General features: G+C 42.3%; 2 protein-coding genes and 2 long non-coding RNA genes across 6 annotated transcripts; all 4 read left to right on the top strand.

The window, feature by feature from the left end:
* The first annotated feature begins 55,797 nt into the window (after positions 1-55,797).
* On the top strand, positions 55,798-57,018 carry LOC147879515 (uncharacterized). 2 transcript variants are annotated; one of them, XR_015540626.1, is made up of 3 exons: positions 56,000-56,128; positions 56,310-56,420; positions 56,952-57,018. It is a non-coding gene; the product is annotated as an uncharacterized LOC147879515 (long non-coding RNA). The 2 variants fall into 2 exon arrangements; XR_015540627.1 differs by lacking the exons at positions 56,000-56,128; positions 56,952-57,018 and adding an exon at positions 55,798-55,874 and having other exon boundaries at positions 56,310-56,347.
* A 2,237-nt stretch (positions 57,019-59,255) lies between these two features.
* LOC147879514 (uncharacterized) lies at positions 59,256-61,871 on the top strand. Of its 2 annotated transcripts, none has more exons than XM_087371938.1 (5): positions 59,256-59,581; positions 59,817-59,877; positions 60,001-60,770; positions 60,874-61,162; positions 61,374-61,871. In XM_087371938.1, exons 1-5 carry the CDS (start codon positions 59,576-59,578, stop codon positions 61,391-61,393), a joined length of 1,146 nt encoding a protein of 381 aa, XP_087228064.1. In that variant the 5' UTR covers positions 59,256-59,575; the 3' UTR covers positions 61,394-61,871. The 2 variants fall into 2 exon arrangements, with proteins under 2 accessions (XP_087228064.1, XP_087228065.1); XM_087371939.1 differs by having other exon boundaries at positions 59,257-59,581; positions 60,004-60,770.
* Positions 61,872-93,992: 32,121 nt separating this feature from the next.
* LOC147879513 (uncharacterized) lies at positions 93,993-97,943 on the top strand. The gene is made up of 2 exons (XM_087371451.1): positions 93,993-95,888; positions 95,980-97,943. Exons 1-2 carry the CDS (start codon positions 95,000-95,002, stop codon positions 96,705-96,707), a joined length of 1,617 nt encoding a protein of 538 aa, XP_087227577.1. The 5' UTR covers positions 93,993-94,999; the 3' UTR covers positions 96,708-97,943.
* Positions 96,717-143,408, top strand: LOC147879512 (uncharacterized). Its single transcript, XR_015540631.1, has 5 exons — positions 96,717-98,559; positions 119,635-119,707; positions 122,410-122,459; positions 142,314-142,437; positions 142,925-143,408. It is a non-coding gene; the product is annotated as an uncharacterized LOC147879512 (long non-coding RNA).
* Positions 143,409-144,179: the final 771 nt, after the last annotated feature.

Here is a 144,179-nt window from a genome sequence, read left to right as displayed (position 1 = left end):
TGCCACATGGCATGGAGGAGATATCCCACATGTGAGCAAGCAAAATGGATGTAAGTACCCTCACCTATAAAAGGGAGGTTCATTTGAAGTAATATCAATCAAGCACTTTGCACTATCTCAAGATTCTCTTTATGAGTCCAAGCTAATCTATCTTGGAACCTAATTGACTTGAGATACATGTCATGAGCACTCTCTTCATCATGTTTCCACATAGGTTCCATCCACCTTAGAGTGCTCCATAGATTCTGAGGCACACATGTTTTGTCAATCTATCATGTGAAAATGCTATTGAAGCAAAAGTTTGAGATAAAAAATTTGGGAGAGCTGCGTTATTTCTTGGGCATTGAGGTGATTAGATCACCAAGTGGGATACGGCTCTTACAGAGGTGGTATGGATTGGACATGCTATCCAAATATGGGATGACAGGCTATAAGCCTATTTTAGTTCCTTTGGAGCAGAATGTGAAGCTGAGCACAAATGCAGGTGAGCTTCTGGAAGACCCTACTATGTACAGATGCATAGTAGGAAGTTTGATTTATATGACTATTACCAGGCCAGATTTGAGCTATGCTGTTGGATTGGTAAGTCAGTTTATGCAGGCTCCAAGAAAACTGCATTTGAATGCAGCTACACGCATACTCAGGTATGTGAAGTCCACATTGCAGTATGGACTACTTTATGAGACTGGGATTCAGATATACTTGCATGGATACACTGATGCTGATTGGGCTAGTAGTATTTCTGATAGACAATCTACTAGTGGATATGTGTTCTCTTTTGGGAGTGCTGCAGTCACTTGGAGCGACAAGAAACAGCCTATAGTTGCCTTGTCGAGCACAGAGGCTGAGTACAGGGGTGCAACAATGGCTGCATGTGAGGTAGCTTGGTTGCATAAGCTACTTTATGATATGCATCAGTCTACAGATGGGCCATTTGTCATTTATTATGGCAACATGAGTAGTATACACTAGGCAAATAACCCAGTCTATCATGCTAGAACAAAGCACATTGAGGTGCATTATCACTATGTGCAAGAGAAGGCTACGCATATGGTGAATGGACCCAGCAATGGACCTCACACCCAAAGTGATGTGAGATCCTACCTCCTATATAGAAGATCAGGTAATGAATATTCCTTGAACATCTAGTCTAGCACCACGCCCTCCATGTTGCTGGTCCTGCATCCTCCTACTACCAGCTCCACCACTAGGCCGCATACTAGAGTAGTCCACTCTATGTTCCAATACAAACTCAGCATACAACTACATGCCAAACTATAATGGGATCTGACAATTTTTAGGCATTCTTCCATTGTTAGTAGCCACAAATCAACTATAGATATGTGATGCTACCATTGGGTGAGAACATCTAGATATCATCAAGGGTTTCCGCCTCGCTGACCTATTGCCATGCCTATCTAAGAAGATATCTAAGACATCATCCTAATACTAGGCAACCTCTTGACCTCATCATATGAAAGACCCTGGGATATGGTAGCAAGGAGATGAGTGCATGTCCAATCCTCTAAGTTTGACATACTACCTAAAGTACATAATGATGCAAGCATGGAGTCTAGGTCTAAAACAAGATGGAGGACAGCAGGAATATCATGTGCCCTACCACGAATACTCGATAGCTCACTCTTAATAGATGATATAACATCAGCTAGGGACATCAAACCAGCCATGGAAAAAAAGGGCCAAAATGTTATAAGGAAATGCTAGAGACTAAGGCAACTAATGCTAGAAATAAATGCTAGAGCCAAAGGCAACTAATGCTAAGTACCAAAAGAGAATAGCAAATACTAAACACCAAAAGAGAAGAGCAAGGTATGATGACTTAGCAGGAATAGGGAGGACTCCTTTGGCTTTTTTGGTGGGGAAAGGACTTGAGGATGGAGTGAGGGAAGACAAGGAGAATGAGGGAGTGGGGCTCGGGGGGTCCACCTAGGAAATGTCAGTATACTATGAGAGTTCAAAATGAGGGGTATTTTTATTCTTAAAGCTTACAGAAATATATTTATAGCAAGGGTAATTTTATACACAATTTTAAAATTGATAGGTAGGATGCATTTATTCTCAGATCTTAATTTAAAAGTATTTTTTAAATAATGTCTCATCTAGGACAAGATGTAATGTGGATTCCCCCAAAGTCTAAATTCCCAAAGCTTCTTTATTGGTTGGCTCTCTTTTTTATTAGCATGCTGATATCCCCAAGCTAAACGTCTTGTTTGACTACGAATCTCCTCTAATGCTTGCATACGAATCATCTCAAACTTGTGTGATAGAGAATAAAATTTTATGGGGAAAGATATTCTAAAATGCATCTCAATGTAATAACCCTAACCTATGTAAACTAATTGAATACAGTAAAATTATATTTGATGATGAGGTGTTAATCATTTACAAGATGATGAGGTGTTAATCATTTACAAAAGGTTCAATCTAGCACCACTTACCAATCATCTCCCAATCGTAGGAGTTGGCGGATCCTATGCCTTAATGTAGTTCAAGAATGCAAATTTTAAGCATATGGACTCTTAACCCCATGGGCTAGGGAAAAAAAGATAGGGGAAAGGAGGAAAAGAGGGAGCTCAAGGGGAGGCATGAAAATCAATTGGGTCTCTCCCAAATGGCCATAACCCTAAAGAGTACTTGGCCTCAAGCTGTTGCCTTGTACATGCCTTGTGCCCTTATATTGTACTTGCCTCCTACCTCCACAAACTACTCGTGCAATGTATATTGCTGACCTAGCTGAAGATCCACCTTTCTCCAGTTGATCTTCGTGGAATGCAGACTTATACTACTTTTGCGATTGCACCTTACACTCACAACACTGAACAATGCTCGACTTGTGTGGTCAAGGAAAGAGGAAAGCTTTTGCAAGAGCAATATTTGCATGTGGCCTTCTGCAAGATATTCAATGCAAAAGATGTTTTAATAGCCAGATAAATATCTTTCTATTTTGGTTTTTGTCACTTTTATCCCTCTTTTTTGTCTCAAGATATCCAATAGCCTCCCCTATGCTTCCACCTCCTCAGTACTATATTCAGACTCCATCAACGAATAACAATGGTTTCCTTGAAGGATGGCAAGCTTCGTTTCTTTTTTTTTCCAGGCTTGCTTCATGTACTTTTTGGTAACGTGTTCTCCACTAACTCTATTTTTATGACTCAGTATGGTTGCACTCTGCTTACTTACTCGATGAATGTTGTTGCCATATTTATCAATTAAATTTCCTCACATGGACTATAATATGGTCTCTCAAATAGTGCTGAAAATTGAAGGCTTCATCAAGCATCAAAGGTGTCAGGCCTTCATAGGAAGTAGGGGAAACTTTTTGGATTGCATAAACACAACGTTACATTTTGACCTTCATCTATATATCTATCTATATCTATATCTATATATCTACTTATTTTCAATATTGACATGTCGTTAAAGGGCTATGCCATGTGGCATGCAGGTGTATCCTATACTTTGAAACCAAAAAGAGCAACATTACCATAGCAACTCCATCACAATTCCATTCTTACCTAACTAAATGTCAAAATTGAATGGCGTAACAACATTGCATTGTAAACCTTAGACCTAGGGCTTCCTCTTCCTCAATATGGAATTAAAAATAATAGATGCACTGGGTAGTCTACCCCTTGGACAAACATCACCAAGTAACTTCCTTTTCTCTTTAATTGAAAAAATGTACTTGATGTGATTTAGAATGTTGACATCTACACAATATGAGAGGTTGATTAAAACTTCCGTAGGTCGCACAATAGTTTCTCCAAGTTCCTCATTTAGATTATTTAACTTAAGCTTGGTATTTCCAGAACCTACCATTAGAATAAAGACCCCTATATGTACCATTAGAATCTCTAGTTGCACTCGTGTTGCACTACACTTGGAGAGCTTATCAAGGAAAACTTAATCTAGGTATTTGCAAAGTCTACCATAAGAGAGCCATTAGAGTGAAGATTTCCATATGTAATGAATAAAAGATAAAGTCTACCACTCGAATGGGTATAGTCTTGTAGATCAATTTCTTTTTTCAATGAAAACACATCTAAGAGCAAATGCTCATGGCCATAGTAAATCCTACATAGCATGAAAGACAAAATACCTCGATGAGGTCAAAAAATTGCTCATCAAGAAGAAGTGTGAGGAAGAAAATTCCACATCAAACCTATGCTAGACTTCAAGAAAAAGAGTATCCTCTCCACTTCTCAAGAAAGATAGTCCCCTTAGTAGATTGAGAAAAGAAGAGGGCCTAAGGAAGAACATCATCCAAGGATTAAGACTCAAGTAAATGTCATCAAATTGAAAGAGCATAGATCAATTTTTAATTTTTTTTTGCATGAAAAAGATAGATAAGTTTTATTAAAATTGAAATAGACGATTATAGACAGCTTGGAAAGCTCTAGTAACATAGAATCCTTGAGAACCTTTGCAAGCACTCTAAGGTTCAGGTGCCTACAACTGGAGTACTAGAGCACTTCTAAAATGTCGACTTGAATGATTTGGAAGAAATATTCAAGGGGCCTACAATGATGGAAAACAACTATGTTTCTATAAAGCCAAATGTCTTGAATGACAATACCCCTAATTATGCTCCACATATGAACTTGAACATCATTTGACTTCCCCCTATCACCCAACATGTTCATTTTCCATTTGAGACACACAACAACATTCCCTCTACGAGCCATCCTTGTACTTGCCCCATAGAGCTCTAGTAATCGTGCACTACCAAAAGAGGTGATAGGGGTTTTCCATCCCGACATTACACAATGGGCAATAGGGCGATAGCGGCATCCATTTACAAAGATCGATTAAAATAAATAAATCTTATAAAGCAAAGAAAAAGAAAAAAGAGAAGAAGAAGTTTTAAATAGACTTTGGAAAAGCATATGAGTAAATGAGTAAAATAACAAATAGAAATAGCTTTGTAAGCAATGATACAATTATGTTCTTATCTGCACAAGTGTACTTAAAGTTGATTTTAAGTAGTTCTTTCTCCTTTTTATTGTATTTAGATGATTTTTGGTGTCCAAAATCCAAAAGAGCAATAGAGGCCCAAGCACTTTGACACCAAGTAGAGTCATGGACAAGTTAGTTAGTCCATGGTTGGGGAAAAAATTCAAGGGGAGGCGAGAAAATCCATTGCCCCCAAATGGGTCTCCCAATTAACATCTCTCTCATTTCTCTGAAGACCTCCACCTACTCATCCCTTATCCACATCAAGCTAATCTTGCTGGTTTGTACTTGCCTCCTCTATTCTCCCTCAAGCTCTTGCCATATCGTACTTGTCACCTCCTACCAAGATCCCACCTCAGCCAAGCAAAGATCATCCAAATTTGTGCATGCTTGTGCTGCCCGAGCTGAATCTCGACCTAAAGGTGCTACTTGTTGGCTTTATTTCCAGTTCACCTTTATTTCCATAGCTCGACTAAAAGCTCTACCCAAGGATCATGGTGTTTCTCGAGCTGAAGTAGTAGTCGGCCAACAACAATGGCAACATGGGAGTGACAAGACCTCCATTGCTATAATAGTGGCAAGGAAGCCAAACAAACTCAATCACCATTAGCAATGAGATTCTCCAAACATACACTAGTTGACGATCATCGGTCTCTTGCAAGGTTCGAGTGATGCTATTTTGGTTGATTTTTTTCATTATTGCATGTCGCCTCTCTCTACTCCCATCAAGTGCCCTAGACTTGTTGTGTGCCATCTCTTCCATCTATGTGCATGCAATATTTGAGTGATTCCATCTGTGTGTGTGTGTATATTGCTAAGATAAAAAAATAGTGCTATATATTGGTTCAATTTGAGTGTGCGTGCACAATATTTTTTATCTCATAGAAGTTGGGTATTGCATGAATTATTTAATCGATTTTAGCATCAATGATTTCTATGCACCTATGTGAATATACAAAAAAAATATGTAACTTCGAATTCCTGTCTCTGTTTTCCATGCGGTTTGTTGCCTCTCAAAGGAGATTTTTGGCCTGATTTGTTTTTGCATTCCTGATCAGGATTTTATTCAGAACTCTTGCACTCTATGGATTTCTATCCCAAAAATTCACTCTAATATAGACCTACCCACTGCCTCTATCCCCCATCGCACATGAAAAAATTTGCTGCTGCTACACCAGCAATATTGTCCAATACGAGCTCCTTCTCCTGATTCTTCCACCTCCTCTCATCACCATGCCTGCTTCAATTCACCCACCATCATTGTCCATGCAACCTTCGATATCCTCCTCCAAATCCCTTACTTCTCTGCATGTCTCAACAAGCACTAGTGTACCCAATCTTATTCTAATTGCGCGTCGAAAGCTTACCTCCATAGCCTTGAGCTCCTACGTTCTCCTCTCCCCATAAGCTGCTCCCATTACATGTTCACAAGCGTAATAGTGCTGCAACTTGGGCTTCTTCTTCACCGCTATGTGTTGGGAAGCAAGCTCATGCGTAGGATGTGATGAAATATGCCATGTTGCAGATAAACATCATCACCAACCTTAGGTCCACTTTAGGTCTAGAAGCTTCTCCCTACCACATGTCTCAATCAGATTTTCATCTTGCCACGTGTCTAGATATGAGAAACGTTCATTTTTACCCCTCTCTCTCTCCCTTGAGTGATTTTTGATTTTTTGTTTGAAGGGATCACCTATTGCACCAGAGTTTGCTACACATAAATGAAGCATCCTCAATGCTAAAATTTGCATCTTCAATGCTAAAATTGGATTCTCATGCAAGGGTCACACAAAGTAGTATTTCAGTCAAGACTCGGTCTTGCAAAACGATCTCCATTTCAGTCAAAAGTATGTTCGCAAAACCATCAATGATATGGGAGAACTACACTGTTGGATCATGTGGTCTTATGGCAGTCTCACGATAATCTCCATCCAACCGAGTTTGTCTCTTCTTCTGTCATTCTAGCATAGACCTTGCATCTTTGTATGGGACCCTCCCAACGTTCAACATGGCCACCGGAATGATGCGGCGTATGTTTCAAACCTTCGCATCGATCCTTCATCCCATCCTTTGCATCCTTTCTGCTTCCCTACACATCACCTTTCCTAGCTACTAGGACAACCGCTCTCCTCAGCACTCTTTATGGTCGTCTCTTAGATCCTCCTACTCATTCTAAGTCACCTCCCTACCAATTTCTTCCCACGTGAAGCTTTAGCATTGCTGACGCTGAGGACTTGGTCACTGCGAGTTCGAAATGTGTAGTCTCTAAGCAATCTAGCCTTAAGAGCACTTTAGCATCTTGGCACAATCTGCAATTTCCTTGGCAGAATGTTTACGAGAATTAGCCATGTAATATGTGGTCTGTAATCAATCTAGCCTCAGGAGCACTCCGGCATCTTGGCATGGTCTGCAATTCCCTTGGCAGAATGTTTATGAGAATTAGTGATATAATGTGTAGTCTCTAAGAAATCTAGCCTCAGGAGCACTCTAACATCTTGGCACAGTCTGCAATTCCCTTGGCAGAGTGTTTACTAGAGTCAGTCATATAATGTGTAGTCTCTTAACAATCCAGCCTCATAATGTGTAGTCTCTATGCAATCTAGCCTCAGTAGCACTTCAGCATCTTGGCACAGTCTGCAATTCCTCTAGCAGAATGTTTACGAGAGTTAGTCATATAATGTGTAGTCTCTCAGTATTCTAGCCTCATAATGTGTAGTCTTTATGCAATCTAGCCTTAGCAGCACTCTAACATCTTGACATGGCTACAATTCCCCTAGCAGAATGTTTAAGAGAATTAGTGATATATTGTGTAGTCTCTAAGAAATCTAGCCTCAAGAGCACTCCGGCATCTTGGCACGATCTACAATTCCCCTGGCAGAGTGTTTATGAGAGTCAGTCATATATTGTGTAGTCTCTTAACAATCTAGCCTCATAATGTGTAGTCTCTATGCAATCTAGCCTTAGGAGCACTCCGGCATCTTGGCATGGTCTGTAATTCCCCTAGCAGAATGTTTACGAGAGTTAGTCATATAATGTGTAGTCTCTCAGTAATCTAGCCTCATAATGTGTAGTCTTTATGCAATCTAGCCTCAGTAGCACTCTGACATCTTGGCACGGTCTGCAATTCCCCTGGCAAAATGGTCATGAGAGTTAGTCATATAATGTGTAGTCTCTAAGCAATCCAACCTCAGGAGCACTCCGGCATCTTGGCATGGTCTGCAATTCCCCTGGCAGAATGTTTACGAGGGTCAGTCATATAATGTGTAGTTTCTAAGCAATCCAACCTCAGGAGCACTCCGGCATCTTGGTATGGTGTGCAATTCCCTGGCAGAATGTTTATGAGAGTCAGTCATATAATGTGCAAAATCTTTACGAGAGTTAATCATATAATGTGGTCTCTCACAATTTATGATTGTAAATGTCTTTAGTAGGTTTTAGAGATCTAGAATGAGCAATACGTTTGAATCTCATGGTCCCTTAAACTTGGTAAAGAGTCACGAGAGCCAAATCATCTAGTTTAAAGAGAGAGACAGAGAGAGAGAGAGAGAGAGAGAGAGAGAGAGACTCTTTTGTAACCAATTAGTTTTTGTGCAAGTAGGCAAGTACAAAAATGATTGAGAACATTGCAAAAAAAAGAGAGAAGTATGCAGGGCACTGAGGGCTATTTGAGGATCGTTGCTGATTATATTGATATTTTCTTGTCACCATATATAAACTTAAAGCAGCATGTATTGCTTGCAGCCAAGGTAGTTTATTCTTCAAAATTTGGAGGCTATGGATTCATCACCATCCAACCTACACCTTGAAGAAAAATTTTATCAGTAAAGAGGCTTATATGGAATGCGTACTTTCTTGTCACTTTGTGGTATTGCTCATAAATATGTTTCGAGATTTATATCCTCATCTCAAGTGTCGACTACATCTTACTGGTTCTGATGCTGCTGAAATCTATTTTAGTAAAATTTGAGGCATGATTGGACAAGAAAGAGCATTTAATTTGGGAGATCTTCTACATAGCATCGGTAGCTTGAATAAAATTACCATGCATGAGTCTTCTCAAAATGGTCTAACTTTCTCCATGGCTCATAAAAAGCAAGAGCATATATGGAAGAATTTGAACAAACAAGAAGGGATGCTAGAAGCAAACCTAGGTAACTATGAGACTGTTTCTTTGGATGCAAAGCTAATTGATGCATTGAAGGAGGGCTTACAACATGCTCACATACTATGTGAGTCTTTGGGTTTGAATCCTAGCAAGTTTGAAGACTTGGAATGGTGGTTTCAACCTTGGCTAGATAAAGGGTCTGCGTGGTCTAAGCTAGATGCTGAAATGGGGGAAGCTGATGAGAATGATGACTTTGTGGAGCCATGTAATAAGGAAGACTCTATGGAAGAGAATAGTAATGAAAGTGAGGAGGCTATTGCACTAAGTGAGATTAGACATGAAATTGATGACATTTGGATGAAACAAGTAATAGCCCCCCTAAGAGGAGCATTGTAGAGGTGGATGGAAAGTTCATTTTCAAGTCAACATTGGTGAGACAACTCAATGGATGCCCAACCTTGTCAAAGCATAGGCTCACAAGAGTAAAACAAGGTGTTTACTTCAACCATGAAACAAAAGCAGGATCATCAAATGGAAATTTGTTTGATATAGGTTGTGATTGTGCTGTCTACTTTCATGAGGATGCAAAAGGAGAAACAAGTCAATAGAACAAAAGAAATGGAAAAGCTACAAGCTCGAGGAAGATTGGTGCAACCCATGGTACATGGTACTTTGGGAGAGTTCAAAAGATGAGGAAGAAATTGGGAGGGAGATATGTGGATTATAAGTGTGGTTTTGATTTAAAAGATAGGCCCCAAGGTTTGGAAATTCAGCTTGGATGGTATCAAAGGATGAAAGGGGCACAAATGTTCACATATGATTTGACTAACTTAAACATGGTGGACATCGAGACAATTATTGCATTAGCAAACGTCACATATAATGCAAGAATGGATAAGTACTAGCTAGAGGAGAATGACTACAAAGTTTTTAATGACTTCTTAAAAACTGCTAAGTAAGTTTACCATTGTGTGGAAAATTTCAAGAAATGTCTTATGATGTGTTAGATCATCCTTGGCTGATTGTGGTTTCAGATAATGATACTTCACATGTACCACATAAGGAGATGGGTTGAATCTTGAGGCCAATTTCTACATTTTTTATGCATGTGCATGTGCATGTGCGTGTGCATGTGTGTGTGCATGTGCATGTGCATGTGCGCATGCACGTGTATGCATGTGCACACATGTGCCCATGATCATAAAAATAAAGCATTTTATTTGGTTGCACAACACTTCTCATAGGTGGTGTCACTTCAACTTACACTAAAATATACAAGAGGAGGGAAAAAAATAAATGCTCATCAATTTTCACATTTATAGAAGGGATATAATTATTGACCCTAAAACTCACAATAGGGGTCTATAAAAGAGGGAGAAAGAGATTACAGAGGGGTTTTAAAAATACCATTCGAACGCATGTTGTATACATGGTTTACACAAGGTAGACCCCCTGAGGAGTGGGGCCTTTTAGCTTGGAGGGGGTTATGTTTTGAAAATTGTGCTTATGGGATACCTCGATCACGGTATTTACATGGCCCTGCATGCATTACCTGATTGCATGAATGCCACATAAGTGACATAAACGACATTTGAATCCATTACCTCGTTCGAGGTATCCCACATAAGTGACATAACCCACCACCTATACATACCTTACCTCATTCGAGGTATGCCACATAAGTGACATAACACACCCGTCTTGCCACTTGGATGCCATGTATTGCATATGTGTGACATAACCTACCAACTCACATCACCTAGCTCATTTGAGGTATTTTGGGGCTTGCTACCTTGGCTACCACTTCAATGCCATGTCATATGCAAATACCTCGATCAAGGTATCCCTTGCCAAGTCACATGGCCAATGAGGTGCCATGTCACAGTGCCACTAGGTGCACATACCTCAATCGAGGTATTTAGTTATTGAGGTGTCAGTACTTAGATCAAGGTATTTGAGTCACCGAACCTCCAATGGATGGCATTTGGTAGAATTGGATTGCTTGAATTACCTCGATCGAGGTATGCTGCCCGCTACCCGCCCTTTGTATTTTTTGGGATGTGGGTGTCACACTCTGCCCAAAGTGGTCAAAAGGTGGACACCCTTACCTTGTAACCACCCATCAAGATGCAGACATGCATGAAATGACAAGAGATAAAATGGTGGATCTATCTAATCTACCAGGCTTCACCCTACACTTGGATAATAAAGACATGCAAGACCTATAGAAAGGTACATTCGATGAGGGCCTCAAGAGACTACTATGGCGGACTTTAGTTTTGCACCAAACAACTTCTCACTTTTCCAGTAGGACACGAACAAAATAAAAAATGCAAAAGCAGATTTGTTTATTGCACAAGCTCAAAAACATCCTTCTCATGGAGCCCCTCCCCAGCATACGATGCACTAGACTGAGAAAGGGCAAGCCTTACCAAAGGTGCTGAAAGGAACCTATGTGGGAGCCCTCCAAGGAGCTGGTTGAAGCCTATTTAAAGCCCTTGAGACCTCGGGGCAATTGACATGGGAGCAACTCTCACCGAGAGTAAGGAGAACCTTCAACAATCCACCATCCGCCACCCCCATAGAAGGAGATCCCAAAAAAACTTGCGTAGATACTAGTTCTTGTTGAGATATCAAGCTCCACTCGTGACATTCTTGGGTGACCGTTGTGCATTTATGTCACCGACCTGTTAGCTATAGATGCGGTTGGTACATCGCCCATGAATAATAGCTGGATGATAGCTATGTTTATGTACTCTAGTTAGTGGCTCAGTTAGTATGCCACCTTAGTTAGCTGAGTTTGGTTTGAGACCCACATATAGGGTTCACCAATTCTTTTGTACTTAGAGTTCTTTTGGCTTTCACAACTAAGAAGAGGAAAATTGTTTTCAGCCTCCACCTTTGTGTATATTCCCCCATTGTGTATGTGAGAAAGCTGCAAGTGAGACTCCTTCCTTCTCTCCCACTCTTTTCACATGGTATTAGAGCTCGGTTCGCAGTAAGGAGCTCAAGAAAGTAAACCAAGTTTGTAGTGTCCTAGTAACAGGATCAGTGTTGCTTTCGAGTTTGGGAGCAAATCTATGTAGGTAGCACAACTGGAAAATGCAAGAGTGCACTGTCTCATATTGGGATGCCCTTCACGGTGTGGCGAAAGGGCAGTATATTCTACGGGAAAGGGCAAAGCCTTTGGTCAAATTATTTTTTTGATTTGAGGCCATTTCGGGGCCCATTTTAGTGGCGGAAGTTTTCCGCAGGCACTCAGAAAAGTGCCCTATTTTTGTTGTGCGACCACTATTCTGCAGGTCAATGAAAAGTTGCCACAAAAACTACATCGTATGCCTATGCATAGAGATATTGGGAGTGACACAATCATTCTTATTGCCTGTTGATGCAAAATCATCACTAGGAAGTGACTGTGTGGTCAAATACCACTTTTGTCAATTTTGCAGATTTGCCCTTGTGAGGCAGAAGTTGTGTTTTTTGCAGTGATAGAGTATTTTTTGCAGTGTTCTATAATGGTGTCTGATGCTCTTTCATAGATAGTCACTGAAAAGCTTGACAAGAACAACTTCCAAGAATGGAAGTTTAGAATGATGAATTTCCTTAAGGGAAAAGGCTATTGGGAGTTCATTACTGGAACTAAACAAGAAATAGTTATTCCTAATGTTCCCAATCAACAGGAGTTGCATGCATTTAAAGGTTGGCATGAGAGAGCCATAAAAGTTATGTACTGGCTGTTTATCAGTATTTCAGATTCTATGATTGTGCATATTCAAGATGCAAGCACGCCGAAGGAGGCATGGGATACTTTGACAAAAATGTATAGCACAAATATGCAAGCCAGGAAAATGTAGCTCAAGCAGGAGTTGCATAATGTGCAGAGAGAAAATATGAGCATCGATGACTACCACATGAAGGTGAAGAAGATTGCAGATGCACTTGCTTCCATTGGGTCACCAGTTTCTGTGACCTTGAATGGTCTAGGAAAGGATTATGCACAATTCCGGACATCCATTGCCATCCGTGAGAATTTTCCTGATTTTGGGGAGTTGATTGCTCTTCTAATTTTTGAAGAGCAGAGAAATGTGGTGCATCTTCTTCAGGAGGAACTTCAAAAGAAACTGTCTTCTACTCAAATGCTGGCAGAGGTAGAGGCAGAGGTAGAATAGGCCAATCTAGAGGCCATGGCAGAAATCAAAATATGTAGCAAATTCAAGAAAACTAGTCCTATGGAGGAGGACGTGGTAACTTTAGAGGCAGGGGGAGCCAAAGAGGTCGTGGTGGATGGCAGAGAGGCCAAAATGCAAACAACAATGTTGAATGCTACTACTATGGTAAAATGGGCCATATGGTTAAAGACTACTATAAAAAGCAGAATGACATCATGACTAGAAAATTGCAGCAAGGCAATTATGCATCCTCTAGTAGACAGGGTGATGACAGAAATGAGCATCTGTTTATGGTGTAGCACATGACCAATTCTGTGACAAGTGCAGAAGAAAGCATTGATGTGTGGTATGTTGACACAAGTGCATCAAACCACATGACAAGTCATGCAGAATGGATGCAGGATGCAAGAAAAATGGAAAGATCAGGATTTGTGGAGACTGGTGATGATAGTGCACCTCCTATTGTGCAAATTGGTAAAATTCCTTTGTCTATGCAGGATGGGAAAAAGAAATATCTACCTGATGTAATATATGCATGATGTATTTCATGTCTCGAATATCACCAAGAACCTAGTTTCTGTTGGTCAAATGGTTGAGCAGGGCTTGCAGGTCAGATTTAATCCTCATGGATGCTTTGTTGAGGATATGAAAAATAAAGGTCGCAAGGTTGGCATGAGAGAGCCATAAAAGTTATGTACTGGCTGTTTATCAGTATTTCAGATTCTATGATTGTGCATATTCAAGATGCAAGCACGCCGAAGGAGGCATGGGATACTTTGACAAAAATGTATAGCACAAATATGCAAGCCAGGAAAATGTAGCTCAAGCAGGAGTTGCATAATGTGCAGAGAGAAAATATGAGCATCGATGACTACCACATGAAGGTGAAGAAGATTGCAGATGCACTTGCTTCCATTGGGTCACCAGTTTCTGTGACCTTGAATGGTCTAGGAAAGGATTATGCACAATTCCGGACATCCATTGCCATCCGTGAGAATTTTCCTGATTTTGGGGAGTTGATTGCTCTTCTAATTTTTGAAGAGCAGAGAAATGTGGTGCATCTTCTTCAGGAGGAACTTCAAAAGAAACTGTCTTCTACTCAAATGCTGGCAGAGGTAGAGGCAGAGGTAGAATAGGCCAATCTAGAGACCATGGCAGAAATCAAAATATGTAGCAAATTCAAGAAAACTAGTCCTATGGAGGAGGACGTGGTAACTTTAGAGGCAGGGGGAGCCAAAGAGGTTGTGGTGGATGGCAGAGAGGCCAAAATGCAAACAACAATGTTGAATGCTACTACTATGGTAAAATGGGCCATATGGTTAAAGACTACTATAAAAAGCAGAATGACATCATGACTAGAAAATTGCAGCAAGGCAATTATGCATCCTCTAGTAGACAGGGTGATGACAGAAATGAGCATCTGTTTATGGTGTAGCACATGACCAATTCTGTGACAAGTGCAGAAGAAAGCATTGATGTGTGGTATGTTGACACAAGTGCATCAAACCACATGACAAGTCATGCAGAATGGATGCAGGATGCAAGAAAAATGGAAAGATCAGGATTTGTGGAGACTGGTGATGATAGTGCACCTCCTATTGTGCAAATTGGTAAAATTCCTTTGTCTATGCAGGATGGGAAAAAGAAATATCTACCTGATGTAATATATGCATGATGTATTTCATGTCTCGAATATCACCAAGAACCTAGTTTCTGTTGGTCAAATGGTTGAGCAGGGCTTGCAGGTCAGATTTAATCCTCATGGATGCTTTGTTGAGGATATGAAAAATAAAGGTCGCTTGATAGCAAAAGAGAAGAAGAAGGACAGGATGTTTACGTTGGATGCGGACATGCTTGAATTGAGCAGCAATGTTTGCACATGGGACTAGTGTAATTATAGATATTGATATCTGGAATAAATGCATTGGTCATGTTAATGTACAACAACTTAAATTAATGCAGTCCCAAAAGCATTGTTGCAGGATTGGCTAAGTTCAAGGTTGCAAAAATGTATAAGGTATGTGAAGCGTGTCAATTTGGAAAACAAGCAAGGAAACGATTTCCTAGACATGTTCAAGAGAGTAAGAGGCCATTGGAATTAATCCACTCTGATGTGGGGACTACTAAAGCTACATCTATTGGAGGCTATCATTATTTTGTCACTTTTATTGATGACTACAACAGAAAGTTTGGGTGTATTTTATGGAAAAGAAAAGTGAAGTGTTTGGGCCTTTCAAAGCTTTTAAAGCTATGGTTGAAAAAGAAATAGGCCTGCAAATAAAATGCCTAAGGTTAGATGGAGGGGGAGAGTACCTCTCAAATGAGTTTCCAAGTTTCTTGGTTTGATAAGTCAGTTTATGCAGGCTCCAAGGAAACCGCATTTGGATGCAGCTAGACGCATACGGAGGTATGTGAAGTCCACATTGCAGCATGGACTATTTTATGAGACTGGGGTTTAGATACAGTTGCATGGATACACTGATGCTGATTGGGCTCATAGTATTTCTGATAGACGATCTACCAGTGGTGGATATGTGTTCTCTTTTGGGACTAGTGCAGTCACTTGGAGCAGCAAGAAACAACCTACAGTTGCCTTGTCGAGCATAGAGGCTGAGTACAGGGGTGCAGCAATGGCTGCATGTAAGGTAGCTTGGTTGCATAAGCTACTTTATGATATGCATCAGTCTATAGATGGGCCAATTTTCATTTATTTTGACAACATGAGCAGTATACACTTGGCAAATAACCCAGTCTATCATGCTAGAACAAAGCACATTGAGGTGCATTATCACTATGTGTGGGAGAAGGTTCTAGAAGGTTTTATTGATCTAGTTTATGTCAGCATAGAGGATCAAGTAGCTGACATATTCACAAAGGCATTGGGCACAAAGAAGCTGAGCAAGTTTAAAGACCTACTTGGTGTGCAGGAATTGGGATTGAGCTGAGGGGGAGTGTTGAGATATTGAGCTCCACTCGTGATATGCCAGGGTGACCATTGTGCATTTATGTCACCAACCTATTAGCTATAGATGTGGTTGGTACACTACCCACGAATAATAACTGGATGACAGCTATCTTTATGTACTCTGGTTAGTGGCTCAGTTAGTATGCCACCTTAGTTAGCTGAGTTTGGTTTGAGACCCACATATAGGGTTCACTTATTCTTTTGTACTTAGAGTTCTTTTGGCTTTCACAACTAAGAAGAGGAAAATTGTTTTCAGCCTCCACCTTTGTGTATATTCCCCCATTGTGTATGTGAGAAAGCCACAAGTGAGACTCCTTCCTTCTCTCCCACTCTCTTCGTAGTTCTGTCAAACGTAAGCTTCCTACGGTGAAAGTTCACAATGGAATGTTGAATGAAACCATGAAATGGCTTTGTTCCTGTATGGTGGATGGCTCCCAACCAATTGCACTATTCCTTGAAGGATGTCTTGGGAGCTTTTGGTCTAAAAAAGGGTTGAATGTCACTAGCATTTGCTTCCTAAGGTATGGATACATTGTTTTCCTTTTTGCCCTCCAAAGTGACACTTTGAGTAGAGCTCCTTGACCTTTAGCTCTCCCTCTTCCTGCAAGTTGAGGCTCTATGCACCGGGCCACTAGGTCACAATTCCTAGCCCTGGAAATGGAAAGGTTTATCATCCTGAGAGGGAACCCCCAAGCCTGTGTCTTGATGGCCTGAGCGAGAGACCCTCCTAATGCCATTCGAGTTCTAGATGGGGATGGAGTAGAACTGATACAAAATATTTTTTACAAGAACATCCCCAACTCTTGTTTCCATTGTGGCCTGGGAGGACACTTCATCAAGGATTGTCTAGCCAGGAACAGCAGTAATAGGAAAAAAACAAAGAGATAACTAGTCCTCCCCCCCAAAATGTACAAGTAGAAGAAGAAGCCCCTTTAGTTGAACCAAAAACCAAGAACCACGGGAATGATAATGTCCAATGGAGGAAAGTCAGGAAAGAAAACCAAGTAGACCAAGTAGAATCAAGAGCGACCACTGAGGAAAAACCATTAGATAGCTCAGGGGAAGAAGAATTCGTAGAAAACACTCAAGACTTGGAAGCTCAACTTGAACGAGCATAACATGAAGCCTTGGACAAAGATGATCCCCCATTTACTCTGGTGAAAGGGAGAAAATCTATGCAGGCTGAAAGGCAAAGTCTTTAATCAGCCCCTCCAAATGAGAAGCCTAAGGACCCAAGCTCCACACACACACACACACACACACACACACAAAAGGCTATCAAGGGGCTTCACTTTAGTGCTGCAGGTTAATTTCAAGAAGAAAAGAAACATTTAAAGCAATACCCAATGATTCAAAAACAAGATTTATTCTCCTTCCTTGGTATAAATGTTCAAGGATTATCAAACAATCTTAGACCAAGAATTCTCAAAAGATGGATCCATGGCAGAGGACTCAACCCTTACTTTCTATCTCTATAGGAAGTCAAAATTGGGGGATCAAAGCTAAGGTGGCACATTGACAACAAAAGAGTCCGGTTTTGCACTAACCATGAAGAGGGAAGAGGGGGGGCAATGCTAGGAGTTTCCAAGCACCTTTCCTAGGTTGTAGGAGGGGTATTAACCACCTTCAGACAAAACTAAATAGGGATTGATTTCACGCACCCCAATCTAGCATGTCAAGTTTACTCGGTCTACACCCCCAATACCATTAGAGATAGATTTCTCATTTGGGAAGGCAAATCTCTTAAAGATAACACTATCTTCCTGGGGTGTTTCAACATAGTCAAAAGCAGAAGAGATACATGGAATGGGCTAGGCAACGTTCTAAGAGGGAGGGAGTTGATATCCTTGAACAATCTAAAGGATCCAACTTTCTTGATTGATGCTTTAGAAGACACCACTTTCACCTAGACTAACAACTAGGTAGGATAGAACCATAGAAAATCTCGGTTGGACCAAGCCTAATTTTTTAGAAGACTCCTAGATGGTGCTCTTCACAAGGTCAGTGCCTGCTGTCCCTCCCCTTCTTTGACCATACTAGAAGACTCCTGGATGATGCTCTTTGTCACAAGGTCATTGCTCTACTATCCCTCCCCTTCTCTGACCGTCGTAAGCCAATTTTAATTTTCTTGGAAAAGGGAGAAGGGAGGAGCTTCTGATCTCGGTTCAAAGCAAACCCTTTTTTCTTTCAACTACCTTACGTTCAAACTAAAATTGCAAGAATATGAAAAAAGATGTTCGGAGGAGCAGCTAGCATGACAAACATATGGGTGAGAGCCACAAAATGCACATGGTGCTTCTTGAAAGAGATTAAGGCTAAAGAGGCGACAAGATTTAGAAGACTAGATCAAGAGGGGGATAATTCACCTCAAGGACATGCACAACTAAGATGTGCAAGAAAAAACCTGAAAGATGAGGCAAAAATTGAAGCAAGATAGGTCAGAAATATATACAAGAGAGTGGTGGGCAGGAAAAAGCGACAGGGCCAATGAAGAAATGTAGAAGCCTCCAAAAGAAACACGCCAATGAATCTTTAGATGAATTATAGAAAGACGGGAGGCTCGGGCAAGACCCTAATGAGATCATGGAACTAGTCATCTCCCACTTTCAAGCTATTCTTGGAAAGACTAATATCCTTTCAACTGAAAAGCTAATAGCTAGATATCATTGTAGATAGATGCAGATTAATTAGGTATCCCCATTTGATTGTCAATACTTAGATAGAGACCTTACTCTTAATGAACTAAATGAAGCAATTGATGTTATGGCAAAAGGAAAGACTCCTGGAGAGGATTGACTCTCGGTGGAGTTTTACCAGGTCTTCTGGGACATAGTGGGACCATGCCTGTTAGAGCTCTAGCAAGACTCAAAATAAAAAGGCTCCTTGGATCCAAGAGTTAGCAAAGAAGAGATTCAAACTAATACCAAAAGGAGGCTGCAAAGAAGAGATTCAAACTAGAGACCGCTAACCATGTTGAACACTAGCTACAAGATTTTGGCCAGGGGTTTGGCTAATAGGTTAAAAATCAAGATGCAAAAGTGGATAAGAGAAGAACAAAAGGCTTAATCTAGGGGTGTCACATCCTAGAGGCAATTCTCACTCTATGGGAAGGATTAGAGCTTGCCAAGGAAACCCAACAAGATATTTAATCCCTCAAAGTAGACTTTGATAAAGCCAGATGGAATGGGGCTTTATCCTTTCCTCACTTTAGGACACGGGAGTAGGCCCCAGATACATAACCTTTATAGAGGTCCTCCTCTCCCAAGATAGAGGAAATATTGATATTAATTGCAAGAGTTTCCCATCCTTTGTGCTAAAGAGGTCCATCAGACAAGGATGCCTAGTCGCTCCCCTACTTTTTGCTATAGCAATGGATGCACTTGGATGGCTCATTTATTAGGACAAGGCTGACAATGACACCCTAAAAGGAATACAAGTGGAAGAAGGGAGATAGGTCATCTGTCAACAATTCGCTGATGACACCAACCTCACCCCTCACAATGACGAGCAATCAATGGACTGATGCCTTGGATTGCCTAAAAGTTTTTTGTTTAGCCTCACACTCTAGAATACCACCATGAAAAACAGGCATACACGGTACTAGGAATCCTCCTCCCCAACTCCTCTTAGATAAGGATGCAAGTTATAAGGGAAAGAGAAATTTTCAAACTTCTTGGAATCCCGATGGGCTTTAGATGCTCGCTAAATGATTGGTGGGAATTTGTAATAAACAAAGTAAAGGATAAACTCAACAAGCGACAAGGCCTACAGCCAACTTGGCAAGAAGTAAGTTTGTTCTTAACCATTACATCTATCCCTCGATCCTTTACTTTATCTCCTACTGGACCCCAACCAAAAAGAGCTTGGGAAAAATCAAAAGTCTTTTTTGTTCCTTCCTGTGGGGGGGGCACGCCAACCACCAAAAGATGTCCAAGGTTAAATGGCAAGTATGCACGATGCCCAAATACTTAGGAGGGTTGGGGATAGTGAACATTGAGAGATTAGTAGCAGCAAGGTTCATGAATCAATGGATAACTAAGGCATTTCTAGACGCTGACCCCCAATCTGGGCAACATTAATTATACACAATCTTAAAAAAGTTAGACTCAAGAGATGCAGACACTAGAAACAGATTCCCTTTGAGGTGGCACTACTGGGTAATGAAACATGTATAGCCAAAGGGTCAAAACTATGGAAGGGAATGTGGCAGGCTTGGGAGTCAATGCGATTGTATATCAAGTGGAAAGGCTTTTCAAGAAAGACGAGTACCTTTTATAGTCAAGACTCAATATGGTTCCCTATAATTTGGCCGAACATACATGTAAGCGATGAGGACTTGAAAGGAGCTGTCAAACTCAAAAAGGGCATATGAATCTGGGGGGACATATGGAATCAAGGGTAGGGTATGATGGAAGCTTGGTAGCCAAGTAACATATGTAGACGTTCCGGTACCTTCAAACATTGCTAACTTGACTTGCATTCACATTGGATGTACCAATCCATATTGAGCTATCACATTTGGTGTTTTTTCAAAAACTGGGCTGCATTGTTTTACATTCCAAGGCAAGCTATTTGTTTTAACTATTTCTCCCTTCGATAGGCAGCAAAAAATATCTTCTCTACAAGGATATTACTATTAGATATCAATGCTCCACTCTCATGTAACTACGCAGGAACCAACTAACTCTACTTGTAAGCCCCCCATATTAGGAGAAGGCATTTGAGTAGCTTGGTTATCCGGTAGGTCCTAGTTTGGACACCAGATGGGGGCCATGTGTGGCCTGATGGCTGGACGGCTTCAGATAGAGTTGGCACACCGCCAACTAGGCTATATGCAAGTGCAGGAAGGCATCCCTTGGCTGACCGCACTGAGGTTTGGTATCCAAGGTCTGATAAATAACCCATGCTCATTATACTTCTAATGCCACAATATCTTCCAATGAAAAATTCTATAACCTCACTTTGATCTCTATACAACATCATTCTGCCAATCTATATTATGGATCAAAGTATCAATTAATGTATGAGGTAATCATATATACTAGTACTAATTAGGGATGCAATATGTGTAGGAATCATCTATTTTAGAGGCCTTATCACATTTTATAGTATTAGAGCCCATTCCCAATATGGTGGTCTCTATGGTAGTTCTCTATGGTGGTCCTGGCCACACCTTCGTAGTAGCAACGGGGAAGGAGATGTACCCCCCAATGAAATCACTAGGCCATATTTATTTATAAGAGGCTGGGACAAATGGAACAAGTAAAGTGTGAATACTCTTCCTTTGAGATGAAAATGAAAGAATTCAAGTGAACAACTCCCAATGCTTACCAATATTCTCCCCCATGCTCTTTTCATATCCATGTAGAGCCTTTTTGCCAATATCTGGGATAGATATAAACCATGTTATATCAAAAAGGTTACTAAAATGAGATACACCCCTAGAAATCATGGGTCCCCAATGGGAAAGGATGTGTGTGTGTGTGTGAGAGAGAGAGAGAGGGGGGGGAGGTAGGGGGAGAAAGAGAGAGAGAGAGAGAGAGAGAGAGAGAGAGAGAGAGAGAGAGAGAGAGAGGGGGGGGGGGGGGGGGGGAGGGAGGGAGGGAGGGAGGGGGGAGGGAGGGAGGGAAGGAGAGAGAGAGAGAGAGAGAGAGAGAGAGAGAGAGAGAGAGAGAGAGAGAGAGAGAGAGAGAGCATGAATAGACTCTCTTGCTTGTCTATCTATGCATACATATTTCCTTCCACATATATTGATGACCAAAACCTTTGGAAAGCCTAACAGGAGCATTTCAAGATTTCCACTCAGCGATTGGGTAGTTGATGTTCCTAGGGCATAGTTCGATCTCCTTAATCAATTTTGGGTTTTTTTTAAATAATGCATGTTATCAAGTTCCCCGGGGGATTCATAAGGGGAAACTTATGATATCACGTGAGTGTACAATACGGGGGTTTTTTGAAATGAGGCATAAGCTTATACATTAGGGGTGGGGGCCCTTTTTATGTTTTCTTAATATTGAATTTAAGTTAGGGGGGCCATGCCACATTTAAGAGGGGGGGACATAGTATAGGCTACCTTGGGTAACTAGTCCAAACAAGTTTGGTTTTAAATAGTCAGTAATCTAAATTTTCTTATTGTGTGGTCTAAATTCTTGAGGGAGACAATAGAATTTTGGTGGTATCTTATTTAAGCTTAAATAGGGGTGTTTTATCATTCTACGTGGACCTTAAATAGGGGGTTTTCTTGAAGTTCATGCATGCATGTGACGTCCCCCTTTAATGAAGAGTGAATCCCCTGGGTCAAGTTCCTTGAAGAGATCGAGCATTTGGAAGCATTCACTCATTACCTCTTCCCACCTTTGATAGTATAGAATGGCCCATTCACTATGGATGAATTTAAGATGATGATGCAAAAAGATATTCAAGCATCCATGAAAATCACTTTTGGTTCTAACTCTACTGGTGTGATTTGGTTCATGCCCTCTTCAGTGTTTGTCCTTTGCTTCAAATCGATCTTCATTCATAGAACAAAGACAATGTAGGTTTGTGAACAAATTGCACAATAGTTCTTGGATAATATCCTCTATACCGGTTTGGATATTAAGGAAGGTATTCAAAAGGGGAATCACTTTAGATGTGTAGTTTCCAAAGAAACACTAGTTACAAGGTACCAAGCTTTGCAAGGGAGTTGTCACATGAGGTATGCGTACATGGGTTGGAAGAATAATCACAATATCTAGATTGCATTTGATTGTGTTGTAGAAGAGACAATAGAGGTGTGAAGAGAGTGGGAGAGAAGGAAGGAGTCTCACTTGCAACTTTCTCACATACACAATGGGGGAATATACACAAAGGTGGAGGCTTAAAATAGTTTTCCTCTTCTTAGTTGTGAAAGCCAAAAGAACTCTAAGTACAAAAGAATAGGTGAACCCTATATGTGGGTCTCAATCCAAACTTAGCTAACTAAGGTGGCATACTAACTGAGCCACTAACTAGAGTACATAAAGATAGCTGTCATCCAGCTATTATCATGGGCGGTGTACCAACCGCATCTGCAGCTAACAAGTCGGTGACATAAATGCACAACGGTCACCCTGGCATATCATGAGTGGAGCTCAATATCTCAACACTCCCCCTCGAGCTCAATCCCAATTCCTGCACACCAAGCAGGTCTCTAAACTTGTGCAGTTTCTCTGCGCCCAATGCCTTCGTGAATAAGTCAACTACTTGATCCTCTATGCTGATATAAACTAGATCAATAATGTGAAGAGAGTGGGAGAGAAGTAAGGAGTCTCACTTGCAACTTTCTCACATACACAATGGGGGAATACACACAAAGGTGGAGGCTGAAAATAGTTTTCCTCTTCTTAGTTGTGAAAGCCAAAAGAACTCTCTCTAAGTACAAAAGGAATAGATGAACCCTATATGTGGGTCTCAAACCAAACTCAGCTAACCTAGGTGGCATACAAACTGAGCCACTAACTAGAGTACATAAAGATAGCTATCATCTAGCTATTATTCATGGGCGTACCAAACACATCTCCAGCTAACAAGTCGGTGACATAAATGCACAACGGTCACCCTGGCATATCACGAGTGGAGCTCGATATCTCAACACTCCCCCTCGAGCTCAATCCCAATTCCTACACACCAAGCAGGTCTCTAAATGTGCACAGCTTCTCTGTGCCCAATGCCTTCGTGAATATGTCAGCTACCTGATCCTCTGTGCTGACATAAACTAGATTAATAAAACCTACTAGAACCTTCTCCCACACATAGTGATAATGCACCTCAATGTGCTTTGTTCTAGCATCATAGACTGGGTTATTTGCCAAGTGTACACTGCTCATGTTGTCACAATAAATGACAACTGGCCCATCTGTAGACTGATGCATATCATAAAGTAGCTTATGCAACCAAGCTACCTCACATGCAGCCATTGTTGCACCCCTGTACTTAGCCTCTGTGCTCGACAAGGCAACTGTAGGCTATTTCTTGCTGCTCCAAGTGACTGTACCACTCCCAAAAGAGAACACATATCCACTGGTAGATCGTCTATCAGAAATACTACCAGCCCAATCAGGATCAGTGTATCCATGCAATTGTATCTAAACCTCAGTCTCATAAAATAGTCCATACTACAATGTGGACTTCACATACCTCAGTATGTGTCTAGCCGCATCCAAATGCAGTTTCCTTGGAGCCTGCATAAACTGAATTGTCAAACCAATAGCATAGCTCAAATCTGGCCTGGTAATAGTCATATAAATCAATCTTCCTACTATGCGTCTGTACATAGTAGGGTCTTCTAGAAGCTCACCTGCATCTGCGCTCAACTTCACATTTTGCTCCAAAGGAACTGAAATAGGCTTACAGCCTGTCATCCCATATTTGGATAGCATGTCCAATCCATACTCCCTCTGCAAGCACCATATCCCACTTGTGGATCTAATCACCTCAATGCCTAAGAAATAACGTAGCTCTCCCAAATCCTTCATCTCAAACTTCTGCTTCAATAGCATTTTCACATGAAGGATATCTTCATCACTATCACCTGTGATGATCAAATCATCAACATAAATGACAAGCAGCATAATGCCTTTCTCTATTTTTCTCATATAAAGTGAGAAATCTGCCTTGAAAATCTGAAAGCCAATAGTGACAAGATACTGTCCTATCTTGTCAAACCATGCTCTGGGTGCTTGCTTCAAGCCATACAAGGCTTTCTTCAACCTGCAAATTGAACAGCATGCAAGAAGGCATTCTTTACATCCATCTGATGTAAAGACCATCCCTTTGATGTAGCCATCATAATGACTACTCTTACAGTTGCCATCCTTGCAACCAGACTGAATGTTTCTTCACAATCAATGCCATACGTCTGTGCATACCCCTTGAAAACTAATCTTGCCTTGTATCTGCTCACAGAACCATCTGCATTGTGCTTCACCTTATAAACCCACTTGCAGCCAATTGCATTCTTGTCTTTAGGCAAAGGCACCAATTCCCATGTAGCATTTGCTTCCAAGGCATCCATTTCTTCATCCATGGCTTTCTCCCATTTTTCTTTTCCCACGGCTTGCTCAAAAGAAGTGGGTTCTGGTTCATGTATCAATTTGACCATATAGGCATAGTGAATGGCTGTAAATCCATCATATTTCAACCTATCCATAGGATACATAACTCTGGTAGACCTACGCAAAATAGGCTCACTACCATGTGCTCTCAAAACATCCCTTGTCTTCTTTACTCTAGATGTAGCAACAGAAGGAATACCCAACTCATCATCAAGGCTCTATTCTGAGCATTCACCATCCACATCAGAGTGATGTGCATTCACATCAACCATGGGCTGATCTACTTTCTCTTTTCCCTTTCGTGATACTTGCATACCACTATTTGCATTGCTTTGAGGAGATTCTCCTGATCTTAATCAGCCTCTCCATGGTGAAGTATGTGAACCACTGCTAGAGGACACTATAGGTCCACTAATATTTTGTGATTGCTTTTGTGAATTCTGTGTAGCGTTACCATTTTGTGCATCTACATCATCAATCACATTTACTGGTTTATACTAGCTATTCATCTCATCAAAACCAACATCTCTGCTGACTATAAATTTATGAGTAGAAGGGTTATAGCATCTATACCCTTTCTGCTGCAGAGAATAACCAATAAAGATGCACTTCTCAGCTTTTGGATCCAACTTGGATCTCAACTCATCTGGCACATGAACATAGGCAATGCAACCAAAAACTTTCAAATGAGAAATATCTGGTTTCCTACCAGTATACCTCTCCTCTGGCGTCATGCCATGTATTGCTGTAGTGGGAAACCTCTTCATTATGTAGACTACTGTAGCAACTGCTTCAGCCCAATAATAATCTGGCAGGCCTTTCTCATTGAGCATAGCACAAGATACCTATCCAATATGCCTGTTTTTCCTTTCTGCAAGTCCATTTTGCTGTGGGGTATGACTGCATGAATATTGCTGCTTTATGCCATGCTCCTATGGGAAGCTTGCAAACTCGTTTGAGAGGTACTCTCCCCTTCCATCTGACCATAGGCATTTTATTTCCAGCCTATTTCTTTCTCAACCATGACTTCAAAAGCTTTGAAATGCCCAAACACTTCACTTTTATTTTTCACAAAATACACCCAAACTTTTCTGCTGTAGTCATCAATAAAAGTGATAAAATAATGATAGCCTCCAATAGATGCAGCTTTAGTAGTGCACACATCAGAGTGGATTAATTCCAATGGCCTCTTACTCTCTTGAACATGTCTAGGAAATGGTTTCCTTGCCTGTTTTCAAAATTGATAGGCTTCACATACCTTATGCATTTTTGCAACCTTGAACTTAGGCAATCTTGCAACAATATTTTGGGCTTGCATTAATTTAAGTCATTGAACATTAACATGACCAATGCGTTTATGCCAGATATCAATATCTGCAACTACATCGGTCCCATGTACAAACATTCATGCACTCAATTTAGGAATGTCCGCATCCAACGTAAACATTCTGCCCTTCTTCTTCCCTTTTGCTATCAAGTGACCTTTATTTTTCATATCCTCAACAAAGCATCCATGAGGATTAAATCTGACCTACAAGCCCTACTCAACCATTTGACCAATAGAAAACAGGTTCTTGGTGATATTCGAGACATGAAATACATCAGACAGGTATTTTGTTTTCCCGTCTTGCATAGACAAAGGAATTTTACCAATTTGCACAATAGGATGTGCAGTATCATCACCAGTCTCCACAAATCTTAGTCTTTCCATTTTCCTTGCATCCTACATCCATTCTACATGACCTGTCATGTGGTTTGACACACATGAGTCAACATACCACACATCATTGCTTTCTTCTACACTTGTCACAGAATTGGTCATGTGCTGCACCATAAACAAATGCTCATTTCTATCATCACCTTGTCTACTAGAGGATGCATAATTGCCTTGCTACAATTTTCCATTCATTATGTCATTATGCTTTTTGTAGTAGTCTTTAGCCATATGACCCATTTTACCATAGTAGTAGCATTCAACATTGCTGTTTGCATTTTGGCCTCTCTGACATCCACCACGACCTCTTTGGCTCCCCCTGCCTCTAAAGTTACCATGTCCTCCTCCATAGGACTAGCTTTCTTGAATTTGTTGCATATTTTGATTTTTGCCACGGCCTCCAGGTCGGCCTCCTCTACCTCTGCCTCTACCTCTTCCAGCATTTGAGTAGAAGACAGTTTCTTTTGAAGTTCCTCTTGAAGAAGATGCACCACCATTTCTCTGCTCTTCAGAAATTAGAAGAGCAATCAACTCCTCAAAATCAGAAATTTTTCATGGACGGCAATGGATGTCCGGAATTGTGCATAATCCTTTCTTAGACCATTCAAGGTCACAAAAACTAAATCATCATCTTCCACTGGCAACCCAATTGAAGCAAATGCATCTACAATCTTCTTCACCTTCATGTGGTAGTCATTGATGCTCGTATTTTCTCTCTGCACACTATGTAACTCCTGCTTAAGTTGCATTTTCCTGGCTTGCGTATTTGTGGTATACATTTTTGTCAAAGTATCCCATGCCTCCTTCGGCGTGCTTGCATCCTGAATATGCACAATCATAGAATCTAAAATACTGATAGACAGCCAGTACATAACTTTTCTGGCTCTCTCATGCCATCCTTTAAATGCCTGCAACTCCTGTTGATTAGGACCATTAGGAATAACTGGTTCTTGTTCAACTCAAGTAATGACTCCCAATAGCCTTTCCCCTTAAGTAAATTTGTCATTCTAAACTTCCATGCTTGGAAGTTGTTCTTGTCAAGCTTTTCAGTGCTTATAAGTTGTTCTTGTCAAGCATCAGATGCCATTACAGAACATTGTAAAAATATTTTGTCACTGCAAAAAACACAACTTCTGCCTCACAAGGGCAAATCTGCAAAATTAACAAAAGTGGTATTTGACCACACAGTCACTTCCTAGTGACGATTGCCTCCCTTGCCCACTACATGGGTTTGCTTCAAAGGCACACAATTGTGTGTGTGCATGCCAAGTTTGCAAGCCCATGGAAAACATGAACTAATAAAGTGTAGGCACTATCAAACTTGACATCCTTTGCACCGTTATCACACATAAATGAAGTAATTTTTGTATGTCAAGAAGTAGCACTTGGATGTTTTGGGCAAAAGGTTTTTAAAAGGATCTTGGCACTTGCAGGAGTTGGTACAAGAATTCCATTATGGATGCTTTAGCCCTCGCTTAAAGCTTTGCAAGGCCAATGATCTTACCAGCTCAAAGACAGGCTTCAGTTCAACATAGGCTAGAAGAAGCAAAAAAATAGGATAAGGATTGAATATACTTGAAGAGACACAGTTGTATACTACAATGTACCTTTGAGTACATATGCATGGTAACAAAAGATTACAAGGTTATAATTTTATCAAGATGAACACAAGCACTTTTTATAATACATTGCTTGCATTCTTCAAAGAATTAATGTTTTTTGTCATTCTATAAAATTTCACATTTAAAAGTGTAAATATTACTATGAGCGTTTGTAAAGGATTTTGTGACCAACCTATGAGGATTGTCGTTGTGCCCCCCCCAAAAAAATTGATAGGAAAAAAAAAGGGGCACACTGGCACACCCAAGGGCCAGACAGGGTCCCCTTCTGGCCCTTAGGTGCACCAGTGCACCCATTTGTCAAAATTTTATTTTTTGGGCATTGCATTTCATCTTTGCCATTGTATTCCGTTGAATTTCTATTGCAATACAAGAAAAGTTCAAATGCAATGCCCAAAAAACAAATGGGCAAGAAAAAAAGGGATGCACTAGCAGAACCAAGGGCCAAACAAGGACCCCGTCTGGCCCTTGGGCATGCCAGTGCAACCCTTATTTTTCCTGTCAATTTTTTTTGGGGGGCATTTCATTTGAGCTTTGTTATTTCTTTCCTTTGCACTCCCATTGCATTATTTACATCACAAGCATATTCAAACAAAGTGATTCTTTTTTTTTGGCAAAAAGTATGACCATTTAAATCATTAAGAAAAAATAATGAGAAAGAGAAACTAACATATAATATTTCATAGAAATACCAACAATTGATTTCAACACATCTTTTAACAAAATTGTATTTCATTGATTCCAAAATTTTGGTAACATCAGTTATAGCAATATAGAACTTAGGATTTTTTTCAATGATGGATCACTTCTTATTCGAATAGCAAGAGCTATATCTTTGTTCGTAATGGTCACTTTCTTTGCATCTATGCAACACAAGTTAGCATCTTCCATAACAGTGATTATCTGTACCAACACAACACTTTGAACTCATACATCATCCATGTATTCTTGCAAAATTTCATTCACCAAATGGGCAAAATCTGATGGGAAAAAGGAGCTCTAAGCATAAGCAATTCCACACTCTTTTGATACCTCTTTATTTCTAAGAGTACCCTCCTCCCTGCTTTCATTTGGTAGTGTCTTCTGCGCCCTTTTCCACTGCCACCTACACCTCCACTGCAACCACTAGCACCACCACTAGCATGACAACCACCTACAAGTTGTTTTCTCTTGTGTGTTCTTTGGCTTGGAGCTACTCCTATGGGCTGTTGGCTTGTGGGCTACTGGCTTGGACCTGTTGTGGGTTGCTGGGCTAGACCTACTTGTGGGGGTCCTTGGGAGTGTCTTTCCTCCCACCATGGTGCTCCCATGTAGAATTTCATTGACAACTCTGGGCCATGTTGATTCGCATGGTGGTTGTGGTTTGAGTTTCCTCATCTACTCCATTCTTTGCAATATTTTTTGTTCTTGTTCTTATTTCCATCACTCCATTTCCAGATTGTCAGCAATCCCCCCAGTTGCTTCATTTAAAGAAGCATCTGATTTGGTATCTGAATCCTCTGCTACATCATTAGCCTCATCCCTTTCTTCCTCTTGTGATTCAACCTTTGAGTGCTCATCTCTTTCTTCCTCTTGCCACTCTGCGGTCTCCCATTGTAGGATTTTCCTTCTCCTAAGAATCTCTTTTGCTACCTACTTTCATGACTTCTTAGTCTACTTGACATTCAGCTTAGTCCTTGCCATGGAAGTATGAGGATAGATGATTATGAAATGAATAGTGTGATTAGCTAGCCTCTTGTTTTATATAGTTATTTAAGCATTATTTTAAGTAACCCTTACCAAAGGCTTAAGCAAGTTTTAAGGCCTAAGCTTATGTTTGAATAAAGGCCTATATTTTAAGTCTAGGTTTAGGGCCTTAATTAAGACCTAGGTTTAGAATCATAACAAAGGCCTTATGGAAGTTGATGAAATAAAGCTTCACAACATATTTTTTGACGGTTAACATACAGTTGGGAGATTGGTTTTAATTGCATAGGTTATAGGTTAACATCACAAGAGCAGGGATTTAAAAAGTATATTTTTTAAAATAAAAATATGTACTTTTTTATTAAAGATCGTGGCCTAATGCCCTAAATGCAAAAAAACACAGTTCTTTACACCAGTTATCAACCAAAAGAATGCCACACGATGTACACTCTTATTGCACAATACCATAACGTGAACCGACGGTATCTAACCATACCAAGCGGTACCATTTACCCCACATGGTCCCTTGTCTACATTGCACGGTTTTTTTTAGGACACCGCCAATAACCACCAGACACTACCTGTACTGCATGGTACATGTTATCGCTCGGTGTCTGTGAGAAATCCTATAAAATGACCTTGCTCCCACCACTATCGCCCTTCCAAACCTGTTGCTTTTCACCATAGTTATCACTTTCTACCTTTTGGTGAGATTCTAGAGCTTTTAGAGTTGGTTAGTCGGGCCACGTGATGACCTGCCTCAGTCGGCGGTCAGATTCACCTCACTGGGCTAATTGTCAGTAGGTTGTTGGATAGAGGGAAAGAGAGGGATTGAAAGAGAGAGAGAAAGAGAGATGAAAGAGAGGGAGGGAGAGTAAGAGAGAGAGAGGAAAGAGAGGGAGAGTAAAAGGGAGAGAGGAAAATAGAGAGAGGGAGAGTAAAAGAGAGAGAGGGAGAGTAAAAGAGAGAGAGGGAGAGATGTTTGTTTATGTCTCAATCAGGGCTAGGAGATGATTTGCTTCAGTCGATCGGATTCGACTTGCCTCGACTAATGTGTGTAATAGTAAAGATCAAAGCCGGGTGATGGCTTACATTTGCCAGTTGGTTCCTTCCGCTTTGATCTTCTTATATATCATATCTATTTATGTACATAAGTGTCAATAGAGCCAACTTTTATTCGGATGATGGCTCACTTTTGCTGACCGGTTCCTCTCGATAAAACTCTTCCGAACCGAATGTGTGATTGGCAAAGATGATCTAGATCATCTTGGTTTTGTACTTTGCTCCATGCTCCCTCCTCCAACTCTCATCACTGCATCTACTCCCTTGCTCATCTACTCCTCACGCACTCATCTTCAGCATGCCTACTACCACCCCCCCTTGATGCTCTGTGATCCCAATAATATCTGCCTTCTCATATAAGGTGATTGCGTTGCACTCACCTAGAGTAAAAATGCTAGCACTAGCAAAGACCCTTCATTCCCCATGCGATTCCCCACACATCTGAATGTCATCACCTTAGATGACATCCTCATAGAGGGCCTCTTTATGGCTATGCTATATGGGTTCCCCCTATATGTCAACAACGAAGGCCTTAGTATTTTCAGAGAAGAGTACTCTCAACTTGCTGGGGGTCCATAATCTGAGTCCTGGCAATGTGCATGGTCTTCGGCCTCTCCATCGTACCCTCCTTTGGCTCCCTAAAAATTTTTAATGCAACAAGCTAGACTAGCGGAAAACTGAGTTGTACAAATTCCCTCTTGCTCAGACGAGGCTCTCAACAATGGCTGGATGTAATCTTTTGAGCTCTCAACGATCTTTTGGCTCACTAGATGTAATGTCTTGGTCTCTAGGGCATTTATGTAATCTCTTTTCAATTTGAGGCTCTCAATATGCACTATTGTTAACTTCTATATTTGTATTTGAATGTTATGGCTGCTACCTATAATCTTTTGGCCTTTAAGGCTCTCAAAAATTGCCGAGTTTTTATAAATGTAAGATCCTCTGTTCAATTTTTGCTCGGTATAAGTTGATAATTTTTATATAACCTGTTATTGGATGTAGATGTACATTGTAATCTCTTTTGCTCAATTTTCACTTGATAAATTGTACTTTTGCCCTCATTTATATTTACTGCAACAAGGACTAAAATACCAAGAAAGAAGGACTACAATTTCCTTGGTTTATGACCAAAATAGCATTAAAATAACTCCAACGACCCCACCGTTGTGGCTGCATGGAGATACATATAGAAAACTACAATTAAACTTTCAAAAAATGCAATTGATGATATGGCCCTTGAGGGTCCCCTCTAGGGGCAAGGATCATATCGACATGCATTATACAATATCCAAGATGCCACTGGATAGAAATGGCATGTCAATATGGCCCTTGCCCCTAGAGGGGACCCCTCAAGGGCCATATCATCAATTGCATTTTGCTTGTTGCACAACGGAATACATTTTCCTTGGTACACAAATATATAACCAGCACGGTGGCTTTCATAGATCTCCTTCTCTTTGCCAGCATGTTGGTCATCATAGACCTCCTCTTGTAATACATAAAAATAGGTAACGGAGCTATAACTCCAAGAACCAGCACAGTGGTCTCTCCAAGACAACCTTGACTTTTGGGCGATGATAGGTCGTCAGGCTAGAGACTGCGCTAAGGAGATGCTCAAAATGATAGATTGCATCTCATTATTATGCCAAAAACCAGTGCGGTGTTCTCTCCAAGCCAACCTATGATTTGCATGGGCTGTGGGCAAAGATGCAACAAAAGGCTGCATGATGACAGGTGGTCACTGCACTACGGGTGTTCAGAATGATAGATTGCATATAATTATTATGCTAAGAACTAGCATGGTGGACTCTCCAAGCCAACCTTCAATTTTAATGATCTACATGGGTGTGTGCTCAGCGATAGGTGGCAAATCTGCAGCAAAAGGCTGCACGATGATAAGTGATCAGGTGGCGCTATGTGAAGCAATGTAAAGATGCCATGTGTTGAGCTATGCAGTGTTTTGAACAAATAGATTGCGTCTCATTATTACACTAGTGCACCTTCATGACATTGGGAAAATTTCTGGTGAGAAAGTGGGTCCATTCAAAATTCAAATATTCCTCTAGGAGTGCATCGCATCGCGGCCTGAAAATGGTCCTGAAAATAGTTTCATGATTGGTTACACCCAAGAAAACATTGACCCAATTAAAGGCTACAATCCGGGATTCAAACACAATCAATTCCTCATCATACACCCACAACTAAGAACAGTACCAAAAAGGAGTGAATTCAAAATTTGTGTGTTTGCAGGGACTTCAGTGGCACTGAAACATGCATTTTGGAAAGTAATTGACAAGGAACTTTAGGTAATTAAGATGTGTGTCCAACAGACATAAAAATAGATTGAGACAACCACAATTTTACCACAACCAATAACCAATCACATCCAACATACGCCAAACCCAACCAGGAACAACTACTCCTTACTAAACAATCTTTTGAATCAAATAAATGGATAACCCCCATCCATGATCTGATATAGAAACTCATAGCAGATGTTGCAATATATAAGGCATGTACCCAAGTACCAGCGTAGATACTATTTCAAGATGAAAGATTGTGGAAGCAAGGAAGGTACAGGTGAAGCGACAACCCTACATCAAGAGACTATGGATGCAACAAAACCCGTGGCAAGGTGTTCCTTAGGATAAACTAGCAAATCTTGTAGATGATGGAATAAACTCTACCATGGGATTCAAAAATGCTGCCCATTCATACACACCTCCACCCATCCGCTAGCAACCACACAACAAGAAGATTACTGAATCAAACACTTATTCAAAAAGTCAGTGTTTGCCTTTACAATACTAAGTGATGTAGCTATGTGCTTCCACCACAAGCCAAATTACTCATGAAGATGAAGTATGTCACCACAATTGCAAACATTTGTAAACTCTTTGAGGTTCTAGGGGCACTCAGAGCTATACCCAAACTCAAATCTCACCGCGGCTACTTGAAAAAATAACCTACTCGCGCTCAAGTTCAGACATATTGACTGTCAACAACTAAAAGAAATGTGAATAGCAACCAATAATCAACCAAACAATGATAGAACGGTTAAAACTCTAGAATGAACCAAATGAGATGCAGGCATTGTTTTCTTTCAATTTTGCATCGAAGTGAAGAGACATGGAATGAAAAGAATGAGTAAAGAAAACTATTTTTCACTTTACCTTATTTCACACAAGCGATGGTGGAGAAAAACCACAGTCTCATCAACTGCTACGACCAGATTTTCAAGAGTCCAGAGAAGAGAAATTTCCAACATAATTCAATCTCTATACCTTAGGCTTAATTCACACAGTGTCAGTTCACACAAGCAATGATGGAGGAAATCTACAGTCGTTTTACAGTGACCCTCAACTACTAGGACCAGATTTTGAGGGTCCAAAGAAGAGAAATTTGTAGCATAGTAACAGAATTGATTCTCCTCTATTATGCAATCACAAGTCACTTTATTCATCACGAAAGAAACAGTAGCAAAAATATAAGGCAACAAATATAACAACCATGATAGACATGGTGATTCCCATCACTTGCCCACAACAGAAGGCATGCAACAAAACATGAAAGTGAATCGTGCATCACAACCAATCGGTTAGGCAAGTAATTCTTCTTTTACCTGACTACAATCAACAAAATTGAATACAAAAAAGATAATTTTGCAGAATCAGAACAGACCAAAGGAATCCAATTTTGTACGCATCTATTCTTCTGTATATTGTTACCGAACTTCCTCTCCAAATCTACCAAAAGTAAATAATATATAGCACAAATAAGGAAAAATCAATCCGCAGTGAAGAAATCACATGAAAATGAATGTGAAGCAAGCGAAGGAAAATGAATTCAAACACCTCTGCCAAAGATGGTACTTTCTATATCCATGGGCTGTACATAAGGATCTACTTTGTTTGGTGGCTTCCATAGTTGATACAAAAGGTGAGGACAAACACAGAATATGTGTAGTAACAACTAAGCAAGTGACTATAAAGCACAATGCAATTGCAGTGCAACACAAGGAAGTTTGGTGATTCATTGCAGGTACCAAAAGAGGCAGAGATCCTTCAACACCTGTAGAGGCCGCCATGACCTTCAACCCTTTATCCTTTTAAGACCACCAAAAAGAGTACTTGCACAGTAGACAGAGGTCATGTACATGGATGATTTTTTCCTTTACTTTCATTAAGAAGCAAATCTTTTATATTGGAGTTGAAAGATTGTATGCCCTAATAAAAATAAAGGTTTGAAACATTCTCCAAGATTTGAAACTTTTATGAGAAAAATTTTAAAGTTTTGCCAGGATTTACAACTTTTCCTTCAAATTTCAAAAGAAAGTATGTAAAATTGTAATACATTTTATCCATATTATGAAACTAAAAATACTAGTTCGCTAAACTTTTGCCATGATTTTATATTAATATATAAGTACAGCTTCGATAAAAACATCCATGGTCATGTATGAGGAAATCGAACATGATGCCTGAGATTTCCACATAGCGCTCCATCGAAGATACCCCCCTAGAAGGCATTCCAGTAGAGACCGCCATGCATCTAGATACTCCTTTCAAAACACCACTCCATCGAAGTTGCCCCTGACATTGCTGACAAGCCATGCTAACCGCAAACCCCCATGCATTTCCAAAACAAGAGCCAATGAAAAAAATTACATTTAAAGAAAATGAAAGAAATTGTCCATTTTTCTCATTCACAGGCAAAGGTCTACTAAGGCCTACCCATTGGGGGCAGGCCAAAAAACCATGGGAAACTTACAACAACGAGCAACTTCTACAGTTTCTTTAAGCAACTACAAGAATTTCCAATTTTCATATCTAGAATCTAAAGTTCCCTTTAGCAACTTTGAGAATTCCCTATTTACGACAGGCAGCCTAGGGAGATGTTTGGGTTTTCTCATACCCCCTTGAGCCACATGTCATGAATCTAAGCCCTTGATCTGGTGTCATCTTATGCCCTTGATTTTGTTTGATGTAAAAGCTAAGCTTTTGACTAAAGCACTAAAAGCATATAGGTGCTTTTCACAATAAAAAGACTATATAAACATTTCAAACCTATTCGTGATGACCTTATGCTCTACTCTCACAAGCCTAAAAGCTTGACTTACTATAGTGATCAAACTCCCATTTTTTTAAGGTTGAAGAGGCACCTAACAATGGCTAAGTGGAGAGTGAGAATGTTACCTACTCTACTTTGGACTTCCTCTAATGATAGTTGTCTTTTTGTGCTGTCCAAAGTCTATTGAACGATTTGAGATTGTTGGAATCATCCCACTCAAGACACACGCAAATCCTCTCAAGGTCACATTGGCAAGTTTTTCGGATATTATCTCTCGGCGTTCGACTACAATTATGACTATTGACACTCAGGTAATATGCAAGTTTCTTATCAATTCGCGAGACTTATCCTCGGCACAAATATTCTCAATGTTTGTATTCTCAGCATTATCTCAACACCCAGGGAAGGGCCTGTTCCCTTGGAGTATAACCCTTTGGGGAAGGAAGCGTGCGCCCACACTATGTGTGGTTATAATAATTATATATTATATATTATAATATAAATATTTCCAATTGCTGGTCCATTCAAAATTTCTTGTTTTCAATCTGAATTATTACAAAATTCCTCTCATTTAATGCATGTTATCGATGCGGAAATCCAAAATGGATGCAAGATTGAAGGATGGCTACACCTTTATTCATATGATTGTAGTTTATGTGACAATATTGTAAAAATTGCAATGAGGATCAGTTACTATATCGCCTTATTCATGTATTTGTTGGACTTCAACTTCCAAAATATGGACATCACAAAATCAATAATAAATCACTACCCCTGGCATTTGCAGGGAGGATCGCATCCTAATGGACCCTGTGTCATGTCTCATGCCCACTATTTTATTCATTCTCTTTTTTCCTTAAACAATTGATAAGATAGTAGGATTCAGCTTCAATTTTAAGTTAGTAGTTACTTGCTTCATGATGGAAAGAGTGCCTACCACAAATCTAGTTGCATATCTAGAGTATGAAGCTCCATTAAGGAAACAAAATTCCCTATCTCCAAGATCCATTGTAGGCTCTAGACATTTTTAGAATGTGGGATAGTGTGACTTGGAGATAAGGCAACTATGATGAGTTAAGGCTGTGGATATGAGGAAGATGAGTTAAGAGTGGAAGATGGATGATGACTACTAAAAGTGTAGACATCTTGCAGACTTTGTAAGGCAAAAGAGGAATGGAGAGGCTCTTGTTTGATTGCTTTTGCAAAGATGCCTCCACTATTTTGGGAACAAATTCAACCATTAAAATTTCCGATTGGTTGGTTGAGCTTAGCAAGTCACAAGGAACTTCTAGCCGTTCGCTATATAGGGAAAACCTCACAAGCTAGGAAAAAGGAGGAAATTTCTTAGATATAACTAGGCATTTTGATATGTATATCTAGGAAAACTCCTTCCCTGGATAAAATGCATACCCCTAGCTAGGAAAAGAGGATGTCATCTAGGAAATTAGATGAGTGTGCTACATTTCTATATAGGAAATCGATACCTCTATTTAGGAAAAAGATAAAATGCATACCTCTATCTAGAAAAAGAGGTTGTCATCTAGGAAATTAGATGAGTGTGTTACATTTCTATATAGGAAATCGATACCTCTATCTAGGAAAAATAGGTTTTCTAGGAAATAAGATGTGTGTTTTGGATTCCTATATAGGAAATCTCATTCTCTAGTTAAGATATATACCTCTATCTAGGAAAAGGGGTGGTCGCCTATGAAATTAGAAGAGTGTGTTACATTATTCCTATATATATATATTATAAGGAAAAGTTCTTTATTTATGTGTAAGAGATTAATTAGACGACATGGCACATAAAAAAGCAAATGTGAATTGGATTCTATATATATTAGTCTTTATCTAGGAAATTAGCATCCAAGAATGTATCTTCTGCTATGCATGGTATAATAAGTCATTAATAATATAGTTGTTGTAGTCTACTAGAGGAAATGAGTTGTTTATTATCTATGAAATAAGCAAAAACATTGTATTCTAAATGTTGAAAAGATTTTTAAATTTTAAAAATGATCATAAAATGTTATGAACCAGAATATTTTACAATATAAATAAGAAGCTTATAATAATTAAATTATAGGATAATTATCTTGATTCTATCTTTTAATTGCTATTTTATTTATTATATACATCCAATAAACATTTAAATAATTTAAAATGAAATCGATTTAATTCTAAGGAAAATACTCGAATTGCCAAATGTATAATAATAAAAATAAAATATAATGTGTAATGATAAAATACAGTGTGCAATGTAATTTGATATTTAAATGAAAATGTCAATTAAGAATACAATGCAATTAATATTTAAACCGTAAACCCTATATCCTATACCCTATACCCTATACCCTATACCCTAAATCCTAAACCCTAAACCTTGAACCTTAAACCCTAAACCCTTAACCCTTAAACATAAACCCTAAACTCTAAACTCTAAACCCTAACCCCTAAACTCTAAACCATAATTCCTAAACCCTACACACTAAACCCTAAATCCTAAACCTTACACCCTAAATCCTAAACCCTAAACCCCAAACCCTAAAACCTAAAACCTAAACCCTAATTCGTAAACCCTAAACCCTAAACCCTAAGTCCTAAATCCTAAAAACGAAACCCTAAACCCTCATGCATTTAGATCCTTTGTAAGTAAACCCTAAACCCTAAATGCTAAACCCTAAACCCTAAATTTTAAAAACTAAACCCTAAACCTTAGACCCTAATTCCTAAAACCGAAAACCTAAACCCTCATGCAGCTAATCCTTTGCAAGGCCCGCAGTAAAACATAGCATCCACATGCGAATATGGGCATTCTTATTCCCCAGTGGCACATTCAATATGCAATGCACCTGAGACTTTGCAAAGACATTAAAAATAATTAATTTAAGACTTGTGCAGAATGTAGGGCCAATCCGATGGTGGGACATATGGATCGATGTTCTTGTCCAATGTCTATTTTTCCTTCACATATGTATTCAAATCCCCATAGAGTATGGGACAAACTCCCTTCCCTAGAGCACAAACAGTACTAGATGCAACTGACCCTTTACAAGGACATTAAAACCACTTGTTTTACGACCCGTACAAATTTTGGTACCAATTCGACGGTGTGGTATATGTATGTCAGTGTCTCTTGCGCATTTCTCCTTCATATACATAGCATCCACATGCAAATACGAGCATTCTTGTTCCCCGGTGTCACATCCAACATCTGATGCACCTTACACTTTGCAAGGACATTAAAACAACTTGTTTTAAGACCCTTGCAAAGTTTGGTGCTGATCCAACGGTTCAATATACGGATGTCGATGTTTAATAGTGGGATATACGAATGTCGATGTCCATTGCACATTTTTCCTTCATATCGCGTAGCATCCACATGTGAATATGTGCATTCTAGATCCCCAGTGGCACATATGGCATCTGATTCATGTGATACTTTGGAAGGACATTAAAACCAATTGTTTTAAGACCCTTGCAAATTTTGGAGCTGATCCGACAGTGGGATATACAAATACGGATGTCCATTGTGTTCACATACATAGCACCCACATGTAAATATGGGCATTCTAATTCCCCAGTGTCACATCTGGTATCCAATGCACCTTACACTTTGCAAGGACATTAAAACAACTTGTTTTAAGACCCATGCAAATTATGGTGCTGATCTGACAGTGTGGTATATGGATCTCGGATTCTGTTACACTTGTTTCCTTCATATACAAAGCATCCACATGCCAATATGAGCATTCTTGTTCCCCGATGGCACATCCAGCATCCGATGCACCTTACACTTTTCAAGGACATTAAAACAACTTGTTTAAAGACCCTTGGAAATTTTGATGCTGATCTGACAGTGGGATATACAGATATCAGTGTCTGTTGCACACTTTTCCTTCATATCGCGTAGCATCCACATGCGTATATCTGCCTTCTTGTTCCCCAGATGCACATATGGAATTCGATCCACCTGATACTTTGCAAGGGCATTAAAACCAATTTTTTCAAGACCCTTCAAAATTTTGGTGCTGATCTAACGGTGGGATATATGGATGCGGATGTACGTTGTGCATTTTTACTTCACATACATAGCATCCACATGCAAATATGGGCATTCTTGGTCCCCCATGTCACATTCGGCATCTGATGCACCTTAGACTTTGCAAATAAATTAAAACAACTTGTTTTAAGACCCGTGCAAAGCTTGGTATTGATCTAATGGTGTGGTATATAGATCTCGGAGTCCGTTGCACTTGTTTCCTTCACATACATAGCATCCACATGTGAATATGAGCATTCTTGTTCCCCGGTGGCACATCTGGCATCCGATGCACCTTACACTTTTCAAGGACATTAAAACAACTTGTTTTAACACCCTCGCAAATTTTGGTGCTGATCCAATAGTGGGATAAATAGATTTTATATACATAGCATCCACATGCAAAAATGAGCATTTTTGTTGCCCGGTGGCACATCCGGCATCCGATGCACCTAATTTTTTGCAAGGACATTAAAACAAGTTTTTTTTAGAACCTTGAAAAGTTTGATGCTGATCCGACAATGGGATATTCAGATGCGGATTTCCATTGTGCATTCTTCCTTCACATACATAGCATCCAATGCAAATATGGGCATTCTTGCTCTCAAGTGTCACATCCGGCATCTGATGCACCTTACACTTTGCAAGGACATCAACAAAACTTATTTTAAGAAACTTGAAAACTTTGTATGCTAATCTGGTGGTGTGGTATACGGATCTCGGTGTCTTTTGCACTTGTTTCCTTCATATAGATAGCATCCACATGCGAATATGAGCATTCTTGTTCCACGGTGTCACATCTAGCATCCATTGCACCTTACACTTTGCAAGGACATTAAAACAACTTATATGAACACCCTTGCAAGGTTTGATGCTGATCTGACGGTATGGTATACAGATCTCGGTGTCCGTTGCACTTGTTTCCTTCATATACATAGCATCCACATGCGAATATGAGCATTCTTGTTCCCCGGTGGCACATTTGGCATCCGATGCACCTAATCCTTTGCAATGAAATTAAAACCACTTGTGCTTATCTGACGGCGGGATATTTGGATGTGGATTTCCATTGTGCATTCTTCCTTCACATACCTAGCATCCACATGCAAATATTGGCATTCTTCCCTGCTGGAGTCACATCCGATATCCAATGCACCTTACGCTTTGCAAGTACATTGAAACAACTTGTTTCAAGACCTTTCAAAGTTTGGTGCTGATCCGATGGTGTGGTATATGGATGTCGATGTCATGTTTCCTTCATATATATAGCATCCACAAGCAAATATGGGCATTCTTGCTCCTCGATGTCACATCCGGCATCCGATGCACCTTACACTTTTCAAGGACATTAAAACAATGTGTTTTAAGACCCTTGCAAAGTTTGGTTCTGATTTGACATTGGGATACATGGATGCCGGTGTCCGTTGCGCATTTTTCCTTCATATCGTGTAGCATCCACATGTGAATATGGGCATTCTTGCTCCTCGGTTACATATTCGGCATTCGATAAACTTGAGAGTTTGAAAGGATATAAAGAACATTTAGTTTGAGACTTGTGCAAATTTCAGTGCCGATCAAATGGTGGGACATATGGATGTCCTTGTTTGATGTGTATTTTTGCTTGACATATGTATGATCCGCATGTGGATGAGGACAAACTGCCTTCCTAGCAGCACATACAGTACCAGATGCACCTAACCTTGCAAGGACATTAAAACCACTTGTTTTAAGACTCTTACAAAGTTTGGTGTTGATCCGATGGTGGGATATACGTCCCAAGATAGTGTGGGGTTAAAGGTCACTGTGCCTTAACCCCAGTTATGTACAATACTCAAACACATATATAAATGAATGAAAAAGAAGATTAGGGTGGTTCTGCACCCACCAAAACTTGTGTGGCTCTCTATCTCTCTCTCTCCTTCTTCCATTCTTGCTTCCGTTGAGAGCACTCTCAACTGGTATCAGAGCCCGAGTGATCTAGCTGAGCGTGCGTGAATGCTTGAAGGTAGCTCTGTGGGAGGAAGGAGAAGCTTTGTGGAAAGCTTTGTGGGTGACTTTACTTGCATTCGAGTGTGCAGAGACCTTGGAGGAACCTTTGGAAAAGTCACTTTGGCTTTGCGAAGTGGTTTTGAGAGCCTGTTAAGAGCTTTCAAAGAAAAAGTCCTTTTTTGAGCTTTTCCCTGTTCCGTTCGATGACAGACTCCGTATTGACTTGTAGAGGCAACTATTGCTTGCTTTTGGTGTCCACATTACTTCAGGAGCTTGGAAACACCTTCATTCTTGAATCTGGGATCATTTCATTGGATTTCTGACTCACTGTGTCAGTTCCTGCGTTTTTTGCCCGGGTGTTGGAACTCAAGTTTGGAGCAACCATTTGCAGATCTGTCAGTTCTGGTGGACTCAAGAGGTCCTAAAACTTCTATGTTGCTCATCATTCGCACTCCGATGGAGTTTACAGATAGCTCTGTTTCCAAAAACGTTTTTCAGTCCGTGTGTTGGACCCAGTGATTGAGACCACGGTTTCCAAAACCGTCTGTCCCATTGCGTTTCAGATGCCCAAAAACCCCTACCTATCAGTTCTTGCGTGATTCGGTGGAGGATTTTCAGAGTTATAAATCTCTGTGTATTCGATTTCGTCTCTCTGTTATGCATTTTTCATACTAAGGTTTTGAAACCTTAGATTTATGCCACATGGCAGTGGATAAGTGTTGACTCCCATTTCTCACTCATCGGTTGGGATTTTGGAGTTCTGGCAGAAGAGAGATATTTGCAGATTTTCTTGCTGAGTCCGATTATGCAATGGCACCCATGTTTTGAGGCATCTCAGGTTCTATTTTTAGTAGCGGTATTACCGTGGGACTATGATTTCTTAAGCATACCTTATGCAGATCACTCTGGTTGCAGTTTGAGCAGTGTGCGCTCATTCGTGGTATGCATTGGGTTGCAATGGATGATTTATAGGCCATTTGGATGCATTGCGGTCCTTGTTGGATGCACTGATAGGCCTAAATTGCCTTGTGGGATGCTATTTTTTATGGACGCTTTGCACATGGATGCTATTTTATGCTGAGGGACAGCTTTGAAACATTGCAGGTGATGCACTGATAGTGCTATGCTCTCTTGGATGAGACATTATTGATGCATATGCCAGTGGACAGTGTTTATGCTTGAGTCATTTGGCACTTATTGGCATTTTCTTTTGGGCCAGATTTGCTCATATGGATGCATAGTATATGCACATGAGTCAGATGCATCTTTTGATGCTTTGAGCTTTGAGTTTTTTGTGATATTTCAGTCTATTGTGGCATACACATTTGGGTGCACCTAGTATTTGGTGTGATTCTCTCTTGCAGGCACTAGCATTTGGGATTTTGTTTCATTTGCATCATGGCATCCTCTTCCACGTCTGAAAAGGAGTTTTTCAGCATTAAAAAGTTTGATGGGACAAACTTTTCTTTGTGGAAAGAACAAATAAGGGATGTGCTTATTCAAAAGAAGCAGATTAAACCCTTGGCAGGGATTGAAGCTAAGCCTGCAAATATGTCTGAGGATGATTGGAATGAGTTGGATGCATTAGCAAAGTCTACTATTAGACTTCATCTTGCAGAGTTAGTTTATTTCACAGTAGTAAATGAGTAGACTACGGAAGATTTGTGGAAGAAACTGTGTGCCACTTATGAGAAGGAAACTGCCTCTAATAAAGTTTACCTCATGAAGAGGTTGTTTGAGCTGCAGATGAAGGAAGGGGTCTCCATTGCTTCTCACTTGAATGAATTCAATATTATTTTCAGCCAGCTTCAAGCTCAGAAAATAAATTCTGATGCGGAGACTAAGGCAATATTTCTCTTATGTTCATTGCCATCCTCATGGGATACCTTCCGTACAGCTGTCAGTAACTCTGCACGTGGTGGAGTACTAAAATTTGATGATGTTGTGGGTAGCTTGTTGGCCGAGGAGATTAGACGGAAGTCTATGGATGGCAACAAGCAGGATGCAGCCTTAAATGTGCAAAGGGGTAGATCACAGCTCAGGGGGAAGTCCCAAGAAAGAGGGAAGTCTCGTAGCAAATCCAAGGCATGGAACATTGAGTGTTACCATTGTGGCAAGAAGGGCCATATGAAAAAGGATTGCTACAAGCTAAAAAGAGAGCAAAGGGATTAGAAAAAGAATGCAAATTGGGGTGCAAATCAAAAGGAAGAGAGTCCAAGGGAGGACAAAGGAAAAGTGAAGATCGAGGAGATCAATGCAATCACACATGATAGTGACAATGATGTTCTCTTCATGTCTAGTTTATCTGCAGAGTTGCTTACCACTTCAGATGATGCATATTCCCAGGATTGGATTTTGGATTCTGGTGCTTCATTCCATGTTACTCCCCATAGGGAATGGTTCTCCACTTATGATAGTGGAAAGACAGGTTATGTGCATCTTGGAAATGACTATGCATGTGACATAGTGGGAGCAGGTGACATAAAGTTTTCTTTTGCAAATGGGTCTGCATTTGTTTTGAAACATGTGAGACATGTGCCTAAGCTGACCAAGAGTCTTATTTCGTGGGTCAGCTAGATGATGCTGGTTTTCACACCACTTTTGGCTTTCAGAGTTGGAAAATTCAGAAGGGCTCTATGCTTTTGGCCAAGGGTGCCAAGTGTGGGACTTTGTATACCTTACATGTTTCAGGGGTATTTGATCATGTTGTTGCAATAACCGAGCAGCCAAGCACTTCTTTGTGGCATTGCAGGTTGGGGCACATGAGCCAGAATGGAATGAAACTCTTATGCCATTTGGGTTATGTACCGCATTTGAGTTTCTCTGATTTTGAATTTTGTGAGCATTGTCTCTATGGGAAGCAAACTAAATCAGCCCATAAAAGAAGGGGAAAGAAAGAGTTTGAAATGCTTGATTTGGTGCATTCAGACGTATGTGGTCCCATGCCTACATGGTCATTAGGCGGGGCTGAATACTATGTAACATTCATTGATGATGCAACTAGGAAAGTGTGGGCTTATGCTATAGCTCGAAAGAGTGATGTGTTCCAGGTATTTCAGAAATGGCTGGCCTTGGTTGAGAATGAGTCAGGTAGAACGCTTAAATGCCTACGGACTGACAATGGTGGAGAGTATCTCTCTCATGACTTTCAGTATTTCTGTGATACACATGGGATTAAGAGGGAGCTCACATCCCCTCGTACTCCAGAGCAAACTCCAGTTGCAAAAAAGATGAATCGTACCATTCAAGAAAGGTTGCAATGCATGCTTTCCAATGCAAGTCTTTCTGGTGGTTTTTGGGCTGAGGCAATGAAGACTTCAGTGCATGTGATCAATAGATCACCTAGTAAGAGTTTGGATGGTGGTATTCCTGAAGAGGCATGGAGTGGCAAGAAGCCCTCTTACTCTCATTTGCGTATATTTGGGTGTGAGGCATATGCACATGTGCCAAAAGAGCTTCGAAAGAAGCTAGATCCTAAGTCTAGGAAATGCATCTTTCTAGGTTATGGTGAAAGTGGAGAGATGGGCTATCGTCTCTAGGATCCAGAAGCAAAGAAGATCATACGCAGCCATGATGTGGTCTTCAATGAGAAGAAGATGCATAAGGCACCCATGAGGGATGTGGAAATGAGGAGAATCGCTTTCCAGGATGTGAATCCACCTGCATATGTTAATAAACAGCAAGCTATCCATGCACCAAATGTGCAAGAAATGGTACCACCAAGTACTCCCACAAGTATACAATCAAGGGTAGATGATGGATCATCTATTGGTGGAAATGATGAGCCAAATGTGGCTGATATATGCAAGTGGGACAGCAAGCTGAAATGCCCTTGAGAAGATCATCTAGAGTGTCTAGACCGCCTGATAGGTTTGTTCCAGGGGTAGACTATGTGATGCTTACTGATTGCGGGGAGCCTTCTTGCTATAGAGAGGCTATGATGCGTGAGGATCAATGCAAGTGGGAGTATGCTGTGCAATCAGAGATGAGTTCACTTATGAAGAATAAGACTTGGGACTTGGTTTCTTTGGCACATGGAAAGAATGCATTGCCATGTAAATGGGTCTACAAAATGAAGGTCACAGGTGATGATGTGCCTAGGTACAAGGCCCGTTTGGTTGCTGAAGGGTTCAAGAAAGAGAAGGGTGTGGACTTTGATGAGATATTCTCTCCGGTTGTGAAGATGACCACACTTAGATGCATGCTTGGACTAGTGGCAATAGAGGATATGGAGCTTATGCAGATGGATGTCAAGATAGCTTTCTTGCATGGGGATTTGCATGAGGAAATTTACATGGTTCAGCCGGAAGGCTTTGAAGAAAAGGGCAAAGAGCATTTAGTTTGCAAGCTGAAGAAGAGTCTCTATGGTCTTAAGCAAGCACTTAGAGAATGGTATCAGAAGTTTGATGCTTTCATTCGGTCCCAGGGTTTTAGAAGGAGTGAAATTGATCATTGCCTCTACACTAAAAGGGCTAAGGATAATAGCCTGATAATCTTGGCACTATATGTGGATGATATGCTATTGGCTAGCAAGAATACTTATGAGCTAGATGCATTGAAGGCCAAGTTGCATGAGGCCTTTGATATGAAGGATTTGGGACTTGCAGGTCATATTCTTGGTATGCGCATCACGCGTGATCGGAGTAGGAAACTCCTTTGGCTTTCACAAAAAGAGTATGTTACAAAAGTATTGCAGCATTTCAATATGGAGGGGGGGAAGGCAGTGAGTACTCCATTGCCTCCATATGTGAAACTGAGTCATACAGATAGTCCCAAATCAGAGTTGTCGTCTCAAACCTAAGTTAATTTTTGTGTGCCTCCCCCCCACCCATATGAGACTAATTAATTAATAGGTGTCTCTCAGTTGGGAGTCTTATGTATGCTATGATAGCTACTAGACCAGACATTGCATTTGCGGTGGGAGTTGTTAGCCGGTATATGGCTAATCCAGGAAAGAGGCATTGGGAGGCAGTTAAGTGCATCATGAGGTACATGAAGGGTACCAAGGAGATGTGCATCTGCTTTGGTAAAGGAGACATGCGTGTACTTGGGTACACAGATTCAGACTATGCAGAGGGCATGTGGATAGTAGGAGATCCACTTCTGGTTATGTGTTCACCTTTGCAGGTGGTGCAGTGTCGTGGATGTCTCGTGCACAGAAGTGCGTGGCTTTGTCTACCACAGAGGCTGAGTATGTTGCAGCCACAGAGGGTTGCAAGGAGGCTATATGGCTTGATCGGCTAGTGGGAGATTTGGGGATTCATACAGGTGTACCGACATTGCATAGTGATTCCATAATCCGGTCTTTCATGCAAAGACCAAACACATTGAGGTCAGGTACCATTTCATCAGGGAGGTACTAGAGGACAAGCGCATAGAGCTTGTCAAGGTTCATACAGATGATAACCCTGCAGATATGCTGACGAAGAGTCTACCTAGTCAGCGGTTTGAGTATTGTCGTGTATTGATGGGCATTGGATAGTATGCTCACTGGTTGTTCTCCCTTAAAGGCACATTGTCCTTTAAGTGGGAGGTTGTGGGGTTAAAGGTCATTGTGCCTTAACCCCAGTTATGTACAATACTCAAACACATATATAAATGAATGAAAAAGAAGATTAGGGTGGTTCTGCACCCACCAAAACTTGTGTGGCTCTCTGTCTCTCTCTCTCCTTCTTCCATTCTTGCTTCCGTTGAGAGCACTCTCAGATAGGCCATTAGGGACACATTTTCCATTTCAAAGAAGATCTATGTCCTCTTAAATCAAGATAGGAGACTTGCTTCTTGGAGATAGACTTTAGAAATTTCCCTTACCCTTTGGACATTACATTCCTATCCTTACCCTTTTGATGCTAAAATGCCTCTAGTTGATCTCATTTAATACTTATCAAGTGTTAATTCTCCTAGTTGGGAACTCAAAATTTATGTGAAGGATCATAAGGTTCCTTGTTTCAAATGTAAGAACTTTTTTATGGAAGAGTGTTGTAATAGTTTGTCTATATTGCCAATGCAACTTTGGCTTCATATTTCTTTATTCCTTGTGTCGATTGAAGGAAAGGTTGGTGGTGCTAAATTCGAAGAGGATAGAAACTATTTAGTTTCCATCACGGGGGATTCACTAGAAGTAATAAGGAGACGTCACCTGCATGCAATAAATATATGAAAATTCCCCTTATCTACCCCCTATTTACGGGAACTTACCTTATAAAATGTACCTTCCTTCCCTTATATAACCCCCTCCCTTACACTCACGTGGTACCATACGATAAACCCTAGTGGACCCCCCGGGGTTTCCATGAAGCCTCGCTAAGACTACTGGGATGTTCTCCTCAGTGTAGGATGATTGGAATGAGTTGGATACATTAGCAAAGTCTACCGTTAGACTTCATCTTGTAGAGTCAGTTTATTTTATAGTAGTAAATGAGCAGACTATAAAAGATTTGTGGAAGTATGTGCCACTAATGAGAAGGAAATTGCCTCTAATAAAGTTTACCTCATGAAGAGGTTGTTTGAGTTGCAAATGAAGGAAGGGGTATCCATTTCTTCTCACTTGAATGAATTCAATATTATGTTCAGCCAACTTTAGGCTCATAAGCTGAATTTTGATGTGGAGACAAAGGCAATATCCCTCTTGTGTTCATTGCCATCCTTATGGGATACCTATTGTGAGCCTTTTGTACAGCTGTCAGTAACTTTGCACTTGATGCAGTACTAAAGTTTGATGATGTTTTGGGTAGCTTGTTGGCCAAGGAGATTAGAAGAAAGTCTAGGGATGTCAACAAGTAGGATGCAACCTTAAATGTGCAAAGGGACAGATCACAGTTCAGGGGGAAGTCCCAAGAAAGAGGAAGTCTCGTAGCAAATCCAAGCCAGAGAACATTGAGTGTTACCATTATGGCAAGAACGGCCACATGAAAAAGGATTGCTACAAGCTAAATTGAGAGCAAAAGGATGAGAAAAAGAATGCAAATTGAGCTGCAAATAAGAAGTATAAGAGTCCAAGGGAGGACAAAGGAAAAGTGATTATCCAGGAGATTAATGCAGTCATCTCACTGATGATAGTGACAATGACATTCGATTCATGTCTAGTCTACTTGCACAGTTTCTTACCACTTCAGATGATGCATATTCCTAGAATTGGATTTTGGATTTTGGTGCTTCATTCCATGTTACTCCCCATAGGGAATGGTCCTCCACTTATGACAGTGGAAAGATAGGTTGTGTGCATCTTGGAAATAACTATGCATGTGACATACTAGGAGTACATGACATAAAATTTTCTTTTGCAAATGGGTCTACTTTTGTTTTGAAAAATGTGAAACATGTGCCAAAGCTAACCAAGAGTCTCATTTTAGTGGGTCAACTACCTTGCAAATGCAACAACGACTACAAGGTGATAGTCTACAAAACAAGATGGGGCAAAGATAGGACCAAACCTTTATACTTACCAACTATCAAGTTGGCAAGATAGGTGGCAAGCAGACCTACTAGTAAAGCTAGTCTACAGACCTAGTTGGGTTGTTTTGTGGGCATCTATCCTCTAAGAAAAGAGCTTTATCCTTAAACTCATACACTCATTAATAGAGACTCAATATTGGCATGGAGGCTAGGGGTCATCCTTTTGTGCCTTAGTTCTAGGTTATGTTTGTTTGTAGGGCATCCATTGATCCTAGTTATGCTCTTGGAGAAGATGCAGGTTGATAGTCTTTTGATTGTGCTAGGAGGAGCTAAGAGGATAGTTTTGTTGTGCTAGGTGTCCACATCTAGCTACCTTAATTGCTAGATTGTGGCACACTGCATTATTGTACACATCTTTGTACAAGATTTTGTCCATCTTTTTAGCAATACATTTCAAGTAGCATGGAGGTCCTCCAAAGGTACACTATAGAGTTAGATCTTTGGTGCCTCAGGTTGAGATGCTATAAACAATTAGTAAGGAGGTGCAGATAACTAGAAATCAAGGAGCGTTGTGCCTCACAAATGTCTACAGATGGAAGCAGCAAGGAGGTCAAGGATGTGGATATGAACAGTACCTCTAGGTCATAGATGGATTGGAGTTAGCACTATGTGATTTTTGGGCAACGTTCTCAGAATGTTCTATTTACAAAAGCATTCACTATAGCATTGTATTAGATGCTTGAGGAAGAATTGCAAGTGCAAGAAGCTCAAAAATGAAAGTAGATCTTAATTCAAGCTTTTAGAAATAATCTTCGACATCTAAAGGAAAAGTACCCTTGCGAGAAGGAGGGCAATCAATATTTAGATAGGTCCCTCTCAATGAGAGATTACAGGTTTTGAAAAGTACTCATTCCTCCTCAGCCTTTCACATCCTTATCATGGCTAGTAGGCTACCATTGAACTACCCATCCTAAGCTTTGTGGGCTTGGGAAATCTTGATGGTACAAACTATTCTCTTTGGAAGATGAAGATTTGTGGTAAGGATGATCTGGGAGATTACTTTAGCTGTGGAGCTAAGGCCCCAAGATATCAAGAATGCTACTGGGGTTGTGGTGACACTAGTAGATATCCATATAATGCAAGGTTGGGAATTGCATGATGTAGAGACCCTAGCCACAATCATTGGCATGGTTGTACACTCGGTCCTCCTACATATTCAGCTGGTGGACCTTGCATTTCAAGCATGGACCGCCGTTCTAAAAGATAAGTAAGAGATCCACAACTTAATAAGAGCCCTCAACCTCAAGATAAAACTCTATAACATGCATATGGAGGAGGGGGACTTAGTATGGGATCACATCACTAAGATATAGGTAGTGAGGCATCATCTTTCAATAGTTGGTCAACAAACACATTCGAGGAGGGAGACTCAGTATAGGATCGCATCACTAAGTTGAAGATAGTGAGGGATCATCTTTGAATAGTTGGCCAACAAACACATTCGAGTTGGATAGCTAGGATTTTTCTTGGCATATTCCCTTAGAGCTACAAAGTGTTAGGAACAATGCAATAAAAGAAGCAACAATACAAGGAATAATGCATAAAATACACATTTCAAAAAGCATACAAAATAGAAGAGAAAGAGAGACACCGATATAAGTGGTTCACCCTCTGATTTTCTTATCTAGCTAGTAAGAAGATACAAGATACAAGTAGTATATCCATTGCTCTCATGCTATGTGAGCCACACACGTTGTTACAAATTTTGACCACACAATTTATGCACTAATTTTCATGAATTTTTGGTTTCAAGGACACTACCCTTGAAACCTTGCCAAGGAATCCTAAATAGCTACTGTCGATCCCCCTTGGAAAGCCCTGGTGATAGTGGTAGGTGGGACATTGCCCCTGTACACCCCCCCTTCATAGGGTGGGTATAAACATGCATGAGTCCAAAGAATGGCTAAAAGCAACCTATGAAAAAAGGATCAGCCTCCACATACAACACAAAAATTTTGTGACAACCATGATTTCATGGCAAATGGTCGGCAATAGTTTTTATTCAAATAAATAGGGTCCCTACTCTTGCAAGAATAGGCTTGGAAGAAGAGGTTTGATGAATTTGGTGAAAAATCCTTCATTGCACAAGGTAAGAACAAGGGCATAGGAAAGAAGAAGCCTAGCAACAACAAGCCCAACAAGAAGAGAAATGACAAATCTAATAATGGAGAGGATTCTTCAAGCAGTGGAAGTAAGAGAAAGCAGAAATGCTTCTACTATGATCAACAAGGGCATTTTGCAGAGGATTGTAGAAAGAAGAAGCCAATCTAAAGAGAAAGAAAAGTGTCCAATCAAGAATCATAGGAGTCAAAGCCAATAGCAAATGTGGTAAGAAGAATAGGAGAGATTTCGTTGGTGACAACTCTGAGTGTTGTCAAGATTAGCTATATAGGTAAAGTACACCATATTAGCAATATGAACACTTTGCATGGAGCATTGATACGCATCACATTTTGTATCATGTAATGTACCTCACAAGCTCGCCCATCTTGTAAATACAATCCTTCACATCCTTCGATGCACTATGAGAAATGCTAGTAGGTAGTATGAACTGAACACACGAGGAATGGTTGATTAGTTGCTTCTAATTCACTCACAAATTTGAAAGGAAAAAGATATTATGCACATAAAATACTTACTTGGAGCATCTTGTGCCAATCATGAGATTTCAAGCCATATAATTGCTCTACACCTCTTTTCTTGCTCTTTGTAAAGGCCCCCTTCAAACACCTCATGCATCCAGTGGGAGTACGAATTGTAGTAATAGCATGCTTCACCACCACCATCTCTAGCTTTGATAACCTCCATGGTGCACGAGGTAAAAAACCACGCCCATTTGGTTTCTCTTGTGGCCAAGCTTCACACATCCTCCCTGTGGTACGTAGATCCTCCCTGATGCCTGCGAAATCTCGTGTCCCATTCAAATGTTCCCAAATGGTAGATGCCCCATTCTTGAAGATATGCATGGGATCAAGCAGGTGATTAATCTTAAGGTGGGACCAATATGGTAAACGATAAAAGATGGAGTATCTAAACAAAAGCTGGTGTTAGCGGGCAATCTTTATTTCTAGCCAATATAGCACACAATAGTTACAAACCCTTACCGGCTCATGCCAAGTGGTGGAGGAGTCATGGAACCATCCCAAATTCTCATCCAATCTCCCGCAGTGAGTGATTGTGGGAGGACTTCATTCCAAGGGGCAACATATCTAGGATGATCAGGTGGGAGAAATCGATGGTGATTCTCATAGATGACCTTATTCAATGCATCTGCCCGTGAGGCAACAAGCACAGGACCACAAACAGGACGTGCATGGTAACCCGATGTAGTGAGACCTGAACAATAGATGCAATTAAGAGTTGAAGCTGGGTTTAGGGTGCCACATCCTTTGCCTACTCATAATTAGAAGTGCAATGCTTCCCTGAACACTTGCCATAGCTTGGGAAGTCGTCATGCATCATCCACATCAAGACTGCTTTGCAGTTGAAGTCTCGTGATGAGGGAGGCCTGCTCACATCATGCACCTCGATACCTCTCCAAAGTATCTCTAGCTCGTCAATCAAAGGCTCCAAATAAACATCAGGATTTTTGACTTAATATTTCCCTAGAATTAGAAGGGATAACATAACGTGTTCTTTCTTAATCGCCATAGAGGGTGGAAGATTATAATTCACCAATATCACGGGCCATACACTGTAAGAGGTGCTTTTGAGACCAAATGGGTTCACACTGTCCATACCCAATCCAAGTCTCAAGCTCCTAGGTTCTTCCTTGAAGCTTGGCCATGTGTCTTCAATATGCTTCCATGCAGGAGTGTTTGCGGGAGTTCTCCACTTGCCATCGGTTGATCAATGGGAGGAATCCCATGACATGAGCTCTACAATGAATTTGCACTTGAACATATGTTGGATGCGAGGGATTATGGGAAAATGTCGCAGAACCTTACGAGGCACATCCAAAGTTTTGAGATCTCTCTATATCTTGCCTCTCCACAAGTAGGGCACTCTCTTGCATCCTTATGTAGTCCACGAAACAAAACGCAATCATTGACGCATGCATGGATGCGCTTGTAATCTAATCCTCCAAGAGAGGTCACATGTTGCCTTGCCATATCTCTTGAGGTCGGTAATTTATTCTCCCTTGGAAGCATTTTACACAATAGCCTACACGTGAAGACCATAGATGAGGAAAAGCATTCGAGTAATTGACCCACTAGCATAATTCACCATGTTTGCAAAATAGACTTTAAAGCTTACTTGAGTAATGCATTCAAACTTGCATTGCTCCATCCATGGATGGTTTGCAAGTTTAGTAACTCAAGGGAGGCACGTAGAATAGAGAATGTGCACCCCTCAAACAGTGGAGTTGATGTTGCAGTAAAAGGATCGTCTTGCTCCATGCTATCATCCCTCCCTTCAGATTGATGGACATATAAATCCTGCACCATATCATCAAACACCTCCTCCTCCATGACTTCATGAGGTAATGGTGGAGGGCTACTATCACCATCACTCCATGCATCTGTAATGGTCCCTCCTGAAGATCCCACCTCATATCGCCAATGCTTCGCCTCCTCACGACGAGCATAGGGCAACATATGCAGGTGTGGCACTGCATCTAGTATCAAATTAAAAAGGGATCATAACTCAAACATATGAACACCCATAGGTATCTCAATCAACCTTAACTCTTAACACTTACCATGTTTACGGTCGCATCCCATTCTCCATACTTTGAGATGTGATTGAGTGTAATCCTGCGTGCATGATACATGTTTCCTCGACATCGATCACACATGCATTTGATTTTTTGCTCCAACCACATTTCGCGATGGTGGATACGGAGGAATTCATCCTCACTGGAGCTACTTGTTGAAGATGAAGACATCCTATAAATAAACAACCCAAAAAATTTGCTATTGTATCAAATATTTAATCTAAAACTCTGTGGCATGTCTAATACCGCATCTAAAACCGCGTCTATCTGTCCTGTGGTACGCGTCTATAGGTGCATCTAATACCACGTCTAAAACCACATTTGTCTGTTTTGTGGTGCACATCTATAGACGCGTCTAAACTGTATTTTAAACGTGCAATTAAACACGCAAACATAGTTTCGAGCATCCACACTTATCTCCAAGCACCCACACTTATCTCCAGGCTTACACAATCATCTCCAAGCACACAAGAGAAGAGGGTGAACAAGGAAGAGAAGAAAGAGAAGAAGCTTTTAAGAAGGACAAGAAGTTTTGGTATGACAAAGGATTGCATCCTCGATTGTCACTCTACCTTAAGGAAAGATAGTATGCTTGCAAATATAGAAATGTGTATATTAGTTGATACATGCAATTAAGGTACATAAGATATCTTCAATGTTTGCTGTTGAGGGTCTAAGCATGGTTAGGTGACATGCTTTTTGTGCTTTACAAAAGCACATAGCACATTACTTATAGCACAATCTATGTACCTTAATATATGAATTTTTTTAAATATCAATGTTGTCTAATGAACTTACAATATTGTAAGAGTCAAAAAGCACATTTTATCATTGCAATAAAATTTTAAGGTTTAAATAGGTGTCCTATACCACTAAAAGTAGCAAATGTCTCAGACAGTGCTTTTTGTGTCACCTTCCCATGCTAAGACCCTTGAGCTTTTGCATTCTTCATATATGTGCTACCTACTAGTATGCATGTATAATTTTTTGAAGTGTTTTAGTATGTAAGATATCTTAAATGTTTGGTGTTGAAATTTTGCAGTCTTCATATATGTGCTACCTAGTAGCTTTTATCATTTTGAATCCTTGAGTTTTTGAGATTCTGTTGTGTTTACTCTTATTTATTTACTCATCATATTTGTATTAATCTTTGTGAAGGAGGTGCATAATGAATCAATTCACATGGAGGATCATGACAACATTAGAGTTATGGACTCTTTTTACATGGATAAGGTATTGCCATATAGTCTTATGGCATGAATAAAAAAGTGGCAAAGAAAAATATAATCTTATATTTGCTTCTAGTTTAATAGGATAAAGCTCATAGTCATTTAATTTCTTAACATATCCATTTGAGTTTCCATGATGATTTTAAAGAATTAGAGTTTCGTTATTTTGAGTTGGATGGACATAAATTTTTATAGGATGATGAGACACTTACCCATATGGATCACAAGAGCGACGTGGATGGATTTTTTCTGAATGAGGTACTTAGTAACTTATGTCATGTTAAATCCAAGAGTTTTTAAATTTTAATTATATTTTGGCATGTTCAAATTTTGAGCGATTTTGAATGTATATTTTCATTGCATGTTTTCATCTTTCCAAGGTTGTGTTAAAAGAGATTCTTACATTCATTAATTTATACCTTTTGTAACTCATTTGTAGGATGATTATTACAAGAGTGTAAAAAATGGGACACAATTCGGGTCATTTTTTCAACTTCTTCAAGGTATGGATAGAAATGACATGGCCCCACAAGATTCAGCATGTGTGCAAGTAAGCATGTTACAATGTTTGCCTTTCTAGGTTAGTCATCTTATTAATTGATGTAATTATTTCTTAGTGTACTTTGTGTTGTTATTTTCTTTCTAGAATAAGAAATCAAAGCAACAAAAATCTAGTAGTCAAAAGAGTCAACAACCTATCAAGGTATGCAATGATGTTTGCATTTCACTTGTTTTTTATATTATGAAGTATAGAATAAACTGTACATCTCTTAGAATTTAACTCTTAGAAAAAGTTTTCTTAACAAAGATATTTATAAAGATGATTTCATTTTATTATGGTTATGAATTTGATTAAATGTTTGGATTGTGAATGGAGAAGATCCAATGTTGAAAAGTAAAGATTTTGCATAGCCTATTAAGGTGAGATAAAGCATAGTTACTCATGGAGTTTTTAAAAGTTCCATTGTATTAAATAATTTTTTTTTAATTGACATAATTATTCTTCTCAATACAAGTGATAAATTAAGATATTTAGACTTGCATTAAATTTTGATTTACTTTACTTTGTCATTTGTTGTAGGGGCTGGAGTGTAGTTAATCAAGAAATGATAGTCATGAAATTCATTAGAGCTAGAACTGTACATGAGATGTATAGCCAATTAAAACTTGTTTGGAATTGCATAAAGAGTAAGACAAAAGGTTCTGTCATTAGAAGTGACAAGGACTATCATTCCATGAGAAAGGACGTAGTAGAATGGCTTTTGTAGGAAGGCAAAATAGCCATTTAAAATCATGGAGCACCAATTTTGCATCTTGATGATGTAGAATTGGTATAATTATATAATTTTTAACAATTATTTTTCCATTGACAATAATTTTTAATTAAACTCATACAAGTTATATATTTTGTAGATTAAACTTTCTTCAAATAATTTTTTTTCAAGATTGAAATAAAAAACTACTTTTGTTTAAATAAGAAGTTACTATAAAGAAAAAACTACTTTGTTTTACTTTTCTTTTCCAAGTTCTCTCTATATAATAAAGTTGATAAACAATTATTCTTTCATTGACAATGATTTTCAAGTAAACTCATATAATTTATATATTTTATAGATTGAACTTTGTTGAAATAATTATTTTTCAAGATTGAAGTTAAATAAATACTTTTATTTAAATGAAAAGTTACTATAAAGACAAAACAACTTTGTTTTTCTTTTCTTTTCCAAATTTCCTCTATATTCTAAAGTTGATATAGAGGGAAAAATTAACTATATAGGGAAAAAAACCCTATGTAGGAAAAAATTAACTATATAGAAAAATTAACCCCTATGTAGGGAAAAATTAACTAACCCCTATGTAAGAAAAAATTGCTATATAGGAAAAAAATCCTATATAGGAAATTGGATGTGGAAAAGACTCCTTCCTTTTCCTAGGAAGAGTATCGAGGAAGTGGCCCATTTTCTCTTCCTCGATACTCTTCCTAGGAAAAGGAAGGAGTCTTTTCCACATCCATTTGGAACTAGGAAAAGTCCTTTTTTTTTACCTATATGGTGAACAGGTAGAAGTTCCTTGTGATTTATTAAACGATTAAAATTTCACATTGACTAGTTGGATTATTGTAAATAAATAAATAGTCAATTGAAAACTAGCCTCTTAAAATAGTAAATAGTTGAAACTAACTTTAGTCTACTTTTTAGTTAGATTGTTGGTCAAGTTTTAGGTTGATTAAAATCAACGTGTCAATTTTAGGTTAGAAATTTCGTCGGTTTGATTAGAGTCAATAGAAAGTGACCTGCTAGAACTTTAAACTTTTTAAAAGTTTTAGGTTGATTAAAATCAACGTGTCAATTTTAGGTTAGAAATTTCGTCGGTTTGATTAGAGTCAATAGAAAGTGACCTGCTAGAACTTTAAACTTTTTAAAAAGTAGGCATTTAAGTTTGCCTGTAAACTTTTTAGTTATATGGTTGTAAACTTTTTAGTTATAACAAGAAACTAGCTGAACGAACGATGAGAGTCCCCATTATTCAACTCCCCACTTCTACGGATTCAACACACATCAAACAATTCTTCTTCTTCAGCTTCAGTATACCAGTTATTCTTTCGCCCGGAGCTTTTCCCGCTGATCAAACCAACATGATTTGGATTGCTGAGCAGAAGCAGCCGCGCAGACTAATCCAATCCGATTGGAGCACACGAACTTCCATCCCATCGCTGGCCAGCTGCTCGTGCAATGTAAACCTCTATCCCTGCATCTGACCGCTTCTGCCCACCGTGCTACGTATCGCTAAGTTAGGCTTTCTTCCCTGGATGCTAAGTGAGGAACTGCCATATGCGGGGGGATGTATGGCATGACAAACTTTCGAGCTGCTTGCTGGATTGCAATAGTTGGAGTAGGACGGCAGGGCCACATGAGCGGTCGGCCACTACATCCCTTTTGAGTTCTTCTTTACCTTCCTGATGCAATCGGGCTGTGTCCAGTTGTGGCGAGAGAGAACCTTTGGGTTCTTCCCTTCTTCCTGCATCCTGATATTGCATCCAATGTGGCAATCCCAAGACTGCAAAATCATCAGCTTCATCAGCAGCCATAAGATGAAGCTATGTCGAAGAAGAGGGGGTAGAGGAAGAAAGCCTTTTACGTCGCCGCACCATAGCCAGGACTTCCCCGGGAGTTGAGAAAGACTAAAGTTCTTCCACTTTTGTGCTCTCGCGGGCTTCTTTCTTTCGGAACCCCACCAGGCAGAGAATCCTCTCACCCTTCTAGTTCTTTTTCACCAGCTTTCCGAGTAACGTTACGGTCACTCCTCAGTGGTCCAACACCAGACCCCGCTCACAAGCAGCCACAATGGCGCCTATACTTATCGCCCTCTCCCTCTCGCCCTTTAGAGTACATTTAACCGAGATATGGAGCCACAATTCCACATCTTTTCCTGCCCCACGACGTAGACTCATCACGCTTCCCAATACTAGCCTTTAGAGGTCCATCTCCACATCCAGCTAGCACTGAAAGCTACCACACCCGTCGATAAATTGCAGCGACACGCAACTCCTACACAACACGAATCAACGAAGCTTAGGAGCGAGCTTGCCTTCCCTCCTGCCATACGGGCGTCAGGGCCATGAGGTCGACACGTTGAATTTAGCACTCGGGACAAAACTCGAGCTCAACTGAAAACTCAAGGTTTATCGCAATCCAATTCTAGACGATGAAGGTAAGCGCGAGCTTCATAGACGAGTAAGATTGTGATTTTACTACGTTCGTCAGGGTTAGGAGTTTGACTTTATGCTGCACACCATGCATTGTTGTGCTCACCTTGATGAATGCGACGCCTTGGACTTCTTATAAATTGATTACTACAACAAGTGATGACGATAAGATAGCAAATAATTCTGGTATAGGTTGCGCTCAACTGATTCACAATCATCTGACGTTTTTCGTCTGTGCAGCTATATAGCTGGGCACGTAGGAAACTCCTCCACAACCCAGCAACGAAGCAGCATATTTCTGGTGAGTTTTCACACGTAAGCTCAATGTTCTCCAGGATCAGATCTCAAAGAACCCAATCGGTTACTATGATGGATGGATGAAAAAGAAACGCTTCTGGCATGTTTCCGTTTTCCTTGTGTCTAGCAGATGCCGACCCAATTGGCAGTGTAGAACTGCACGATCTGTGTCCCCGTTTCAACAGTAATCGGGAAGAAACATCCTGTACAGCAATAAGATTATCGACGGTCTGTTTGAAAGGAGCAGAGAGATGGGCCAAGCCTACCGTGGAGCATTACTTCCAAGAGACCGGTTCTCTAAAGGTTTCCGACTCCGAGGAAGAAGTCCAATCTGTGTCGGTGGAAGGGATGCATAACGGGCAGCTACTGACGATCGGTACTCTTGGTACGATCAGCAGTCTGCTTGGCGGGGAGGAAGAGGAGCTGATCAGCGAGACAGAGAGACATGATCATGCGACTCCTGATCGTGAAGAGAGCTCGGTAGCAGTACTGAAACTGCAGGACGAGTTGCGGAGGATTTTCTATATGATCCAGGATGTAGAGCAGCTTCCGAAAAATCCCCGCGCAAGCGAAGATAATACAGAACAACGCGAATCTGGCGACATTTCTGATCACCAGAAATGTCAAAAGGGCGAGAAGAAATTGTTTCCGCTCCAAAAATTTCTGGAGATCCCGTTGGAAGCGCCGGCCTCCGTGGTTAAAAAGAAGCAGATGCAGTTTGTACGAGGTTTGAGCAACTTATTCAGTTGTGTTGCTCTGCCTCGGAAGCTTCTCCATCACAAAGCGAAAGAAAGCGCCAAACGTATAGAGTTCACGTCCCCGTTTTCCCACATGGAGAAGCTTCTGAAATCAAAGTTGGCTGCAGGGCATCCTCACTACATTCACAAACTCGATAAGGTACGTGAGGGTACGCACTTCCTGATTAATTCAGCAGTCTACAATCTTCGTGGAGGGGAATTCGTTAGTGAAATAACGTAAGTTGTCGTGAGCTGCGGTGTAGTTTCTGCAGCTGCTTCGAAAGATGACGATCTCCCACAACGGGAGGAAGGGCGACGTCAAGGAGGATGACGATCGAGCCAAAATCTCGAGAGGGCGAGGCAGCGAGCGCTACATTATGAATAAGCCTACTTACCGTCAAGAGGAGCATGACATGATGATCGATGGATGGAAGGTCTTCGGATCCGAAGATCGTAGCCCCGAAACTAAATTAAGTCGCCCTTGGCTCGATTTGGACGACGTGCAAGTGTGGAAGACGGTCAATGAATACTGGATCAAGACAGATGACGAATGTAATCACAAATCTCTCTCTCATAAAACTTGCCATGCATCGCTGGTTTTTTATGAATCTGATTGCTAATTCTGCTCATAAAACTTTCCATGCATCGTTGGTTTCTGATTAGTTTGATTGAACTTTGCTCTAGTCCTGCACATAAACTTGCCATGCATGGATAAATCTGATCTCTTTTACGCTTACAAAGATTTTTGTTCTACATCTTACAGACGTCGTTCTCGAGCTTTGAGCGTCGTTCATCGACAATTACTATTTCGTCGACGACTTCCTCTTGAGTGTTGGGCTGTTATACTTCGCTATGTTGTGCATCACAATAACAGTAAGAACATGTACGTTTGGCTGCTTGACCTTAACGTGGGATTGAGACGTCAATACACGTCAATTAGCCTCTCAAGGCACTAAAGCAAGGGAGGCTTTTGGTGTAGCAAAAACACTCGACCAAACTGCCCTTTCCTTGCGTATACTATCCGGCTGCCCATCAAAAACTACCTCTTTGTGAGATAAGGCGTTTGTGCTGTAAGGCGTCACATTATGTACACCTATGATTACATGCACTGGTTGAGAAAAGTAATGGTTGAGAAAAGATGATTGATTCTCTCTCTCTCTTCTCTTCTCGTCTCGGATCAAAACACTCACACACTCGTGTGAGTGTGTCTCTCGAGTGTATACGCTCCTTTAAAAGATATATAACACCGTAAGGAGAACTATTTCACATGCTTCACTCCATTGCATAGTTTACATGGTTGAGAAAAGTAATTGATTCTCTCTCTCTCTCTCTCTCTCTCTTCTCTTCTCTTCTGGGATCATCTCACACACACACATGTGCGTCTGTTTCTCGCATGTGTACGCTCCTTTAAAAGATATATAACACCATAAGGAGAACTATTTTACATGCTTCACTCCAAGATGGAAATTTTCAATAGTTTACATGGTACACATTATGTAGCTTGCCCTAATCACTTCCTTGCCATGTGCCGCTCCATGGCTTGCAAGTTGGATACTCCTACAACTACGCTCCTCCCTAAGAGTTGTACTCTTGTTTTCATCCAATTTTCATGGCGTAGTATGCTCATCTTTTATGAAGTCTATAATAGATTTACTGAACAAATCTACTGTCTTTGTTAGTGGTACTTTAGAGGCCTCGATGTCATGTAAGTAATAGTGCAGTGGCCCATGCAATAGTATATACTAGATTCTTAAAGCTTGGTGACTTGCCATGCTAAAATTTTCATGTCTATCAAGACTGTGGAAGTCATCTAGGATTATTAAAGATCATTACAACAATTAAGGGATGAATCGCGGTTGCTTTTAATGATGTATGCACTCCGTTGTGATGACAAAAGTATGTCTGTTCACTTTGAGTTCTAATGGTTCAAAGGAACCTTGGAGCTCATGTGCTTGAAATAACTAACTAAAACTATCTCCTAAATATTTGTTTATGAAATGAACACTCAAAAGCCTAATATGCAACTCATTACTTAAATTTACTTTCTTGATCACATTCTTATCATCATTGCATTGATAGGTTCTAGCCCACTCAAATGCACCTTCAATGTAAAGAGAATGTCTTCATTTCTTATTGATGACATCCTCAAATGAGAAGACATGAAAGGATTTTAATGTTAAAAAATTTTGTAATAAGTTTGAATTGGTACAAAGTTGGAATTGGAAGAAGGAAATGGGTACACGGGGCCAACCAATTTGGGGCTACAAAAGGATTTAGGTGCATAGGAGTGCTAGAGGGGGAGGATGGCTGGTGAGGAGAGGGGAGAAGGGATACATCCTTTTTGGCACTTTTTGAACTTTTAGTATTATAGAGGGAGTGTTATACACCACAAAACTTTTAACAACAAGGGAACCATTCCAAGGGAAAAAGGGTATACATCCATGGCAATTACTCAAAAAAAAAGTATAATACTACATGAGTCAACAATTGAGGTATTTTCTAAGCATGCTGGCATATGGCATCTAGCTAAAAGGGAATTTTTTTATTAGGCCTCATGCGGGCCTCAATACTACATATGAGACCCTTTTTGTCAATTTTTGTGATGCTTTCCCTACCTTTATATGTGTTTTTGCAAGGAACTGATAGAATCTTTAAAAATGTAGCAAATCATAAAAGAGATTGATGTCAAATGTATCGTGCATCCTATGCTAGAGCTCTCCCTGCGATGTCGTGATGAGCTACTACAATGGGCACTCGACTCTAGAGAAGGTGCTGCGGTGTCGTGACGAGCTACTACAATGGGCACTCGCCTCTAGAGAAGAAGCTCTCGACTACACAGGAGTACACTGTTGGCTCTGTGATCTAGAAGGGCCTCCTGACCACTGCAGGGCAGAAGGGACTCCAGATCGCACGGGAGAAGGGACTCCTGATGATCAGGGAGAAGGCTCGCAGCTCTGCCGCCTGCCAGGCTGTCTCGACTCCATAGGAGTAATCTCAGGTGGTGTGGGTGTGGGGTGGTTTAGAGTTTGTACTCTCGATTCATGAGGGGTGTTTTGAGTGTTCGTCATGTATGTATATAACTCCTCTGGAGTGGGAGGGTGTCAACATCCACAGAGCACAATCGCCGAATGCCTGGTAATCAGTGATTAGAGGTGATCAGGCTGCATGATCTACTTCAATGGACAAGCTCACGGAGTTTGACCCCCAAATACCCCAAGGCCAGTGATTGCAAGCAATGTGCACATGGAAGGAGTATAGCTCAAACTCAGGGAGTTTGATCCCCAAATACCCAAAGTCCAAGGATTCCAGGCACAAGTTGTATATTCCAGCTAACACCCAAGACCAAAGATTGCCGGCAACGTGCACATTTCAGGTCTACGTCCACGCAAATAGCCACGCCAACAAAAACACCAAAAGTCCAGCTCAAACTCAGGGAGTTTGATTCCCAAATACCCAAAGTCCAAGGATTCCAGGCAACGTGTAGGGCTGCTGTGGAGTGTCTCGCGAAAGTTAAGCCTTGCCACTCCCGGTTTTGAGCCTCATGCATGGGATTTGAACCACAAATGATTTAAGGTGTGAGGGTGCTCAAGGAGTTTGAGCCCCAAATCACCTAAGCCTAGGAGGCACGAGGCTAACACAAGCGCTATCCGGTTAGGATCACCTCCTAAAGACATGTTTGTCCCAAGCGCTTTAATATGGTTAACACAAGTGCTATTCTAGTAGGGAGAGATGGAAATAATAGCAATATGCCTTGGCACCCTACGGATCCAAGAGCCTTTGGTTGTAAAAGAGAAGGACAGTGCTAAAAAGGAAAAGGGTTGGCCCTCCCTTCAAAAGGTGACTTGTACAAAAGGCCAAAGTGTTGACTTTGGTCCTCATTATTGTTTGCACAAGTTTGAATACAAGCTCCCTCTTCTCTTCCAAGAGAATGTTTTGGGTGTTCTCTTGTTTCCATTGTAGTGCTCTTGTGGTTGCCACTCCCTCCCTATTCACTCTCCTCTTCCCTTCTCCTTCTCCCTCCCTTCTCCCCTCTCTTCTCCCTTCTTCCCCTTCCCTCTTTCTCGCATGGAACCACATTGCAACAATCTGAAGGCTGCTCGAGTGACACTTGCAAATGACTTGTGCCTTGCATTGCTCCCACAAGGGAGTAGCTCAGAGTGGAGGCTCCATCGGCATATCTTCAACATCCCCACAACACATGAGTCACCACCAAGACCCACAACATTTTTGGAGCCGCTACCGGGGAGAAAAGGTATGCTTTTGCATTTGCACTTGTTTCCCTTCGATATCTACCCATTGCACAAGTCTTCAAGCCTAACTTGGATCTTGTTAGTAGTGAAGTTGTAGGAGAGGAGAGAGGGAGGAAGTGAGAGGTTTGGATGCAAAAGTAGGAAAACTATTTTTTTTCTTGTTGGAAAGTCATTTGGGAGCGTTTGAAGCTTGTTTTTAATGCTTTTTAGTGTTTTAAGTTAATAGGAACTTAGTGTGTGTGATTGCTAAGGAGTGTGTGAGGTCTAAACACATCGAAAAACAACAAAAACAATGATTCTTGCAAAATTTTAGAGTTTTTTTGTGTTCTAAAACTCACCCTTCAGGGAATTTTGCATTTTTGCTTTCAAAAAGTGTTTTTTCTTTGGTAGTGTAGCACACCCCTAGCATAACAAATCCAAAATAGAAACTCAAAATCTTCAAAAAATCCACAAAAACTAGTTGGCGACATTGTGTTTTCCTATCTCTTCAAGTCGGTGCCATAGAGCTATCCCGTCGATCAATGCGTTAGCAGTATCCCGCCATTCAAACCACGTTGACCTGGTGCTATAGAGCTATCCCGCTGTCCTAACTTCTGACCATGACCTAACCTGTTGCCTCGATTAAATGCATGTTAGAGTTACTATCCCGCCGACCTAACAGTCGTTGCCCCGTGACTTTAGAGCTATCCTACCGACCTACTACTCCATTGTTGTCACGGTGAACCCATCCCCATGCCCGTGGTCATATTCACATCCCTCCGATCATCGCTATATCTATTTTGCCACTCGTCGCATTACGTCTATCATGACTCCCATCGCTATTTTTATTCCGTCGACCGTCACGATACACTTACTATGTCGATCGTTGCATTATGCCTATCCCATCACCCATTGCCGTTTCGATCCCCAAGCCTGTCGCGATAACTATACCACCGACCGGTGCATTGGTAAGTATCCCATCGATTCCCTATCCCATCGCCCGTTGTCTTAACCCTATCCCATCGCCCGTAGGGATATCGCTTGCGTTTGATTCCACCGAACACGTGGCCAGATCTATCCCGCTGACCGTTGTGATATGCTTACACCACCGTCTGCCACTATACCAATATCCTATTGCCCGGTGCGATACCCAATCCATCCGACCATCGCTATAGAGCTATCCCGCTGACCATCGCGATACCTCTGGGGTAGCCAAAGAATTAAAAAATTTTCCAAAACCTCAGTTCACCCTGAGTGTGCTCATCTAGAGGCCTCCCACATGCACTTTAGGTCCACAAGAATTTTGCCAAAGGATCCCATGCCGAAAGAGAGTGCTTCGAGCTACGCTCACTACACCCTCCGCTGTAGCCGAGGATCCGAAAGCTTGCTCCCTAGCCTCCACTCGTTAGTAGGCCCCTGACTAGAAACTCTATCTAGCTTCAATGAAGCAGAGAGTTTGGACGAAGCAATGCAAGACCCCTCGGGTCCAAGGGCATCTGAAGCCCCATTTGCAAGTGTAGCCTCTCCTAACATGCCTGCACCTTCGGTTGCATCCAGGCTTAGAGGTACTTTCTCCAACATGTTCGGATGCTCAGGCCGAACAAAGTCGGCAAACATGGAAAACCCTTTCGCTTGCATGTCTGCAAGGAGGGAAGGTCAGCAACATCCAGCTCCCGAACTATAGACCGGGATGGAAACCACCTTCGCACATCCAGCAAGAACCCAGCCGAGGGGATACTAGGAACTTCCAAGTTGGAGTGCCTTATGAACCCCCAATAGTCCCGGTGCAACCAACCTTCGTCAACTATGGGGCACCATAGTTTCCATCCTACCACCCATTGCATGGAACTAATGTTCCCATGCCCCAGGACCCACCTCCTCTCGGAGTACGTCCCGTCTCATCTAGACCGGTTGCACCAATGAATGCAGGCCTTGGCACATCCGTTCCCATGCTCGTAGCAAATCATAAAAGAGATTGATGTCAAAGAAATCATTGATATATTTTTCAATTTTGCCATTGCGTATGAATGTTAATGTACCAACAATAGTTGGTGCTAAACTCACTCTAATGCACAACACAATGCATCCATAGACGCGTGTACAGATGCATAAATTACTGAATTTTATAAAAAAATGGCGAGTGCATCTATTAGCGCGTTCGCAGACCCATGTCTATAGGTGCATTTATATAACAGAGAGATGCACCCATAAACACACTAATAGATTCTCTATAGAAAGTTTTAAAAAAATAGAAAGACGCACTAATAGACGGGCTTATATATGCTCTACAAAATTTTAAAACAGAAATAGAATACTATGTGGTTGAACAGAATGTTGTGTGGTTGCGAAGTCCCATTTCTACAGTGTGCAATGCAATTCTTACAGCCAACCGCATTTTAATTTACATGATTACATGCACATCTATAGCTGATGATTACAATTCCAAATAAAAAATTATAACTCCAAAACGTTTAGATCACAAAGCATTCATTGATAAAACATTGCACAAGGCAATTGAATGCCAAAAAAATAAGAGGATTGTATATTAATTCATAGCCCAAAAAGTGCTTGTATATACATATAGCACGAACCCAAGCAACATGTGGCTTCAAGTACAAAAAATAAGAGGAGTGTATATACATATAGCACGAAGCCAAGCCAATGGCTTTAAGCACAAAAAAGAATAGCTAGCACTACTTCTTCAACTCATCAAACGCATCCTCGTCCTCACTCCCATCTTCATTGCCTTCTTCATCGCCTTCTTCATTGCCTTCTTCCTCCTCAGTATCCTCGCATTCTACCTCCCCAATATCCCCATGAGCCTGTAAACGAGAGATAACATGTATCAATGAATGAAAAATCAAATCTTTATTTACAACATTCACATTTTTTAAGTACTTTTAAATTCCTGCAAGGGCGCTCCAGTAGCCCAAATATACTGCTCCTCTCAATAATCAACCACTCATCATAGAAGTGCTTCCAAGTATGTTGCTTGTGATGTCCATGATGGTAGGCTATCTCGGTAGGAGTAGGGTATCTACCCACGATATCAAGCTGCAAGATGACACAATTTGGAGAGGGGTAGTACAAAGGAACACCCTCCTAATAAACCACATAAACACAATATAATTTGAGATCGATACTTACAAATTGGGCCTCCCATGATGCCTAGCAATACCAGATAGTGCCTGCATCTTATGCAAAGATCTCTTATTGGCAAGGATAATGGTAATCTTTGACTTTGCCCATTTATCAGTGAACTCAACACTGGATACATTGGGATACCTAGGGTGTATAGCATTGATGGTATCATCAGCCAAACTTTTTTTCTTTGCATTGAATAAAGCAATCTTTGTAGTTGTTATGAACTACAGAGTGCATGATGTCCTTCCATCATGCATCCATCAAGATGTCACCTGTCTCAATGATATCATAGAAGATCATACCATAACCCTCCAACACCTCTGCATCTGAATCCTCCCTGCCCCCAAAGCATTGTGCCATGCATCCTGTGCTAGAGCTCTCCCCGCTACTATGCCTATTGTGATGTCATGACGAGCTACTATGATGGGCATTCAACTCTAGAGAAGGTGTTGCGATGTCATTGATGAGGTACTACGATGGGCACTCACCTCTAGAGAAGGGGCTCTCGACTGCACGAGAGTATGCCATTCTACTAATATTGCAAAACTTTTAAAAATGATCTTGAAAACTTTCACCAAGATTTGATATTAATATATAAGAAGGCTTCGATAAAAACATTCCTGCCGTGGAATGTCTCGCGGAAGTTAAGCCTTGCCACTCCAGGTTTTTAGCCTCATGCATGGGATTTGAACCACAAATGGTTTAAGGTGTGAGCGTGCTCAAGGAGTTTGAGCCCCATATCACCTAAGCCAACGAGGCGCAAGGCTAACATAAGCGCTATTTGGGAACCAGTTAGGATCACCTCCTAAAGCCATGTTTGTCCCAAGCACTTTAATATGGTTAACACAAGTGCTATTTTCGCTAGTACGGAGAGATGGAAAGAATAGCAATATGCCTTGGCACCCTACGGACCCAAGAGCCTTCAGTTGTAAAAGAGAAGGAGAGTGCTAAAAAGGAAAAGGGTTGGCCCTCCCTTCAAAAGGTGACTTGTATAAAAGGCCAAAGTGTTGACTTTGGTCTTCATTGTTGTTTGCACAAGTTTGAATACAAGCTCCCTCTTCTTCCAAGAGAGTGTTTTGGGTGTTCTCGTGTTTCCATTGTAGTGCCCTTATGGTTGCCACTCCCTCCCCCTTCACTCTCCTCTTCCCTTCTCCTTCCCTTCTCCCCTCTCTTCTCCCTTCTTCCCCTTCCCTCTTTCTCGCATGGAACCTCATTGCAACAACAATCCGAAGACCGCTCGAGTGACACTTGCGAATGACTGTTGCATTGCATTGCTTCCACAAGGAGTAGATCGAAGTGGAGGCTCATCGGCATATCTTCAACAACATCCGCACGACATGTGTCACCACCAAGACCCACATCATTTTTGGTGCCGCTGTCGCAAAGAAAATGTATGCTTTTGCATTTGCACTTATTTCCCTTCAATATCTACCCATTGCACAAGTCTTCAAGCCTAACTTGGATCATTAGGAAAACTTATTTTTTCTTGTTGGAAAGTCATTTGGGAGCATTTGAAGCTTGTTTTTAATGCTTTTTAGTGTTTTAAGTTGATAGGAACTTTGTGTGTGTGATTGCTAAGGAGTGTGTGAGGTCCAAACACATCAAAAAACAACAAAAACAATGATTTTTGCCAAATTTTGGAGTTGTTTTGTGTTCTAGAACTCACCCTTCATGGAATTTTGCATTTTTGCTTTCAAAAATTGTTTTTTCTTCAAGTTTTTTTCATTGAGTAGGTGAATTAGGTAGTGTAGCACCCCCTAGCATAACAAATCCAGAACAAAAACTCAAAATCTTCAAAAAATTCACAAAAACCAGTCATCCACACTGTGTTTTCCTATCGGGCCGAGTTGGTGCCATAGATCTATCCCACCGACCAGTGTGTTAGCAATATCCTGCCAGTCAAAGCACATTGACCCGATGCCATAGAGCTATTCTGCCGACCTAACTTCTGACCACAGCTTAACCTGTCGCCCCGATTAAATGTGTGTCAAAGTTACTATCCCGACGACTTGACAGCCATTGACCTGTGGCTTTAGAGCTATCCTACCAACCGTTGCTACCATGCTACTCCACCGTTGTCGTGGTGAACCCACCCCCATGCCCGTGGTCATATTCACATCCCTCGGATCATCGTTATATATCTATTTTGCCACTCGTCGAGTTACGTCTATCACGCCTCCCATCGCTATTTTTATTCCATCGACTATCATGATACGCTTACTATGCCGATCGTCATGTTATGCCTATCTCGCCACCCATCGCCGTTTCAATCCCCATGCCCATCGCGATAACTATACCACCTATCGGTGCATTACTAAGTATCCCATCGTCCATTGCCTTAACTTTATCCCTTCGCCTGTAGGGATATCGCTTATGTCTAATTTTGCCAAACACGTGGCTAGATCTATCCCGCTGACCGTTGCGATACGCTTACGCCACCGTCCGCCACTATACCAATATCTCACTGCCCGGTGCGATATCCGATCCCTCCGACCATCACTATAGAGCTATCTCGTCGACCGTCGTGATACCTCTGGGGTAGCCAAATAATTTAAAAATTTCCTAAACCTCAGTTCAGCCTGAGTGTGCTCAGCTAGAGGCCTCCCACATGCACTTTAGGTCTAGAAGAATTTTGCCAAAGGATCCCATGCTGGAAGAGAGTACTTCGAGCTACGCTCATCCCACCCTCCGCCCTAGCTAGGGATTCGAAAGCTCGATCCCTAGCCTCCACTCGTTAGTAGGCCCCTGACAAGAAACTCTATCTAGCTTCGACGAAACAGAGAGCTTGGACGAAGCAATGCAAGACCCTCGGGTCCAAGGGCATCTGAAGCCCCATTCGCAAATGTAGCCTCTCCTAACTCGCCTACAGCTTCGGTTGCATCCAGGATTAGAGGTTTATTCTCTAACATGTTTGGATGCTTAGGCCAAATAGAGTCGGCAGACATGGAGAACCCCTTCTTCGGCATGTCTACAGGGAGGGAAGGTTAGCAACATCCAACTCCCGAGCCACAAACCGGGATAGAAACCACCTTTGTAGATCCAGGACCCTCCGCCTATGCAAGAGCTTCCTAATGGGAACACATGGATGATGAAGATCCATGGATGAGGGAATTTTGAAGGGAAGACCCCAGCTGAGGGGATACTAGGAACTTCCAAGGTGGAGTGCCTTATGAACCCAAAATAGTCCCAGTGCCACCAACCTTCGTCAACTATGGGGCACCATAGTTTCCACCCTACCGCCCGTTGCATGGAACTAACGTTCCCATGCCCCAGGACCCACCTCCTCTAGGAGTACATCCCTTCTCATCCATACCGGTTGCACCAATGAATACAGGCCTTGGCACATCCGTTCCCATGTTGGTAGTAGCAAATCATAAAAGACATTGATGTCAAAGAAATCATTGATATATTTTTCAATTTTGCCATTGCGTACGAATGTTAATGTACCAACAACAGTTGGCACTAAACTCGCTCCAATGCATAATAACACAATGCATCCATAGGCACATGTACAAGTGCATTTACTGAATTTTTTAAAAAAAAGTGATGGGAATGTCTATTAGCATGTCTACAGACCCGCATCTATAGGCGCGTCTATATAACAGAGAGATGCACCCATAGACATGCTAATAGATGCTCTATAGAAATTTTAAAAAAAATAGAAAGACGCGCTTATAGATGCCCTGTAGAATTTTAAAACAAAAATGGAATATTGTGTGGTTGAACATAATGTTGTGTGGTTGCAGCAATCCCATTTCTACAGTGTGCAATGTAATTCTTATAGCCAACCCCATTTTAATTTGCACGATTCCATGCACATCTATAGCCGACGATTATAATTCCAAATAAAAATTTATAACTCCAAAATATTTAGATCACAAGGCATTCATTGATAAAACATTGCAGAAGGAAATTGAATGCCAAAAAAATAAGAGGAGTGTATATTAATTCATAGCCCAAAAAGTGCTTCAAGTGCAAAAAAGAATAGCTAGCACTACTTCTACGACTAATCGAAGGCATCCTCATCCTCGCTCCCATCTTCATTGCCTTCTTCATCACCTTCTTCATTGCCTTCTTCCTCCTCAGTATCCTCGCCTTCTACCTCCTCAATATGCCCAGGAGCCTGTAAATGAGGGACAACATGTATCAATGTATGAAAAATCAAATCTTTATTTACAACATTCACATTTTGTAAGTACTTTTAAATACCTGCAAGGGCACTCCAGTAGCCCAAATATACTGCTCCTCAATAATCAACCCCTCATCATAGAAGTGCCTATAAGTATGTCGCATGTGATGTCCATGATGGTAGGGTATCTCGATAGGAGTAGGGTATCTACCCACGATATCAATCTACAAGATGACACAATTTGCAGAGGGGTTAGTACAAAGGAACAACCTCCTAATAAACCACATAAACACAATATAATTTGAGATCGTCGATACTTACAAATTGGGCCTCCCATGATGTCTGGCAATCTCGGCTCTGCCTCTTACGCAAAGATCTCTTATTGGCAAGGATAATGGTAATCTTTGACTTTGCCCATTTGTCAATGAACTCCACACTGGATGGAATCTACACTCTCAACTCATGAGGGGTTTTTTGAGTGCTCATCATGTATGTATATAACTCCTTTGGAGTGGGAGGGTGTTAACATTCACAGAGTACAGTCATTGAGTGCAAGGCAATCAATGATTAGAGGTGATCAGGCCACATGATCTACTTCAACGGACAAGCTCAGGGAGTTTGACCCCCAAATACCCCAAGGCCAGTGATTGCAATAAGCAATGTGCACATGGAAGGAGTATAGCTCAAACTCAAGGAATTTGATCCCAAATACCCAAAGTCCAAGGATTCCATGCACAAGTTATATGTTCCAGCTAACACCCAAGACCAAAGATTGCAGGCAACGTGCACATTTCAGGTCTACGTGCATGGAAATAGCCACGCCAACAAAAATAGCCCTAAAAGGAGTATAGCTCAAACTCAGGGAGTTTGATCCCCAAATACCCAAAGTCCAAGGATTCCAGACAACGTGCAGGGTTGCCGTGGAGTGTCTCGCAGAAGTTAAGCCTCACCACTCCAAGTTTTGAGCCTCATGCATGGGATTTGAACCACAAATGGTTTAAGGTGTGAGGGCGCTCAGGGATTGTGAGCCCCAAATCACCTAAGCCTAGGAGGCACGAGGCTAACACAAGCACTATTTGGGAACCGGTTAGGATCACCTGGTAAAGCCATGTTTTTCCCAAGCGCTTTAATATGGTTAACACAAATGCTATTTCCGCTAGTAGGGAGAGATGGAAAGAATAGCAATATGCCTTGGCACCCTACGGACTCAAGAGCCTTTGATTGTAAAAGAGAAGGAGAGTGCTAAAAAGGAAAAGGGTTGGCCCTCCCTTCAAAAGGTGACTTGTATAAAAGGCCAAAGTGATGACTTTGGTCTTCATTGTTGTTTGCACAAGTTTGAATACAAGCTCCCTCTTCTCTTCCAAGAGAGTGTTTTGGGTGTTCTCTTGTTTCCATTGTAGTGCCCTTATGGTTGCCACTCCCTCCCCCTTCACTTTCCTCTTCCCTTCTCCTTCTCCCTCCCTTCTCCCCTCTCTTCTTCCTTCTTCCCCTTCCCTCTTTCTCGCGTGGAACCACATTGCAACAATCTGGAGGCCGCTCGATTGACAGTTGTGAATGACTTGTGCCTTGCATTGCTCCCACACGGATTAGCTCGGAGTGGAGGCTCCATCAGCATATCTTCAACATCCCCACGACATGTGACTCACCGCCGAGACCCACAACATTTTTGGCACTATTATCAGGGAGAAAAGATATGCTTTTTCATTTGCACTTGTTTCCCTTTGATATCTACCCATTGCACAAGTCTTCAAGCTTAACTTGGATCTTGTTAGTGAAGTTGCAGGAGAGGAGAGAGGGAGGAAGTGAGCGGTTTGGATGAAAAAGTAGAAAATTTGTTTTTTTCTTGTTGGAAAGTCATTTGGGAGTGTTTGAAGCTTGTTTTTTATGCTTTTTAGTGTTTTAAGTTGATAGGAACTTAGTGTGTGATTGCTAAGGAGTGTGTGAGGTCCAAACACATCAAAAAACAACAAAAACTATGATTCTTGCCAAATTTTGGAGTTGTTTTGTATTCTAAAACTCGCCCTTCATGGAATTTTGCATTTCTCCTTTCAAAAAGTGTTTTTTCTCAAGTTTTTTTCATTGAGTAGGTGAACTAGGTAGTGTAGCACCCCCCTAGCATAACAAATCCAAAGCAGAAACTCAAAATCTTCAAAAAATCCAAAAAAACCAATCAGCGACACTGTGTTTTTTTATCCCACCAAGTTGGTACCATAGAGTTATCCGGCCGATCGATGCATTAGCAGTATCCTGTTAATCAAACCACGTTGACTCGATGCCATAGAGCTATCCCACCAACCTAACTTCTAACCATGGCCTAACCTGCCACCCCGATTAAATGCATGTCAAAGTTACTATCCCGCCGACCCGATAGCCGTTGACCTGTGGCTTTAGAGCTATCCCACCGACCATTGCTATCCTGCTACTCCACCATTGTCGCAGTGAACCCACCCCCACACCCGTTGTCATATTCACATCCCTCTGATCATCACTATATCTATTCTGTCTCTCATCACATTACATCTATCATGCCTCTGGTTGCTATTTTTATTCTGTCGACCATCGTGATATGCTTACTATGCCGATTGTCGTGTTATGCCTATCCCACCACCTGTTGTTGTTTTGATCCCAATGCCCATCGTGATAAGTATAATGCCAATTGACACATTGGTAAGTATCCCATAGATACCCTATCATATTGCCCGTTGTCTTAACCGTATCCCTTCGCCTGTAGGGATACCGCTTGCATCTAATTTCGTCGAACACGTGCCCAGATCTATCTCGTCAACCGTACCAATATCCCGCCGCTCGGTGCGATACCCGATCCCCTCGACCGTTGCTATAGAGCTATCCCGCCAACTGTCATGATACCTCTGGGTTAGCCAAAGAATTAAAAAATTTCCAAAACCTTAGTTCAGCCTGAATGTTTTCAACTAGAGGCCTCCCACATGCACTTTAGGTCCAGAAGAATTTTGCCAAAGGATCCCATGCCAGAAGAGAGTGCTTCGAGCTATGCTCAACAACCTTCACCCTAGCCGGGGATCTGAAAGCTCGATCCCTAGCCTCCACTTGTTAGTAGGCCCCCGACCAAAAGCTTTATCTAGCTTGGACAAAACAGAGAGCTTGGATGAACCAATGCAAGACCCCTTGGGTCCAAGGGCATCTGAAGCTCCATTCGCAAGTGTAGCCTCTCCTAACTCCCTTGCACCTTCAGTTGCATCCAAGCTTAGAGGTACATTCTCCAACATGTTCAGATGCTTTGGCCGAACAGAGTCGGCAGACATGGAGAACCCCTTCACCGGCATGTCTGCAGGGAGTGAAGGTCAGCAACATCCAGCTCCCGAACCATAGACCGGGATGGAAACCACCTTCGCAGATCCACGACCCTCCGCCTATGCAAGACCTTCCTAGTGGGAACACATGGATGATGAAGATCCATGGATGAGGGAATTCTGAAGGCAAGACCCCAGCCGAGGGGATACTAGGAACTTCCAAGGCGAAGTGCCTTATGAACCCCCAATAGTCCCAGTGCCACCAACCTTCGTCAACTATGGGGCACCATAGTTTCTACCCTACTGCCCATTGCATGGAACAAATGTTCCCATGCCCTCAAACCCACCTCCTACGGGAGTATGTCCCTTCTCATCCATACTGGTTGCACCAATGAATGCAGGCCTTGGCACATCCGTTCCCATGTTGGTAGCAAATCATAAAAGAGATTGATGTCAAAGAAATCATTGATATATTTTTCAATTTTGCCATTGCATATGAATGTTAATGTACCAACAACAGTTGGCACTAAACTCGCTCTAATGCACAACAACACAATGCATCCATAGATGCGTGTACAAACGCGTTTATTGAATTTAAAAAAAAAGTGACAGGCATACATATTAGCGCTTCAATAGACCCATGTTTATAGGTGCGTCTATATAACAGAGAGATGCATATAAATTTTTTTTAAAATAGAGAGATGCGCTCATAGATGCTCTATAGAATTTTAAAACAAAAATAGAATATTGTGTGGTTGAACAGAATGTTGTGTGGTTGCAGCAATCCCATTTCAACAGTGTGCAATGCAATTCTTACAGCCAACCGCATTTTAATTTGCACGATTCCATGCATGTCTATAGCCGACAATTACAATTCCAAATAAAAAATTATAACTCCAAAACATTTAGATCACAAAGCATTCATTGATAAAACATTGCACAAGGAAATTGAATGCCAAAAAAATAAGAGGAGTGTATATTAATTCATAGCCCAAAAAGTGCTTATATATACATATAGCACGAACCCAAGCAACATGTGGCTTCAAGTACAAAAAATAAGAGGAGTGTATATACATATAGCACGAAGCCAAGCCAATGGCTTCAAGTATAAAAAAGAATAGCTAGCACTACTTCTACGACTAATTGAAGGCATCCTCGTCCTCGCTCCCATCTTTATTGCCTTCTTCATCACCTTCTTCATTGCCTTCTTCCTCCTCAGTATCCTCACCTTCTACCTCTTCAATATCCCTGGGAGCCTGTAAACGTAGGACAACACGTATCAATGTATGAAAAATCAAATCTTTATTTACAACATTCACATTTTTTAAGTACTTATAAATACCTGCAAGGGCACTCTAGTAGCCCAAATATACTGCTCCTCAGTAATCAACCCCTCATCATATAAGTGCCTCTAAGTATGTCGCATGTGATGTCCATGATGGTGTAGGCTGTCTCGGTAGGAGTAGTGTATCTACCCACAATATCAAGCTACAAGATGACACAATTTGCAGAGGGGTTAGTACAACGGAACAGCCTCCTAATAAACCACATAAACACAATATAATTTGAGATCGATACTTATAAATTCGACCTCCCATGATGCCTGGCAATCTTGGCTAGTGCCTGCCTCTTATGCAAAGATCTCTTATTAGTAAGGATAATGGTAATCTTTGACTTTGCCCGTTTGTCAGTGAACTCAACTCCGATGGATTGGGATACTTGGATTATATAGCATTGATGGTATCATCGGCCAAACTTTTTTTCTTTGAATTGAATAAAGCAAACTTTGTAGTTATTATGAACTACAGAGCACATGAACGCGATGATGTCCTTCCCCGTGCATCCATCAAGATGTCGCCCCTCTCAGGTGATATCATAGAAGATTGTACCATCACCCTCTGGCACCTCTACATCTAAATCCTCCCTTCCCCCAAACCATTGTGCCATGCATTTTGTGCTAGAACTCGCATAGCTACTATGCCTGCTGCGACGTCATGTAACGAGCTACTACGATGGGCACTCCAATCTAGAGAAGGTGCTATGATGTCATGAATGAGCTACTACGATGGGCACTCGCCTCTCGAGAAGGGGCTCTTGACTGCACAAGAGTACGCTGGTGGCTCTGTGATCTAGAAGGGCCTCCTGACTACTGCAGGGGAGAAGGGACTCTAGACCGCATGGAAGAAGGGACTCCTGATGATCGGAGAGAAGGCTCATGGCAATTCTGCCTGCTGTTGGGTAGTCTTGAATCCACAAGAGTAATCTCAAGTGGTGTGGGTGTGGGGTGGTTTGGAGGTTGTACTCTCGACTCATGAGGGGTGTTTTGAGTGCTCATCATGTATGTATATAACTCCTCTCGAGTGGGAGGGTGTTAACATTCATAGAGTATAGTCATCGAATGCAAGGTAATCAATGATTAGAGGTGATCAGGCCGCATGATCTACTTCAACGGACAAGCTTAGGGAGTTTGACCCCAAATACCCCAAGGCCAGTGATTGCAACAAGCAATGTGCACATGGAAGGAGTATAGCTCAAACTAAAGGAGTTTGATCCCCAAATACCCAAAGTCCAAGGATTCTAGTCACAGGTTATATGTTCCAACTAACACCCAAGACCAAAGATTGCAGGCAACATGCACATTTCAGGTCTACGTGCATGGAAATAGCCATGCCAATGAAAATAGCCCTGAAAGGAGTATAGCTCAAACTCAAGGAGTTTGATCCCCAAATACCCAAAGTCCCAGGATTCCAGGCAATGTGCAAGGTTGCCGTGGAGTGTCTCGCAGAAGTTAAGCCTTGCCACTCCAGGTTTTGAGCCTCATGCGTGGGATTTGAACCACAAATGGTTTAAGGTGTAAGGGCACTCAGGGAGTTTGAGCCCCAAATCACCTAAGCCTAGGAGACGCGAGGCTAACACAAGCGCTATTTGGAAACCGGTTAGGATCACCTCATAAAGCCATGTTTTTCCCAAGCGCTTTAATATGGTTAACACAAGTGCTATTTCCGCTAGTAGGGAGAGATGGAAAGAATAGCAATATGCCTTGGCACCCTACAGACTCAAGAGCCTTTGGTTGTAAAAGAGAAGGAGAGTGCTAAAAAGGAAAAGGGTTGGCCCTCCCTTCAAAAGGTGACTTGTATAAAAGGCCAAAGTGATGACTTTGGTCTTCATTGTTGTTTACACAAGTTTGAATACAAGCTCCCTCTTCTTTTCCAAGAGAATGTTTTGGGTGTTCTCTTGTTTCCATTGTAATGCCCTTGTGGTTACCACTCCCTCCCCCTTCACTCTCCTCTTCCCTTCTCCTTCTCCCTCCCTTCTCCCCTCTCTTCTCCCTTCTTCCCCTTCCCTCTTTCTTGCGTGGAACCACATTGCAACAATCTGGAGGCCGCTCAAGTGACACTTGCGAATGACTTGTGCCTTGCATTGCTCCCACAAGGAGTAGCTCAGATTGGAGGCTTCATCGGCATATGTTCAACATCCAAACAACACGTGAGTCACCGCCGAGACCCACAACATTTTTGGTGCCGTTGTTGAGGAGAAAAGGTATGCTTTTGCATTTGCACTTGTTTCCCTTTGATATCTACCCATTGCACAAGTCTTCAAGCCTAACTTGGATCTTGTTAGTGAAGTTGTAGGAGAGGAGAGAGGGAGGAAGTGAGAGGTTTGGATAGAAAAGTAGGAAAACTGTTTTTTTCTTGTTGGAAAGTCATCTAGGAGCGTTTGAAGCTTGTTTTTTATGCTTTTTAGTGTTTCAAGTTGATAGGAACTTAGTGTGTGTGATTGCTAAGGAGTGTGTGAGGTCCAAACACATCAAAAAACAACAAAAACTATGATTCTTGCCAAATTTTGGAGTTGTTTTGTGTTCTAGAACTCACCCTTCATGGAATTTTGCATTTTTGCTTTCAAAAAGTGTTTTTTCTTCAAGTTTTTTTATTGAGTAGGTGAACTAGGTAGTGTAGCACCCCCTTAGCATAACAAATCCTAAATAGAAACTCAAAATCTTCAAAAACTCCACAAAAATGAGTCGGTGACACTATGTTTTCCTATCCCACCGAGTCGGTGCCATAGAGCTATCCTACCGACCAAATATCCTGCCGATCGGTGCGCTAGCGGTATTCCATCGGTCAAACCACGTTGAGCCAGTGCCATAGAGCTATCCCACTGACCTAACTTCTGACCACAGCTTCTGACCACAGCCTAACCTATCGCCCCGATTAAATGCGTGTCAGAGTTACTATCCCTCCGACCTAATAGCCATTGACCTGTGGCTTTAGAGCTATCCTGCTGACCGTTGCTATCTTGCTACTCCTTACCGTCGTGGTGAACCCACCCCCATGCCCGTGGTCATATTCACATCCCTCCGATCATCGCTATATCTATTCCGTCACTCATCACATTACGTCTACCACGTCTCCCGTCGCTATTTTTATTCCATCAACCGTGTTGCGATATGCTTACTATGCCGATCATCATGTTACGCCTATCCTGCCACCCATCGCCGTTTTGATCCCCACGCCCATCGTGATAACTATACCATCAACCAGCGCATTGGTAAGTATCCCATCGATTCCCTATCCCCTCACCTGTTGTCTGAACCCTATCCCTTCACCCGTAGGGATACCGCTTGCATCTGATTCTGTCAAACACGTGGCTAGATTTATCCCACCGACCGTTGCAATACCCTTATGCCACCGCCCGCCACTATACCGATATCCCTCCTCTCGGTGTGATACCCAATCCCTCCCACCGTCGCTATAGAGCTATCCTACCGACTATCGCGATACCTCTTGGGTAGCCAAAGAATTAAAAATTTTCCAAAACCTCAGTTCAACCTAAGTGTGCTCAGCTAGAGGCCTCCCATATGCACTTTAGGTCCAGGATAATTTTGCCAAAGGAACCCGTGCCGGATGAGAGTGCTTCGAGCTACACTCAACCCACCCTCTGCCCTAGCCAGGGATCCGAAAGCTCAATCCCTAGCCTCCACTTGTTAGTAGGTCCCCAACCAAAAACTCTATCTAGCTTCAACAAAACAGAGAGCTTGGACGAAGCAATGCAAGACCCCTCGGGTCTAAGGGCATCTGAAGCCCCATTCGCAAGTGTATCCTCTCCTAACTCGCCTGCACCTTCGGTTGCATCCAAGCTTAGAGGTACATTCTCCAACATGTTCGGACGCTTAGGCCGAACAGAGTTGGCAGACATGGAGAACCCCTTCGTCGGCATGTTTGCAGGGAGGGAAGGTTAGCAACATCCAGCTCCTGAACCACAAACCGAGATGGAAACCACCTTTGCAGATCCAGGACCCTCCGCTTACGCAAGACCTTCTAAGTGGGAACACATGGATGATGAAGATCCATGGATGAAGGAATTCCGAAGGCAAGAAGACCCTAGCCGAGGGGATACTAGGAACTTCCAAGGTGGAGTGCCTTATGAGCCCCAATAGTCCCGGTGCCACCAACCTTCGTCAACTATGGGGCACCATAGTTTCCACCCTACCACCCATTGCATGGAACTAATGTTCCCATGCCTCGAGACCCACCTCCTTCGTGAGTACGTCCTTTCTCATATACCAGTTGCACCAATGAATGTAGGCCTTGGCACATCCATTCCCATGCTGGTACCAGCAACTACTTGGATACCACCACCTGGGCCAGGCTTAAGGCTTGCCCTGTGCCCAATCAGGCCCACAGCAACACCACCTCCGCTAGCTGCCCAAACGGTGCTAACTGATGAGGCAATGTGCATCTTGGTGAATGCCCTAGAAAGGGGGGCCACACCACCTCCACCCGCCCCAGTGTTTCCCACAGGGATCCCTAGAGGAGCTGACCCATAGCAATCTCCAAGCTAATGACCAAGTACCTTGAGAAGGAGACCCAATCTCCCACGTGGAGCGATTTGAACAAATTTGCGAAGCTTTTGGCGCTCCCGGAGACCTAGAGATGGCCAGTGCTTTTGGTCTCAGCCTGGATGGCAAAGCAAGACAATGGTATAGGGCTCTCACCCTAGAAGAGAAGATCAATTAGGAGACATTGAGAAAGGCCTTTATTGTGGGGTTCGCCCCTAGCAGCCATAAATGGAGCTCGATCAACCAATTGTATGGTGTAACGCAGAACGATAAGGAATCCTTAAGGGATTACATTGCCAGGATCAAGCATCGCAATGCTCGCTGTGAACCATACAAGCGGATGAGCAACAAATGACGGTTGCCCGCTTCCTTATCGAATTGGCAGACCCGAAGCTACACGACCACCTCATGGTAATGAACCCTATCTCCTTTGATTTATGCAACAAGGTGGCCATTTGCATATGTGACAACATGATGGACAAGGCAAATTTGGACAAAGCCCTGGACCCCTCAGAAATAGCTCCATCGGTGAGGTCTGCGAGTGTAGAATCGATCAAGAAGGAGACTAATGAGCTCAAGGGCTTGGATATGAGTGAGCTGGCCTCCAATCTGTTAGATCAACTAGGCCAGCAGTGGAGGATAGGAACCTCCAAGGAGGTGCCGAGCAATCCCCACTTGTTCCCACGGAGAGACAATGTCTGGTGTGGGGTATGCAATAGCAACCACCCCTCCAATGAGTGCCCGTGCCTAAGGGTAAGGCTAGCACTCTACTGCGCACACTGCCATAGGTGGGGAAATCATGATACCTCCCAATGTCGATTTCTGAGGTCCCTTCCCCAGCCCATGCATCAAATGAGACCCCCATTAGCCCTAACGGCCCCACCTAACCCCCTGATCACTCAAGGTGGTCCTGTGACTAGTTCTAGCCAATACAGAACTCAGCTAGCTCCGTTACCACCACCCATATTGGGTTTGCAGCCCTTGCTACCTCGTATAGCCCTAGTCAATCAAGTGTTGGTAGAAGAAGTGCCCAATGACTGGGAGGAGATAGATCCTAATCATGGACCTCACGATTACTACCCTACGAGGAGGGAAGTGGCACCCGGATCCACTACCTCCCGCCAAAGGATCAACAGGTTCCTATATTCCAGACCACCCCCATGAATGCAAGGGCGAGAGACCTAAACTCAATTGCTCAGAGACCCTCGCTCCAATGTTACACCTAGCAAGGTCCCCATAGAGCAAGTGAATGCCCCTACCAAGGTATTTCAAACCCTCCAGTGTCTTGTTTCAAATGCCAGGTCCCACACTTCTTGAAGGACTATCCATACAGGGATCATACCCCCGCTACTCCAACCACGACCAACCCCACACCCTTGTGTGTGGGGCGTGGGACCGAGAATCTGTTCCAAAACTGCCCCATAAGGAGACCAGCCACCCCAATCATCCCGACCTTAATCCGCTTAGCATCGAGCAGCACAGTGCCCCTACAAGTCATCACGAGGATGCAAGCCAAGGCATTAGGCAAAGCAATGAGGAAGCTAACAAGGAAGGGTAAAGGATCCCTGTTGCCCGGCCCTAATATTACCCCACATCCCCTAATCCGGTCCAAGAAGGCCATTAGAGTAGGTGATGGGTCCGAGCAGGTGCTCATCTAGGATGGTTCTGATGAGGAGATGGCTACTCTTGCCACCTCCTCGGCTTTCGAACAATCTCTCACCCAGGGTGACCCTGAAGTGCTCCCAAGCCCATAGGTAAACAATCCAGTGTGGGCTCAAGGCCTAGCACCCTCGCCCTCCTATAAGGACACCTATCCCAACCCGGTCCTAGAAAAGCAATACATAAACGATGCCCAGAACTTGGTACAGAATTGCCAAGAGAAGTTCGAGAATCAATTAAAGGCTAGTAGAGGGTCAGATACTATTCATCCATCCCACCTGATGAGTCACTGAGAGAAGAAATCACTCAAGGTACCGAAGAGCGTGGAGGAAGAGGAACACCTCAGCTTCGAGCAGTCAGAAGCTCCGGATCTGATGCAGAAGATGTTCTAGGAAGACCCAGTGTTGCATAACCTCTAGGAGGAAGGAGACCTATACGGCTTCAAGGACATGTTGTCCATGGAGGAAGAGACTTCACAAGAGCCTTGTGACAGTGTCAGGTTGGCTGCCTTCCTATTGACAGAGGTGAAAATGCCAATTGCTTCCCTGCTAAGAGGAAATCCCATCCTATGGCGCGATCTATCCAATTGGATGAATAGATCGTTCTTACCTCTAGCCCCTGCCAGAGCCCTAAGCCCAACCAATCAATGCCAAAAAAGGGGAAGAACCTACCTAAGGTTCCCATCAACAAACTAGGCCAGTACTTCGAGGTTGATGACACGGACGCCGTATCCCCATAGTCTATCAAAACCAGAAGGTTGAAGCCATCCTGGATGGGGGAGCAGGAGTGAGTGTCTGCACCAAGGAATGCTAGGTGAAATGGGGAAAACCCACACTTAAACAGACCCATCTAGTAGTAAATTCAGCCGATGGGGGAACTGTCGAACCCCTGGGAGTGCCAACTGGCATAAACATTAAGGTATTTGGATTCACGTACCCTGTTAGGCTCGTAGTCATGGACTTCACCCCACAGCCGAGATATGAAGCTATCCTAGGTAGGCCCTTCTTGCGAATGTCCGAACTCATGCATGGCTGGCATAATGATAACATCTACTTGCGACAGGAGGAGCAAACCATGAGAGTGGAGGACTTGCACACCTACAAGGCCCACCCATTGTCAGGACACCTCTTTGCTACAGAATCCGACACCACTACCCGAACCACCTCTGTAAAGCTATTCCAACCTTGTGACAAGGAAGCGGATGAGAAGGAGTCTAACGACTTTTGGTATGCACCTCTCCCTGAGCCAGAATTCTTATAGAACTGGATGCACATCTTAGCCAATATAGATGTCCCAGAAGAGTAGCATTTCAGATCACCACTCCAAAGCTAGTGGATCTGACCCGGATGGTTCCCCTAAGAATGTTTAACATGCTCAAACCCCGATAGGTAAGCAAGGGAACCATGAGGGTAAAATCATATCTTCACTGGATGTCCCACGTAGGTGCCACAACTGCTCATCATGAGTTCTCCTCCAACTAGGGAAACAAGGTGAGTAAGGTAACCTCCCTCGTCGGCTCTATAAGCGCAATGGAAGAGCCCCCTTCAGGTCCCAAACCCCCTATATCCAAAGGCACGGCTAAGGCAAGCCAAGCTAAGACCAAAAGGACCACTGCTTTGGCTAAAATAGAGGAGGAAACTGAAGATAAAGAGGACCTACGGCAGGTACCAGCCCATTACAAGGCCTACATGATTCAGGTTCATAAGATCTTATACCAACAGGCCAAAAGGTCTTGGGAAGATGGATGTTCTCAAGGGTATGACAGGCCAGCCCCTCAAAGAGGTAAACCTAGCCCTGAAATGGCAAGACCCCCAACTTGTATTTGTCACCAATGATCTCACCCCCAACGAGGAGAATGCCTTAATAGCTCTCCTACAAGAGTACAAGGACTGCATGGCCTGGAAGTACACCAACATGAAGGGCGTGCCTACCACAGTAGTGCAGCACACAATGCCCATGCTAGACGACGCCAAGCCGGTATGGCTACGCCCCTACCCTATGAATCCTAAATACACACTCATAGTGAGGGAAGAAATCCAGAGAGAGAGAGAGAGTAAGCTCACCACTTTTGTACATGCTCGCCAAAAAAATGCACCCTCTTTCCTCATCTCCACTCTTCTCCTCTCCTCTCTTCATATTTTGTCTTTTTTATAATCTATATTCACCCCTTCTATAAATTTTGACATGATTGAGGTATCCCTTATTATGAAAATGTTCACATTTTGAATTAAAATATCCCATATGTATGTGTATTTTCAGTAACTCCATAAAAGTATAAAATCCCTTTTGTTGATCACATGTGCTATCTTACATATTTCTTAGTGACCACCCCAGGATACTATGAAGCATGTTTATTTGCTAGTACGGTTCACGTATTAGGACCTCGGCACCCAAAAAATGTCAAGGTGCCAGAAACTATAGCAAAAGTTGTAGAGATTGATAGAGTGCCACCTGTGTTCGTGTGTCGACTTCGACTATCCAAAGCATATCGGATGGACACAATACTTTGCAAGCATCTCAACATAGGTTGTATTGACATGTGTGCAAAGTATCGTGCCCATCGGGTATGAGGGCATTTGAATAACACACCTCAGATACTATTCTTGGCAATTGTGCATAACACTTAGTGTGATAAATGGAGTTTGTGGTGTATTTTACAATCCAAAGCATATCTGGTGGATACAGTATTTTTCATGCATCTCTAATTAGGTTAGATTAACACATGTGCAAAGCATCGTTCCCATCAGGTATGAGAGCATTCAAATAATACACCTCAGATACTACTTTTTGGTGCTTGTGCATAACACTTGGTGAAAAATGGAGTTTGTGACATGTTCAACCATCGAAAGCATATCCGATGGGGATGATTTTTTTTACACACCTCAACATATATTATATTGATGTGTATGCAAATATTTTTTCACTGTTGTGCATAGTACTTGGTTAAAAAACGGGATATGTGGCAACTTTGACCATCCAAAGCATATCTGATGCACACAATACTTTGCATACAGATCAACATAGGCTGTATTGATTAACTTGCAAAGTATCGTGCCCATTGGGTATGTGCACAATTGAATAACACACCTCAAAGCATGTGTTTTTTATGGTTGTGCATAACACTTGGTGAAAAATGAGGTTTGTGGTGAGTTTGATCATCTAAATCATATCTGATGGACATGATACGTTGCACAATCCTCAACATCTATTAGATTGACTTGTATCAATAGTATCGTACCAATTGGATATGTGTGTTTTTGAATAACACACTTCAAATACTATTTTTTGACGGTTGTGCATATTACTTGATGGAAAAAGGAATTTGTGGCGACTTTGACTATTCAGAGCATATATGGTGGGCATGATAATTTGCACACAGCTCAAAATAGGTTGTATTGATGAACTTGCAAAGTATCATGGCCATCGGATATGTGCGCATTCGAACAACACACCTCAAAGCGTGTTTTTTGGCGATTGTGCATGACACTTAGTGAAAAATGGAGTTTGTGGCACGTTTGACCATCCAAAGCATATTCGATGGGCATGATACTTTGAAAAGACCTAAAAATAGTTTGGATTGACCTGAATGCAAAGTATTATGTCCATCCAGTATGTCCGCGTTTGAATAACACACCTTAAACTCTATTTTTTTGCGATTGTGGATAACACTTGATGAAAAAGGCGATTTGTGACGACAAAAAACAAGGGTACAACACCAAAGACACACGATAATTTAAAGATGCAAAACTTGCTTCATATCATTACTTACATAAGCACACCGCTTTCAAAGAATAGCTAACTTTGTGAAGCTAGCATGGTTTTCAGGAAATGGGAGAAAAGCGATACTTTGAAAATGTGTTTAGACAATATTTTTTATTTTTAAAAGCTTCACAAAACAATCAAAAAAGTTTGTTTATCTTGCATAATAATTAACCTTTTTCCCCAAATTTTTTGTTTATACTGTACAATTATCAAATTAACCATTCTTGTTTGTACATGGTCCTCTTATACGGAGGACATCTTATACTTGTGAACAAGTTTTGCATAGATTTTTTCTATTGATAACATGCAGATGGGATGGGCTACTTACAATAGCTTGAACATCTTTCATTAAGACTTATTAGGATTGCCTTAACTAACTTATCGGTAGGTAGTGCTATTAGGATTCCTCTGGAAACACTACTATTATAACAACTATGTATTTCTACAAACATTTCATATTATCTATTGGCATTTTTATACCTTTTAACTTGCTTTGATGTGTTCATTAAAAGAGTGAACTTTTGGTGCTTTATTCATTCTTCAATCCATTTGCCTTAAGGCACTCTTTCTCTTTACAATGTTTTTCAAGGTTAAACAAAAGGTATCATGCTTTTGCATTCACCATTTTCCCATTTCAAACCCTGGAGATACACACACCCTAATTTGATAGGAGCAACAAAGATATAAAAAGCGGGCACTTCTTTAACACAATAATGTTCCCATTATGATTAGGTTTGATTCGACTTTCAAACATTGACATTGGTAAAAGTTTAGATCATAGTAATTGTGCTCAATGGGAGGCTCATCATAGTAATTGTGCTCAATGCTCAATGGGAGGCTCATCATAGTAATTGTGCTCAATGGGAGGCTCATCATAGTGATTGTGCTCAATGGGAGGCTCATCATAGTAATTGTGCTCAATGGGAGGCTCATTGTAAGATGGAATGTTGCAATTTTAGCATCACGATCCTTTAAAGTGACAAGATAGGTGCAATATAAGCAGTGAGGTAAGCAAATGCCAAGGAAGTGTCTAAGGTAGGATAAACCCTATATATATTAAAAAAAGGCATGAATGAAATGAATCACGGAAGAGCAAAAATAGGTCTTTGGAAATGGCTTCTCTACATTGATTGTATCTACAAATCCCCCTTTAAAATGAATTGGAAAATTGTACCCATATGAAGAGGGCCCCCACTATGTTGCATGAATCAGAACCCTCCTTATTGGGCCAGGATGCCAAACATTCATGATGTAGCATGATCAATTTACTTAATATGGTGGTGAAATGGCTATAAGATACGAAGGCTCTATGTACCATTAAGTGTCCAATATTGCTTTGAGAAGTAACTATTGAATTTAGTGAATGTGTCACAAAGCCCAACTTAGGAAGCCAAGTTTGACCAGCTAGTAAATCAATCTAAAAAAGCACCATTGGTATCATAGGAAAGGAGACATTCTTGCTTGGCTTTAACAAAAAACATTGATTAGGATAAGTTTATGTTTAGCTGGCATTCTTAGCTTTGCTTTGTGGTAGTGGAATCTCAAAAGTTGCACTCCCCATACAAGGAAAGTGAACAATTGAGAGGTCCACATTTAGATTATGAGAAGACAACATGTATCACTATGGTAGTACATATGGAATGGTTAGTCCCAAACAAGGTCTTAAACAAAAACTATGTGCTTGATGCAAAGTGTGGAGAGTCAACAATGAACAATGCTCAAATCACATTCTCACACCAGAGTATTATGTCCCGTTTTACTAGGCTATTGCAAATGTCAAAGTTGACTACTAGATTTGTGCTAGTTGGAATTTTACCACCCCTCTCCCTTGCCTTTACTACCCCTTCCTGTGATCCCTTTTCCATTGATTATTACATTTTGAATTCTTTTCAATTATGTAACCTATTAGATCTCCTTCTCAAAGTAGCCCCCCTTGCCCCACCCGCCCCTCCCTCCTCTCTCTCTCTCTCTCTCTCCCTCTCTCTCTATCTCTCTGTGTGCACCCTAGCCCACGCCCCCCCCTTCAGCCCTTTAGTTTCCATATTAAGATATACTAATGTTGTTCTCATTTATATTTGGGCCATCAACAATAGGGAAAAAAGATAGAGCCAAACTTGCAAAGAGAAGGACCATTACATAAGATATGGATGTAGTGTTCACACAACCATAGATACAAAAATGAAAATTTTAAAGATCTGCATTGAAATTTGGTAGGTTTTAAGCAAAAATATAAATAAAATGCCTTGAAATTTGCAAGTTCATTTCCAAAACAAGATATGGATGCAATTCAGAGGATACATTTTTCTTAATAGATACAAAAGCTAAAATTTGAAAAGCTTTTATAAAAAATTTGCAAGTTTTAAGCATAAATGTAACTAAGCTCAAAGGTTAATATTTACCCCTAACGGTTTTCAAACAAAATTTTCAATTAACTAGCCCCCTTCCAAGTTGTGGGGTGGGACACAATTAACATAAGCCAATGTAAGGTGTGCTCAATTAACATAAAGCAAAAGTGATGCATTAACATGTCCAATGCAAAAGTGGTGCAATAACTGTCTACCCTTTTTTGTAGGAGCTTGGGGAGATTGTGAGATCATTGGTAGACCCGAATTGGCTGGTGCAACTTCCATTTCCTACAATTATTGCATCGATGGGATGAAGTATTGTTCTAGGTCAATGTGAGTGCAAAATTGTAGATGGAATCCTCTGCAATGCTATGGAGTCTCTTCTCTGTCCCCTTTTGGTCAACATAGTAACAAATTTTTACCATGTCAACGAATGCAGTTCCTTGAAAGAAAACTATTCATAAACAATGACTAAATTTTCATGTTCATAAAATTTTGCATTCTCAATTATACAATGAAAGGAGGAATAAACATCCTACTTCACCAAATGCCAAAGATCCCCATACTAGCTTGCACCAGTGGATTTGAAGCTGAATGTTTTCAACTAAGGTGGCACTTAGGTGGGTCCTTATTGAAAACCACTTTTCAAAATTTTGTAATAACAATGACATCTAATTGCAAATAAAACCTAGTTTTTTCAATACAAAAAGTTGAAACAAAATAAGAGGTTTAGTAGCTTTACTTTATTACAACAACATGTATGCTCTTTCTTGAAATTACATTAATGCTCTATTTACACCTTGAGGCATTATATTGAGCCTCACATATTTGAATTCTTATTGTACCTCTTTCAAAGAATAGCAAACTCTGAAGCTAGCATGGTTTTTAGGAAATGGGATAAAAGGTGTACTTCAAAGAGTGTTTAGACAATATTTTTTTGCTTTTAAAAGCTTCACAAAACTATCCAAAAGGTTTGTTTATGTTGCATAGTTATCAACTTGTTTTCCCCAAAAGTTTGTTTATATTGCACAGTTATCAACTTGTTTTCCCTTAACCATTCTTGTTTTGAACATGGTCCTCTTATTTGGAGGACATCTTACACTCGTGAACAACAAGCTTTGCATATATATTTCCTATTGATAACATGCACATGGAATGGGCCAATTATAAAAGCTATGAAAACACTACTTAGTAGTGCTATTAGGATTCCCTTAGAAACACTACTAACTTATGGGTAGGTAGTGCTATTAGGATTCCTTTAGAAACACTCCTACTACAACAACTATGCATTTCTTCAAACAATTCATATTATGTATTGCCATTTTTACACCTCATTAAAAGAGTGAACTTTTGGTGCTTTATTCCTTCTTCAATCCATTTGTTCTAAGGCACTCTTTCTCTTTACAAAGCTTTTCAAGGTTTAAACCAAAGGGATTATGCTCTTGCATTTGTGATCTTGCATTTACGATTTTATAGTTTTAAAACACCCTAACGTGATAAGAGGAACAAAGATATAAAAAGTGGGTACTTCTTTAACAAAATAAATGTTCCCATTAAGTTTGATTGGACTTTCAAATATTGAAATTGGTAAAATTTGAGATCTTAGTAATTGTGCTCAAGATCAATGGGAGGCTCATCATAGTAATTGTTCTCAATGGGAGGCTCATCATAAGATGGAATGTTGCAATTTTACCATCACGATCCTTAAAGTGACAAGGTAGGTGCAACGTAAGTAGTGAGGTAAGCAAATGCCAAGGAAGCGTCGAAGGTGCAATAAATCCTACATAAAAAAAGAGAGGCATGAATTAAATGAATCATGCAAGAAAGCAAAATAGGTCTTTGGAAATGGCTTCTCTACGTTGATTGTATCTACAAATGCCTCTTCTAGAACATTTTGGACAATTGTACCCTTATGAAGAGGGTCCCTACTTCGTTGTATGAATGAGAATCCTCCTTATTAGCTAGGGATGCTAAATATTCATGTGGCATGTGCCACTTGTTTGGTGACGTCGCATTATCATATTACTTAACACGATAGTGAAATGGCAATAGGATAAGAAGGTTGTATGTACCACTAAGTGTCCAATATAATGCTGCATAGGGCTTAGAGAAGTAACTATTGAATTTACTGAATGTGTCACAAAGCCAAACTTAGGAAGCCAAGCTTGAATCCCTTTAAAAAAGAAAGGTAGCACCATTGGTATCCTAGGAAAGGAAACATTCTTGCTTGGCTTTGACTAAAAACCTTGATTAGGATAAGTACATGTTTAGTTGGCATTCTTAGCTTTGCTTTGTGGTAGTGAAATCTAGAAAGTTACACTCCCCATTCAAGGAAAGTGAACAATTGGGAGGGCCACATTTAGATTATGAGAAGACAACATGTATCTATCTCTATGGTAAGACGCATGGAATGTGGGATAGTGAAAGTCCCAAACAAGGTCTTAAATAAAAATTATGTGCTTGATGCAAAGTGTGGAGAGTCAAAACCACTCAAATAACATTTTCACACCGAGTATTATGTCGAGTTACTAGGCTATTGAGAATGTCACTAGATTTGTGCTAGTTGGCATTTTATCACCCCTCTTGCTTGCCTTTACCACCCCTTCTTGTGATCGCTTTTCCACTGATTAATACATTTTTGAATTCTTTTCAATTACGCAACCTATTAGATTTCCTTCTAAAAGTAGCACCATCCCCCAACCCCCCTGCCTGCCGCCCGCCCGGCCAGTTTCAATAGTTAGCACTCACATTGGCCTAGAACAGTGCTTCATCCTGTCGATGCAGTGAGTGCAAAAAATAGAAGTTGCACCAGCCAATTTGACTATCTCGCAATCTCCCCAAGCTCTTACAACGATAGACAGTTATTACACCACTTTGCATTGTACATGTTAATGCATCGCTTTTGTGTTACGTTAATTGAGCACACCTTATGTTGGCTTATGTTAATTGTGTTGGAAGAGGGCGAGTTAATTGAAAATTTTGTTAAAAGATCATTAGGGGCACATGTTAAAAAATAAAAATATTTTTAATAAAATGTCGAATATATTTAAAAAAAGGGGGGGGTCAGTCCCAAACGTAAGACCCTGGTACAAAAAGTGGCCTTTCAGAGGGCAAGACGCCTTGGCCTACGCTAAAAAGCTTAATCCCTATGCAAGCCCAAAATTGACTTGAATTGCCATCAAGGCCCCGTTAATGATGGGGTTGCTCTTCTCCAATAACTGACTAAAGTCATGCAGATACGTCTTCACGATGGCCATTATCGCAAGTGTTCTTAGCCCCACCTGGACCTTATGCTTGAACACCATTCGATTCCTGAACTCCCATATCCCCAAAAGCATCGACGCTCTCAGGTAACGCTAGCACGCTGCGAGCGTGGACGGAAGTTTTTCTGTCTCCCCCAGGACTGGCATCCTCCAATTCCACCCGATTCTGAAACGAGCCATTAGCCCTATGCTCCTCACTGCGCCTTCCAGCTTCCTCCACGCTTCTTTAGTCACCGGGCACTGTTAAATTACACGACACAGCGGAACATAAACTGAACAAAGAATATAGAGTACACAGCAAACTGGAGAGGAACAAACTTTTCCTTCAATACTGATGTAGTACAGATGATGGCTCCGTCTACCCGTGCGCTCCCACAGTGGAGCTTAGATGGCGATCTAGACAGATACTAGGTGAAGAGCTACTAGATGGAAGATTTGATCTGATCTAAACTGATCTGATACAATGGATTGGGGAGGTCGCCTCTTTATAGCTATGAGGGCGGTAATCGGATCAATGTAGTCGGTGGAGTTGACCAGTCGACCTAGTCGATGGAGCCGACCAGTCAACCTAGTCGTCCATGGAATATTCAGGGAATATTTCCTATAATGTCGCCTCGGGGGCTCCCGCCCCCGAACTCCCACCAGGGGGGCCGTTGGCCTTTCTGGGACCCCCCAGGCCCTAGCAAGAATAAGGGGCTCCCACACAATCACCTTTCTACCATCAACAGTCTCATTGATTGACCTCATCTAACATGCAAGTCAGGATCCATCCAGTGTCCCGAGCTCACACATGGCTTCTCCTCATATGGGGGCCTTACAACTTGAGCACCTTGGACCAATGGTGGTTACCAGGAGGGTGGGGCATTGAGCATATCTAATAGGCACCTCCAGCGTAAATGGCGAAGATTCTCAACCGCTCCTTCACACAGCGCGCAGCCAGGATCCACCTGGATCCTCTTGGCTAGCTTCGCCCTTACCCCGGCAGCCCGTGGTTAATGACCTTCCAAAGCATAAATTTTGCTTTCCCAACCTCACACCCTTTCCAAACCTCCACGAGCCTCTTCTTCCAGCATTCTCCCCTCTTTTGAGACCCCAGAGTCGATTCAGGCGGCACATGTTGTGAATTTAGTTCATATATGCTTAAGGGTTTCGGGAGATAGAACATCTCAGTTGGACGATGTGTTGAAGGCTTCTTTGTGTGGGAGATGCCCCTCGCCCAAGCACTGGCCAAGCAATCAGAAGCTTTGGCGGTCTTCTGCCTGGTCTCAGCTCAAGCATCACTGGTACAAGGAGGATGGAGCTTCTTTTTTTTTTTCCTCACACCCCTGCCCTCCCCACTCACTCACGTGTAGTCCTATCTTGTGCCCTGGACCGGTGGGCACAGGGTCCAAAGCTGTGGTCAAACTCACACACCTACACACACACACACTGTGGTCAAACTCTCTCTCTCTCACTCACACACACACACACACACACACAACCACATGCTAGGACACCAGGCCTCAACTTGAACTTGCGACATGGGGATTGGAAGCCGAACACCGGCAAGGGACAGAGCTTCTTTTGTCCACGTGGTCTGAACGAGGCCTTATTATTATAAACCGTGGTAAAGAAAAGGCTGTCACCGGAAAGTGAACAAGCTGCCGGAATTGTTGGACGGGAAAATTTCCCGGCGAAAGCCCAGACTCATCACTTTCTGCAAAGTCTTCATCTTTATCGACAAGTGTTGGGAGCACACTGCACTTTCACCTCTGCTTTCCTTTCTCCTTTCGATCGTCTTCCCCTTTGCCCTGCTTCTCTCGCCCTTCACAAACACTTTTGTCTCCTCTTCTGTTCACAACAGCCTTTCTTCTAAGCAGCTCGCCGAGCTTCACTCGCACATAGCTCAGATAGGGGTTTGGCTCTAGGTCTTGGCCCTGTCACAAGCTCCTTTGCGCTCTTCGCCGGGCTTCAGTGGCACTGTTTGCTTCAGATAGCTCTAGATTGCTCTAGATTGGGGTTTGGCTGTCGGGATTGGCTCACTGTTTGCTTCTGTGTCGCGCTCTGTTGCTTTCTCAGGAGAAGTAGTGTGAAACTTGGCGCTCTGTTGCTTTCTGAGGAGAAGTAGTGCGAATCAAGTTTCAGGTAGGGAGGAGAGGCTCACAGAGGCTGAGTGAGAGTGGAAAGCGTGAAGAGGTAAACGGAGGAGGCGAGTTGGGATAAAGACGGGGGATTGACCATGTTTTGCTGGAAGTCATGGCAGGAATAATAGTGTCGTTTAGGAGCATCTAAATGTGGGTTCTGCCAGTGCACGGGGAATGCTGGTTGGGTAGAAAGATCGAGCTAAGAGTGAAGAGGAAGAGGAAGAAAATTGCGAGCACGAAGAGCGAGACTGCTCGGAGGACAAGGCCTGCAAGCCCGGAAGGCTGGGAATGTCCAAAGGCTCAGTGGATGCGTATGGGACTGGAGGGGTAGGAGGCCGAAAGAGGAAAAGGTCAAGCTGTGTAAATCTCTGTGGAAAGCTCGAAGAAGAGCTGCAAATTCGGTCCTTTGCGACATTGCAGGTTCTCGGACGCCAAGAAGCTAAATGCTCAGCTCCACTGCGTGCCTTAGCACAGATTTAAGGAAGAAGATGATTTCTGAGGAAGAAGATACCTCGGATTTAAGGAAGAGGACGATTTCTGAGGAACAAGAAGACTTCTGAGGAAGAAGATAGCTCAGTGCTTCGTTTCTCCACCTCTGCGAAGATCTGAAGGTAGTATTTGGCCCTCATGGAGACCTTGGTTCTTCCTGCACAAGATCAGCTTGCTTGTTACCAGGATGAACGTTCAAAGAGGGTAGCTGGCGTGTTGCATTCGTCTAGAATGCGGCCTCGGTCACAAGGTAATGCTTGTGGTTCTTCATCTCAATTAGGCCCATCACGTTCAGATGCCTGCGAAATTTTTGATACAATTGGTGATGGGATTCGTCAGATAGACGCCTCTGCTGGCGGATTTCAGCTCCATGCCGAGAAGCAGTCATCCATTGTTGCTAAGGCTTTGACTTTGCATATCTTTCACCCTGCGCGACGCAGTTGCTCTAGAGGGTCCGCTAATCTCCCGAGGGCCGAGAGCTCCGTTGAAAATATCCACACTTCGACTTCCAGAAGTCGGAATGCCTCTGGAAGATATTCCTCTGTTCCCAAAGGTTATGCCTTTAAACGAAATGATGGAGGTGGAGCGTCCAGAAATCCTTCAGAGCCAGAAGAAACTAAGATCGGTGCACAAGAGAGTATTTCGGAGTCTCTGATTTGTGGTTCCAAGTCGGGGGGAAAGTTTGCTTCACAGTTCACTGGGCGCGTTATCCACAGGTATTTCTCAAAGAGCTCGGTAGGGGCTAAAAATGTGGTCGGCACGCAGTCAGTTAGTAGATCGGAAAGAAGAACTTTAGATAGGGATGAAATTGATCTAGCTGAGAGCAGCCGGATTGCAAGAACAGGCTCGGGCAAATCTTGCGTAAGAGAAGCTTCCATTTCTTGCCAAAAGGTAGAAGCTACACCTCCGGTGACGATACTGCAGAGACCAAAAGCGAGGGACGAGGCGTTGTCACATCTTGTCAAGTTCCTTGGTGGTGAAGAGTCTTTGGATGTGCGAAATCGATCTTCATCCGTGTGTCAATCAGGTCTATAAACTGTAAATGCGTTCTTTCCTGTTTTTAAGGTGTCTTATATGTTTACAGATTTTGATGAGATCACTTTCATTATTTGTTGCAGTGGTTGGGGCTTCCCTGGATCGTGCTCTGCTCGGAGAGACTGTGGCCACGAGGTGCAATTTGTATCACGGTGCTGGATCTCACAATCCAGCCTGTGAAGGTGTGTCTACTACTAATTTCTCAAAATCAAGGAAGAACTGCTTTCCACCAAGAAATGCAGCTGCTTCGGAGATGCTTTGCACATCCGCCAGGAATTTGGGGAATGCATCGTGTGGGAGTGCTCCCCACCGGCATGCTGACGGATTGAGTTGTGCGCGCTCCATTCCTAGACTGAGAGAGAAAGGAGTTGTGCCTCATGGCAAAGGCTTGATGCAACTGGATTTTAAAGATGTGTGTACCAGTACTAGATCAATTACTGACAAAGGGTGTAGGGAAGAGGAAAGTTCTTCCTCTCCACTCATTCAGGACAGTTCTTCCTCTCCACCCATGAATGAGAGATGGGCAGGGCCAGCTTATTCGAATTCGCCACCACCAAGCTCTCTGCCTTTACCTAATTTTTCCATACGACAGTTAAGGACGTCTTCACTGGAGATCCCGTTAAATGAAGTTGAGTTTTGTAATGATGCAGTTGGCTCTGGATCTCTGTCAGCACCTTCGACTCCATCACGAAGCTTGTTGCCCTTCCTAAGCGAGTCGTCGCCGACTGCAGCATTTCTGGGATTGGGTCTTGATGTTGCCTATGCAACGAAGGATCTAAGGAGAATCCTCAATCTAGATTCAGATACTTGAGGGATGAGACATCACTGTACAGGATCTGTAAATTTGTACAAAGCTTTAGATTTCATAATCTTTTGATGTTAATTGTCCATATCTTTGCTCTTTCCTTCACCTTTCCAGATGCGGCACTTCCGGTGTTGTGATGGATCTTACGAGTGTGACTTTGGCACACTGTAAAATTGTATTGTACAGACGGGGGACATAAGTTTGTAGCTGGGTCTTTTTATTGCAGCCACAAATGGAACATTTTGGGATCGGTAATATAGGCAGGTGGATACGGATTTGGACAGATGACAATGCTAGTAGTGGGGTGTTTTCAGGTATTTGTCGTTATCTTCAAGGTTGAGATCAATTCGTCTTAAATGACTTTGCAGTATATAGAGAGAAAGGAGCAGTATACACAGGATACTCTGTTCGGTTTCCCAGCATGGTTGTGAAGTATGACTTTGCCACAGATTTATGGCTAGTTATACAAAACAGAGAAGAGTTATACTGGCTTGGTATGAAAAAAGCTCCATTTACAGTGCAAGTTTAGAGAGCAGTTGCAAAAATGGCATGAGTTGCAGCTATTGGAGTTGGTTTGTGGCATTGAAGCTGACCGGAGGTTAAGTGGCAAAAACCCGGACTTAATGTTAGGGTGGATGCTTCATGCCCAAAGTTCAATTACCAAAGTTGCGGGGAATTCTTTTGAAACCCAGTGTTTTTGGGTACACTCAATACCGTTTTGGTGCTGCAGATTGGGTTTTCTGCAGGCAAACCTTTGAAATTGGCCTTCCTCCCCTTTGAAATTGGCCTGCCTCCCTTTAGATTGCTGTTTGAAGACTTTGCTGTTCACCCTTTCAATTTCTTTTTATCTGCCCCCTCATCACATATCCCCTTTTTTGCCTGGGGCCCTGTCATCAATCTTTGTTGTCAGAGACTTTCTTCTTGGTTTTCAAAATGCCAGATTCCCACCACATTTTTTCATAGTTCTGCTTATTGATGTTTTCCATGCCTCTGTGACTTCGTCACAAGCGTGTGCTCCCAACCTGGGACTAAGCTTCAAGGTTTGGCAATGGTACCTTCTTTACATTAATCTGACATCTTTTCTTACATCTCTTCTGCAACCGCATTCTCATTTCCTGAATTCTCATACAACCTCTAAAGCCTCTGCAATCAATTGGCAACTACATTTTGATGGAGGTATTTGACAATGTCACATCATGTGGCATAAAAAAGAAACGAAGGGACTGGAGTTTGGGGGGGGGGGAAGAGAAAAAGAGAGAGAGAGAGAGAGAGAGACAGAAGCCAATTGGCTCAGAAAAGGGAGGAAAGAGCAGTCTGGAGAGAGAGAGAGAGAGAGAGAGAGAGAGAGAGAGAGTTTGGGCCTGGAACTCTGGCTGGCAAACAGATGAGGACTCTTCATCATTCTTCTTAGGGAGAGAGAAAGATAGAGAGAGCGAAGCAATTTGGCCCAGAAAAGGGAGAAAAGAGCAGCCTGGAGAGAGAGAGTTTGGAAATGGTTTGGGCCTGGAACTTTTGCTGACAAGCAGATGAGGATGCTTCATCAGTTTTCTTAATTAATGCTACAAGGTCAAGGTTTCATTGGGTCATGGTATGAAGCAGCCTATGATATTGGTGGATATGGGCCATAAACATGGCTGTTTGGTGGGAAATCGGAATTACTGAGGTGAAGCCAGTGCTGGCATTTGCCTGCACCTTTATTAGTGGCCCCAATAAGAGCTTATCGATGGAGACGAAATGACAAGTTGACGATCATTCAGTCCATCTTACACAAGTCTTGGATGGAGGCAGCCAGTAGGTGCTGGTTCCATGTTCAGTTTCACTTTAAAGCTTGGCGTGAAAGGAGTCGTTTCTTTAACAGGTCCGTACTCCTACTTTTTAGTCAAATTTATTGGAATCTGGGATGCTTTTTGACCTGAACACTTGGGGCTGCATTGTGCACACCTTCAAACCTATGATTTTACTACGCTTTATACAAAGATTGAGCTGGAAGATCTGAAGTTTAGAATCAAAAAGCTAATGGCTAAAGTTTTTAAGCTGAGATTTGACAAAGATAGATGCAAAGTGCTAAAAGTTGAGAAAATAGCTTTATGTTTTGACTTTTTGTGGCTAAATAATAAAGATTATGACATTGATTCTAAAAAGAAAAGATACACAAAGGTAGTAAGTGTTGAAGATGTTTGCTCTTGGATAATCTTTACATCACAATAGGTGATTCTTTGTTTCAACAAATTATAGGAATCCATATGGGCACTAATTGTGCTGTCTTTTTAGCAAACTTTTATCTTTTCACTTAAGAATTTGAGATTATGGAACGTCTTCTTTCTATCAATACCTGCCCTATCATTTTACATAAGCCTAGCCTAGTTAGGTGTTTTATAGATGATTTATCTGTACTAGATGTTCCTAACTTTCAAGAATTTATGTACAAAAGCGCAACATCTTATTTCTATCAATACCTGCCCTATCATCTTACATAAGCTTAGCCTAGTTAGGTGTTTTATAGATGATTTATCTGTACCAGATGTTCCTAACTTTCAAGAATTTATGTACAAAGACGCTTGTGCTTTTGGAGAAGGAATCTATCTTCTTGACTCTTGTGAACTGAACTGCAATTCAAGAGGGGATTCTTGTGTTTTCTTAGATCTTAGACTTCCTCAATCTACTGTAGGATTAGAGGTTGATATATATGATAAATGTGAACAACCTGAATATAGTGGTTTACACCTTATAAAAATGTCTCACATGGACTTCTGATTTGGCAAAATATGGAGTCATTTATTCCCAATTCCATAGATTCTCCCGCCTTTGTACAACTAAGGAGTGTTTTATCACTCAATGTAGTAATTTGATCACTTTATTAATTCACAAGAGGTATTTAGATTTAGATGCTCGTTTGGGAGAGACTAAAATGAAGTCGTTTAGACTTCACAAGCAGTTGTAGCTTGAATGAAGAGATTTGGACTACTTTTTGATTAGCCTTCTCCTTTAGTGCTAGCCTTTGTCATGGCTGAGTTTGCCCTTCACCTCCGGAGTGCCGATAGAAACTAAGTACGAAGACTTTGTATAAATGGATGCTCAAGTATGTGTGGGTGTGTGGATTTGTATGTGTGAGAGCATACTTTTATACTATGGTCTACACCTACTGTTGGGCGCTGATGACGTCAATGGGGATGTCATAGTAGCTAGTCCTTGCTATGCGTGATGGAGTTTATGGTCTTCAATCTTATGAGTGATTATCGTGAGATTGAAATTGCACTATGATGTGTTTTTAGAGGATGAGTTTGGGAATGTTCCTAGATTCATCTAGGTATAATCCAAGAAAAATAATGAAAAAAGTAGGCACAATCTTAAATACGAAGTCTTTTATCCATGGTGTATCGGCCTTAGGCATGTTTAGAATGATCGAACATAAGCTGAAAACAAAAAGCGGGGAGCTGAATAGACCGTTTTTCTTTTAGTTTCAAAAGAGAGAGTTTGATTGAGTATGCACGTGCTTTCCAAGGTAGGAATGTAATTTTGTATCTTTGTAGGAAGGGGTTCATTTAGTTTTTTATGTTTAAATAATTCATTCTTTCTGTAAATTCTTTCTTCCATTCCTACATGAGAGAGAGAGAGAGAGAGAGATTTTGTTCTCGTTTTTTGGTTGATTTTGTTTCTTGATATGCTTGTTTATTCTTGCTTAGTTACCCTCTTCCTTTTTTCTTTATTTCTTGTTTTCTTTCTCTTTTGTTTATTTGATGTATTTTAGTATGCCCAAGAGACTCCGTGGGTCTTCAAAAAGCTAGTATAGCTGCTTATGCTTGGGCACTGATGACGACAAAAGTGTTGCTTTGCTTGCTAAGTATGGCGTCTTTTTGTTTTTCAAAAAAAAAAAAACCTCTCTTTCCTACTCTCTTTTATTTTTTGTGTAGTTCTTTGGACTTTAGAACAATAAAAAATTCTAAATTTGTATGATTGGATATATTCTAGTCTATCAAAGGTATACATTTACATAAATATTTGTTCACGTACATTTATGTACACAACATACGTACACATATACGCTTACATGCCCACGCGTACACATGCACACACGTGTTTGTATACAGTTGTGTGCTTATATGTGTATATCTACACTATTTATCTAGGTTTATGGATCTGTGTGTGGCCATGTAGGTATTTGTGCATGTATAGGTATGTGTTTATACATACATATATACATACATACATACATGTAAATATGCATGTTCCTTTAGTGCTAGCCTTTGTCATGGCTGAGTCTGCCCTTCATCTCCGGAGTGCCGACAGAAACTCAGTACGAAGACTTTGTATAAATGGATGCTCAAGTATGTGTGGGTGTGTGGATTTGTATGTGTGGGAGCATATGTTTATACTATGGTCTACACCCATTGTTGGGCGCTAATGACGTCTAGTAGCTAGTTCTTGCTATGCGTGATGGAGTTTATGGTTTTCAGTCTTATGAATGACTATTGTGAGATTGAAACTGTACTATGTTGTGTTTTTAGAGGATGAGTTTGGGAATGCTCCTGGATTCATCTAGGTATATGTGTTTTTTGTTTTTGTGTGGTACAGATTAGTGGATACATCACACATGTATGTATATTAAAAAAAATGTATGTAAAGATGCACACATTGTATAATGCATACAGGCTTGCATGCACTTGGGTACATTCACATGTATACATGTGCAAGCACTTGCGTACACACACTCACATGCATCTGTACATAAACATGCATCTTTATGTATACATACGTAATATGTGCATCTATACATGCTCACATACATAGCTGAACATGCATACATACAAAGTACTTTTGTACATCACATCTACCGTATGTATGTACATACACATACATTTAGAGACTCCGCGGGTCTTTAGAAACCCAGTAAAGCTGCTTATGCTTGGGCACTGATGACTACATACGTGTTGCTTTGCTTGCTAAGTATGTCTTCCTTTTGTTTTTCATAGAGGTTTTTGTTTCTCTCTTTTTTCTTCTCTTTCAATTTCCCTTTTATCTTCTGTGTAGATTTTTGGTCTTTAGAACAACAAAAAATCTAAATTTGTATGATTGGACTTATTCTAGTCTTACAAAGGTATATATATATATATATATATAGAGAGAGAGAGAGAGAGAGAGAGAGAGAGAGAGAGAGAGAGAGAGAGAGGCCTCGCGGGCCTATGGGACTAAGTACATCAAGCGAAAATAACTCATACAAGCCTTGAGGGGCTGAAGCAAAGGGTGCGCTAGGGGCCTTGCTGAGTGCTATACTAAGCTAAAGAGCTCAAGAGCTCAAACAAAACTCAAACACAAACTGAAAGCTGAGACTGAAACCCGGGACCGTAGTGGCTCCTTGGTGGGCTGCTAGGACATCCCAGATCTGCGTCTGTTGACCTGTCTCGCGTTGTGGCGGGGACGTGGTCTCCTCGATATCTCAATCCGATGAGCTATGTCGAGAGTGATGCCTTGTCTCTGGCGGTTCCCTCAGAGGAGAGCTGAGATAGGCCTGACCTCAATCATGTGTGCTCTGGCCACTCTCCTTGTCGTGTGTGGTCTTTGCGCCCCTTGCTTGACAATATTGTGTTGGTTCTATCTTTTGATCCATACTGACCTCATATCAGCTAGCTCCTCCTCCTCCACCTCATTGTGTCCTTGAGCTTACTCAAATGCTATACTTTGCAACATGCCTCTGTGCTCGGTCTGCCTCAATAACTTGTGGCACTGTCTCCTCTACTGCTCTCAGATCTATCTCGCAATAGTATCTCTATGTCGTCGCATCTCAATCAAATAGAGCCCAATGCAGACCTGGTCATGGAAGTGGATCAGTCATGAGAGTGGACCAAAGCCGTTTCCCTCTTGGAAGAGGTAGTGGTATCATCCCTGGATCTCATAGTAGGCTAGGTAGGTGCATAGAAAATACTCCTTTGTCTCGAGCTCGCCCAACGTGCATAAGTTGCAGATCCGCCACTCTCTCGAGGTATCCCTGTAGCTCAATCCTTAGTTGATGGGACGAGACCCACATCTGTCCAATGGCAATCGTCAGTGCATGTGAGACTCCTCCGTCCTTCGATACTCTTAAAAATTGTTCGCGATAGAACTGGATCTTGGTGGGGAACTTCTGGTCCCCCCTTAAAAAAGTCAGAGATGTATGGAGCTGGAGGAGATCTAACTTTATGATATAGTTAATTTCATCTTGTGGGATCGACTCTGGCGGTGCATCCTTGCTGTATTGAAAGGGGGGAAGCCGTTTCATTTGGATACCGTGACTGGCAAACCATGTGGAGATGCGTGCATACCATACAGTATCAACCCCACTCTTGCTAGTCACCTTGATGATTCTAGTATCAACCTCGATAATCTCTACTGGGGTGGGATAGGGTTGTGGAGGAATGTCATTATTTGAAAAATGGCATCAACTTGGAGAGGTGTCATGGCGAACTCCGCCTATACTATCTGATGAGAAGTTGAGGGCTCACGCTGAATCATCCTAAACCCCATAGTCACTTGCAGCGGCTCAAATCTCCTCCACTTTGTTGTAGGGGGGGAAGAGAGAGAGAGAGAGAGAGAGAGAGAGAGAGTCTATTAACGTCCACTGGAGACCAAAAGGTCTATGGGACAGAAGAAACCCTCTAGTACATCTGCTTTAGGGAGGGCACATGGCAGCCCCCAAGGAGTGCAAAAGCAACGAGAGAGAGAGAGAGAGAGAGAGAGAGAGAGAGTCTATCAACATCCACTGGAGACCAAAAGGTCTATGGGACACAAGAAACCCTCTAGTACATCTGCTTTAGGGAGGGCACACGGCAGCCCCCAAGGAGTGCAAAAGCAACCCACATTATTTAGAGTACCTACATATAGTCTGAAAGAGTAAACAGCCATACATCAATTTAAGACTGAGAGTCTTTTGGTTTTGATTTGACCTCTCTGATTAGTGCTACGCCTTCACGGTAACCTGCCCATTTTCCATCCTTTCTAGCAGCCCTGACTTTAGCTAATTCATTTGCTTTATTCTTGAGTTGAGCTTGTGTAAGCTCCTCTGCTATCCATACTTTGGTACCCTTCAACTTGTAAGATTGTTGAAGAAGCTTGATCCGCATATCTTTTGACTTCAATGTAAGGATTGCATGACCTTTATAGTGCATAATAGAAGCTGGCGTGGAGTCGTCATCATCTTGCTCATCATCATCCACCCATTGAATGTTAGGCAAGCTTGCTTTGATCTTTGTCAATATTTCACTATATGTGTCCTCCTCTTTGTACCAATATTCTGGGAGTCCCCCTATTCTAATCTTCAGAGCATTATCACATCTAGCTTCGTGTTCTTTAATCTTTGCTTGAATATTAGACTTACTTGCTTTTGTGTCTCCACTTCCACAATCACTTCCTTCTTAGCAGTTTGTGCTTCAATGTGAACAAGATCTTTGACTGTAGAGACTAGCTACGGTGTAGGGGGGGAATCCTTACAAGATTTTACAGCCTCATCAATTGCTGCCTACTTACTAGGCCCTTCTAGAATGTGATGTCGAGCCTTTACTTCTGCCAATTCCAATCGTAGCTCTCTCTGTCTGCTGTAGATAAAAAATCTGATCCTGTTGCCCAAGGATGGGTCGTTTTGAGCCTTCTTGTTGGTAATTCTGTGCATATGGAGAGGGTGTCATTGCTGCAATTGTAGAGTACCGAGTCCTAATGGAGGTTGAAGGAGTTGAGGGGGACTTGGAGGAGAAGGTAGGCCAGTCCATAATTGGCTGTCTGTTGAACCCCCTAGCTTAACCTAACCCCTGGGTTGGGTTGGGAGTTTAGCCCAACCTCGAGGCTAGGGTTAGTTTGGAGAGAGAGAGAGAGAGAGAGAGAGAGAGAGAGAGAGAGAGGAAGGGAGGGAGGGAGGGAGGGAGGGAGAGAGTATTTAACGTCTTCGAGAGGCCTCACGGGCCTATGAGACAAAGTACAATCAGCAGAATAACTCATTCAAGCCACCATGGGTTGGAGCAAAGGGCTCGCAAAGGCCCTTGCTGAGTGCAAGCTCAGCTAATGATCTCAAAAACTCAAAACTAAAAAACACACACTCGGAAGCTCTCAAGAGACTCCAGTAGGTACTGCGAAAGCTTTGAGGACATATCCAAGAGTCGTGGCATCCCTCCGATGGGATGCAAGATGTCGTGTCTCTGCAGTTGTCGAGCTGTCTCTAGCCACGGTCTCCGGGATCTCTATATATGATGAGCCACATCAAGCGTGACACCTCGTCTCCTTTCGGTAGAGCAGCGATGAGCTGGACCTTTATTGTGCGTGCTTTGGTCATACTTTGTGGCGCCCGCTCCATTGCTTAGCGTCACTCTTCTTGCTGATCCATATTGCCTTTGCCCTCATGTTGGCTATCTCCTCGTCCTCTACTGCGATGTGTCCCGGGGCTGACTCGAAGGCATAGAAATAAGTGACGTCTCTGTGCTCGTTCAGTGTTATGTGATACTGTCACCTCCTGCCGTTTGATCGTGTAGTAGGGTCTCCGTGTATCGTTGCATCTCCATCAGAAAGAGGCCAACACACTCCTGGTCATGGAAATGGATCAAACGGGAGAGTGGCCCGAACCAATGTCCCTCCTGAAAGAAGCAATGATATTGTCCCCGGATCTCATAGTAAGTTGGGCAAATGCATTGGAAGTGCTCCTTTGGCTCCACTGTTGCCAGTGCGCTTAGCCTGCAAATCTGCTGCTCTCTAGGTGTGCGTGCGACCCTCTCTGCCTCGATACTCAGCTGGTGAGACGAGGCCCGCCTCTATCCTATGGCAATCCTCAGCGCATGGGTGACCTATCTGTCCTTCGAATACTTGGGTGTGAATCGTCCATCCTCTTATGCTCTTAGGAATTGGTCCCGGTAGGTAGATAGTGTTAGAAATTAACCCAACAGAGGGTACGCACAGAGGAAGACTTATAGTAATGCCCAGGAGCTCACACAGTGTGGTGTGGGGTATGGAATCACAAACTTCTTTACTTAATGTGCATAAAATAGGTGTGCAGACTCATCAATAGACAATGAACCAGCCAGATAGAGAAACCACCAAAATATATATTTCCGTCCAAAACTATGGACACAATACAAAATAGATAGATCCAGAGTCCCACCAATGGTGTGGTCCTCTGATCTAACCACAAAGTCCTTCTCCAATCTGCTGGCTATCTCTAGACTCGATCCCGCATGCTCCACCTCGAACGTCTGTAGACTTTCCGGTTCTTCTCCACCTTACTGCCTGTGAATCAGCCTAGGTGGGCAGCCCCTTGTCTGCAGCACACAGGTCCCCTTGGTCCTCCTGAATGTAGGCTCCAAGATAACTGTTCCACTGCTCCAACCTGCTTGTGAATGGCTGCTCCAAAAGATGATGATCTCAGCACCTTGCTGCCCTAAAAGACAGCCAAGGTCCAGCCTCTTCCTGGCTAAGTCTGCAGCACTTGTTGCACTCTCTCACCTCCTGTAGATAGGCCCAGAGAGTAGGCTCCCTGCTGCTCCTTTCTGCCCTGGAACTGCTGGCTGCTGGATATTGAATGCCCTGCCAAAGGGCTCCTTTTATAGGCCCCAAAGGGGCTCAAAACTGACCGACTTGAAGGGGCTTCCTGGCCGACTTTGTCTGTCCATCAACCGAACCCACAGCGCCCCATTTATGGGGCTGTGGGCTGCCCTTTTGGGGCTGTGTGCTGGCCGACTTTGATTGGCCAGCCGACCAGCCTGCTAGCCAGGGCCAGGGGGTATTCCACTGGCCAGTCCATAACCAGGCCTGTCTGGCTGGCTATACCCAGTCCAGTCAGCCTATCTACACAGGCCGACCCTGCTGCTGCGCACCTGCTTTCATTGCGCCATATCCAGAGCATGTTGCAGGCCATGTGCCTGTCCACAAACCTCGCTCAATAGCTCTCCATGTAGGCTTCTGTACCTCGGGATACCCCGCCAACCATGAATGCTCCAGATCTTTCCCAGATCCTAGGTCTCCCTCCCCCACGCTCTCCTCATTTGGGGGGCTTACAGATGGGGAGGTGACCTTTCCAACAGATAGATAGAGGGAGGGAGGGAGGGAGAGAGAAAGAAAAGAAAGAAAGAAAGAAAGATGTATTAACGTCTGCTATGCGTGATGGAGCTTATGGTTTTCAACCTTATGAGTGACTATCATGAGATTGAAACTGCTCTATGTTGTGTTTTTAGAGGATGAGTTTGGGCATATTCTTGGACTCATCTAGGTATATGTATTAACATCTGCAGGAGGCCTTGCGGGCCTATGAGACAAAGTACAAAACCAAAAGTAACTCATACAAGCCGCTATGGGCTGAAGCAAAGGGCTCACGAAGGCCCTTGCTGAAAGCTAAAGTGCTAAACTAGTGAGCAAAATAGGAGAGCAGCAAAATAGTATCAGGTGCTCAGAGCTAACGCTTCTAGTACACGCCCATGCTCCATATATCCAGGTACTTGGTGGCTCTCTGATGGGACGTGAGGAGCTCTCGTATCGAGAGAGAGAGAGAGCGAGCTAGAGGATCTATGGAAGGCCAAATTGGCCTATGAGACAAATCTATGTACAACAAGTCCATCTTGAGGATCATCTACGGAAGGCCAAATTGGCCCATGAGACAAATCTATATACAACAAGTCCATGTCTTCTTGAGTATCATGGAAAACAAAAACTGAAAGGAAAAGCTAATCCTAGCATGCTTTACATACAACAAGTCCATGTCCTAAGTATCATGGAAAATCCAAAACTGGACAATACAATACCAAAAATGTCCTACTATATGCGTGGCACATGTAGATCTCTGAGCCGGCGTGCTCCACTGAGCATATGTCGACTCTCTGTCCAAAGGATCTCTTCCACCTTACTGTCTGGATACCAGCCTAGGTGGGCTGCCACTCTAGCTCAGTCTGCAGCTTCTTCTTGGTCCTCCTGAATGTAGGCCCAAGGCTTCCCCTTTACTGCTCCTGTCTGCTGTCCTGAGGGCTGCTCCAAGTGATGATGAATGGGGGCCCAAGTATTCGGAGACCATGCCAAATGGACCGACCCAGCAGCCTCTTCCTTGCCGACTCATTCTACCCCTAGGATTGGGGAGGCTATAAGTAGCCCCTCAGGGCTCATTTCTTTGTTCTTACTGGCCCTGCCTGGCTAGGTGGCAGGCTGGCACTGGCCCAAGCAGGCCTGCTCATTTTCCAGTGTGTTTTTCATGCCCTTAGGGTCTTCCAAAGCTTGCTGACCTGTGCATTTCTGTTCAGCCCTGTTGCCGGTCCTGGAAACGCTTCCAGCCAGTCCATACTGAGGTTTCCCTGCACATTCTTGTCCTCTACATCCATGGACAGCCTTGTGGCACTCCTGCACCAATTCTGCCCACCATGGTGGACCTGATCTGCCAAGTATCTCCTCTCTTTCTCTGCTGCCCACATCGCAGCCCATGTGCTGCCCATGTGGCAGCCCCATGCTAAATCGTATTCTATGGTCCACCCCCCTGATGTACTCCTCATTTGGGGTCTCACAGATGGGGAGGTGACCAACCCTAATCCAACACCTTCATGGCACTTCTAACTTCTAGATCCCTAAGCTTGCGTGCTCCTTGTTGAGCTTTTGTAGACTTTAGTCACCGTGCCTTGATCCCTACTCCTTGCTGCCCTGAACGTTAGTCTAGGTGTGCAGCCTCTTGAGAGCTCTTTGTCTGCTGGTCCTTGCCACCTTCCTCGGTCTTGTTGAAGCAATCATAGGTGCCTCCAAACCCAAAAGGCTTTCAGGACCTTTTGCTGGCCATCATGCCTCTACAAAAAGGTGTAATCATAGGTGCCTCCAAACCCTGCTGATCTGCCTTTGTTTGGAGCCTTTCCAGCCTTTGGATCCCACACCACAGACCCGTACAGCCTGCTGTATACTCCCATACAGATCCTTACTGAAACCGGCCTCAAGGCCAACAAGAGGGCAGTATTAGACAACTAACCAACCAATGCTTTCACATTAAAATATTCAGCAAATAATTTAAACAGAGAATGGGAGCTAGAGTGCCCCTACACCAAGATAAAGACATAGATTGTCCCAAATCCTTGGCGCCCCTTTCGGTATTTCTTTAATTAAGTGAGAGGCCCTGAATTCTAGGCTACACAATGGATACATTCTTTGTTGCATCTGGGGCATTCCACATCCCATTAGCCTCTGCTGTTCACTAGGTCTCCATCCCTAATCTGGGAAGCTTGTACACAGCCTGAGTGTTACTAGTATCCACACTTGGCCACACAGCTCCCATAGCTGTCACTAGTGCCCAATCAACATCTGCTCCAAGTAGAAAAAGAAAGCGTATGGAAGCTTTCTCCACTGTCCAGGACTGGCACTGCCTATAGTCTCTCACCCTATGGCCAGCACACATCCTGAAACATTAGTCTGTTTCACATAGGAGAACATGCATCCCAACATAGCAAACACTATGGCAGTCACACCTGTACTGTCTCTCTCTGGGCTCCAGGGATACTTCCCATCTTAAGCATGGATTTGTGACCTCTGTCTATTCAGCCTTGTACCTCTGTCTATTCAGTCACAAGGCTGTACCAAACATTTGCCATCTGCCTAGCAACCATCTCCTGTATGTACACTACCTCCTGGGGAAACCAAAGCATATTCTCTACTGAAAGTGTCCTCCATCAAGCATAGCAAAAGAGCATCCATTTCAGTTTCAAAAAGGCTTATAGTCAGCCTAGGATTGTTGCTAGCAACCAATGCGTGGTCACACAATCCTCCACAGCTGACCTAAGTGTCCACTTAGCCATTTACCTGCTTTGAACAAAGATAAAGCATGCTACTATCCTTAGAAACTTGGGCGGCAAATAGGAAGGCCATCTACTTCACAGCCCTTTGTTGACTCGAGCTCCCAGAGCACCAAGCCATCGACATGTACTGTCCCCAGCTGCAGCAAACAGAGCGTCATGTGTACCTGATGTAGCCCAACGGTCTGCACAATTGTCCGTACTAAAGCACCTTGTACAGTTCTCCATACACAAGCGTTGCTCCAGTTGTACAACTATCGCAAGTAGTCTGTACACAGCCCGTACGTGACCTGTACATAGCAGCAAAGTCTTCTGTACCCAGTCTGTATGCAGCACGTGAAATATTGTACACAGTCGGCCTGCAACCAACTCGCATTTAATGCCCAAGCGCTTCAGCCGTACGAGTCATGACCTTTCGTGATCAGCCCGTGCTCCTAAGTCATCGATCTCTACAGCCTGTGATCACGTCGTACGTCCAATCGCCGACTCCATACCCTTTTTCTTACCCCGGTCCACCCCTTGCCTTACGTGCCTTAAGTGTTTTTCCTTCCAGGTTCTCTTTGGTAGGTGATTTAGTTGGGTTTAGCTTGGTAAATCAAAACAAAAAGTTAGAAGAAACATATCTAGAGAAAGGTTTAACTATTTAGCTAGGTCAAACACGAATAATCTTCATGATTTTGGGGAAGGTAACATTATATGGTCTAACTTTAAGGCTTTATTAGTTAGCAATCATTATACTAATAATAACATAAGAATTCTTAATAAACTAAGACGTCTTAGAAACAAGCATCTCAAGACTTATGTTTCTATTAGTCCTATTCATGCCACACAAGTAATTTATGTTGTCTATAACATACATAGTAGTAATATGCTTTATGTAGGACAAACCTATAGGACAGCTTTTATTCGTTTTCAATAACATGTTAGGGAAGCTAGAAAAGTTCATAGGAAGAATTCCTTAATTGAGAATTCAAAACGCTTATATGCGGCAATGGCAAAGTTTGGTTTCGAATCTTTTTGTTGCTTTCCCATTGAGCATATAGAGGGCCATTTTAATAGTGCCAAGGGTTTTTACAAGGCTGCTCGTCCTTGTGAATTGTTTTGGATGAGAACTTTACACACTTTCTTCCCAAGAGGTTTTAATTTGGAAGGAAAATCAACTCATCGTAAGATTAAAAGAGCCTCTAAAAAGAACCCTTTGATGTGGAGAACTCATATCAAGCCCTTTAACATTCCTCTTTACCAACATAGTCATACACCTAACCTCGTATGGGAACCTAAAGTTATGTTACAGGGTTGTCCTAGCTCTCCTGCAATCTCACATGTTCGTGAGTTGCCTCCCTCACTTCCTCCTCCTTTAGTTTCTTTAACTTCCTCAGCTCCAAGAGTTTTTACTTCTCGAGACTATAAAAGAAGACTCCTTTACCTAGATAGATTAATGTCTCTGGGTCTTTTTTCAATAAAAGTTTTTAAAAATATAATGTCAAAGTTCTTTTTAAACTTCATTACACCTTGTAAAACTTCTTTTTTGAGGATTTGAATCTAAATAAGCTCCATTATATCCAACTTAAAACTTCGTTGGATTGCTTCTTAAAAGTAAAAGCTTCCTTTCAAAGCAAAGAAGTCTATCTAAATAAGGAACTCTTGATTTGTATTTTTACTTCTCACTCTCTTGACACAAGGTAGGCTTAAACTCAATTTTGAAGTCTCCTGAAGTAATGGATTCTCTCCCTCATATTGTGAGAAGAATTTGGAAGCATCCAGTAGTAGCTTGGAAGTATGTAAAAACTTTAGGACGAAAGGCTTTCAACTATGGAGAGATAGGTAAAAGGCTTTCAGAGCATTCAAAATCTTCCATCCTTAGAGAACCTTGTTGTTGTAAAAGTAATAGATTCCAAAGCTTTATTGATGTTGATTTAGGACAGTTGATACCGCAATATTTCTTTCTAGTAACTTAAGAGACCTTTTCATGAAAGGCACGAAATTTCGATTGTACTCTTTTAAAGAGTTTTGCCTTTTTAAAGCTATCGATAAGGGAATCTCAAATTTTGCTTTGCAATTAGAAGAATGTTTAGGAGTTCAAAACATCTTATCAAAATGGAGAGGGAAGATTTTGAAGAAAGTTGCTTTGAAACTAGAAGAAGTCTAAATGGCTAAGCTAGTGCTTTAAAGCCATGTTGCCTAGTGTCCATGAACTTTGGAGGAACTTATTAAAGGAGGCGGATGTTCCCTCGCACTCAAGCTGGATTTTAAATGACTCTGTAGGAGTGATATCTGTTGTAAAATTTTTTATTTCCTCTCGAAGCATTTAGGAAAAAGAGTCTCCCATTCTCCTTCAAACCAATAATTTTACCATTACACAAAGATCGAGTTGAAGACTTGAAGTTTAGAATCAAAAAGCGAGTGGCTAAAGTTTTCAAGCTGAGATTTGACAAAGAAAGATGCAAAGTGCTAAAAGTTGAGAAAACAGCCTTACGCTTTGACTTTTTGTGGCTAAATAATAAAGATCATGACATCGGTTCTAAAAAGAAAAGGTACACAAAGGTAGTAAGTGTTGAAGATGTTTGCTCTTGGATAGATTTTCTTTTAGATAATTTTAACATCACAATAGGTGATTTTTTGTTTCAACAAATTATAGGAATACCCATGGCCACTAATTGTGCCGTCTTTTTAGCAAACTTTTATCTTTTCACTTATGAATTTGAGTTCATGCAACATCTTATTTCTATCAACACGTGTTCTATCATTTTACATAAGCTCAGCCAAGTTAGGCGTTTTATAGATGATTTATTTGTACCAGATGTTTATGACATTCAAGACTTTATGTACAAAGACGCTTGGGCTTTTGGAGAAGGAATCTATCCTCGTGACTCTTGTGAACTGAACTGCACTTCAAGAGGGGGTTCTTGTGTTTTCTTAGATCTTAGACTTTCTCAATCTACCATAGGATTAGAGGTTGATATGTACAATAAACGTGAATAACTTGAATATAGTGGTTTACACATTATAAAAATGCCTCCCATTGACTCAAAACATTTCTGATTTGGCAAATTATGGAGTCATTTCTTCCCAATTCCATAGATTTTCCTACCTTTGTACAACTAAGGAGTCTTTTATCACTCTGTAGTAATTTGATCACTTTACTATTACACAAGAGGTATAATTCAAGGAAAATAATGAAAAAAGTACGCACAATCTTAGATATGAAGTCTTTTATTTATGGTGTATCGGCCTTAGGTATGTTTAGAATGATAGAACATAAGCTGAAAACAAAAAGCGGGCTGAATAGCCCGTTTTTCTTTTAGTTTCAAAACAGAGTTTGATTGAGTATGCTTCTTCTTCCTAAGTTAGGATTGTAATTTTGCCTCTTTGTAGGAAACGATACATAAGTGTAAAGGGTCCATTTAGCTTTTTATGTTTTAAGAGAGAGAGAGAGAGAGAGAGATGTATTAATGTCCACGGGAGACCTCGCGGGCCTATGGGACAAAGTGCACAGAAAAGCGAACTCATACAAGCCTCAGTGGGTTGAAGCAGAGGGTTACGCTAGGACCCTTGTTGAGTACTAACCTATGCTAATAGAATCATAATCATAATCATAATCATAATTATAATCATATCATATCAATCAATCTATCCAGGCACTGGGACGAAACCGAACCTGGTACAATGATGGCTCTCTGGTGGGCTGCGAAAATATCGCGTATCTGTGTTTGTCAAGCTGTCTCGCGCTGTGGTGGGAGGCACAGTCTCCTTGCTCTCTGGACTCTCTAGGCTATGTCTGGAGTGATCCCTTGTCTCTGTCGGTCTCCTCTGAGGAAAGCTTTGATAGGTTGGACCTCAATAGAGTGTACTCTGGGGGCTTTGTGTCGCATGTGGCCTCTGCGTCCCTCTCTCGGCAGTTTTGTGCCAGCTGCTCATCTAGACTGCTCTCATATCGGCTAGCTCCTCTACCTCCACTCCACTGTGTCCGGGGGATGACTCAAATGTATAGAAGTCTGTGACGTGCCGTTGTGCCGGGTTATGTCCTGTAGTGGTGTGACCACCTCCTGCTGCTCTTTGATCTGTCCTAGAAGCGCCTCCCTGTGTCATGGCATCTCCATTAGATAAAGTCCGATTACAGATCTGATCATGGAAATGGATCAGTCATGACAAAGGATCGAAGCCATTCCCCTCTAGGTAGAGACAGTGGTAGCGTCCTCAAATCTCGTAGTAGGCTGGGCAAACACAAAGAAAATGCTCCTTTGTCTCAACCGCCCCTAGCGTACATAGCGTGCAGATCTGCTGCTCTCAAGGTATACCCGCTGCTCTCCCTGTCTCAATCCTCAGCTGATGGGATGAAACCCGCATCTGACCAATGGCAATCCTCAGTGCATGAGATACTCCTCTATCCTCGAGATACTGGGGTCTGATAATGAATCCCTCCTTTGATACTCTCAGGAAGTGGTCACGATAGAACTGGGTAATGGTGGGGAGTTCCTAGTCCTCCCCTCAAGTCTGGGATGTGTGAAGCTGGAGGAGGTCTATCCGTATAATACGGTTGATCTCATCTCGTGGGATCAATTGAGGAGGTGCATTCATGCTGTACTGAAAGGGGAGAAGGCTATCCATTTGGATACCGTGCTTGGCAAGCCATGTAGATATGCATGCATATCATGTGTCTGCCCCGCACTCTGCGAGTCGTTTGGATGACTCTAGGGCCAACTTCGAAAGTCTCCAATGGTAAGTCCCACACCCTGTGGATGAAAGTCACTGCCTGAAAGATGGCATGAACTGGAGAGGTGTCATGGCGAACTCTGCATGTACTATCTCATGTGGAACTGAGGGCTTACATCGGATCATCCTGGATCCCATCGTCACTTGGAGCCGCTCGAAGCTCCTTCAATCTGTCCTCGGAAGATCGCACCCCCAGAAAGGTGCTGCATACATGACAGTCAGCCGCACTAGTTTGTCGAAAAGCGAGCCCTTTGTTGGGGGATCCTGGAAGTGCGCTTGGAAACACTGCCGCTCTAGTCTAGCCAAAGCACTACACCCTCGTGTGAGTCGTGCTTGGGCTGCATGTTTCATCGTGAAGATGGGTCCTGTGAAGATTGCTCCCAAATATGTGTATGACTGCACTATCTTCACTGGTTCACCACGATAGGTGAAAGTGAGTTGGTCAGTCACTGCTCGTGAGGTGTTGAAGATCATAACCGTAGTTTTCCCAAGGTTGACCGTCAGATCTCTCTCTCTCTCTCTGCAAAACGCCTCTAAAGCCTCCAGATCTCTCTGTAGTCCCTCTGCTGAAGAGGATATAAGGACTATATCATTAGCATATAACAGTATCTGTATGAGGAGATCCCCTAGTAATGAGCCCTCGCCACCTAGGCAATCTATGAAAGATGTGATCTCATCCATGTAGAGTCCAAAAAGAGTCAGTGAGAGAGGGCAGCCCTGCTTCACCCCAATGGTGCTCTTGACCCAATCCGATAGGCCGCCTGGGGCACGGACCGTGCCTCTGACTGACTCATATAAGCTCATCACACCCCAAATCAGCATCTCTGGGATCTGCATCTCTTGTAGTCTTTTGATCATGCGGGATCGTGGAATAGTGTCGAAGGCCTTTCGAAAGTCTACGAAGCATGTGTAGACTTTTTGATGTCTGGACCTCGCCTCCTCAACGATACCCCTCAAAGTAAAAATGTGGTCTAGAGTAGAGTGATGCCTCATGAATCCTACCTGCTCTAGTGCTCGTTGCCCCCGTGCCTCTGTATGATTGTTGATCTGTCTCTCTAGTACCGATCCATAGATCTTGGCTAGTGTGTGGCCAATCATGAGGGTACGATAGTTCCTGGTGTCCATGGGGTCTCCTGCTTTGTGTATCGGTACGATAGTAGTGGTGCTCCACGCTGGTGGGAAGCTGTGGCAAACTGCAAGATTAAACATATGTGCAAGGATCGGTGCTAGGACCTCCTGCCCATGTGCGAAGTGCTCTGCTCGAAGGCCTTCATGATCCTATGCTTTCCGGTTGTGGAGCTGGCGAAGTGCAGCCCGCACATTCTGCGTAGTGAATAGATGACAAGTAGTGGGCTTGGGCATAGTGGACATGTCTGGCGGTGTCTGCCTCGGGACATCATATAAGAAGCATGCATAAGTGTGCCACACGCCCGGGTCGGTGATGGGGATGGGTGGCTTTCCCTCCGCAAGGAATCCACACCTAGTGGTTGGGTCTCTTCCGAGAAACGATCTGATGATCTCATCCATCCTATGTGTGAGGAAGGCTCATCTCTTGCGGCGTGTCAGCCGCTAAAAGATCCTGTGTGCCTCGTGTGGCGTCAACTAACCCAAGGCTTGCTCTCATGTGAGGTGGGCTCGCATCTCTCTGCACTCATCATCAAACCAAGGGTTTTGAGGCATCTTCCCATCTCGTACCGGTGAGGATCAGGTCGTAGGAAAGGATCTGGTGGCAGCATGACAAGGGTAGCTGAGGCGTGGTCGAGGTCTAGATCAACCTCCAATAAGGCTGGAAGCTCTCTAGCTAAGTGACACACATACACTGGATCAAGGGCACGGTCAAAGTGGATTTGGGTACGGGTAGCGGTAAGAACTCTCCCTGTGCCTGGTGTAGTAGCAAGAACATCAAAGGCCAGATATGAGTGGTTGGCTCCAAGTGGGGGGGTATGGTGAGGTCATGTGTCCATGAGAAAAAAGCCAGTGGACCCAGTAGGTAGTCCACTGTGCTAGTCCCGCCTCCATGTGGGAAGCATGTGAATCCCTTAGATGATGGCCATCTTTGAAGGCCATTGTAGATGATGAGGTCGTGGACAGCTCCCAACTCAAGCAAGTGTCGCCCGTATGCTGTCACATGTGAAGTATCTGCAGAGAGTCTCCGAATCCCAAGTTCTACTGCATCTAACTCTGGCATCATGTGGGGATCTCTCTCATATGTGAAGTCAAGTAAGCCCACTTGCCTGTCCCTCGTCCTTGCATTGAAATCCCCTAGGAGGGTGTCTCCCTGTCGAGAGAGAGAGAGAGAGAGAGAGAGAGAGAGAGAGAGAGAGAGAGAGTTAATTCCAGTTTTTTGGAAGATTTTGTTTCTTGACTTGCTTGTTTATTTTGCTTAGTCACCTTCTTCCTTTCTTCTTTATTTCTTGTTTTCTTTCCCTTTTGTTTATTTGATGTATTTTAGTAAGCACTGGGTTTGCCCAAGAGACTCCGCGGGTCTTTAGAAACCCAGTATAGTTGCTTATGCTTGGGCATTGATGACAACATAAGTGTTGCTTTGCTTGCTAAGTATGTATTCCTTTTGTTTTCGCTCCAAAAGGTAAAGCCTTCTTTTTGTCATCCGCCTCCACACCTGACCCTAGGTCATGCAACTGCATGAGAAGGGATTGCATCCTGTTAAGAAAGGTTCCCAGATTCTCGTACTTGCTCATCTTTAAATCAAAAAGTTCCTGTTTCAGAATAGTTTTCGAATGTTTCATGCGAAGTCCAAATAGAGTCTCCAGGATCCTCCAATTCTCAGTTGCAGACTTCTTCATGTCGTCGTGATGGAAATAATCTGCTCCAAGTGTTTTTCCAATCAGTCCAATTGCCTTGTCATTCTTCTGAATCCATGTTGCTAACTCGGTCAGAATCTGGTTTCTTCTTAGATCCATCAACAAGACCCCGGAGACCTTTGTGCATCAAGTAAAGGTGAGTAGATAATTGCCATGAGGAGAAGTTTCGACCTGTAAACTTCATAAGAGAGTTTCTACCTTCTCCTTCTTCGAGAGATCCATCTTCACTGCTTTTAAAAAAACTTCTAGTACTCAGTATGACTTTATCAAATTTTTGAAGCAAAACCGCGGCGAGAACGTCAAGAGAGACTCTTTTTCTATGACCACCTCTGCTCTTAGGTTTCCTTAGACCTTGTGGAAAGACAAGCTCCTTATAATCTTTATGGAAGGAGTTTTTCGACATGAAGAACCAAAGCAAACTCCCATGCAACGCCCCTTACACAGTCTCCTGTAGACTTCTCACAACCCGATCATAATACTTTGAACTCTCACACAATCTCATGCAAAGTTCCGACGATCTACAAGCTTCTCCACTGAACCGTAACAGACCCACGACCTCACACAAGAACTCATAAGAATCCTGATCGACGTGCTTTGATACCACTGTTGGTTTTTAGAGCTCTCAATATGTTGATATTGCATGCAATAAAACACTATCAATGATCTTGAGTTTTTATGAGCCAGAGAGATTCTTCCAGAAACACGTTTAGAATGATGAAAACTTGAAAACCAGTCGTACAATATACAAGAATATAGAGAAAAACCGATATATTCATCACCCTGACATCGACCAACTACTTAAGCTCAACTCTACTGACTTTTTTTTCTCTTACAAAGGCCACATATGGCGACACAGTTTTGACACGATTAAGGACTTTAATGAGCAGCTGCTTAGACACAATACGTAATGACTCAGGGTAGTGTTTCCGTCTTAGGATTTGAGATAGGCCTAGGTCCAGCCTAGGATAGGAGCCCTTTTGGACCACCCCTCAGGGCTGGAACAAGTGAAGAGGAATGGCAGGGGAAGGGCTGCCTTTATAGGCTACCCTGCACCCCTCCCTAGGCCACCTTTTATGGGGCCTAGGGCTGCCTTTATGGGGCCAAGGGACCAGCCAACCAGCCCCAAAACAGTCGGCTATTTTGGCCAGGTTGGCTCAGCCCTTCAGCCCTATAAATAGGGAGCCTTTGGGCCCTCATTTCTCAGCTCCCCAGCCTTCAGCACTCCAAACTGCTCCCCTCCAGCCTCTTATGTGCAGCCCTAAACACCTCCGAAGTTGGCTCTGATCAGCCTCAGCCTTGGCCTTCAGTTCAGCCTGTTCGGAAAGCAGCACCACAGTTGAAGGTTAGGGTATTGTTTTAGCAGCTCTTTACAGCTTTCTTTACAGTTTTGCATAGATCACTTTACAGCTCTATAATTCAGTCATCTCTCAGCTCTCTTTCAGAATCTATTACTCCTAGCTTTCACTCTCTCACTCATGCAATAACCCTATGCAGTGGACAGCACAAGTCTCTTCCTTGCCTGTAGAAGTGCCCTACATTGTCAGTGTGGACAGCATCAAGGTCTCGGTATTGGTCGGCGTTGCCTCTCAGGTCTTTTGCACATTGTACTCTTCAGAAGCGCGTTTCCGTGCTCTCTCGAAGAGTGTTATTTGTATTTCTCAGGTCTCCAAGTATAAAGAGAATTCTCCCTTGATTGGGGGAGGGGGCCCTCAGTGGGTACAGGGACCCAATTGGTTGTTGACTCCATTCTCTCTCTACCCTTATCTCCTTTCTCTCTCCATGTTGCACAATGCTAATTCCTCGCTAAAGGTTTAAAGAAGATTTTTCTGTGATTACACGATCAGATTACCATTGCATGTTACAATAGCACAGAAGCGGGCCTATACTAGCTGGATGTAAATTGCATTCATGTATGTAGTCTAGCTAGTTCTAGGCCATTATGGTTGCATGGATATATTTGTACGATTGGATATATTCTAGTCTTACAAAGGCACACGGCGCACACACACACACTCTCTCTCTCACTCTATGGTTGCATGCAACCCCTTGTTTGAACCTCTACCCCTTGATTGAATCCCAAATCAAGGTACCCCAAATCAAGGTACTTGTCACTATGGTTGCATGGAACCCAAATCAAGGTACTTGGAAAAAGAATTCTACAGACTTCAAGAGTCTTTGAGTCTTAACCTGCATGACATTCGACTTGCCTACCCTTAGCTACATTGTATTGGTAGTAATGTTGCAAGATAATACTTCATGTTCTAGGTGTCATTTTGAGATTACGACAAAAGAACCCCTTATATCTATATACATATGCATAGATGTGTGTATGTAGATATTTACATAGATGCACACAATGTGCGGGTTGCCTATATGCAATAAATGTTTTATAGTGTTACCCTTCTTTGTGGCTGAATATTTACTTGATCTTTGAGTACTCACGTATTGAATTGGATTACCGGCATGCATTTGCTTGCATGTTTGGATGTTCTCATGTTGTGATTGCTAGACATGCAACTTATATGCAAGATGATTCATGTTGTAGATGGTATGTATTAGTTGTACTCGTGAGTAAAAGCTATCTCTAGACAACCTTTATGTGAATATTATGATCAACGTTTGTTTTAATCATTGATGTAGGTTCTTGGATACATGGAAGTCTCTAAAGATTTACTGTCAATTAAGCCAGCGATCAAAAAGAGATGTAAACAAGGTTGGTAATTCTCTTGTGGAAAAACTAATTGACATGCATAAAATGAAAAGGGTATTCTCTTTGTTGCTTGGCTGTAGAATAATGTTTGTGGTAAACATGATACTCTTCTTAATGGCTGGATATTTCCTTGACCTTCAAAAAAGAGTGAGTACTTGCTGTTGGTGAACTGAAAGAAAAGCATGGAGTGAACACAAACTGAGAATTCTTGCTTATGGAATGAAGAAAGGTGAGGTCCTTAAGTAGGCACCTCTTACATGATCACTGACATCACTGATGACCTCTGAGCTCCACAATCATCTCCTCAATCTGCTCCTAGATTCTCTCAATCATCCTATGTGGCTTCTACCACCACCTAACAGTGCTTATGGGCACCTAACTGTGCCTCTAGCACACACACATAGAAACCAAGGTGTGCCTGGAACATACACCTTGAGATATCCCATCATACCCCCCCTCAAGGGAATGCCTCAGGCTATGTCAAGGATACATCTAGTCTCATAGTTTCTCATGCCATCTCATGGTGGTCAAGGATAAATCTATGGCTAGGTTCTCATGCTAGCAAGGGGTTCCCAAGGGTGTGAAGTAAACAAAAGGGATACAAAAGATCTTCCAATGGTTATCTCCCCTGCATGTACATGCACACAATGTTTGTAGGAGGTACCATGGAGCAAAACACATACACATGGCCTACATCATATGGTGACCAGTAGTTTATTTCATTCATTTTGGAGGACTATCCAGGTTGAGTACCTTGACTCAACATAAAAAAGAGAGATCTGGAGCATATATGGAGATGATTCAAAAAGCATAATCTTCATAGGATGCCTCATCCTGTGGAGGCACATCAACTGAAAGTAGATTGGCAGTTTCTAACTTTGTAGTTGCTTCCTTTTTGGCTCTACAAAACTTTTCATGGTGATTGTTTTTGCCACAGTGTTTGCATGGATTGATCTTGAAGCAGTCTTTTGAGAGGTGATTAGGCTTCCCACAATGTTTGCAAGGTGAAAACTTGCCCTTCTGAATTTTTATGGCATAGACTGTGTCATTGCCTCTCCGGAGTTCCATGTGCCTTTCTTCTTCTTGAAGAGCAGAAATAAGACCTTCAAGATTAGGATTAGGAAGATTTTTCAAAGTGGTAACAACATGATCATAATCTTCAGGCATACTCTTGAGCAACACTGCCATTGCATCATCTGTAGTGATTGGAGAGTTGATAGAAGCAAGTTGAGTCATGAGACTTCGCATATGATTGACATGGGCAGCCAAAGGAGTGCCACTAGCCATCTTTAATTCAAAGAAAGCAATCTTAAGTGACAATTTTGAGATGTGAGAGCTAGCACCAAAAATAATATCAAGCTTCTGTTAAGCTTCAGAAGGAGATTCCAAATCAGAGATGTGATGAATATAGTCATCTCCTAAGGCAAGAGCAATGATGCCATAGGCTTTCTTCTCTCTAGCAAGATCTCTTACCGTGCATGTCGGAGCTGAGGATTCTCCAGCATTGGAGGCTGTTAAAGAAGAAGTTGAAGCGGGTTTGACAAGCCCCCAGAGGTTTTCCCTCATCAATGCAAACTTAACCTTCATCTGCCATGTGTGAAAGCCCTTACCATTGAACTTATCCATAATCAAGATAGTAGCCATGAGAGGGTCTAACCCAGAATGGGCAGTGTCTACTCTCTTACAAGGCTAGAAAAAGTTGAAGAGCTTCAAAATACAAGCATTTAGAGTAGCAAAGGCTTGCAACCAAAATCCATACTACAAATCAATGATGCTTTCACTTGCATGCTTCATAGAGGTGACTAAATGAAAGTATTCCAAGCAAATCTAGGTATAGCAAAATCGTTTGGTTTTTAGCTCTGTTCTCCTTGAATATGCAACCATTGCTGCTCAGATTTCAACACAAGATAGCCCAAGGTATAGAGAAGCTTCCCCTGAAAGGAATTAGAAAAAGGTGGAGTAGACACAGAGAAAGCGCAGAAGACAGTTTCGACAATTTTCGTGGAATGGCGACCAGCAGCGGCGACCTTTCTTCAATTGCTTGCAGGTGGAAGTTTGCCCATTCGAGGGGTATCTCCAGCAGGAAGGGCTTGGAGAATGGCAGAGAAACGAGGGAGAACAAGCTTTAGCAAGATTTGGGAAGAAAGGTAAGAAATGGTGAAGATGAAGAAGAAGAAGATGGAGAAGAAGAAGATGATGTGGCACAAATGGACTCTAGGAGGATCAAAGGGCTCTGATACCATGTTGGTGAACTGAAAGGAAAGCATGGAGTGAACACAAACTGAGAATTCTTGCTTATGGAATCAAGAAAGGTGAGGTCCTTAAGTAGGCACCTCTTACATGATCACTGACATCACTGATGACCTCTAAGCTCCACAATCATCTCCTTAATCTACTCCTAGATTCTCTCAATCATCATATGTGGCTTCTACCACCACCTAACAGTGCTTATGGGCACCTAACTGTGCCTCTAGCACACACACATAGAAACCAAGGTGTGCCTGGGGCATACACCTTGAGATATCCCATCACTTGCATATTGTACCAGCAGCTATTGGCTTTGCATGTTTGGATGTTTTCATTGTTGCCATTGTTATAGATGCGTTGTAGATGGTATCTATTAGTTTGATTTGTGAGTAAAAGCTATATCTAGAGAAGCTTTATATGAATATTAAGATCAATGTTTGTTTTGATGATTGATGTAGGTTCTTGGATACCATCAATTAAGTTAGCTACAAAAAATGATGCAAACAAGGTTAGTAATTGTCTTGTGGAAAAATAAATCGATAGGCAGAAAGTGTTGTTATTTGTTTACCTTGGATTCTCTTTATTGCTTGCATGTGTAATAACATTTGCGGAAATGGAAGCGAGAGAATGCAAGAGAACGGAGCTGAAGCAAGTTGGAATGAAATTGTAACAACACAAATGAAGGATAAAGCTAGGATAGTCATAGAGACAAAACCCTAGGATGGACCCTACTTGGGGTCAAAAGATGTGTGGTGGCTAACTTACCCATAAACTCAATCTGTAGGTGAGGTTAGGGGTAAAAAATCTTAATAAGGGAAAAGTGTCCCTAGCCCCTATTACATAACATTGGCCATTGTGTTAGAAATATAAATATAGCAGTGACTGTCACAATGCACAAGGGAAACTCTCAATCACCAAAAGCATATAAGTTTAAAGCTTTGCAAAAAGCCTAAAACTTTGGATGAGGTAATGCTTTGGTGAAGAGACCTGCAACATTTTGCTTTGTAGGACAGAAAGATGCAGCTAATGTCCCGTGCATGTAGCCGCTTCTTGATATGAATTTCAACGTGCTTCATATGAGCATGAAACTTAGGATTTCGCACCATTGCAATGGTACTCGGATTGTTGGAATGGGCTCCCCCAATGATGGATGAAGAACCGTAGATTGTTTCTTGCTTAACCAAGAAATGCACAAGTGTCCAAGAAAGAAACAGCTACCACTAGTGGATTGCGGAGTATTAAAATCACCAGCCCAATTTGAATCGATGTAAGCATGTAAGTAAATCAAGAGATTGGGTGCCATGCAAATGATGGAATACATGCGTCCACAGATTGCCAATGTGAAGTATTTGGGTTGTGCATCAACCTGCTCAGCTGGGACATTGCATATTGAATGTCACGACGTGTGTTGCATAAGTAAATGACGCATCCCAAAGCTTGGCTGTAAATAGAGACATCAAAAGGTTCATTGGCATTGTGAACGGACAGCTTAAGCCCCGGCTCCCTAGGGGTAGAGATGGGCTTGCATGTTGGAATGTTGACCTTCGCAGGTGTCTTCCAAAACTGGTCATTTAATGCGCTTTTGTATTGGACTAAGGTTGTGAGGGTGAAAAGCATTGTAAGCTGTGATTTGTGTGGTAGGGGAGAGAAGGAGCACACCGACACACACCACCAGGATAAACACAAGAGTGTGGGGATAAAACATATGTGTGTACCTCCCCTAGCACACAGTCAACCTTTTATATGAAAGGATAAGGTTACAACACTAAGTACGGTGTACTTAGTGTACTTAACAAATAAAAGTACTAATAGTACTTAAGTGTACTAACTGTACTTGGGTGGCCATAGTGCCTTTACCCCAACAACCTCCCACTTAAAGGCAATATGCCCTCAAGTAAAAATAAATGAGGCTCAACCTATACCCATCAACTGTCGGCAATGTGCAAACCGCTCTGCAGGCAACCCTTTTGTCAACAGATCTGCTGGATTATCATCTGTGTGAATCTTGACAAGCTGAATCAGCTTATCATCTATTACCTCCCTGATGAAGTGATACTTCACATCAATGTGCTTTGTCTTTGCATGAAAGACAGGATTGTGTGCCAACTGAATAGCACTCTGACTGTCACAATGCAACAATGGAATATCACCTGTAATGCCCAAGTCTCCCACTAGCCGAGATAACCATAAGGCCTCCTTGCATGCCTTTGTGGCTGCAATATATTCAGCTTCCGTGGTAGACAAGGCTATGCACTGCTGCATCCTTGACATCCATGACACTGCACCTCCAGTGAATGTATAAACATAACCGGTAGTAGACTTCCGGTTATCTGGATGACCAGCAAAATCTGAATCCACATAACCATGCACCTTTGCATCTCGCTTGCCAAAGCATATGCACAACTCCTGTGTGCCCTTCAGGTATCTCATGATACCTTTCATTGCATTCCAATGCTTCTTGCCTGGATTTGCCATATACCTGCTAACCACTCCCACTGCAAACGCAATATCAAGTCTGGTAGCAACCATGGCATACATGAGACTGCCACAAGCTGAAGCATACGGAATCTTGGCCATTTCAGCCCTCTCAGCATCTGAGTGTGGGCTGTCCATTGCACTGAGTTTCACATATGGAGGCAATGGAGAACTAAGGGTCTTCCCCCCCTCCATATGAAACCTGTGCAATACTTTGCCAATATATTCGGTCTGAGACAAATACAACAAACGTTGTCCCCTGTCTCTCCGTATCCGCATTCCCAGTATGTGATTTGCATCACCAAGGTCCTTCATATCAAAGGCCTCATGCAATCTTTTCTTAAGTTCATCAAGCTCCTTACGAGCGTTACTAGCAATAAGCATGTCATCCACATATAAAATGAGAATGATTAAGCTGCCATTTGCAGCCCTTTTGGTATATAAGCAGTGATCGTCATCACTTCTCCTGAAACCTTGGGATTTCATGAAGGTATCAAATTTCTTATACCATTCCCTTGGTGCCTGTTTCAGCCCGTAAAGTCTCTTTTTAAGCTTGCATACAAGTGACTCCTTGCCCTTGACTGCAAATCCTTCTGGCTGCTGCATGTAGATCTCCTCATGAAGATCACCGTGAAGAAAGGCTGTCTTCACATCCATTTGGCATAATTCCAAATTCTCACATGCAACCAAAGCAAGTACAATCCTGAGTGTGGTCATCTTAACCACTGGAGAAAAGATCTCATCAAAATCGACACCATACTCCTGCTTAAAGCCCTTGGCAACCAACTTGGCTTTATACCTTGGCTTAGCTCCAAGTGTGACTTTCAATCTATACACCCACTTGCATGGCAGTAATTTCATGCCCTTAGGCAACTGCACCAATTCCCAAGTACCATTTTTATGGAGACTGTCTATTTCAGACTTCATGGCTAGTTCCCATAGCCTTTTATCATGCATTTGCACGGCTTCCTTGTAACAGGAAGGTTCTCCACAATCTGTAAGCATAATAAAATCTGCTCCTGGAACAAATCTGTCTGGCGGTTTCATTTGTCGAGTGGACCTTCGGACCCATTGGTCTTGCTGTCCAACTTGCTGCTCACCTAAAACAGGTGGCTGTTCCAGTAGATCAGGCTGCAGAATTATGCCTGGGAGGTCTTCCAAAGGTGGCATGTCCCGTAGTACATCTTCTGCCACTGCGGGCTGTCCATTTGGACCTGCTGCAGCATCATGCATTGGTTGATTACGCTGCTGTTGTGGCTGATTCGCAGCGTGCCTGAATTGTACAGGATGTCCCGAGTCATCAATGTCAACCTCTGAAGCATCAGAAGGCTTATCTGCAGCCTTAAACATACATGACTCATCAAATAAGACATCATTGCTGCGTATTAGCTTCTTATTCACAGGATCCCATAGGCGCTAACTTATCTCACCACTGTCACCATATCCAAGAAAAATGCATTTGAGAGACTTAGGATCAAGCTTGCTGCGATCTTCTCTGCGTATATGCACGTACGCAGTGCAGCCAAAGACCCTCAAGTGCTTATAGGAAGGAGGTTTTCCTGTCCAAAGCTCCTCTGGCACTCTGCCATCTAGTCTTTTATTTGGTGACCTATTGATGAGGTGTAATGCTGTTTTTACAGCTTCAGCCCAAAATCCATGAGGTAAAGCAGCATGTGACATCATAGAGCGAGACTTTTCCTGTATGGTTCTATTCATACGCTCTGCAGTGCCATTTTGCGCTGGACTGTAAAGAGCAGTGAGTTCTCTTTTAATACCTCTAGCATCACAAAATGCATTGAATGCATTAGACATATACTCCCCACCGTTATCTGACCGCAAAGCCTTCAGTGTTCTGCCTGTTTGGTTCTCAACCATAGCAAGCCATTTCTGGAACACTGGAAAGACATCACTCTTCAATCGAAGAGGATACACCCACACCTTCCTTGTGGAATCATCTATAAATGTGACAAAGTACCGTGCACCTCCAAGTGAAGGACTAGGCATCTCACACACGTCTGTATGCACAAGCTCAAGTTGAGCATCTTTATGTCCTAATCTCCTTTTATGAGGACACTGTAACTGTCTACCATATATGCAGTGCTCACAAAACTTTAAATCAGAAAATTTAAGAGACAGTAAGTAGCCAAGGCGAGCCAATTGCTCCATTCCACTTATGCTCATATGTCCCATCCGGCTATGCCACATAGAAATATTCGGCAGCTCGGTGGCATGAATATCAGCATGATTACCTACTTTAGCATGAAGAGTATACATTGTGTCAACCTTAGAGCCTCTGGCAACAACCAGGGCACCTTTGGTGACCTTCCAGAAACCATGACCAAAGCTGGTCACAAAACCTTCGTCATCCAACATGCCAGTAGAAATCAGATTTTTCTTGACTTCGGGTACATGCCTAACATTGTGAAGCATAAGCTGAGTACCATCAGCAAATACAAGCCCGACATCTCCAACACCAACAATACTGCATGCATGATTATCCCCTAGAAAAACGACTCCATTACTGCCTGCTGCATATCTTACAAACAATTCTTTGTAAGGTGTAACATGGAATGAGGCACCTGAGTCAATGATCCAAGAGTGCATGTCTGCAAAATCTCCTGCATGGAGAGAATGAGCATCCAAAGTAGAGAGAAATAGAACCTCTCCTTCACTGTCATAACCGTGTGTAGAATGAAGCTCTTCAATCTTCACACTGCTCTTGCCATTGCTTACTGGTACAATTGCTTTTGCATCTGACGCATCAGTGTTTTTGGCTTTGTCTCTCTTATCATTTTTCAGTTTAAAGCACTGCTTTTTGGTATGTCCCTTTTTGCCACAGTAGTAACATCTTTGTTGGAGCGGGACTTGCTCCTCCCTTTTCCCCTTTCCTGAGATTTGCCTCTTTGCTGACTTCTCCCCCTTGCATTTAAGGCATTGTTAGGCTTTACTGCATCTTGAGCTTTGAGCTTCTGCTCTTCTTGCAAAATCAGCCCTGTGATATCTGAAAAACTTATGAAAGTGTTTGCATTTGTTACAGCTGTGGTGAATGTATCCCAACTTTCAGGAAGAGAGATCAAGAGTGCCATACCCTTGGTTTCCTCATCCACCACATATTTTTGATTTGCAAGTTGAGTGACAATTGAATTAAACTCATTGAGATGTGCATCCATGGAGGTCCCTTCCTTCATCTTCAGATTGAAGAACTTGCGCAACCAATATATCTTTGTGGCTACACTTTGCTGCTCATATGTGTCCTGTAGCTTTTTCCACACACCCCAGGCTGTTTTTTCACCATCCACATTCCAAACAACACTCTCATGGAGTGACAATTCAATTATGGACTTTGCTGACAGATCAGCTAGTGCCCAAGCATCATCAGATGTGCCAGTGGGCTTCACACCTTTGTGTATAATAGGAGCATGAAACTGCCTGAGAATTAGCACATTCAGGACCATCTTTTTCCACATTGGGTAGTTAGTAGCACCCTGCAACTTTTTAATATTGAGAAGAGAAGATTCCGAGGATGAAGTCATTACAATCAGCAAGAAATATAACCCACACTTGGGTGCCTGACTCCCTGCAAACTAAGTGCACAGATGCACTTGTAGTTGTGCTCAAAAGTTAATTCCTGCAATGGAACACAGGACCTGCAACGTTCTCCCACTTAACAGTAAATACTGTCTGTTTCCTGCCTGCTGCAGATCCAGAACAACAATACTTAATGCATTAATTGATGCTCTATAGTACAGTACGGGAGTACCTTTATTTGAACTTAAGTCATAAAATGCATCAAATCCTTGCACAAATCAACTCCAATCAAGAGGATATATGCAAACAAGTGCGTGTATAAGCCAATGCTTGGCTGTGGCTACAAAAGCCCCTTGATTCTGTACCTTGTGACTTGAAATTCTCAACACCGACTAGGTACTCACGAGAGTGTAGTCTGCATCATTTTGTAAGCCCAAGCTCTCCAAAGATTTTAAGGAATACCAAAGGCATTTAATCAACAGTTTGTCCCGAAATCAGGGCAAGGACGCTTGGCGGGAGGCGGGGAAAGAAGCGATACTGGCGCCCGTAACAAGATTGCGGTGGAGACGATGATGGCGGAGCTACTGGCGCCTGTGGCGCTGGTAGCGCCACTGCTGGCGCTGCTGGTGGCCTTGGCCGCTGGCGTCACCGGTGGCCTTGGCTGCTGGCGACGAACAGCCTCGACGGCTGATAGCGCTAGCAGCTGCTGGCGCTACTAGAGGCGCTGGCTGCTGGCGCCGCTGCCTGGCGATGGCAGTTGCTCGCCATTCTTAGCATTTCAGCTTCGTTTTTGCGTCGATTCGACATGGGGGACTCTCCAAAGCGTGGCAGGTATTCCGAGTCTCCGTCACCAAGGCCCAGATATTCGAGGTCCAAAAGCCCCGTGAGAAGGTACCGGTCAAGAAGTCCCGCAAGGAGGGAGAGTGTGCTGCTCCAAGCTCTGATACCAGTTGTGGTAGGGGAGAGAAGGAGCACACCGACACACACCACCAAGATAAACACAAGAGTGTGGGGATAAAACATATGTGTGTACCTCCCCTAGCACACAGTCAACCTTTTATATGAAAGGATAAGGTTACAACACTAAGTACGGTGTACTTAGTGTACTTAACAAATAAAAGTACTAATAGTACTTAAGTGTACTAACTGTACTTGGGTGGCCATAGTGCCTTTACCCCAACAATTTGTCCATGCAACTCTGAGAAGGCTTTGGTATTGAACGGATGGTTTAAGCCTCCTAGGAGTAGAGATGGGCTTGCATGTTGGAATGTTTACCTTCAGAGGAGTCTTCCAAAAGTGGTTATTTAATGCACTTTGGTATTGGACTAAGGTTGTAGGGGTGAAAAGCGTCGTAAGCTGTGATTTGTCCATGCAACTTTGAGAAGGCTCATTGGTCTATGTTCATGACCTTGTTGGTGGGCAATTTGAGGTACGTCCACGTTATGGTGCATGCTATGGTGGTTTGGTGCATGGCGTTCGCGACTCTCCTCCAATCAACAATTAGTGGTTTCGATTTACTGGGAGCTAAAGCGGTTCGGAGGCAGTGATTGTGGCTTTTGTGAGGGAAAGAGTGAGAGAGTGGAACAAAGGAGACAGCAAGAGGGAGACACAAGAAGTGTGGGTGTGTAAAAGTGTTGAGCCACACCACAAACTCATAGGTTTTATTAGGATTAGGCTTTCACCCTATGGTTGTCTTAAGACAATCATAGGTGTCATAACATTTTAAAGGGTGGCAATGTGCCTTTACCCCAACAACCTCCCACCTAAAGGCCAATGTGCCTTAAGGGGAGAAAAGAATAAAAATTACAGCAATATACAGTTACTGTATACAAGACCATAAAATAAGAATGGTCTCATCCTAATCCCATGATGTGGCGGCAATGTGCAAACCGCTCTGTAGGCAAGCTCTTAGTGAGCAAATCTGCAGGATTGTCATCAGTATGCATCTTCACAAGCTCAAGTCGCTTGTCTTCCAGTACCTCCCTGATGAAATGGTATTTCACATCTATGTGCTTGGTCTTCTGATGAAAGACCGGATTCTTTGCCAACATGATAGCACTCTGACTATCACAATGCAAAACTGGTATATCTCCTGTAATGCCCAAATCTCCCACCAGCCGAGTAAGCCATATTGCTTCCTTGCAAGCCTCAGTGGCTGCAACATATTCAGCTTCAGTGGTTGACAGTGCAATGCATTTCTGCAACCGAGACACCCATGATATAGCACCTCCTGCAAATGTGAAAATATAACCGGTAGTAGACTTCCGGTTATCTGCATTCCCTGCATAGTCTGAATCTGTAAAACCATGCACCAATGCATCCTGCCTACCATAGCATATGCACAAGTCTTTGGTACCCTTGAGATACCTCAAGACACCTTTCACTGCTTCCCAGTGCCGCTTGCCTGGATTTGCCATATACCTGCTGATGACTCCCACCGCAAAAGCAATATCCGGACGAGTGGCAACCATGGCATACATCAAAGAACCAACTGCAGATGCATACGGAACCTTGGCCATTTCAGCCTTATCATCATCTGATCTGGGGCTGTCCTTACTGCTGAGTTTTAAATGTGGAGGCAACGGGGTACGAATAGACTTCCCCCCCTCCATTTTAAACCTGTGCAGTACTTTGTCAACTCCTTCTGTGACAGAAACAAAAGTCCCTTGCCTGTCACGAATAATCCGCATACCAAGAATATGGTTTGCATCACCCAAGTCTTTCATGTCAAAAGACTTATGCAGTTGTTTCTTCAAAGCACTAATCTCCTGCTGAGATTTGCTGGCAATCAGCATGTCATCCACATATAGAATGAGTAGCATCAAACTGCCATCCTTTGCCCGTTTGGTGTACAAGCAATGATCGGTTTCACACCGATGATACCCTTGGGACTGCATGAAGGCATCAAACTTCTTGTACCATTCTCTTGGCGCCTGCTTGAGTCCATACAAGCTCCTCTTGAGCTTACACACAAGCTGCTCTTTCCCTTTAACAGCATATCCCTCTGGCTGACTCATGTAGATCTCATCATGGAGATCTCCGTGAAGAAAAGCAGTCTTCATATCCATCTGACATAAATCCATGTCCTCATGAGCAACAAGAGCTAACACTGCTCTCAAAGTAGTCATCTTGACTACAGGGGAAAAAATCTCATCAAAGTCAATGCCCTTCTCTTGCTTAAATCCCTTGGCAACCAATCTGGCCTTATACCTCGGTAAAGCATTTGAATCCACTTTGACTTTGTAAACCCACTTGCATGGCAAAACCTTTCTGCCTGCAGGTAACTGCACCAAGTCCCATGTATCATTTTGAAGTAGGGAGTCCATTTCTGACTGCATGGCTTTCTCCCACTTCCTTTTCTCTGTTCTTCCCATAGCTTCCTTGAAGCTGGAAGGCTCACCACAATCTGTAAGCATGATAAAATCAGCCACATTATTGGCTCCTGGAACAAACCTGTCAGGAGGCCGTTGTACACGGGTGCTCCTCCTAACAAAATGTTCCGGATTAGGCTGCTGTCTAGCCTGTTCGTCATGCATAACGGGTGGCTGTACCACCATATTTGGCTGTTCTACAGCGCCATTTGCTGGCATATCCAGTGGTGCATCATTGGCAAAATTGTCTGGCTGATTTTCAGCCTGTATACCCTCTTGAACAGGGTTATCTACAGCAGCCTGCTGCTGCATATTAATGGGCATTCTTTGCTGTCCGACATCATCATAAACAACCCTCCTGTATTCCACAGGTTGCATGGGTTCTTTGTGTACACTATCCTCTTTAAAGATGACGTCATTGCTGCGTATAATCTTCCGTTTGACGGGATCCCATAACCTGTACCCCATTTCACCTTCGTCACCGTAACCCATGAAGATGCATCTGAAAGACTTTGGCTCCAGTTTGGTGCGCAGTTCTTTGCGTATATGAGCAAAGCACTCGCAGCCAAACACACGTAAGTGCTTATATGAAGGTGGCTTGCCAGACCACACCTCCTCTGCCACTTTCAACTCCAAAGCCTTATTCGGCGACCTGTTAATTAGGTGAACTGCTGTTCGCACGGCTTCTGCCCAAAAGCCATGGGGCAATGCAAGCATAAGACAACATACATCGAACTTTCTCCTGAATAGTTCGATTCATCCGCTCGCTCACACCATTTTTAGATGCATTATGAGGGGCTGTGAGTTCCTGTTTAATGCCCTTAGCTTCGCAAAACTGTACAAAAGCATGTGACACATACTCACCCCCATTATCGGATCTGAGGCATTTCAGCCTGCGTCCTATCCGATTCTCAACCTGAGCGAGAAACTTCTTGAAAGCATCTAAGGCATCGCTTTTATGCTTCAAGAAATAGACCCACACTTTGCGTGTGGCATCATCAATAAAAGTAATGAAATACTTTGCACCCCCTAGTGATAGCTGTGGCATCTCACACAAATCAGTTTGCACTAGATCAAGCGGTGCTCTATTCTGGGGAGTTCTCCTCTTATGAGGAATCATAGAATGCTTGCCAAATATGCAATGATCACAAGTAGGCAAATCTGAAAATGAAAGAGACGGCAGATAACCCAAACGTGACAGTTCTTGCATTCCTTTAACGGACATGTGTCCCAACCGGCTATGCCACAATGAAACCTTTGGCAGCTCGGTTATGGCAACATTACTGATGGCCAGGTTGTAGTGACTGAGGGTTATAAGAGTGATACCTTGTACCCTCTTTATGTTTCCAGTGCAGGTAATCATGTTCACCCATTTGGAATCCCCAAATGTGGTGTGGTAACCACTGTCATCCAACAAGCCAGTGCTAATCAGATTTTTCTTGATTTGCGGTACATGGCGAACACCATCAAGCATAAATATGCGTCCATCAGGGAATACTATCTGTATACTGCCAATCCCTGCAATCTGACATGCATAGTTGTTCCCAAGGTGAACAACTCCATGAGTACCTGCGTAGGAAGTAAACCACTCCCTATGAGGAGTAACATGAAAAGAAGCACCTGAATCCAAGAGCCAGGTATGCATGTCAAGGCCATCAACAACCAATGTATGTGCAATTACAGCAGAAGAGCATAAAACATCATGTCTGTCACTGTCACTGTCCTCTGCTGCAACATTCACTGCATCCAAGTCATCTGCCTTGGCCTTACCTTTGCCTTTGCTTCCACTGCCTGCATCCTTTGTCTCAGCCTTCTTGGCTTTTTGAACCCGTATAAACTTGAAGCACTTAGACTTCACATGTCCCTTCTTACCACAGTAAAAGCATTCAATATCCTTTTTGCCACGGGACTGACTGCGGGATTTGGACTTGCCAGCAGATCTCCCCTTCTGCTGAGTCCTACCTCTTTCCTGTACCGGCAAAGCATTGGAGGACTTGCTGCCCATATTATTCTTCCTGCTCATCTCCTCCATAAGGAGAGAGCTCTCCACATCAGCATACATAAGAGTGACATTTGAATTTGACAGAGTGGTCTTGAAAGTGTCCCAACTCTCAGGGAGGGTACACAACAAGAAAGTAGCCTTGAACTCCTCATCAAGGTTCAATCCCTGTGCAATAAGCTGTGTAAAGATGGCATTGAACTCACTCAAGTGTGAGGTCATAGCTGTACCTTTCTTCATGCGAAGGTCGACAAGCTTCTTCAACCAATAAACCTTACTGGCTGAACTCTTTTGGGCATACAACTCTTCTAGCCTCTGCCATAGACCATAAGAGGTCTTTTCAGCCTGAACATTGAACACAAGAGAATCAGTGAGAGTAAGCATAATAGCAGCCCTTGCAGACAAATCAAGCTCCTCCCACTTATCATCTGCCATCCCAGATGGCTTGACACCCTTCACCCTTATGGGCTTAGAAATCTTCTTTAGCAGAAGTACATTCAAACACTGTTCTGCCCATAATGCATAATTGTGTGCCCCTTCCAATTTCTTTATGTTCAGTATTGAAGATTCACTTCCCCCTGATGCCATATCAGATAAGGAAAGTGCCTGACTCCCTGTAAGTCGAAAAATGACTAAATAAAATTCTGATTTCTCAGAAAACCTGCTCTATCAAGAGCCAGGAGCACTCACAATAGTGCTGTTTTTTACTGTCAAAAAATCTGCAGCAAAACAGAAAATTTTCCCTCCAGTCACTGTACCTTCTGACACACTGTACCGTGCTCAAATAGGCATAAAACAGTAATTACAGAATGCTGCAGCTGTTCCACAAGTGTTTTATCAGTGCATCATCATCTGACGAAGCACAAAACACTGCTGTCCTGAACACTTCTCCCACCTCAGATGAGGTATTGCACTGATTTTATATGCATAAACCACTTGTCATACACTGTTTTGTCCACTGAAAAAGGCTTCAAACACCTCAGCCTGTCACAAAACCTGCAACAAAGTATGGGGCAAGTCCCAAACAATCACCCTTCTGCCAAGGGGATAAAAGGCATCTGAAGTTCTCAAACAGTAACTCAAGTGCTCACAAGCAAAATTTGGGCAAAAGCCCCTTGATTTGACACCTGTACCAAGTGAAAAACACCCTCAACACTGAGGTAGCATACAAAATACAGCGCTCTCCTGACACTTTCACCTGATAATGTAATGCATAAACGGCCCTGTGTACACAGTAACAACACAGATCCCAACGTACAAACATTGAAGAGAAAACGTTTTGAGCACTGTCAACGATGGACAGTTAGGGACCGAGTAAACTCGATGCGCCCTGGCCAAGCGTGGCTCAACTGAGATTTTCAAAGTGTACACAGAATGTGACCTGCAAGAAATGTCACTGAATACACTGCGGAAACAAGACCAATGTGGGCACCCTGGCTCCACACTGCCTCAAGGCATACACTGCATACACTTCCAGGCAAAAGCCCTTTGAAATTGTCACCCGAAAACTGAGATTTGCACTTAGCAAAAGCATAAAAGCCCTCTGCAAAAATCAAGGCATCTGACCTTCCCCAAATAAAATAACTGTGCAACCACCACACACTGTGGCACTAGTCACCTCAAGCACGAGGGACACGAGTGTACTTGCTGTACCTCAAACACACAGTTTTGAGAACTGAAAAAATTCTGGGAATGAAGAGCAGAGTGCTCTCTCTTTTCCTTCTTCCCCCAAACAAAAAATCTGTGCCTGCTGTACCTTCTGTACCTGCGCAGGGTACCTGCTGTACCCTGCACCTGCGAGGGCACGGATCCCCAACAAAAAAAAAATCAACCTGTACCTGCTTGTCGCAGCGTCCGTACGGTCGCGTCCGTACGGTACGGCTACCTATACGGCATCCGTACAGTCGGTACGGATGGTCGTACCTGTCCGGTCGACGGGCTACAGGCAGCCAGTGTTGCGCGCTGCTCGCGCTGGCTGTGCGCGGCCGGTGCTGTGCGGTGCGCGCACTGGCTGCGCCCGCGCAGCTAGCAACAGCTAGCTGCTGCTGCAGCTATAGCTCCTGCGCTGGCTGCTCGCCCTGCTCGCTCGCGCTGCCCCGCTCTGCTCGCGCGCGACCTGCTCCTGCTGCCGCTGCTCGCTGCTGTCGCTGTTGAGGGTACGATGCCCGAGGGGAGAGGGAGGGGTAGACCGGAGTTGAGAGAGAGAGGTAGAGGCTCTGATACCACTTGTGAGGGAAAGAGTGAGAGAGTGGAACAAAGGAGTCAGCAAGAGGGAGACACAAGAAGTGTGGGTGTGTAAAAGTGTTGAGCCACACCACAAACTCATAGGTTTTATTTAGGATTAGGCTTTCACCCTATGACTGTCTTAAGACAGTCATAGGTGTCATAACATTTTAAAGGGTGGCAATGTGCCTTTACCCCAACAGCTTTATAGCTATAAAGTCACTTCTTTGTGTAGAGAAGACTCTCTTTGAGTTTCCTCACACACGTGAGAGTCGTCCATGGTCTTTCAGCTCGATAAGAGTTGTTATAATCAAGTGTGTCTTTTGGTAGTCATATATGTAGAGCAGCTGCGCATCGAGTCCTAGAGTCTTTAACAGAGTTGGTCCTTGCCTTGTAAGCGGCAACATTTGCGGGCCATTGAGTTGCATCCATTGAGTGTTTCTGCATCTAATATAATTAATTGGAGGTTTTTGTCACTTATAGAATCTTTTCTATACATGTTTCATTCAAAGGTGTGTCTCACGCAAGAGCTCGTTTTATGTGATGTAGTTGTTAGATAAAGAGAGAGTAGGAGAGTCAGAGAGTTTGCAATAGATGAAGTGAGTAATACAAGAAGAGGGAAAGGTTTTATCTAAGTGACAAAACCTTACCCTTCACTAACCGTAGTTAGTGAACTAACTGTGGTTAGGGGAAAAAATCTCTAAAGAGGGAAAAGTGCCCCTAACCTACTTATTACGTTACATTGTTCACTGCTAGAATATAATAATAATTCTAACACCCCCCTGCAGTGCCAATGTCATGTATAAGGAGATGATTAATCACCAAAAGGAGATAAGTTCAAGGCACTGTGAAATGCCTCAAACTTTTCACGTGGAAGTGCTTTGGTGAAGATGTTTGCAACATTGTCATGTGTTGACACATAGATCATACTGATCTCTCATGCATGCAACTTCTCTCTGACATAGTGATAGTGAACCTCAATGTGCTTCGTGCGAGCATGAAACACAGGATTCTTTGCCAGTGCTATAGCACTTTGACTATCAGTGAGAATCGGAGAAGGACCCTCCAATGAAAGATGAAGATCAGCAAACAAACGATGCAGCCAAACACATTCAACTGTCGCTGTGAAAGCTGCCCTGTACTCAGCTTCACATGAGGAGGTAGCCATTGTAGATTGTTTCTTGCTCAACCAAGAAATGCAAGCATGTCCTAGAAAGAAACAATTCCCACTGGTGGACTGCCTAGTATCATAGTCTCCAGCCCAATCTGAGTCACTGTAAGCATGCATCTGCAAGTCACCCCCCCTTGGAAACATCAAGCCAAAAGACTTTGTACCTTGCAAGTAACGGAAGATGCGTTTTACAGCTTGCCAATGCATAATCTTTGGGCTGTGCATATACCTGCTCACGTGAGAAACTGAAAACTGAATATCAGGTCGTGTATTGCAGAGGTAAATGAGGCATCCAACAACCTGTGACATCAATTGATTCACCCGCATCATGCATTGTAAGCTTCAGCCCCGGCTCCATGGGAGTGGACATAGGCTTGCAATCATGCATGTTGAATCTGTCCAAGAGCTTTTGAACATACTTGGACTGAGACATAACAATGCCACATTTTTCTTGAATAAACTGGATCTCCAAAAAGAAATGTAACAAGCCCAAGTCTGACATATCAAATGTAGCTTTCAATTGGACTTTGAAATCTACAATTACTTCCTCATTTGATCCGGTGAGCAACATGTCATCTACATAAAGAATCATGACCAAAATGTCCCCCCCATCCTTCTTGATGTAGAGGGTGCTCTCAGTTGGACTATTGTGCAGCCCCTTGCTAGTTAGAAAGGCATCAATTTTTGCATACCATGCACGTGGGGCTTGTTTCAACCCATACAAAGCTTTATTCAGCTTGCATACCTGATGTGCATTTCTTGAAATTTCAAAGCCCGGAGGTTGTTTGACATAAACCTCTTCCAACAAGTCTCCATTAAGGAAAGCTGTTTTAATGTCCAACTGATGAACATTCCATTCAAAATTTGCAGCCATTGCTATAACTGACCTGATGGTGGTCATCCTGGATGTAGGAGCAAAAGTCTCCTCATAATCTATGCCCTTTTTCTGAGCATATCCTTTTGCAACCAGCCTTGCCTTGTACCGATCAATGGACCCATCTGGCTTTCTTTTGACTTTGAAAACCCAACGTGTACCTAGGCATTCTTACCTGGTGGCAAATCCACAACATCCCAAGTCTGATTTTTATGAATGGACTGCAATTCATCGTGCATGGCATTCATCCAATGCACATTATCCTTTCCTTCTTCAAATGTCTCAGGTTCTTCCTCATCAAGAAGAGTACCTGCATAAGCTGATTCAATTGAAAGAGCCCCCCCTGTGTGCCTTACTGCACTATGAGTCCTGCCAGGCAATGGAGCCTCAAGCTTACTCTCCCTGAGACTCTGAAGCAACCAATTTGGGACTGTTTTGGCTGCGTGTATTTATTGAATTTCTTGCCTGACAACTTCATCCACACCCTGAGGTTGTACTAAATCAGCTGGGGGCTGAATCTGTACATGTGGATCTGGCGGAGGTTGCTGTAAATTCTGAGTTTCAGCGGGGGAACCAAATGCTATAGGAAGCATCCCCAAACACATTATCTGAAGAGGCTGGAATCTGAAATTCAGCATGTGTATGTGCAGAATTTTCAGAGAATATAACATCTCTACTAACAAAAATCTTGCGTGTAGCAGGATTGTAGAGACGATAGCCTTTGCTTTGTGAACTATATCCCACAGAAATGCATTTGAGTGCCTTATCTAACAACTTGTGTCTGAACTCCACAGGCACGTGGGCATACGCAACACAACAAAAAACTCTGAAATGGTCCATTGAAGGCTTTCTCCCATGCCATGCCTCATAGGGAGTAATTGTCTTCAAAGCCTTTGTAGGAGCCCGATTTAAAATATATTTGGCACACATGAGGCCTTCTAGCCAAAACCTATGAGGCAACTTTTTACTTGTGAGCATGCATCTATCCATTTCCATGGCAATGTGATTCTTCCGCTCAGCTTTGCCATTCTGTTGAGGTGTAAGCCTCACTGTAAGCTGATGCATGATGCCTTTTTCTTTCAAAAATGTCTCAAATTCATGAGACATATACTCCCTCCCTCTATTTGTTCGAAGTGTCTGCACCTTGAGTCCTATCTCATTCTCAACCATAGCCACAAAGTGTTTGAAATGCATAAACACTTCTGATTTTGCCTTGAGACCATAGACCCAAGTGTAGTTGGTAAAGTCATCTATGAATGTAACAAAATAGAGATAACCCCCAAAAGAAGGTGTAGATAACCCCCAAAAGCAGGTGTCCCATGATTTCTATCAATACCTGTCCTATCATTTTACATAAGCTTAGTCAAGTTAGGTGTTTTATAGATGATTTATTTGTACCAGATGTTCCTACTTTCAAGACTTAATGTACAAAGATGCTAGAGCTTTTGGAGAAGGAATCTATCCTTGTGACTCTTGTGAATTGAACTGCACTTCAAGAGGGGATTCTTGTGTTTTCTTAGATCTTAGACTTTCTCAATCTACCATAGGATTAGAGGTTGATATATACGATAAACGTGAACAACCTGAATATAGTGGTTTACACATTATAAAAATGCCTCACATTGACTCAAACATTTCTGATTTGGCAAAATATGGAGTCATTTCTTCCCAATTCCATAGATTTTCCCACCTTTGTACAACTAAGGAGTCTTTTATCACTCATTGTAGTAATTTGATCACTTTACTATTACACAAGAGGTATAATCCAAGGAAAATAATGAAAAAAGTTCGCACATTTCTAGATATGAAGTCTTTTATCTATGGTGTTTCGGCCTTGGGTTTGTTTAGAATGATTGAACATAAGCTGAAAACAAAAAGCGGGAATTCAGCCCGTTTTTCTTTTAGTTTCAAAAGAGAGTTTGTTTGAGTATGCTTGTGCTTTCTAAGTTAGAAATGTATTTTTGCCTCTTTGTAGAAATGATACATAAGTGTAAAGGGCCATTTAGCTTTTTATGTTTTAAATAGAGAGAGAGAGAGAGAGAGAGAGAGAGAGAGTTTCTAGTTTTTTGGAAGTTTTTGTTTCTTGACTTGCATGTTTATTTTTGCTTAGTCACCTGCTTCATTTCTTCTTTATTTCTTGTTTTCATTCTCTTTTGTTTATTTGACGTATTTTAGTAAGCACTGGGTTTGCCCTAGAGACTCCGCGGGTCTTTAGAAACCCAGTATAGCTGCTTATTCTTGGGCACTGATGACGACGCAAGTGTTGCTTTGCTTGCTAAGTATGTCTTCCTTTTGTTTTTCATAAAAGTTTTTGTTTACCTCTTTTTTCTTCTCTTTCATTTTCTCTTTTATTTTCTTTGTAGATTTTTTATCTTTAGAACAACAAAAATTCTAAATTTGTATGATTGGACTTATTCTAGTCTTACAAAGGTATATATATATATATATATATATATATATCCAACCAGCCTATGATAACTTAAGGACGGTAAAATCACAATTTAGCAAGTATTATCCCACTGGCAAAACACCCACAGAAGAAACAAAACACAAGGGAGCTAGAATGCTCTTGCTGAAAAACACAGTACACTGATTGGCCCCAAATCAGCTGGCGCCCCTTGCGGTATTTCTTTATTATTTATTGCACTGAAAACAGATGACTACGAGCCCTGTAGGCATTCAAAAAAGAGTCCCCATACTCTTGCAATTGGAGGCATTGTCTATCACGACTAGCACAACATTTTCTGGTCTCACTTGCAATGCATGATTTGTAATCCATCTAAAGAGTCGATTGCAAATTTAAGTGCCAAATTGAGTCTTGCCGATACCAAGAATGATAAAGCAAAATTTCAATAGTATTAAGTGTGCTGGATGTCACGGTAGATAAACTTGCAAGTGGTCTTCTTACCACTCTTACTAGCATCAATGGCATGCAAGAAGTGTGTGACAACACAAGAGGAGACAAGGATATTGAGGATACTCCTAACGTTAGACCACCCATCATATAGCATGGTGCAGCCAAATTTCTTTCAACCTTCCTTGATGGGACTTAGGGCTCTATTTATACGTCCAATCTGGTCATCAAGAACTGTGTATGCATGGCCCTATACTCCATTCCTGTCCATCCCTCATATGGTTCAACCATTGCAACAGCTTTGATCATCCTTTGTCATTGAGGAGTGTTTAAGACATTGAGTGAGATGACACAAGATCAATGTTTTCCCTATCTTTGTCTCAGCCATTTTTATGTGCTCTTTTCTCCAAGCTTGAGTACTTTGCTTATGCAAGGGTGCCAAGGGAGGTAGGTCACCAGTGTTGGGTATGGGGAGGGGGATGGAGATAGCAATGAGGAAATGCTTCTTTGCCTTTTGTTCTTAGAGACACTTGATGTTCCAAGTTTCCTGCTCTAACTCGGATGAAGCCCCAATAGCACGTGCTGCTGCTACACCTGCAAGATCGGAGTGGTGTCGCGATATCTTATTGGCTACATCTTGTGGGGATAACTCAAAAACCTCGCAGCTTGGAAACATGACAGAGGACTCCGGTGATAGAGCTATTCCCCACTTTGTTGAAATAGTTGCACCTCCATTTCCTACTAGCAGAGCTGGGGGCAGAAGGTGATGTATGAATCCCAGAAGGGGTAATGTGGTTGAGGCATTGTGAATATTGAGAGGACTGGTCACTGGAGAGGGGGCTGCGAAAGGGCTGAGTCCTGAGAAAGGGGCTGAGAGAGGGCTGATACAGAAGGGGGAAAGGGGATGAGAGGGCTGAACTGAGAGAGAGCAAGGGCTGAGAGCTAAGGGCTGAGTGTGTGCAAATAAAGGGCAGCGGGCTGAGCAGTGAGTGTTCTCTGTATGAGCTGAGAGAGGGCTGAGTGTGGGCTAAGACTTGGGTGTGTTGAGAAATGGCCAGGGCTGAGCAGAATGTAGAGTGCAGGCTGCAGGCCGTAGCAGTGAGCGGAGAGAGTTGGCTGTGAGGGTGGTGTGACCCAGCAATATGAAGGTAAGGTCAATTTTTTTATAAAAAATATGCCAGCAGGGGCTGCACCTAATGATTCGAAAGCATGCCATGCACCGGATCAACCATGATCCACCGACAGATTAATGAATTACTGAGACTTTCTTCTAGACAGGTCTCCTCCACATCTGACAGCAAACTGAGCACAGCACCAAGTTCCTCCAGTACACCTTAACCATACCTCCTTCAGCTAGTACCATGATCAACCCAGTGGACAGTTGCAGCCGATACTACTTGATGCCAGAGCCGACTCTATTTTGATGTACACTTACCTGTTGCATGGGCAACTCACATGTGTTTGCACCTCCCTAGCTAGATATACCCCACGTCCCACTACCACTCACTACAAGCTACCCAACACTCATTTACTCACCAGACCAGTCACTAGTCGGCTACTACTCCTTACATGTTTTGCTGAATCTGTCTTTAGGTCCCATAGGCCATATTAGGCCTGCAGTGAACATTAATATCTTGATCAATCATCATCAACTCTTTCATGCATTTGTTTGGTCTGTCTGTCTGTCTGTTTTGGCTAGATGGGTCCATTTGGTTCAGGTTCCCTTTTCTATGCTTAGAAGCTCGTTGTATATCAGTATCTCGTGTGTATTTATGATGATTTGTGCTTCATATTATTCAAAAGGGTGTTGTTGGTTACAGGGAGTATGCTTGAGCATGCAGTGATTCGAATTATTGTGTGGATGCAGGACAAGAGCATGGTATCTGAAATCATAGCGGTGACGTGAGTACACTCCTAGATGGAAGGACGTTGAGAGGAAGGCATGGATTTCTCAAGAATGAGGCCCCACCATCGCTTAAAGGCAATGGCTGGTATAATTTATAAACCCAATACCAATAATGGGACCAGAGAATGATACTAATTCTGGAAGGTAGTTCTGTGGATATCTTTAGTCGACCTGCAGATCTGGTGGGCTTATGTGAGTGAATCCCTGTGGATGGTTGCCTTCTTTGAATGGAAAAGGAAATGCTTTGTACTGTCTTAGGTATTGGGTGATGTCTTTTGCTTGAAATTGTTGAAGTTGGGGAAAGTCTTATGTTTCTAGGTCTAGTCCTGTTTAGTGTAGGGTTGGACATTCTTCAAATGCCTGCTCTGTGGTTTATTTTAGCTTTCCAGTTTCAGGATGTCCTTAGGAACACACTGTATACATGGCAAAGTAGTATGCAGTGCACATACCATTTTGCAATTGGGTAAAATCTTTCTTGTATGTGATGGGTAGCATAGAAGTATTCAAAATGGATAGCGTAGAAGTATGCAATAGATACCACATCTAAAAAAGAAAGCATTTTCTGATTGCAGGGTCTCCAGGTGCAATTGGCCAGGGATCCATATCAAGGGTTGGGAGGTAGAGACGACCTTTTAGCTAATCAATGTAGTTCCTCTTTTGCCTTCATCTTACTGTATGAATTCATAACCCCTAGTATGGACAGGTAATATTTCTAGGTATATTTCATAATTTGCATGACATACATTCTAGATGCTTAATCGGCCTCTTTTCAAATGCTTGTCAACAAGCAATATATCCATTTTGTAGTGCTGTTTGTAATGAAAATGCATCGTGTGAGGACTACCAGTAGTTAATGAATGGGTACTAGCTGTGCTCTGTGCACAGTTTTGGAGATTTGATTTGGAGTCCCCTGAAACAAAAGGGCACGTATTATCATGATTTTCTTAGTAGACAAGCACATACTATGCACTGGCTGAGTGCAATGCTCGTGACATTCTCCTTGGTATAAGTGATGGCAACCACTCTCTCTGCTTTGGATTTCTAAACAGATAATGTTAACGTACATCGATATGCTTGGTTTCACATAGATTTCTGGCAGGATTGTCTCTTGAGTCCGTTGAGTGATCCTTTCAGTTTAGCACAATAGAGGATTGCACACCGAGGAGTAAGCTCCGCAGGAGTAACCTCCCGGCCTGGTGACAACCTTATGTTCAGCTCTAGTTGTCAGAGGTGGATCATTGGCTGTCTATTGGATTGACTGTTAGCGCAAGCTAAAAGGCATATTTTAGTGCAGTTATTGCCTTTTGGGTAGTTATGTGGTTATCATAGAGGAGTAATTTGACCTATAGGAGAGTATTTTCTAGATGCAATGTAAAAGTGGCATGATGGTAAGCCTAGAACTCAATTTGCAAATAGTGTATTGTGCCAAAGGCTGTTTCCAACTCAGAAGAATAAGTAGGCTTGCCTTGATAACCATCATTGCTTTCCATTAGAACCAGAGCCTCTAGATATAATAGGATAAATAGTTTATATTTTTTGTACCTTGCTTGTCAGGGTCATGAAGTGCGTTTCTAATGATTTATCTAATTAACGCTTTGAATTTTAAATGGACAGAAATTTAATAATAAAAACAACACCAGCTTTGAATCTTAAATAAACATGAGTTTAATATTAAAAACAAAAACAAAAAATGGAACCCTAAAGAGCTTGCATGAGAACAAGGATCCCCCCTTAAGCTTTACATATTTTTATATTTTAATAATCATTAGTTTTTGTTAAAATAATAATCCGATGACTTTTGAGAGCTAAATAAAACTTAGGAGATTC

The sequence above is a fragment of the Dipteris shenzhenensis genome, chromosome 33, assembly GCF_047967505.1.
Source record: "Dipteris shenzhenensis isolate YYH24624 ecotype China chromosome 33, Dip_SZ_1.0, whole genome shotgun sequence".
Classification (NCBI taxonomy): Eukaryota; Viridiplantae; Streptophyta; class Polypodiopsida; order Gleicheniales; family Dipteridaceae; genus Dipteris; species Dipteris shenzhenensis.
This window is presented reverse-complemented; position numbering and strand designations above follow the sequence as displayed.

Excerpts from the sequence above, each read along its gene's own strand:
- LOC147879513 (XM_087371451.1), top strand. The coding sequence starts at position 95,000 with ATGGAGACCTTGGTTCTTCCTGCACAAGATCAGCTTGCTTGTTACCAG. Across the intron at positions 95,889-95,979 it reads TTCATCCGTGTGTCAATCAG|TGGTTGGGGCTTCCCTGGAT; the intron begins GTCTATAAACTG and ends TATTTGTTGCAG.
- LOC147879514 (XM_087371938.1), top strand. Across the intron at positions 59,878-60,000 it reads AACGAAGCAGCATATTTCTG|CAGATGCCGACCCAATTGGC; the intron begins GTGAGTTTTCAC and ends CCTTGTGTCTAG. Across the intron at positions 61,163-61,373 it reads GATCAAGACAGATGACGAAT|ACGTCGTTCTCGAGCTTTGA; the intron begins GTAATCACAAAT and ends TACATCTTACAG.